This window comes from Podarcis liolepis (genome assembly GCF_965112155.1).
Source record: "Podarcis liolepis genome assembly, chromosome: 3".
NCBI classification, from domain to species: domain Eukaryota; kingdom Metazoa; phylum Chordata; class Lepidosauria; order Squamata; family Lacertidae; genus Podarcis; species Podarcis liolepis.
This window is the reverse complement of record NC_139557.1, coordinates 92,179,051-92,323,229: the sequence shown is the minus strand read 5'-3', so window position 1 is coordinate 92,323,229 and position 144,179 is coordinate 92,179,051. Positions and strand designations below refer to the sequence as shown.

Below are 144,179 nucleotides of genomic sequence, written 5' to 3'. Positions count from 1 at the left end.
TTGGAGGACTCTGGACCTACTGAGATATCAAATACGGTCTCCTGGCTAACTTTACTGGTCTCTGAATGGTGAACTGAGAGAAAAAAAGAAACTCTCACTTATCCAATTTGTATTCTACAGAAGCAATACATGTAGCAGTAATTGGTTCTCCACAGCACACTATCAGCAATAATATTAGCAGCCCTGTATCGGGAAGCTTTTAATGTGCGATGTTGTGTAGTGTTTTGTATATTCTGTTGGATGTCATCCAGAGTGGCTGGGGCAACACAGACAGATGGGTGGGGTACATATTATTATTATTATTATTATTATTTTATTAATTGCTGGTAGTAGCAGTATTAAAGGATTTCTACCACTAGGTCTTTAGCTTGGGATGCACCTATCAATGCAAGTGGCTAAGACCCTATATGGGTCTTAGTTTGTTTCTCTTTAATCCATTGTGCACTAGCACCCATTATCTTTTTTATCCCACACCACCCCCTTTATTCTCACAATGACCCTGTGATGTAGACTAAGCTTGAGACAAATTCCATTATCAAGAACTGGAGATAAGCCCTAGAGAGCCAGTGTGGTATAGTGGTTAAGAGCGGTGTACTCGTAATCTCCACTCCTCCACATGCAGCTGCTGGGTGACCTTGGGCGAGTCACACTTCTCTTAAGTCTCTCAGCCCCACTCACCTCACAGAGTGTTTGTTTTGGGGGAGGAAGGGAAAGGAGAATGTTAGCCGCTTTGAGACTCCTTCCTGTAATGATAAAGTGGGATATCAAATCCAAACTCTTCTTCTTCTATTTATTTGTTTGTCCTACTTGAAGGATCAAAACAGTTTCATTCTTCCATCATAGTCTAAAATCTGTTTCTGTATGCTTTTTTTAAAGGTTAATTTTCAGGGATATATAAAGGTTTATATTCTTGTGAGGGGGCATGCAGCCCCATCCTGTGCATGGTGGTTTAGAAGTTATCTCCATTGTGTTCACTGAAAACTCACTCCTAAGATTGCCACATTAAAGTAGTGTTAGATACTCAGATATATAAGCTAAGCACAAAATGGTTCCTGAAAGCAAGGTTACAGTCGCCAAAACGGAATGTCTAGTTGCCGTTTGGGGGTAAGACAGCTCTGAAATCTTATTTTTTAAATGATGGACTGACTGTGACTGATTATCGATTAAACATCTGGCTAGTTCCAAGGACAATCCATATATATACTGTGAGCAGGGGAGTGGGTTGGGGTAAGCGAAGATAAGCTGTAACAATTACCGTATTTTTTGCTCTATAACACGCACCCGACCATAACACGCACGTAGTTTTTAGAAGAGGAAAATCCATAGGCATGCCACCCGTAGGCATTTCCTCCATAACACGCACAGACATTTCCCCTTACATTCTAGGAGGAAAAAAGTGAGTGTTATGGTGCAAAAAATACGGGTAACTATAACATTGTTCACTGCTTCTACTCAGGCTGCACAGAAAAAGCATTTAGGTTCCTGAAATTCATTCCAATTGTGCAGATAAAATCTAACTGATAGAATTCTCCAGGATGTGGTATTAGAGTGTGAAAACCGCCAAGATCCAGTGACCCCCAGGCATGCACCTCCAGATGGTGGAGATATCAGGCACAATCCTGGCACCGAGGCATCTTCACTTGGTCGCAAATGGTTGATAGCCTGGTGCAAAATGCACCTGACACCTGGCTGATTTCAAACACTGCCTTAAAGCCTTACCTTCTTCAACATGACTCACCTTTTGTTTGATCTGGCTTTTTTCTTAATTCTGTTACAAAATGAATTTTGTATGTTTACAAAGGTGTCCTTAAAACACACACACACACACTGCACCATACAGACTGAATCAGCAATACTTGTTTGCTTTCCTGTCATTTTTCACCTCTGAGCACAGTCACAGGGAAGGAAGCAACAGAATGTCACTTTAGTTGCATCAAAATTTTCCGCCTCTTGGAGTAAAAGCACATTTATTCTCCATATGCTGAAACAGGAATTAATAGCTTGTACTTTACTCAATGTCTTTCACTTGTTTTTAAAAGTAATGATGGAAATGCCACAATGTGAATATTTAAAGCGTCTGGGAAATGAAGCCAAAGCTCTTGTCATATCTAGCTACCTCTCTTGTGCATTTGTACCAATACAAGAACCCAATTATGGAAGCTGTAGTCATTTAAAACAACCTTTGTGTACTAGCAATATGTTTTTGTACTATTTTAGCTGCTTTTATCATATATTTGTAAATCACCTCCAGATGCATGTTAGAGGTGATTCAATAATAATAATAATGTTGTTGTTTAGTCTTGTCTGACTCTTTGTGACCCCATGGACCAGAACATGCCAGGCACTTCTGTCTTCCACTGCCTCCCACAGTTTGGTCAAACTCATGTTGGTAGCTTCGAGAACACTGTCCAACCATCTCGTCCTCTGTTGACAACAACAACAACAACAACAACAACAACAACAACAACAACAACAAATAAATAAATAAATACCAGTAATAATAATTTAGAAAGTATATAGGAATTCTCAAATTTTCTTTTCAGTGTACCCTAGCATCAAACCTGTACTAGAGGTTTGGCTAGAACAGAATCATAGAACTGTAAAGTTGGTAGGGATCTCAAGGGTCATCTAGTCCAACCCACTACAATGCAGGAATCATTTGCCCAATGTGGGACTTGAACTCGCAACCCTGACATTAAGAGTCTCATGCTGCACCAACTGAACTATCCCGAGGAATGGAATGTTCGTTTCAATTCTTCATTTGTGGTATCTCTGCTAAGCCACTGAAGCCAACCTTTTACAAAATGGTAATCTGTTAAAGTATGGTGCGTTTTTTAAAATATGCAATCCACTGTGTTCTCTGCATCTTGAAACAGGAAATCTATGAGAATCTGATCACACATACTTTGGATATTAAAATTGAGGCGACAAGTCATTTCTGAGAAATTTAGCTGTTGGGAGGGTTTGCACATTCGCAAAGAATGGCTGATAGAGGAAGTGACTTTTCTTCTTGTGCTTGTTGTATAATGGACAAAATAGGGACATGTGACTCCCCAATCTAAGAGCAAATCTTCTACAATGCAGGAGGGAGGGAGGAGGCAGATGAAGAAATCATCAGGTGTTTGTTTGAAGTGTGTGGCTTCTAATGTATTCAGCTCCATTTTATTAATGTTGTGAGCTGCTTTGAGGATTTCAGATGAAAAGTGAAAATAGAATCTAATGAATAAACCCACTTCACCCCCAAGGGCAGAAGTACATAGCTCCCAGTTGGGAGGTGGTGATTTACGAACTTGCTGCCCAGGGCTAATAATGTTAAGTTGCTATTTCTTTGGAACTAGGAAGGCTAGTGGCTGTCTGAACACTTGACTAATAATCCCTTTCAGGGGTGCCAACATGAATAAAATAGTGGCAGTGGGGGGGGGGGAGGTAAGCCCCGCCCTGCACAATCGATCACATGATGCGGCCCATGCACACCATTTGAATGGCAATGCTCATCAACTCTGAGGGCCCCGGCCCCCTAGAATATTTTATTGTGGGGGCAGAAGGGACCTTGGCCCCTGGGAGTTGGCTCCTATGATCCCTTTTAAAGAGGTGTGTCCCAGTCTTAATATATACCTCCAGGGTGTAATCTTTTATATGCTTACTTGGTTGTGGTAGGGCAGCTGCATGTATTCTTGGATGACACGGATTAGTTAGATCAATTCTTCGCAAAGAGTGGAATGTTGACATGTCTTTTAATCTGGTTTTTAGCTTACTGTTGATTTTAATATTTTTTTTAAAAAAAACACACCATTGTAAATAGTTGATGTTTTTATTACACTCAAGCAGTGAATAAATCTTGTGAAATAAAGAGATAAATACACACTCACATCTTAATTTGTTCTGGCAATGATTTTAACGCCAAAGCTCTTGTCTTTATGAAAGTGAAAGCAGCCACCCATGAATTTACATAAAATTATGTATGTACATATAATATGACTTGAGTGTCTTGTGATGAAAGATGCTCAGCAGTGTGTAGTTATGACAGAATGTAACGTTAATTAAAATTATTTCAATAAAAAATGTCAACTCCAGGGATGAGAGCTTTATTTTATTCTACCTCTAATGGCATAGTGGTGTGAATTTAAATGACTCAGTGGTGTGACCTTCTCCTCAGTTAGTTTAATTACTTCTGTTTTAAACAGAGCCCTTCTTAAAAATTTTTTGTCCCCTGGCTAAATTTGAAATCTCTTCCATTATGTTGAACACATCATTCTACGTTTGGGGCGGGGGAAAGAATACTGACCTAGGAGAAAATGTAGGACACGCAACATACCCTATATATGTTCTTACTATGCTATAGACTATGTAGAATTGTGCTAGTTATATAATTGGCATATTTTATCATCACTGCACATTGAGCTGACATTTTCACTGTCCACCATGGATTGAAGATCTTTTGCCTGATTGAGGTTGCAATCTTACACCTACCTTCAGTACTTGGAAATAAAGCCCAGAACTCAGAGGATTTTACTTCTGAGTAGTCATGTAGGGATTGCACTGTAAGCCACTGCCAGCCCTGGACCCCATCCATTCATATGTGAAATGAGTTTTAGTTTGTACCCAGCTAGGAACTGAGAAGAAGACTTGGCTGTGCCCAATCGAGCTGCTTTGTGCCAGTCATTGTGGGAAGCAGATTTGGCTCCCTAGTATGCTTCTGAGCCAATACATTGCATTTTTGCCTCCTATCCCACCCTCCTGTTCCATGAAGTATGTTCACCCATGGACACATTGCAAACAATGCCTTTTATAAATATTGTAACTAAGAGACATTATTTTGCAGCATAAAAGTTCTATTTGGCTAGTGGTGGCAATTGGTGTACCCCTCCTCAGTTTTTAAACATAGAACTGAATTAGGCCATCGTCATGAGGTAATAAGCCCTCCTTCCCTGTGGTGTTACAATCTCCTTCAGCAGGAATAGCTTTCATCCATTTGACTCTAATCAAGTATATAAGGGTTTAACTGCACTTATTGACCTACATGTATAAAAGGGCTTTCTCGTTGTCTTCAGTGAAGAATATCCTGTTCAGCTATGAGTCTTTCTAGGTAGGCATGAGGGAATCATAATAACTCAGGCTAATCTTCCTTGGGCAATGTTATGAGAATAAAATTACAACAACAACAACAACAATTTCATTATTTATACCCTGCCCATATGGCTGGGTTTCCCCAGCCACTCTGGGCGGCTCCCAACAGAATACTAAAAACAGAATAAAACTTCAAACATTAAAAACTTCCCCTAAACAGGACTGCCTTCAGATGTCTTCTAAATGTCAGATAGTTGTTTGTTTCCTTGACATCTGATGGGAGGGCATTCCACAGGGTGGGCACCACTACCAAGAAGGCCCTGTAACTTTGCTTCTTGCAGTGAGGGAACTGCCAGAAGGCCCTCAGCGCTGGACCTCAGTGTCCAAATATTGCACCCTTTACTGTAGATAGGCAAGAACCAAACTGAGAGTTTCAGAGGCCCAAGTTCCTATTTTATGGTGCTGTAAAACTTATGATATTTACTTGCTTGTTACTTTCCAGGCTGAGTTTGTATAATGACTTTTAAAAAGATCTGTTCCATGCCATGTTTTTGCATAACCTGAGTATTGTAGTTGTTTTGCTGCACACTGTGCAGAGATTGTAACTATAACAACTTTAAATATCTGGAAATAAAATACTAAATTGTGAATTTGAATGAATGGAGTGCTATTGATGTGGATTAGAGAATGAACACACGTGGGAAAAGACACTGCTGGGTATCTGTTAATCTAATTCATCCTTTAATTTAATTGAGCCAGATGCATTACAAAGATTAAAGTGAAGGTGAAAGAGGATGAATAGTAGGGAAAGGGAGGGTTGTTTTATTAAAGTTTGGTTTTGAAAAATGGTCACACATCTGCCATGGCCCAGTGGTGCTCATATACTCTAAACTAAGAAATGGGGTTCACTTCAAACACAGCTAGCCTGGAAGCTGAGCAGACTTGTGAAGGAGGAATGGATAATTCTGTCCTTTTGCTAGCCGCCTTCTTGTCTTCATGGACTTCCTGGTTGCCTGTGGCTACCAGGCAAGCTGTTAAAAATAAAACTACTATAGCAATCTAGGGATCCAGTTACTAGATTCTAGTACCAGGGATGTTCTGCAATGAGAGCCACATTATGCGCATGGTGCCTGTTCTGTTTTGCAAATCTGTTTATATAAATTTGCTGGCTATTTTCATAAGTATGGCAGATTGCAACTACAAGTCCTTGATATGTTGCAATTATTACTAGAACTAGGAATAGTATCTTGACAAGTTCTTGAGGATGCTAAAAGTCAGCATGCATTTGTAAGAGTCACGAACTCTTAGCTGCAGGATTATAAAGCCACTGGCTAACTTTAGGATGAGCCAATCTTCCAGTTTGAATTATCTCATGAATGTAGGTATATTTTAAAAATAAAGAATTATAAGAACATTCTAGCCTAACCTATGTATGTTGACTCAAAAATAATATGTATTCGGAAGGTCTTATTGCAACATAAGCATGGATAGGATAGGATTTTTGGACCTTCTCCAAGAACTGGACTGGGTTTGTTAACTGTTTTCAGTAATAAAAAGGGCTGCTAAGCAGAAAAGTGTATTCCACTGCAGATTTATAGGACTGTTGAAAGACACAAAAACTTGGGTTTTAATGGAAATTCCCACATAAAATTTCAGGACTAATCAATGTGAATCACTATTCTAGACTAGGCTAAAAGTTAGAATAGTTGTAGTTTTGCAAACTATTTTACATAATGGTGTGAAGATATTTTGTAAACAAAATAGGTCTAATGCAATGTGTTTTCTAAAATTTACTAACAGTTTAAAATGATCTCAGCCAGAGATTTGATAAACTGTCAATCCAACCCAGTTTTGTGTTTTTCTGCATGCAGGGGGGCAGGCAAGTGTTTAAGTGTATTCATAAAAGAATGGATTTCGGATTTCATAAATGGGTCTTGTTAATTTGCTATTTTTAAAATACTTGTGAGACCTTTCCTGTTGCCATGACAATTTCCTCTCCATAAACATGATTCTGTGTATCTCTTTGTGCACCTATCTTACATTCCTTGATAAGAATACAGGCACCCTACTGAATCAGACCAAAGGCCCACCTGGACCAGCATCTTCTTTTCACAGTGGCAACCAGATGCAACCAGATGCCTATAGGAAGCCCACAGACGGGACCTGAGTGCAACAGCGCTCTCTTTATCACGCTCCCCAGCAACTGGTATTCAGAGGCATGCCATCTGCAGTACTGGAGGTAGTAGGCTGACATCATAACTAGTGGCCATTTGATAGGCTTATTCATGAATTTGTCCAATCTCCCTTTAAAGGTGGCCTTCACTATATCTTCTGGGAATGAGTTCCATAGTTCATGTATGCACCATTTGAAGAGATCATTTCCTTTTGTCTGCCCTGAATCTTCCACTGGATGTTTCCAAGTCCTAGTATTTCTTCATAAAGTTGTATATTCAATTTACCTCCACCACCATCCCACCCAAAAAACCCAGGTCTGGGGGAACTTTTTGGTCCAGTGGACCAGATCTTTATGTCCCCATCCTGTGGGCCAACTTTGACAGCATATGTCAGCGAGTTCCTAGTGGGGAATTTGTTCTGGCATCCAAACGAAGCAGGATTTAACTCCTCTCTCATTAGTTCCAGCTACAGGAACCTGCCGTGTCTCCATTTCTCCCACAGCTGACATCACATATTATGTCAAGGGTGGGGCAGGTATGTGGGGTTTGGGGGAAAGGCCTTATGGGCTAAATTTGGCACACGGGGACAGAGGTTCCCCACCTGTTCTAAACAAAAAAGGCCCAGATGTTATAACCATTCCTCATAGGGGAGTTGCTCCGGCTCCTTGGAGAGCAGCAATCACAGCTGTGCCCAGTATTCCATGTGTGGTTGCACCATAGATTTGTATGATGGCGTTGTGGCATAAGCAGTTTTATTTTCATTCTCTTTCCTAATGGTCGCTCGCATGAAATCCACCATTTTCACAGCATTTTTGTCAAGCTACCAACTATGACTACAGGACCTGCCATCTGTCCAGTCACTGCCAGTTGAGTATATGTGAAGTTAGGATCTATTTGGGCCCAGTATGTGTCACTTGGTGTATATTAAACTGCTCTTGCTATTTAACTGCCCATTTACCCTTTGCAATTCTGTTTTTATTCTTGCCACAAGTCAGTAAAATTGGCTGCCTCATTTCTCTCCTATACCTTTCAAGTGATATATAGGAAAGAAGTATTACATAGTTCAGTGGGTGTCTTTCAGAGATTAGTAAGAGTACCTTATATGCCTATGCTTGGTAGTAGTTCTTTGCATCTGGATTGTAATATTGTTTAGTATGAGTAGTTAATGTATGAGTGGTTGATAGAGACAATGTTTGAGGTAGTGAATGTTTGTAGTGGCCATGTGAAGTAGATCGTGATGAGTTAGGGATTGTATATGTTTATTGATTGTCAATTTCTGCTTTATTTTATGCAATTATTTAGAAAGATTTGCAAAGCTGTGAATAAACACAGCTAAAATCCACAAAACTGTTGATTTTATCTTTTATGTGGATAGTTATCTGTAACACAGAGAGACACACACAGCAGAAGATGAAGTGAATCTCAGAGAATTGATTATTGATTGGTTTTTTAATTTCTATGTTGCTTAATATATTTTTAAAAATCTAAGCAGTGTACAGAAAACTGAAGCAACAACAGATAAACAAAATGTTGCAAAAATACGCAGTTACATATAAAATGTTGCAAAAATACGCAGTTACATATAAAAATGTTGCATTAATAACAAAGTTACTAATATCTATAAATCAGTATCAATTCATTTTCCTTCTGGCACACCCTCCCTCTCAGCCTCTAGGTTCTCACCCAGTAACTCCAAACAAGCTCTCAGCTCACCCACAAAAGTCTCACAGCAAGGAGAGTTCCCAGAAACAGCAGACATCACCCTAGTCTCCCTAGACATCACCCTAGACTTGCTTTTTGTGGACAGGCCCAAAGTGGATGGCACTTCCTCAGGCTGTGTCCTATTCAGCTGCACTCTCCACACCCAGGGTCTGCAGGGAATTAGGCTGCTGTAGGTCCCCTACCACTGTTCTAATTGTTCATAATTCTAGATGTTCTGATGAGAACATTTCAGGCGAAGTATTCAGAAATGGCCTATAATAAGCAGTGATGTGAACAAAGTTGCATATGAGTAATATTAATATCTCAAAACTGTTTCATAAGGATACCCCAGGCAACAATCCATCAAATTCCATCATTGCTACCACCTCCTCATATACTTAATACCTGTCTTGGATTTGATTTACTGTGTCACTCATGTAAGCATTGAGGCAGCTGGAAAAGTCCACCCTTCTATTTTCATAGCAGAACAGTTTAAGTGTATAGACTCAGGGCAGGGAACCACAGGTATGGGGGGGCACTGCCTCTCTGTTAGGTCCCTCTCCACAGGCCTCAACTCTCACCAGCTCTGCCCTGCACCCTGCTCAAGTACTTTTACTGATTTGGAATGTGATAATGGATATATGTGTAGCTGTAGAAACCCCATGGCTGGAATGCAGCCTGTGCAAAGAGTTGCATTTGTTTTGTCTGCCTATCCAAACCCATTTTTGCCACTGCCCCTGCCCCTCACTTGCATGCCCCCCCCCCAATGTGTAGTTCATGAGGGAATGTTGCCCTTGGTTTCCCTATTGCTGCTGTAAAGAGAAAGCTAAGCCTTGTTAAATGTGACAAGGTGCAGTGCTCAAAAACCAGAGACACTCCCGTCTCCATGAATTAGCAGAGCACTGGAAGCTTAGCTGACACATGGAGAGCTTTTACCATGCAAAGACCACACAGAAACAAAAGGCTTTCTTCAGCACAGCTTACTGAGGTTTAAAACGTACAGTTCATGCTGAGATGCAGCAAGGTCCAAAACGTATCTCTTTAAAGCCCCTTGCCCACACACAACTACGTTTGAAATAATAGCCCTTTTAAATATGGTGGGACATCTTTACCAAGGGTGCCAACTTGAATAAAATGTTGGAGGAACCCAGGTAAGCCCTGCCCCACATAATTGATCACAAAATGGGGCGCACACACACCATTTGAATGGCTATGCCCATGAACTGGAGGGGAGGGCTGGCCCCCTCAAATATTTTATTGAGGGGCAAAGAGACCTTGGCCCCTAGGTGTTGGTTCCTATGATTCTTAGCATATTCTGTTTACCATGGTGATTTTCCCCTCAGGTCCCCCTCTGGAGTGTAAGTACTAAGCAAGGGATGGGAAAAATTCCCTTGCAGACAGACACCGTCCTTTTTTCATTTGTAAGTTTTTAACAGCTGCCTTATCTTAATAACAGTGAAAGCCAGAAACTTGTGGTTAGCATAAACCAGACTTCCTTGTGTATGCATTTGTAAAGAAAACAAAACTGTACCAAGATTGGAGGAATGGAATCTAAAATATTGCAAAAATGGAAAACGGCTGAGCAAACTCCATCTGGAGCTGAGGCAAATTTACCACTTCATGAATTGATGATGACCATAAAAGGTGGACGGGAAAACCCTATTCTAGAGAGCCATCTGTTCTGGACATGAATATGACCCCAACACAGGAGGAAATAGTACTTGGGTCTTGAGAAATATGGAATGGAATGAAAGAGAGGGGGAAAGCTCTGATACAATAGTTTGTTAAGCGGTCAGTCCCCCAGAGCCACCGTTTGCTAAATAATGAAGATACCTCTCTTAAGACAAACATAATGTGAAACTGTAGTTTCTCACAATAGAATAGTTAAGTGATAGAGCACATACCCAAGTCCCAATAAAAAAATTCCTTCCAGTAGCACCTTAAAGACTTTAAGGTGCTACTGGAAGGAATTTTTTTATTTTGACTATGGCAGACCAACACGGCTACCTATCTACTACTGTACCCAAGTCCCAGTTTCAGTCCCTGAATCTCAAGTTATAAGAATCATGTAACTGGTGATGGAGAAAGTGTATTTCCGGCAGAAATCCTGGAGAGCCCCTGCCAATTAGGATAGACATAACGGGAGTGAGGTGGTCGGTTTTGGTAACACCTTTGTACCAGTTGCAATAGTTTCCTGTGGATTTCTGAGCACAATTTCAGCCTTTAACACCTTAAACAGTTTGGGCTCAAGCTATTTGTTGAATCACTTGCACATGTATCCGGTTTCTTGCACATAGAGGCCTAAAATGGAGGCCCTTTTTGTGTATCTGTGAGGTTGGTAGCTACAAGGAAGCAGAATTTCTTTGCCCCACACCTTTGGCATTCCCTGCCAGTGCATCTACCATAGGCTGCCATGCTTCAAGGATTTTGGACTAGCTGGCTTATTCTTTTTGTTAGCTGAACTATGGTCACTATTGCTGTGGGGGAGTGTTGGTTGACTGTATTGACTTTTACTTTGAGAGGTTTTGGTGATTTTCGTATGTTTATGGTTCTGAGCCATCTTGGATTTGCATTGTCCCGAAAGGCAGCCTAGAAATATTTTAAAATAAATTAAACTGAATTAAAATTAAATTAACGTTATTTACTTACCGGGCTTCAAATTGAGCTGAAGGAATTTAAAAAGAATATACTGTATGCTGCTACTTCTTAACAGAGAACCTGATTGTGAGTTGTGTTTTCCAAGCAAGCAAGTAACCAAGCTTGGAAATCCAAAAATAATGTACTGCAAAATTTACTCTCTTATTCACCTAACAAGAAGAGCTTAATTTTTATTATTTTAGGTATCTTGCATTGAAGTGTTCTGTAGAATAATTTGTGTAAAGGAGGTTGGGTGGGGGAACAAAATCCTAGCAACATTAGGCTTCTACCAGTGATTGACAGGAGGTTTGCTAGGTAGTGGGTAGAAACTGCCAGTTGCAAGTCGTGAGTTACAAAGAAGGTGGATTAGTAGGCTTCTACTATTGATAATTAATCTATATAGTAGCATATGACGGTCCCAGGTAAGTGCAGATACCCGCAGCGCTTAAAATTATAATAGATGGGGGCTGCAATCTTAGACATATTTATCAGGGAGTAAGCTCCACTGTCCTGCCAACCTAGCAGTTTGAAAGCACGACAAAGTGCAAGTAGATAAATAGGTACCACTCCAGCAGGAAGGAGATGAGCACCGCAACCCCAGAGTCGTCCGCGACTGGACCTAATGGTCAGGGGTTCCTTTACCTTTTTTTAAAGCCCCACTGAGCATTCTGAAATTTACTCTGAGTAAATTTTGTACTATGGGGATTGGTGATGGAGAGACAAATGAGCTAGATATTCTGCATAGAACGCAGTGTCCAGAGAAGCTTAGGTGTTGGAACCCTTAGGGCTGCAAATAAAGGCTTGGGAAATGGTGGTATCTAGTTAGAAACTCAAAATCTAGATAAATCATTTATTTGCTGGCTACATCTACTCCTAACATCCATGCTTACTAGAAACTGCCATTTTGTGGTAGCTGTTTCTGATAAACACCTACATCTAATTTTGTTCCTTTAGGGCAAATCCGAGGCATTACTTTTCGTACTCAAGAAACGAAACCAAGATTCTTCTACGCCTGTATTTGCATTGTGAAAATCATATTCCACATGTTAGGTATTTCTAATACATATAAATAAATGGGTTGGGGGGGGGAGTTAGCATGAGATGCTAGGCTGATTAGTGTGAGTAGTCATTATTCGGGGCTGAGTTCTCTCCTCAAGGTCCCTAGAACTTAAAAATTTATGCAGTGAAAAAGTGGTGTCCATCTTGTTTTTAGGTCATGAGCATATAAATGCATCCAGATGAACTTGTATGTCACCATGCAGTACACAACATGCCATTTCATACTCTCTAGCTGCTGGGACATAATCTTCACTTTTAAATTGGTGGCGGACAGGCTTTTGCAGAATAAATGAATAAAGTAGGGAGGGTAGAGCCTTCAGCCGTGTGTAATAATGAGTCTTGGGAAGCTATCTTTACAAAAACGGAGTTTCAAACTTGTACCTATTTTTATCTAAGAAATGCAGGAGAGTAGTGGTCAGGATGTTAGAGTTCAGTGCTATGCCTTAGGCCTTTGCTCATCTCTTGTATAGCAAAAGCAAAATAAATTCTTCAAAATAAGCAATTATTTTCTCAGTTTCTTGCCTCAGGTTTTTTGTTTTAATGCAGAAGGTACCTACTCCAGAGTTTTGACTCTGTGGGTAGCAGCTACACCAACTACTTTTGTTTTGTACTTGATCAGGTAGAATGGAGCATAGACACCAGAGCCAATAGATGCAAAGCACACATGCTTTGCTCGAAATCCCCAAGGACTTAATCTGCAGACTATTGCAGACCTTATCCAGGTGCGTAGAATGGCAGTGTGCCCAAGCTCCAGTTTGTTCATGACGTCTATTCATCAGAGGTAAGATGGCAGAAGTGGGTCTCCTAAGGTGGGCAGTGCTGAACCGCAGTTGCTCTTTTGAAGTGGTTCTGGTTTAAGGAGTTGCTTATCCCTACTCCTCAGGGATGCGGGTGGCGCTGTGGGTTAAACCACAGAGCCTAGGTCTTCCTGATCAGAAGGTTGGCGGTTCGAATCCCTGAAACGGGGTGAGCTCCCATTGCTCGGTCCCTGCTCCTGCCAACATAGCAGTTCAAAAGCACGTGAAAGTGCAAGTAGATAAATAGGTACCGCTCCAGCAGGAAGGTAAACGACGTTTCCGTGTGCTGCTCTGGTTTGCCAGAAGTGGCTTAGTCATGCTGGCCACATGACCCGTAAGCTGTATGCCGGCTCCCTCAGCCAATAAAGCGAGATGAGCGCCGCAACCCCAGAGTCGGTCATGACTGGACCCAATGGTCAGGGGTCCCTTTACCTTTACCTTTATCCCTACTCCACTTACCAGAGGCCTCATGTTCTTCTTGCCTTTCCCCACCACACTTCTGAAATACTGGGAGCGGCCTAGGATGGGCAACCACTAGGAGCAATGTGCTACATTCCACACTGGCTGTCCATTCTCTCCTGCACTGTCTCCTTTCAAGGCTCTGACAGAGCCCATTGACAGTGTTATGTACTGAAGTTCTCACCCTGGGCCAGCAGGGGGATACTGTAGATAGTTTTCACTCAGGTCCACATATGCAAATAAGGGATTGAAAGTGATGTTCAGTGATTGGATAGTTACAGCAAGTTGTTACAGTTGCGTTGTAGTGGAGCTCTATATAAGCAGGCTGGCTGAACCCTTCAGTTCTGGTCTGGCCTGTGAATAAACAAGAGCTGTTTGAAGAATCGCTGTGTCGTCTGATATGTTCACCCACAACTTAACAGACAGCATTGGTAATGTGTCCATATTTGTAATGGCTTTAAATGAAAACAGCCTGTTTTGGGCTTTAATTGACAGCAACCCATAAGCAAGTAAGGAAAGGGGAGCCTTGCTTGACTCCTTCCATCCCTGCCCTGCTTGTTTATGAGCGTGGACCCAGTTTCTACTAGGCTGTCAGATCAAAAACCCTGGTAGATTTATTTTTTTATTTATTGCCTTTGAATCCCACCTTTCCTCTAGGGAGCTCAAAGTGTGCACAAGTTTTCTCTTTCTCCCCATTTTATCTTCACAACAACTCTGCAAGGAGGGTAGGTTAGGCTGGGAGTGAGAGACTGGCCCAAGGTCACCCCGTGAGCTTCATGGCTGAGTGGGGATTTGAATCCTGGTCTACCAGGTCTTCGTCCAACACTCCAACCCCACTGGCTCTCTAGATCTGCTTCCTATTGTCATAACAGTTTAGCCCTGGAAGAGGATCAAAGAACATCATGCTTTTGCAAAAAGAAAGGGGAAGATTGGGATAAAGAAGAAGAAAAAAGCTCTCAAGATAATCTTTATTCTCCTTAACCTGTACAAGAATCCTACTGAATAGGCAAATGGAGCATTATGGGGTTGGGGTAATATTTCCCCCCCTCCCTAATTATAATTCTGGTGGCTGTTCCTGTGCTGTGTGTGACATCGGTGTGCACAGCAACACGCAGATAGCCCAAGTAATAGCAGGCCCTTCACTAGAAGGCTGCAAAGTCAATGCAACCTTCAGCCTGTCTAGTGAGAATAAAAATGAAGCTTAGATAAATGTGCACACACAAAGCATTTTACTGGAGGGAAAAAAAGTAATAATTTTAAACACAATGTTTAAAATTTGAGTTTTAAAGGCACAGTTGGGACTCGTTCCCTAGCAACGGTTCGCATCTAATCCTTGTGAATGATGCCAACGTTGTAAAAAAGCTGCCCTGAAGAATAAAGCGAAGGGAAAGAGGCTAGGAAAAAAGCTGGTTGGGTACAAGGAATTGTGAGAATCTTTCAGAGTTTGACAGGCTCTGCCAATGCAGAGACGACAGGAGTATTACTTGTTAATAGGCAGCTGAAAGCCAGTTCACACAACCATTATGGCTATTAGCCATGAAGGCTGTATTATATACCTCCGTTGCCAAAGGCCATGTGCCTTTGAACATCAGTTTCTGGGGAGCCCATGTGGGAAGAGTTCTGCTTATGGGCTTCCTATAGGCATCTGGTTGGCCACTGTAAAAACTGGAAGCTGTGCTAGATGCATATTTGGCCCGATCACACAGGGCTTTTCTTACATTCTGCATTGAACTGCCCCAGTTGGCACCTGCTTCTTATTTATTGACTGCAAGCCGTTCAGCTCCTTCTCCATGAACAGCAGCTTCCGTGCTGCTGCCCACCTCACACCGAAGTTGGCTTGCAGTGGTGCAAAGAGCCTACAGCTTCTGTTTGTGGTATACATTTGTGCCTCAAGACTGGAACTGCCACTGGCGAATATTCTTTTTGATGCATTCATTTATCTGGGGGAGAACCAAGTGCACCACTTTGAGCTCCTTGGAGGAAAGGCGGGATATAAAATAAACATATATAGCACTGTTCTGCCCATGTGTTCAAGTCAGTTTATAAGCTAAAATAACAGCATGCAAACTGACAGACACAACACAAAATGGGAAGCAAACACACAGAAGGCTGTGTGTTTACTTCAGTTAATACATATATAATCACAATTACAGGGTGTAGGTATTGGGGGTTTGTGTTATGGCTTCATGGAAGGCATAAGCTTTGAGGAGGGAGTTAAAAGAAGCAAGAGGAGGCATCACATAATTTTTCCAAATGAAAGTGTGGAGTCATTTGAGAACAAGGAGAGCTTCAGACAGCTGAGGGTGGTGGGGCTTGAAGAGAGAAGGCCATGAGAAGAGATAGATCTTGATACAAAAGTAGAGAACAGTGCTGTGAAGATCTTACAGCTCAGGTGTTGCACAACTATTATATTATCACCTGTGTTAATGGTTATAGTTGCATAACAGTGATTGAAGAAGGCCAGCTATCAAAGGGCAAGGGTTAGGATTGATTTGTGGAAACCAAGTAGAGAGCTCCTCGTTTGCAGCGCTGTTCACGTTTCACTGCAGCTATTGCAAGTGTACGGTGAAGGGGTGTACGAAATGTGAATTGAGTTGCAAACTCCATGGGAGGTAGGGCTGTGGGAGAAATTCAATTCAGCTCATATTTAAAGGCGAATTTCTCAAATCTGAACTTTCCAAAGCAATGTGAGAGCTGAAATGCAACCATTCTTCCAAATTGACACTTACTCAAATTTTGCAGTGCAGTTCTCCGACCGACCATTGTTCAGAAAAATGCATATATCCAGCTAACATGATCAAAAAATGAACCTATTAGTGGAAAATAGCATAGAAATGCATTATATTAGGGGAAATTGCTTGCAGAAATGTACACATTTGCCAAAACTGCATGCAAAAATATACCTATTTGTGGGCTGTGAGTGGAGGAAACTGACAGAAGGGCCCCCAACTTAGCTGATATAAAAGGTTTACAATCCACTTGCCTTGTAGACACTGATATGAGTTTCTAGCCAGGTTACAGTTGTTTTAGGCTGCAAAGGGGGTCACAAACTACCTTCATCTGGCTGTAGGAGATCAGGGGAAAATACATTGCTACAGAGGTTTCTGAATTTAGATACAGAAAAGTCCAAACATTATAAATAGCTGTGTACACTGGTTGCTAATAATCCACAGCATTTGGCAAGCAAAACTTTATCTTTTTTTCGAAGGGAATTAAGGACTTTGAAGGGTGGGGTACAAATCTTTACAATGTTACAATATTATTTGGGTCATAATTATCATTCAAACTGCTCCTACCTGAGACCGTTGAAGCAGTAGATAATGGACACAACCTTTACTATTTAAAACTGTAGATTCTCATGTAACACTAAACCCTAGTTCAGTGCTATATGTTCAAGCTGCAACAATTTTGAGTGAAGCACTGGGTTTGTGCACTCCTATCTCATCTTCAGTCTGAGTATACCTGAAGGAGCGTCTCCACCCACACCGTTCTGCCTGGACACTGAGGTCCAGTGCTGACGGCCTTCTGGCGGTTCCCTCACTGCGAGAAGCCAAGTTACAGGGAACCAGACAGAGGGCCTTCTCAGTAGTGGCACCCACCTTGTGGAACACCCTCCCACCAGATGTCAAAGAGAAAAACAACTACCAGGCTTTTAGAAGACATCTGAAGGCAGCCCTGTTTAGGGAAGCTTTTAATGTTTAATAGACTATTGTATTTTAATTCTGTTGGAAGCCGCCCAGAGTGGCTGGGGAAACCCAGCCAGATGGGCGGGGTATAAATAATAAATTATTATTATATTTTTATTATTCCTGTGTGGCCAGGAGAAGCACTTTGCTAGCATTTAGATTTATTCCTGGCTTGCTACATACAAACCAGAGATTGACACGATTTTGTAATAAACCACCGTTTTTAAACAAGACAACTTCAAAACATGGCTTCTAAATCTGGCTTATTTAACTCTGATAAAGCATGATCTCTGGTGACAACTATTTGGGATTCTTTGAAAGTGAAACCAAACACTAGCAAAGTCCTTGAGGCCGAGGCATTGTTCCAGCTTGTGCCTGAAGCACTAAACCAGAGATACCCAGGTTGGTGCCCTCCAGAGGTTGTGAACTACAGCTCCCATCAGCTCCAGCTAGAATGACATGGTCAGGTATGATAGAAGTTGTGCATTAGTTTAGTGATGTATAATTTCATGGTTCTTCCTAATTGGTTGCTCTGCACACCAGCTGTTCTCTGGTGTATGCTATGAATTCAGAAGGAAAGGTCCAGGAATTAAGAAGTGGGTGTTGAGCTATTGGTAAGTGCTTCCTTGAGTGGACTAGCCCTTGAGTGCTGTTCTTTGCCCTCTTTGTCTCTGAAGCCCCGCTGACATCAACTAAAATTTAGTGTCTTCAGTCCCATGTTGTCAAACATTCTTCCAGCAGAGGTTAGGCAGGCATCTTTGATGCTAATCCGAACTGACATTTGATCCAATTAAGCTTTAAAAATTGGGTTTGTAGGGAAAGATTGGGGCGGGGGACCACATGCTCGGACATGGAGCGTTAGGATGCAGACCTCTGCGTGGAAAGAGCAGAGGACAGGTAAGTGTGAATAAACCCCAAGGAAAGTTCCAGGGGCGTTTGTAGGGGCTGGCTCATGATTAATTCTTAGTTCTTTTGTGGTACACTTTGAGTGTCTGGCCCTTCCCCCTGTGTTTGGAAATGTTTATTTTTTAAAGCTTTGTTTAAAAGGCTGGGTGTACTGGAAAACACAAAACTGCTGAGACCATGGCAGCCCACAATCTTGATTTCCTAGAGGTCTATACATATAACTTAGCACATACAAATTCTATGAAACTTTGTGTTGTTGGCCTATGGCCCTGACTCCTTAAGTACCCAGCAACACCCTAGGCAAGCTGTAACACAATTTTCCATTTTAGCCCTTGAAAGTATGAAATCTGAGTGTGTTCTAGTCTGTACCAAAGCCAAGACACTTTTATTGGTGAAATTGTCCTAGTAGCACTGGTGTATCTATGAACTTTACTTGGAACAGGCAGATTTTTCTGTAGAACATAATGTGCATTAAAATTAAGGTAACATTTCAGAGCTACATTTAGGGATTTTTGGGAAAAAAAAATTCCTTTGAATGACAGCTTTTGCTATCAGATCAATCTCTGTAGCAGATACGGCTAAAAATACTCGTCAGCATGTGTGTAGAATTTTACAATGCAGGGATACAATGCTGCATCTAATATAACAAGTAGAAGTCTACTTGGTGTGTTTGTGTGTGTGTGTGTGTGTGTGTGGTTGTGGTGGTCAGATGGGAAGAAAATATCCCATTCTGTTCACAGAACAATAAAAAAAAAATGCAGTTGAATTAACTTCAGCGCCATGGTTATTTGATATTTACATTCAGCCCTAGAGCAACTGCAGAACAATTCCAACCCCCTCACCCGCCCTGGAACCTTAGAGTGAAGGTCAGGTAATAAATTAATAATAATCATCAGTGCTTTTTTTCTAAAAAATAAATAAATATGTTTAGGGATACTCTCATTTTCCTACTTACATTTAAATACCGCCCCTCATTGAGGCCAAACTTAGATTCACAAAATGTTTAGGGGTAGGCGTACCCCCAGAAAAAAGCACTAATAATAATAATAATAATAATAATAATAATAATAATAATATTCAAGTTGCAAAGAATTTAGGAAAATAGCCAGATTCACATGTTACCCTTGGTATTTGTAGCCACATCCTTTCTGATGCTGCCTAACCTTTCACATCTATGTGTGTAGATCTGAGCCAAAATGGGAGTGCATGCCACGCCTTTTTCTCAGTCTCCCTGTGAAATGTGTCCCTTTTTATGGTGACTTCACACATTCTTTTTGGAAAGGGTGCAAAACAAATTGTGGAGTGGCAGGTGTCTAAGGGTAGAGAAGGTGGAATGTGTCCCCATCGCTGATGCAACTAAGCGGATTCTCCTTCACCTTATTTAGTTGTACTTAGTTGACTAACTGAATCAAAATGAAAGTTGGTCATCTGCACTGTGTTTCTTTCAATGGGATGTGCATCCTCATTTCATCCAACTTGTCACTGGTTGATAACTATGTGTGACTAGAGTAGGCGGTGAAACTGCCTCTATAATCTAGCATGGCAGGGAGCACCAGCCCAGTTGCTTGGGCTTTGGGAATGCATTCCTTCTGTTCTTCCTCCCATACTTGGACATGAGGGACTGTGGGAGGTTTATTAGTCTACATAACTTTTAGAAGACATCTGAAGGCAGCCCTGTACTGGGAAGTTTTTAAAATGTTTGATATTTTACTATGTTTTAGATATGCTGCAAGCCACCCAGCCAGATGGGCGGGGTATAATAATAATAATAATAATAATAATAATAATAATAATAATACAGTGGTACCTCGGGTTGCATACGCTTCAGGTTACAAACTCTGCTAACTCAGAAATATTACCTCAGGCTAAGAACTTTGCTTCAGGATGAGAACAGAAATTATGCTTCGACGGCGCGGTGGCAGCAGGAGGCCCCATTAGCTAAAGTGGTACCTCAGGTTAAGAACAGTTTCAGGTTAAGAACGGACCTCCGGAACGAATTAAGTACTTAACCCGAGGTACCACTGTAATAATTTGTCCTCAGTGACATCATAGTATAGCTGCACTATGGGCAGTCTGGCCAATTGGATTTACTTTTGGTAACTTTGACGTAAGTCTAATTTTCATATTTTAGATAATGAAGAGGTTAATGAATGAGAAGTGATATCAAATATTAAAACACATTTGCTCTGGATTATGCAAAAAAAAACCCCAGGCATATACCATTCAAATGAAAGGAAGGTAAACCACGTACATGAAAGTTGTATATCTGTATTTCAGTCTGCATCCTGCAAGATGAATTTCTATTCCAGACATTTTGTTTTGACCGCTAAACAGTTGTATACTGTTAAATGTTCGTACAAATGGAACATTCCTATAGCTGCGATTCTATCCTTCTTTTTAGCATGCCCAACAATGGATCCTGAAGCATATCTTAATTTTTTCATTAATCAGTTTCCATTCAGTGTTGAAATTCTTCCAGGAAGTCAAGCCAGATATATTTATGAATATGTACAGTTTGTCTGGTGCTGCTGATAACGGTCAGGCTTATAATGACCTCTGGCTTTAACTAAAGAAAGCAACTGATAAATATCTGCCCCCTCTATTTTGCTTGAGTTTCCTTAACCCTAATAGGAAATATTCATTTCATGACAATCCCCTAGAATGGGTTGTCCTTTTTTTGTTTGTTTATATTGGAATATGTTGCCTGGATTAGTTCTAGACTGGGCTGCCTAACAAGCAAGCATATACTTTCCCCATGTGTGTATGTATGTGTCGGTGCATTTTTGTACATTAATATTTTTTCTTAGTCTCATGTTTTACTAAATGACTTGCCTTTCAAGTGGCCTGGGCAGGATCCTAAAGTTGTAAAGCTTCTAGTACGTTTTAGGCAAAATGTAAAAAACAATGCATAGATGGGTTTTTCTAAGATAATGTTTGTGTAGGTTCCATAATTTCTGAGCTTCCAGTGTAGTGTGTCCTCAGGGGGAATTGGGTACATACTGGAATAGCCAGGAGAAAAATGGTTCTCAGTGCACAGGATAGATCTCCTATAAAGATTGCATATATAGGTTTTTGGTTTGGGGGTGGAGGGGAAGCTTTGTAGGCAAGATGGAATCTTTGAGTGTCCTATAGGGTATTTCACAGTCAGTAATTAATTCAGGCAACCTTAAAGCAGATCCTTCATAGGAAGAAACAAAGGAATTACAACCTTATTTTTTGTGTTGCTGATTCTTGAGGCTGGGGGTTATTTGCAGGAAAGACTTCCTGGTGTAGAAACGATTAAGCATCTTCTCTTGCAAGCCCCCCATCCCCAGTTCACATGACATTTCTGCAAGCACAGCATGTGTTTGCCAAGATATAAAGTTCTGCCCTTGAGCAATTTCTTAAATCTACACTTTAATGTTGATCCTGTATCCTTTTCTAAGAATGCCCTTTTCCAATGCCCTTTTACCTTAGAAATTAACTCTCACTTTTTAAAAAGTACTTGCATAAAATAAAGCCTTTATAAGATCAGTGGAACTCCAGTACTGATAACATAAATGAATGCTTTACAGTTTTGAACGACTGGGACTACAGTTCCTAGTATCTTGCAGAATCAAACTGATGTGACCCAGATAATGCACTGAGATTTTCATCTCTAAAAGTTGATCTCCTAGGCTTAGTCACTAAGTCTGAGGCTGTACACTTCCAAGTCTTTCTGATCTTACAGGCCATCAGGGTTGCCATACATCCAGAATTTTCTGGACATACCCAGAATACTGTAGTCGGAAGCATTGTCTGGACGGAAAGCGACAAAAATGTCCAGGGAAAATCCAGACACATGGCAACCCATGTCGGCCGTTTTTGCAGATTTTAATTTAAAATAGCTCTAAAAGTCAGTTTTGTTTGCGATTTTGCAAAAAAAATATCAAAACTTTTGCATTCAGATTTTCACTTTGTCAAATATAGCAACCTTAAAATAATGCATCTACTCATACTTCTTAGGAATCAAAAGTCCAGAGGTGAGTTGTTCAAGAGCAGAATGCGTCTGCCCACCTTTTTTCCCTGACTCTTCCCTGTAAAAGATGAAAACCAATATTGGGGACAGAGAATCTAAGATATAAAAATATTGAGAAGTTTCATGGGGGATGTAGAAGGTCTTCGAAGGTCCACACAAAAGTAGATTGCTGCACAAATTAAAAGTAAATGTAAGCTAGCACCGTGGAAGCATAGGTCACACCCTGTGTGTATGAAAATAAAGTGTGTATTAATATTCTTTATATTAGTGAGTTGACTTTTTCCCAGCCAGGGTGGGTTGGGGCATTGCGCTGGTTGTCCAGTGCATTGAAAAAGCCTCATTTAAAGTGCTTATCTATAAAGTATTTCTAGGACTGCCTTTACCCACATGAACCTAGATGCAAAGATCTTCATTGGAAGCCTCTGAGTCTTCCCATCTTCTGACATTAGACAGGGCAGCACTGGGGAGACGGCCTTTTCAATTGCGGTGCTCTGAATGCAGAATGCCTCCCTAGGGAGGCTTGACTGGTGCCAAACTTGATGTACCTACAGTGCCAGGTGAATGCTTTTTGATTTCCCCAGCCCTTCCAGCATGCCATCCAGTTATACCTTGAGACAGTTCAGTTCTGAAAGGCGGCCTGTAAATATTTCAAATAATAAATTAAATATTAATGTTGCTGGCATTTTTTTTTTACTGGCTCTGCTATTTTTTTTTTTATTTTTTTTGTTAACATTTTTGGAAGGGTTTTTAAAAATGGCTCCTACTTTGTTTTTGGAAGCAGCTTTGAGCATTATTAAATGGAAGGGGGCATGTAAGTGTGGTTGTTTTTAAAGCAAGTAGGCTATTAGAGCAAAACTGTAAAACAGTGTGCTCATAATCAGAGCAGTGGGATGTCTGTCAGTAGAAAACGATTGAGGTCTGTGGGCTATAAAAAGGGAGAAAATAGAAACAAGCTCCTTTATCAGCAGTGAATTGTAATAGGACAGACATTTTGGGATCTGATGGCTGTGATGGGCTACAAGCCATAGAATGTCATCTGGGCTGTTAGTTTCATGAAACAGAGACATTTAGATGGCTGATAATAACCACAAAGGGGCTGCAGGGAAGGCATTGCTATCATGCAGAAAAGCAGATACAGGAACTATCCTTTAGATTACATGCTCTGGAAATGGATCTCCTATCATTAATTCTTCTGTGTTTCATTGTTGCTGCCAGCTGGGCTATTGACTTTTGGGAGAAGAAGCTTTGCTTTAACAACAAGCTGATGCAGGTTCTCTAAAAGTCCATGGCTGTGCCTAATACCCACATCTTTGTTGTTTTCCTTTTAACCCATGTTTTCCCTTGCTAACGTAGAAAAAAGGAAGAGTCACCAGGTGGCATATTTTGGCCGGAAGTTCTTGGTTGTACTTGTTTTTGGACTTGGAATTCTCCCACCACATGGATTTGGGATTTATCTCAAGTGAAGAAACTCAGAACATAGTAAGGTTTTAAGATCAAGAATTGCATCTAGATATCACTGCCATGGGGGGTGAGGTACCTCAAGGCTGGGGGCTGAATGTGGCCCTCCAGACTTTTCTATCTGGCCCTTGGGACTCTGTCCCAGCAGCAGCCCTCCTCTAGGGCAGCCCACATTGGCCCTGCCCCACACCTTGCTCAAGTGCTTTTTCCTGTCATCATAATGTATTTTACTTACCCAGCTGCGTATATAAACCTCTGGTTTGTATTTGTGGTTTTTTGCATGGCTGGACTGTAGCCTCCTGAACAAAAGTACAGTGGTACCTTGGAAGTCGAATGGAATCTGTTCTGGAAATCCATTAGACTTCCAAAACATTTGGAAACCAAGGCACAGCTTCCGATTGGCTGCAGGAAGCTCCTGCAGCCAATCGGAAGCAGCGGAAGCCGCGTCAGACGTTGGGGTTCCAAAGAACGTTTGCAAACTGGAACACTCACTTCTGGGTTTGCGGCGGGGTGTTGTTGTCTGGGCTGTCCAGGACCTCCATATACACTGCCTAGGCTTGTGCCCCGGGGAGGTCACTTCAGTGCTGCTAGTCCAGCAGTTTGACTTCACCCCCGGAGGTGCATTCCATTGTCGCTCAACACAGATGGATCACCACCACAGCAACAACAACAAAGAACTATCTCTCTTCATGCCATTTTCTTTCAGGAATGGATAATTTGCTGACTCCAGGACTATTTAGATGCTTATTCTTTTCCTGCTCTCCTACTCTCTCTCGCTCCTTACAACTCTCTCTTCAACTAGAGTTGAAGCTCTGGGGCAGGCTGGAAGCCGGAGGTCATGCTGAAAAGCAGTGGCTGCTGCTGCTGCGCTATCCTGTTCATCAGCTGCTGGGCAGGGAGGCTGAGCAGCCAAAACAAAGGCCCGCTGTGCCTTTGGTGTCTTTGAGGCTTCCTCCGCTCTCACCAAAATCCTCTTTGGGCTCTGCGGTCTCCTCGTGAGCCACAAGGGCTCTCCAGCACTCTCCTGCTATTTCCTGGTTTGGATTCATTCATTCATTCATTCATTCATTCATTCATTCATTCATTCATTCATTCCCCAGTGCCACACATATACATGATAATTGCGCAAGTCAATCACACATAAGTGGGGGTGGGTGTGTGTGCCTGTATTCAGTATGTTCAGTTCTGACATTTAGTGTAAAGGCTTCTGCTATACAACTTATATTAACAGGAAATTCAAAATAACTCAATATCAATACAGTGGTGCCCCGCAAGACGAATGCCTCGCAAGACGGAAAACTCGCTAGAGTTTTCCGTTTTGGAGGTGCTTCGCAAAACGAATCTCCTATGGGCTTGCTTCGCAAGACGAAAATGTCTTGCGAGTTCCTGCGGGTCCCCCCCCCTTTTCTAAGCCGCTAAGCCGCTTATCAGCTGATCCGATAAGCCGCTAAAAGCCGCTAATAGCGCTAATCCGTCAATGGGCTTGCTTCGCAAGACGAAAAAACCGCTAGACGAAGAGAATCACAGAACGGATTCTTTTCGTCTTGCGAGGCACCACTGTATTTGCTTTTTGAAGGGACATAGGGATGAAGCCAGCAGAAGCATAAATTCTGAAATCTGCATTCAGACTTTGGATTATTTATTTTAATTCTTTCTAGCATTTCTCTTTCACCTTTACATTACATATTTATTTTTAAAAGTGCTCAAGGCTGCTTGTGTGTGAGGAGACAATGAGGCACAGGGTACGGCTCCATTCCAAAAACCCCCCACTGTTCTCTGTTTACTTTTGACTGATTTTGTTTTAAGAAAGACACCTAGATTTATATCAAACAAACCCCCGGAAAGAGGTTTTAGTATCAACACCTGGAATCCATCACATCTTTTCGAGTACTTTTTTCTTCTTGGGTCCCTCCCCACTTTCCACTTCACTTAATAATTTCTTTTTATCTGCATTTCTTATGGCACTGATTCTTAGAGATAATAGAATCATAAAATTGTGGAGTCAGAGGCAGTGGTGTAGCGTGGGTTGTCAGCACATGGGGCAAGGCAAGTAATTTGCGCCCCCTAACCCGTGGATTTGCGCCCCCTAACCCTAACCCCCAGATGTTGTGCCCGGTGCAGCCGCCCCCCCTGCACCCCCCACGCTACGCCACTGGTCAGAGGGGACCACCATGGTCATTATTCCAACCCCCTGCAATGCAGGAATCTTTTGCCCAACGTGGGGCTTGAACCCATGGCCCTGGAATTAAGAGTCGCATGCTCTGCTGACTGAGCTATTAATGCTTTAACTCAGTTTGTGATGTGCTTTCCTTATGCACATCCCTATGCCATTTATGAAGGCCTCCTAAGTGATTTGATAGCAATCCCTGAAAAGAGCAAACTCCAGTCAAGCCCTTGACTGATAGTTTGGAGTACAAACCTTGGACCAATCAAGAGGAGTTAACTGTTGCAAATAACCTTCAGCCACCAGATAGACTACTTTCAGTCAAGAGCACGGTCAGTTTTGGAGTGTCTCTGTCAGTGCCTCACAGTACAGTGGAACCTCGTGTTATGTACCGCACTCTTTACGAACGCTTTGGGTAACAAGCTCCGCTAACCCGGAAGTAGGTCTCCTGGAAGCAAACTTTGCCCTGGGATGCGAGTGGAAGTTGTGCGGCGGCGGTGTGGCAGCAGCGGGAGGCCCCATTAGCGAAAGTGCGGCTCAGGTTAAGAACGGTTTCAGGTTAAGAACGGACCTCCGGAACGAATTAAGTTCGTAACCGGAGGTACCACTGTAGATAATACCTGAGATATCTGTCTGTCAGTGCAGTGATAGTTATTAGGACATCCTTTTACAGCCATAAGTGGCCAGGAAACAGCAAATATAGGGAATGTTCCTATATGGTAAGTTAATAAAAACAATAATAATACTGAGGCAATTCAGGACAGACAAAAGTAAGTGTGGCTTCACACTGCACATACATCTTGCTACCACAAGATGTAGAGGATTAGCCAAATTGATAGGAAATAAGGCTATCAATTACTTCTAGTCATGACAGCCATGTTGCCTCCAGTACAGTGGTGCCTCGCAAGACAAAAAGAATCCGTTCCGCGAGTCTCTTCGTCTTGCGGTTTTTTCGTCTTGTGAAGCAAGCCCATTAGCGGCTTAGCGGATTAGCGCTATTAGCGGCTTAGCGGGCTTAGCGGATCAGCTGATAAGCGGCTTAGCGGATCAGCTGTTAAGCGGCTTAGCGGATCAGCTGTTAAGCGGCTTAGCGGATCAGCTGTTAAGCGGCTTAGCGGCTTGGGGAAAAGGGGGGGGGAAACCCCGCAGGAACTCGCAAGACATTTTCATCTTGCGAAGCAAGCCCATAGGAAATTCGTTTTGCGAAGCACCTCCAAAACAGAAAATTCGTCTAGCGGGTTTTCCGTCTTGCGAGGCAATCGTCTTGCGGGGCACCACTGTATCAGAGACAATATGTACTATATCTACAGAAGGCAATATGGCTACTCTGACTAGTGTGCCTCTGAGTACCACTTGCTGGGGGGTTGCACTCGTGTCCAGCTCTTGGAAATATTAGGTCAGCCACCCCAGGAACAGAATTCTGGATGTGATGGGGAAACAATCAGTTGATGGAAAGCCAAACAACCCCCGTGTACACAAATCTAGATGAATGCTCCCTGTTGTATAACCTCCCTGCAAACAAATAGGAACAGGTGCTCAGAGAACGGGCATTGTATATAACCTCTGCACAAGCTTTCTGCAAGCAAATAGGGATGAATGTTCAATAAACAGGTCATCTTAAGGGGCCCTTACCATATCATCACAGCTGACAGTTGAAAGAATCTATCTTGGGGTGGGCTCATCAGTGATCAGGTAGTTCCTAGAAGTTATTTTTTTGCACAATATTACACAGTAAATGTAGGTGAGTCCAACCTTTTGAAAGATTACTTCTTCAGAGGCTAAGTGTGGCTCATCTGTACCACACAAGTGTGTGTGTGTGTGTATGCTTATGAAGCTATGTTTTTTTTAGTGCTAAAACATTTACAGGTCTACTCTCAAGCGTTATGTGGGAATGAGAGAATGCCCTGCTTGGCTCTGGATCAGCTAACGTTAGTATACTGCTAAGAATAACATTTGAAGTGCTGGTGTCTGAAAAGTTCATTAGAGCTGGAGCCAGCATACCCAAGAAAATAACTCCTCTTGGGAGGGAGTCTACTTACATGAGCTGTGTAAGGGCGACACTCGTGGAAGATCACTTTTCCTTCTCTGTGATTTGTGGAGGTGAGGGGAACGAACATTTATTTATATGAGTGAAGCCTTTCAGAAGAGTCTGCACCAGCTCTTGTCATTCTAGCCTGCTGTGACGGTGTGGGGAAGTAAGAACACGAACATTTAGAACAGCAATATAACCAAACATGGTATCAAGTAGAAACTGCAGCACTGGGTCAAAGAACCAGAGAGTTGGCTCACTGCCAGTGGCTGAGTCATTCAGTAACACCTACCTCTACGTTAGCAATTAGGTGTTGCATTTTGCATCTCATTTACCTCTTTTTCCAAAGGTATAACCTCTCAATTTGTGAAGTAGTATGTTGCCTAACTGGAACCAAACAAGAACATGAATCTTTTTAAACTTCCCCATGACTTTTTTTCCTTCCCCCACTCCAAGGTATAAACAGATGTTTGTTTATGAGGTTGGTAATAATGGGACACATTTTTTAAGACTGAATTTCTATACAATTTCTGTACAATATTTTTGGGCCAGTAGGTACAGTATATCTCAAATTTTGATTGAGTGCTGTGGGCATCAGTCACAAAATGACTGCTGTGGGGGGCATGAGAAAAACGATGAACCATGCCTTCTGCAATATAACACTTATTCAGCAACTCTTCTGGTTTATCCACAGCATGAGACACATGGCTAAGCCTCCTTGCAAAGTTTTCACATTTGCCTTTTGGTGGTGGTGGTGGTGGGGTTCTTTAACCCACCCATACTTACTGTGTAGTATTGTGCAAAAGAATAACTTCTAGGAACTACGGTACCTGGTCACAGATGAGCCAACCACAGGAAAGATGAGTCCTTGTTGATAGAGGAAAAGGAGCAAGCTATGGAGATTTCAAGGACTTGAAAATAAAATGAAAGCAAGGAAAGTGCACTAAAGCGCAAAGGGGGGGGGGGGTTAGCTCCTTAGGACCCCAGTGTTTCCTATTGCCTGATGTCCAAACAATTCACTTACCAAGCCCAACTCTGACTTCACTCACTGATCACTGAATTTCAAGTGGTGTTGTTGTTGTTGTTGTTGTTGTAAATAATTTATATGCTGCCCATCTGAGTGGGTTGCCCCAGCCACTTTGGGCGGCTCCCAACAAAAAGTAGTAAAAACACAATATGACACCACACACTTATAAACTCCCAGGCTGCACACATGGTCATTTAGGGGCACAGTTTAAAGCAGCCTGGTTGTCTTGAATTCCTGATTCCGCCTTTAAAAATTCTGCTTTGTGTTGTTTTTCTCATGAAAATTCACCTGCATTTTAGTGCACATTTCCCCTTATATACATGTTTGTGTGCAAGTTTGCCTAATTTTGCAAAATGATTTTGACAATTAACACATTCATATGTATATTCTGGTAAAACACGCATTTTTATGTACACTTTACCCTAGTTTTTTTGTACACATGTGTCTGGAGAACTGCACTGCAAAATTGGGAGATGGGTGGAATTCAAAGAATGGCTGTGTTTTGATTCGCTTATTGTTTCAGGAAGTGCGAATTAAGTAAATTCATATTTAAATATTAAGTGAATTGAATTTCTTCCTCCCCCCACCCCCCGCCTACAAACAGGCCCTGCTTATAAAATGCATCATCTCACCCTTGGGCTTCTACAGCTGTTCAGTCTTGTGAAAATGAAGCCCTCAAGGATATTGTCTCATTAAAAGAAGAGTCTCCCCATCTTTTCTTCCCACTACCACCTTCCAGCTTCAATATAGAGTTGCTTTCTTCGACCTCAGCAGCTCCCACCCACTCTTTTTCTCTGCAGTGCTTCTAAACTAGCTTGAGGAGAGTTTGGAGAAAGTGGGAGTTGGAAATAAAGGCAACAGCAGGAAAAGGGGGGGAGTGTCTTGAGATATTATACAATAGAAGAAAGCAACTTAATTTGAGTTTGCAAAAGGTTTGAGATTTTTTAAATGGGCAAGGATGGCACAATTTCCCCCCTCTCACTGGTGGGAGTTCTTAGGTAGGTTGTCTTTCTCAAGAGGCCTGGGAGACGAACATCCACCTCCCCCAAAATTAAAGTGCTTGAAGCTTCACATCCAACACTGCTTTCACCTCTGCCTGATCACCCACCTGCCTCTCTGCTATATTAGGAAATGAGCATAGAAGATTGGAGCCTCCTCTGATACTATTTTTCCAGGACAGTTGAATTAAAACAACAATAACCAAAAGTCATAGCAGCAATAAAGAACCTAAGGTGCTAGATTAGTCCATCTCTTCACCCTAATGTTGTGTATGTTCCTTGGATGTTTAGATATTCATGTTATCAGTAGACTGCGGATTTGATGGGTTTGCCATGGCTGAAATTTATGGAGACAGGGGTGTCCCTTCCAGTCCATTGATTCTGCTTTTCCATTTTCTTTCCCCAGAAGTTTAAAGTGCTCCCAACAATTCCTTCAGGGTTGTTGTTTTTTTTAAAAAAACTAGTGTATGTTTTGTACCACTTGTATCAAATGCACCCTATCAAAAACATGTTCCTATAAAATGTATCTTCTACGGGCAGAGTATTAACCTTTGTGAAGGATCAAAATAAAAAAAATCCTTCCAGTAGCACCTTAGAGACCAACTGAGTTTGTTATTGGTATGAGCTTTCGTGTGCTTGCACACTTCTTCAGATACTTCTTCAGGTAAGTGTGCATGCACACAAAAGCTCATACCAATAACAAACTTACCCTTAGTTGGTCTCTAAGGTGCTACTGGAAGGAATTTTAAAATTTTATTTCGACTACGGCAGACCAGCACAGCTACCTACCTGTAAGTAAACCTTTGTGAAGAGTTTACCATTAAAATTGATTGTGACCAAGTGACAAAGAATTCTTCATATAACCCAGCTACAGAGCTCTGTGTTTTATTAACGTGATCAAACACATTTGGGGATTCAGTTTTACCTGCAAAAGAGTTTTCCATTCCCTGTACCCGCCAGCCTTCCCTGGTAGAGGAGGAGAGCCAAGCTGATCAGGGGCCTGTAAACCAAGTCTTATGGGGAACAGTTAAGGGAGTTAGATATGTTTAGCCTGGAAAAGAGGGGATAGGATAGCCATCTTCAAATGTCTAAAGGGCTGTCACATGGAAGATGGAGCAAGCTTGCTTTCTCCTGCTCTGGAGGGTAGGACCCAAAACAATGGCTTCGTTACAAGAAAGGGGATTCCAACTAAACATCAGGAATAACTTTCTGACAGTGAGAGCTGTCTGACAGTGGAACGGACTCCCTCAGGAGGTTGCAGAATCTCCTTCCTTGGAGGTTTATAAGCAGAGGCTAGATGGCCATCTGTCATGTAATGATCTGGTTAAGATCCCTGCATTTCAGAGGGTTGGACTAAATAACCCTTGGGGATCCCTTCCAACTCTACAATTCTATATAGTTTTTATGGTATGATTTTATTACACACACTTGATCTTAGCCAAAAGGCCGAGAAGCGATTTTATGTACCACTGTTGTAAACTGTGGTGGGTTTTTTTAAAAATAAAATAAACTAGCAGTATGTAAATGAAATAATGAAATGAAATGAAGTTGGTTTGATATGTTCTCGCTTTGTTTCTCCTGCTTTCTTCCACATCCTCACTGATGCCCTTTCTTTCCACAGGGACGTTTGTGTCTGCCTTCACGGTGTTGTGTGGAGCTCGGACCGACCTCCCCGACAGGCACATCTGCTGTGTGTTCTGGTTGAACATTGCAGCAGCTCTGATTCAGATCCTCACAGCGATTGTGATGGTTGGCTGGATCATGAGTATATTTTGGGGAATGGACATGGTCATTCTTGCCAGTAAGTACAGTTGCAATAGCCTCTTTTTTCATTCTTTTTATGGGCATCTGCTTGAGGAAGTTCACCGCTTTGCTATCTGGCAACAACAAGCTAAGGCTATTATCTTGTGGTTTGTCCTGTTGGTGGGATCTGATTGCAAGGGCTAAATATAGTGTTTGCATCCTTGCCCCACCCACTCTTCTTTCTCCTTGATAAAAGGTGCACGGTTTTATCTACTCTGCTCTCCCATTTGGGTGCAACATCAGGCTTCACAGAACTGTTTTTGAGAGGGACATACCCACCTCAAAGTGGGGCCAGAATTTTTGAGTGGGAAGAGTACATGCTTGGAATTCCCCACTATTTAGAGCAGGGTTTCCCAAACTTGGGTGTCTAGGTGGTTTTGGACTACAGCTCCCATCATCCCTAGCTGGCAAGACCAGCAGTCAGGGATGATGGGAATTGTAGTCCAGAAATAGCTGGGGATCCAGTTTTGGGAAACACCGATTTAGAGTGTCAGCTGGGTGCTAACGGGTGGCAGACTCCTGATTTAAAGGATGGTTAGAAACCGTGATGGCTACGCCTGCATTAGGGAGTGGTAATTAGAGGTTAATTTGCAATCTTGCAGTCCACTTTTCAGCCCCAGAGTAATCATAGGTCTCTGAACTTGACAGCTATTACAGGGCTGCTATATTTTTATGACTGTACGGAGCTTCAAAAAGCCCATGCCCACGTTTGTTCTTCCAGAGAGCCACGGCAACACAGGTCTGCCACCCTTTCGTGTGCGAAGGTGGGTGGACAGCAACTTTTGATAAGAGACACAATGAATTAATAGAACCAATTATCTGTCTAAAACTGTGCCTGACTAAGCCTTCTGTATGCAAGCAGCTCGTGTATCTTTCTTTTTTCTCTTTTTAAGAAAAATGTTCATTTTGTATCACTCGTATATGTCAGCTGGAAAGAAACAGATCAGAAAACAAATTTGGCCTATTAGTGAACCCAGTTTCTGCCTTCTTTCTAAGTATTTTGATCATTTCATTGGACAGGAGGTGGAAGGCCTCTAGATGGCATGCAAATGAAGGGCTTTGCCATGCCTCTGTGCATTCAAGCATTCATTGTTTCTATTAACAATAATGAAAAAATAAGAATAAAGGACTTCTTACTCACTTTATACAATAAGGCCTCCATGGTGGAGTTCAGCAATATAAAAATACAATATTCAAATCTTGTTAAAGTAATTTACAATCAGAGAAAACAAAGTTTGTCCTAAAAATGTGTATTTCAGGTGTCAAGGGGCAGAATAAAGAGATACGATGAATGCTATACAGTGAAGGCAGCAGATGCACCTTCAGGAAGGGAATTCCACAGTTTAGGAACTGCCACAGAAAATGCCTTCAATGGCATCCACTATGAGGGAGCATGCAATGTGGATCTACATGCTGATGTCCATGTGTGAAAGCACCACACAATGAAGTCTTCTTGTTACACTACCATTTCAGAAGGAGAATAACACGTTTCAATGACTTTTTAATTTTTCATCTGCCCCTGGAAAGCTAGCAAGAAAGATGACCTTACTTTTTTTTGCACATTCTAGCTTTCTACTGGCAGGAAGTTTCTGAAATGAAGGAGCATTGAAGCTTGCTACCTACCTCACACCAACTTTCTGAAGAAGCACAGACCCAGAAATGATGCATTGTGTGAATTTCCAGCCACATGCATTTGTTTTCACTTTCTGTCTGAGAGGTAGACCTAATGTTAAGAGAATGTGCAAGAGCTGGGAAAAGGCAGCTCTGCATTGGGGCTTAAAGTTCAGCTTGATGAAACACCTGCCATTTAAGGCACCCTCTCTTCCCAAGGCTGTCTGTGATTTCAACTCAAACCATGTTGGATACTGTGACATACAACCCTCCACTTCTCAGTTATTTGCCCTTTTCACCAAGTGGTGTTGCTGTCATTGTTCTCTGTTTACAAATGGGAAGAAAAATCACACTGCAGTTTCTGTACTAGCAGAGAGGGCAAGTCAACACGACCATACCTCCAATATTTCTTGAAAAAATTCTGGGGTGCCCCATAGCCACCCCAGATGGTGCCCCTGCTGCCAGTTCAGATACCATCACTGTACATGTGAAGTTGTGTTTTTTTGCCCTAATGTGTATCACTTTGCTCTTGCTTCCAATCAGGTGTACATAGGCTCAAGGTCTTAAAAGTGAACTTTGTGTAGTGCTCTTCTGTACCTTCTGTTTTATGTCCACTTTTCTTAACTAAAATGCATGCATGACATAGTTGTGCTGCTAAGTAAAGTTGTGCTCCATGCACCAAGTCTTATTGTCTTAGCTTGAAGTAGGCACAAGCTTTTAAATTTATAATTTTGTCATAGATTACTTCATTCATAAAATCCAAATGTAAGTTCTTGCAGTTTATGGAGCTGGGGGAAAATCTTCCAATAGTTTTGCAAGCCCATTCCTAATTGTAGTAAATTTCTGTTTAATTGCTTATCACTTTACTTGCTTGTGTTTTTCCGTTATTGATGTGCTTTGAATATTCCTGATAGTTACGTCTTTCCTTTTCTCTCTTTTTATGTTTCTTTCACGTTCTCTAAATGAACAACAAAAGTTTCACAAGGTATGTTTCTCCCACACACCTCTTTTTCTTATTTTTACTGTACACTAATAACTTAGCATTGCGTTTTCTAAGGTAAAATCCATCAGAAATCTAGAGTATAAGATGGGGTCCTCTTCCCAATTTATAATGGGGATGTGCATGTTCTACACGCTCAAATTTCTGACCCTGTGAAGTAATTTTGCTTTCCTTCACTTGGTTATATTTTACTCCCTGGTGGTAATACTTACATTTTTGTAGCTATTCTAATATGTTCAAATGTTATATGACCAAAGATTTTCTCAGATTTCAAATGTTCTTGTTGCAGACTAGTTTTTATTTTGTTAGGAAATCATTAGAAGTGCACTGAAAGACTCTTACCATGTAACATTTAGCTCACTTGGAATGTGATCCAGTAACTACTTGCGCATGGAAGAATTATGCTGGAAATAGTTAGTAGAAGTAGTAGTAGTAGTAGTCATGTTTTGCTCATTTAGCCTTATGTGAATTTTATCTGTTTAGTCTTAATACAAAACTTCGTAAAGAAACAAAACCATGCGGATAAAAGCAAAACATTTGTGCACTCGTTGCAGTCACATAACTACGCAATGTACACCGTCTTGCACAATGATCCTTCTGAAGATGCCTTCCACTTCCTCTGTTTGATTTATACCTTCACACCAGCTCTATGCAATCCCACAGGGGGCTGGTCCCTTGGAGTCTTATGGCTCAAAGGGACCACAAGAGTATTACTGGTATTATTTTGCATGATGGCTTTCACTTGAGTTTCAACTACAAAATAACCTGTGGGAACCTTCTTCTTCTGCCTCTCACAGGGTACAACGAACATAGGATCCCTCAGCACTTGTGATGCGGTTTGGCACCAACGAAGCACAAAGATAACTTCGTTTTTGTCCTTCTTTTTCCTCTGTCCAGCGGAGCGGAGGTGCAGAGCGGCAGAGAGTGACCTTCACTGATCACTTTGACAGCCAACTCCACTGTGAAGGCGCTGCCCTGTGGATTTTCGGACTAGCACAGCCAATGCGTGACAGGCAAGCCGTTCCAAAAGCGGGAGGGGAGCCATTGGCTAGGCTGAGATGTCACCGAGGAGGATGGCAGTGGAGCAAAACATCAAAGGAAAGGGACCTGCTAGCTAGAGATGTTACCATTCTCTCCATCTGCAGGTGGGGAACACTTGGAAGCATTTCGCCTCCTTTGTGACTTGCTGAGGAAACGGCTCTGGTGTGAATATCAAAGAAGCAAATGAAATATTTATAGATACATTTATAGATGTAAAAGCAAAAGTTGGATGGGACAACCTGTTTCCCAAGAGACACCCCTTGACTATTTCTTGGGTGCAGGAGGGTTCAAGCTGAGGCCTTTCTTGCTCTCTTGAGTGTGTGTGTATGTAGTTTTTAATGGTGCTCGTTGACAATCAGTTTTCCTCAGCCCTCCTGAGATTTTGCTTGCTGCTTTTGTACGTTCTATGTCATTGTTAAGGTGATTCAGGCTCAGCTGTTTATGCATCCTGCCATCTTCTGCCTGCTGAATGCTGAAAACAAGTTTGGATCTGTTGTCAGCCAGGATGGGAGAAGCTGGCTCTTGCCAAGATCCATCATCACTCCTTGGTTTTATGAGGGTGCTTTGTTCTGGGGTGGGAGTGGGAGGCACAGTTTCTCAGATATTCTAATAACGAGCCTTTCAGTCTTGTATAGTAAGTGGAGAAAGAGCGAGTCTCCCCCTACCAGCTCCCTGAGAAGACACTGCCACTAAATGTTACTGTACTCTGGAAACATGTATATACGACAGATTGCATTCTGTATCCCGTGTGCAGTAGAGCTGTGGCTTCTGTCTGTTTCCTAGCTTATGTGCCCAACACTCCCAGGGTGCACACAGATAGTCTTACATATATTCTAAGCATTCATTGGGAGAAAGGAATCAACCCTGCACCTCAACATTCCAAGATGAGAAAAGGAAGAAGAAGAGTTTGGATTTGATATCCCGCTTTATCACTACCTGAAGGAGTCTCAAAGCGGCTAACATTCTCCTTTCCCTTCCTCCCCACATCAAACACTCTGTGAGGTGAGTGGGGCTGAGAGACTTCAGAGAAGTGTGACTGGCTCAAGGTCGCCCAGCAGCTGCATGTGGAGGAGCGGAGACGCGAACCCGGTTCCCCAGATTATGAGACTACCGCTCTTAACCACTACACCACGCTGGCTCTCAAAAGGAAGTTAAATTTACTGTCCTTAAATCTGTGAACCAATGCCATCACTGTTTAGAGCTTCTTGGGCATTGTTTGCCCTCAGTCACCTCTAGCCAGGGCTGATCAAAACCCCTGATCTCAGGTTCAGGCTCATAAGGCGTAGATCGATTGCACTGGGGAGACCTGGGTTCAAATCCTTGCTTAGCCATGAAGGCCATTGGGTGAATTTGGGCCAGTTAAACTTTCTGCAAGTCCAGTCTTTGTCACAGGGTTGTTGTGAGCACAAGATAGAGGCAAGGGCAGTGTATGTGTGTGCAAACCATGAGTGCCACCTGAGATTTTGGAGGAAGGACAAGATAAGCATGTGATTTGTTAAATTGCTCCATGTTTTTTCCTACGTGTTTTTCCATTATGAAAATGATTAAATGAAAAGATGTTCATTTATATGGTGTTAACTTTCCTGCTGGTGGGGAAACATACTTTTTGCTTTCAGCAACTGGAAATCACTAATGGCTCTAAGGGAAAATGTAGCCAGAAATCTGTGGGGGTTCTTTGACCGCTCAGCAATGGCACTTCTGGTTCGCCCACAAGCCAGCCAACAAGACCTACTGTGGTGCAGTGGGTCAGTGCATCTGGCTTTTAACCAGAAGGTTGGTGGTTCAAGCCCACCCAGGGATGGCTGTGGCCACGATTCCTGAATTGTGGGAGGTTGGACTAGACAGCACTCAGGTTCTTTTCCAACTCTACAATTCTATGATTCTATACTTCTAATTGTAGTTCAGCAACATCTGGAGGACCAAAGGTTCCCCACAATCTAAATTCTAGTCAGCCACCATTATTATTATTATTATTATTATTATTATTATTATTATTATTATTATTATCATCTATACCCCGCCCATCTGGCTGGGTTTCCCCAGCCACTCTGGGCAGCTTCCAACAAAATATTAAAAATACAATAAAACATCAGACGTTAAAAGCTTCCCTAAAGAGGGCTGCCTTCAGATGGGAACAGGTACAAAACAGACCAGTTTCTCTGACTGATTCAAACAAGTAAATCTAAGCCACAGAATGATGGGAGGAGTGTGTGATGTCAGTAGCCAGTCAAAGGGGAAACTGCTCCCTGCCCCGAAATGCAGTTATTACTCGGTCCCCAATTATGAACCAAAGGATAGTGAAAGCATTTTAAAGGATGTCATACGCATCCTATGTTAGAGTTGCATTCATAGGCATGCACAACACATGTCATTAGAGTGTGCACCCAGGTCACATTTTCAAGGCAACCTCTGCTGCTCCCTTTCAGGTCCAGTAGGTAAGATCATCGGCACCAGTGCCATTACAAATAATTACTGAAGGTAATCTGTTTCAAAAGGCGTAGAATATATCATTTATATTTATTTAAAATATTTTTAGCCAGCTTTTAAAGCAACATCTAGAATTGAAATGTAAACCTTGCAGAGTATATGTAAACTTTGCCAAGTATCTATTTCACAGGGTAGAGTTTGCCAAATGGGATTCATTAGACACTGGGCAATATTCTTTTCCCCCCAAGGCTTGGTTTCCCTCTGCCAAGTTTAGGGCAGCTCATCTGGCAGCAGCCCCACTCCTGAATGGAGTTTGGATCTGATGTGCTTTACTCCACCTTAAGTTAAGCGTGGGTAATTTAGGCTGGTTTCCCATACAGTCATACCTTGGTTGTCAAATGCCTTTGGCTCCTGAACGCCGCAAACCTGGAAGTGAGTGTTCTGGTTTGTGAACGTTCTTTGGAAGCTGAATATCCGATGGGGCTTCCAGGGCTTCCGATTGGCTGCAGGAGCTTCCTGCAGCCAATCGGAAGCCGCACCTTGGTTTCTGAACATTTGGAAAGTCGAACAGACTTCCGGAACGGATTCTGTTCGACTTCCGAGGTACCGCTCTACTTAGATTTGATCCCTAAGAAAGGATATAGGACAACTTGCAAACAATGGCTGGTTTGGGACTACTGTAGACAGAATGGGCTATCAAAAGCCATCAACCAGCATGTTTACTATGGATGGGAAAATATTTTATATTCCTAGAGGGCAGTCCTGCACTGCTGAAGCAGGAATCTGAATTCCAAGTTAGCAGCAGAATCCAGCCTTTACCTTGTGTTCTGAAGTGCAGTGGGTTATTGTCACTGTTATTGTTCTCTTTTTCAACATGATCCCCTACAATGAATTAATGTATCACAACCAGTTATTGTTTGGTATATGTGAGATATATGAAGCACTGCTTCATTAAAAGAAAAAAATGAATGTTGATTTCCATACAGTTTTAATGGAATTAACAATAGGTTGGGCAACAGCACAAAATTAGACAGAGGAGGGGAGAGAAGGAAGGAGAAAGGGGGATGCCTTAGAAAAGAGGGGATGTAGGGAGTCATTGCTGATATAATCAGATTCAGTAAGGATTGAGATGCCTTGACTTCCTCTTCAATCCATCTCCTCTACCACCACCACCTTGGCTACTGCTGTACTTGTCTGCTGGTGACATCAAACCCCGGCATCTACTGCAAACGCGGAACTTGCAGAAGCTGGCCAAATTCTCTTGGCATGCTGGGTGCTGCTTTGAGGCTGCCTGTTGGCAACCCCTGCCTTGGATGCATTTGCCAATTCATGTGGCCACAGCCCAAAGACAGGTTGCATTAGAGCATGAGGGGGAGTAGGTTAAAGGCTAAAAGCGCTGTCAGCACATGTCAGGGAACTGACATCGGAGCTAGAGGCGGAGGGAAGGCTCTCAAATGATGCTGGAGAAGGGCCCAGCAGGGAGAGAGGCAGCTCCGCAGATGGGGAAGCAAATCAGCGCAACACCAGGGATATAGAAGGGCTGATGGGGGAATCGGCGAGAGGGCTGCAGGACTCTTCACCGGACACCAGCGGGGAGAGCACGGGTCCTCCGCTACCCACGCCCACCCTGCGCAGAAGACTTCCACGCAGAGAGAGTAGGAGGAGACTGGGTGTCAAACAACTTTTATGTTGGAAAAGATTTAAGAAACGCCCACTGACGGATTCTGCTAGCGACTGAGGCAGCCACGAAGTGAAGGGCTGCCCAGACTGAAAGGTTTAGCAAGGCAACAAAGCCTGGAGAGGCGGCAACTTACGCACGAGCAACCCATACACATTACAGCACAGTAAGCAGGAGGCTCACAAAATAACTGGGCAGGTCCACGCTGCTTAACAAGGCCACAATGCATAGTGTTGGGCATTCCAGGTTTTCTGATGTAAAGATAACTTTGGAGAGAAGATACATGAAACAGTGGCAGAATATGTGGGTGTAGTTTTCCCTTGAAAACAACAACCTTCTCTGTCTGTCTGACATGACAATTTCTTGTGGAAAAGCTGGGAAGGCTGATGTCTAAGTCTTTCCAATGTGTTTTGAGGATAACCATTTGTCAATGAATATGAGCATATACCTAGATTCTCTGACTGGATGTTTGGGGCCTGGCTGGAGTGCAATCACCAGAAGACAAGGGTGGTCAGTGGTGCTCCTCTGTATTCAGCAACCGTGCAAAGATGAACACTAAAATGTAGAAATTCTATCTGGTTTGGTTTATTTTTAAATTGTACTCAATGTTTTTTCTGTAAAGCTACCTTCTTGCATTTGATAGTTTTCTCATATGTTTAGTCCCCACTTTTATTATTATTATTTATTCATTTCTATAGCAAAAAATTCATATTGAAATATATCTATGTGCAGAATCTCAATTAAAACCAAAACAATATAACAAATAAAATCAAAGCAGAATACATTAAAGAAAGAGAATTCAAAAATGGGTCATCTGACAAGAAGCTTATGAAAACAACAAATCATTTTAATAAGAAGGCTGCCTCTCTCAAATACTTAATTCTTAGATTGGTGCCTGGAGCTCATTATTTATTATACTGTCTTGATTTCGTTAGGTAGAGAGTTCCATAACCTCAGTGCCACCACACTTAACTGCACAATTTCTCGTGAAGGACAATGTCAGGCACTGGTAAACATAGGGCAATATGGTGATCTCTTAATTACATTGGCTAACAGTGCTGTAAAGAGTGGAATATTTAGGTTCAGGTTTTTTAATTGTTAGAACAACTCTACAGTAGAAGAAGAAAAAATGAGTCTGTCGATATCTGACTTGGAGACTTTCAAAAGAGTTTTATCTACATTTAAATTTTATAGGCTGCTTTTTGAGCTCAAAAAGGCTTACAAAAAACATCATTAAAAAGTCATTAAAAACACAACACAAACTCATAAATGACCTTAGTTTATATTGTATTAGAACAGGAAGCAGCCCCAGTTCTCAGATGTTTTATGTAATTTTTTAAAATACAGAGTTGCAGTCATGCAGGCTTCGTGACTTTCTCCGGAGAGGGAATTCCACAATATAAGTGCTGCCACTGCTTTAGGAACTCGGTAATCTTGTCTTCTGCCAATGAGCTGGCCTCAATCCATTGGTCCCTACCTATACTCCTTTCGACCCCTCTCCCACAGCCAGTGGTACAATTCCCTTGTACAGTATTATTTCTAATATTTGAATGTCAAGGTTTCAACATTCAGAATATCTATGGTGCTTTTTGCATCATGATCTTCAAATATTAAAAACTGGCTTTTTAAAAAAGAACCATTAAACACATTGTGTCATTCCCAAAGGCTATATCTGATAAAGGAGCTTTAGGGCTCACCCGCACCTTCCACTGTGCCAATTTCCACTCGTCCTGTGCTTTTGAGGCATGGGACCGAGCCGTTTTGCCTTTGCTCTTCCGCTTTCCCATGGAAAACCCCCTCTGTAGTGCTAAATTGGGGTGGGGGGAGCCCAGCATTCTGCAGGAAACCCAATTGCCATTTGTTCCGATTCATTCCTGGTTTTCCCAATGGAAAGTGGTGGGGCAAACGGAAGTGTGACTGAGCCTTTACTCTCACAATTACTGAGCCTTTAAAGGTAAAGGGATCCCTGACCATTAGGTCCAGTCACGAATGACTCTGGGGTTGCGGTGCTCATCTCGCTTTACTGGCCAAGGGAGGTGACGTTTGTCCGCAGACAGTTTTTCTGGGTCATGTGACCAGCATGACTAAGCCACTTCTGGCGAACCAGAGCAGCGCACGGAAACACTGTTTACCTTCCCACTGGAGCGGTACCTATTTATCTACTTGCACTTTGACATGCTTTCGAACTCCTAGGTTGGCAGGAGCAGGGACCGAGCAACGGGAGCTCACCCCGTCGCAGAGATTCGAACCACTGACCTTCTGATTGGCAAGTCCTAGCCTTTGTGGTTTAACCCACAGCGCCACCTGCATCCCAACTGAGCCCTTACTTACTTTCAATTGGTTTCCTAAAAGGCATGAGATGGATCTACATAGGAAGAGCACTGCCACATCAGGCCAAAGCCCAACTAGGCTAGAATCCTGGATTAGATGCCTTGGGGAAATGTGCAACTGGGACTTGAGTGCAACAGCGCTCTCTCCCACATGTGATTCCCACGAACTACTATGGAGAGAGAGGCATGCTGCCTCTTGATAGTGGAGTTGGAACATAGCCATCACCCCCTCCCCCATACACACACACCTGTGGAATTTCCTGGCAGTGTGGCGCTTGAGAGAGCTACCTCCTGAATGACCCAGGACAGCACAGGAGTACAGAGTTTGCCTGCCTTCAGAAGAATTGGGTGCTTTTTTTGTGTCATGTGATTTTGTATGTTCTAGCAAGCAGGATTAATCAGGGGACAGTTGCTATGGAAATTGCGAACTCTTAAGGGCTGCCTTGCATCTTCCAAGAATGCATCCTTTTAATTATGCTTATGTGTTGGCTGCTTTTATTGCTTTTAACAATGTTGGCAAAGAGTGTGATGCATAGTACAAACTGGTACGGGGATGTATAATTTGTATGTAAACGCTATTGTTTTGGGGTTGTTGTGGGTTTTGTTTTTTAAGAACAAAGCCCAACTGTATTAATTCAGTGTCTCGGCAGCTTGACTGAAACACAGAACGAACCAAAATCCTACAGAATAGTTTAGCCTAATGCATATTGGATTTTGCCTGTAGTTCTTGGGTGGGGGTGGGGGGAATTATCAACCTGAATTTGAGTGTCCAATCAAGTTAAATTAATGATGCCTGAATCTTTCCTCATGCTGTTAGCCATTTGAATAAGGCTCCAGAGTTGCCAAAGGAAAATAACAGAATTAGATTTTTTCCCCTTAGAGCTCCCACAATTAAGACATGTAAGTGGAGTTTGGGGAGGAGCGCAGAGAGAAGAAAGGCTGCGGTGCATCTGCAGCAGCACAGCCAGACGCCTTCATCTGCCCCAGCTGCAACAAAACATGTCTGCGGACACAGCAGGCGCTCCAACCTCCCAACAGATTGACTTCGCCCCCAAAGGCACACTCCTCCATTGTCTCCTAAGACAGACGGATGCCAACTGGTTCTGTACCTTCATCAATGGAAAAGTCTTCATTCAAAACCAGAAGAGCGGAAGGAATAATGCTGAGTCCAGTTTATTTATACAGTATACCACATTTTCCACAACTACATATGTGGCCAAAGTGATTTACAGAAAGCAAGAAAAACGCATCTGTACAATAACCATAATGCACTAATTATTTATGTCCATTTGGGGTCTGCAATCCTATCCCACCCTCAACCTGCCCAAGAAATCCCTCCAATCTTATTACAAATTAGCTTTATTTCCTTTAAATTATTTGAATTATTTTGTCTAAGCAGGAACCACCCAAATCCATCTTGGATTTTATTACAATTCCAGAAATATGCCATATGCTTAAATAGGAATGGGAAATTCACGCTGATTCTTATTTTATTTTTACATTTGTTACCTTTATGAATAATAAATTTAGCTGTGACCTTTCTGATGGTCTTTGGTCTTTGGTGGTTTGATGTTTTCTCAGGGGGGTTGTGATGTGGGTTTCTTTCAAATGGTTTCAGCCTCTTATTTTTTAATGTTATAGCTGTTGCATATATATATATATATATATATATATATATATATATATATATATATATACATACATACACACACACACACACACGTTTCAATAGGTGGGATCATGCCAATTAAAAAAAATGTCTAGAAGTATTTGGTCCTGAACTTGTCATCAAGCGGATTCCTCAGCTCGGTATGAAATGAAGTTGTCTCTTTCCTAGTGGCAAATACAGCATAATGGGACTAGGGAACCCATGGATTATCTGTTAGAAAAAGCAGCAGTAATACTGATCAGGAAGGAGTGGCAGAAGGGGCAGGAAGGGGCAGATCCAATCCCTACCAAATAACTGGTCAGCAGAGGTGGCTTTAGAGTGGTGCCAACCGTGCAGTTGCACTGGGCACTGCCTTGCAGGGGGTGCCAAAACAATTCTGCAGAACAGAGTGCAAGAGGCGGGGACACCAAATTTTAGCATTGCATAGAGCCCAAATTCCGCCACTGCTGATAAGCCCCTATAACTAATTTTCTGACAGCAATGCATACACAAAGTTAAAGTTAAAGGACCCCTGGATAGTTAATTCCAGTCAAAGGCAACTATAGGGTTGCAGCGCTCATCTCTCTTTCAGGCTGAGGGAGCCGGCGTTTGTCCACAGACAGCTTTCCAGGTCATGTGGCCAGCATAACTAAACTGCGCAACGGAACACCGTGACGGAAGCCAGAACGCACGGAAACGCCGTTTACCTTCCCGCCACATTGGTAGCTTTTTATCTGCTTGCGCTGGCATGCTTTTGAACTGCTAGGTTGGCAGGAGCTGGGACAGAGCAACAGGAGCTCACCCCTTAATGGGGATTTGAACCTCCGACCTTCTGATCGGCAAGCCCAAGAGGCTCAGTGGTTTAGACCACAGTGCCCCAGCAGCTAGAGACGGGGGAGGCCTGCACATGCAGCATCTGTCTAGAACAAGGATGGGCAACCACCAGATGCTGTTGTACTCCAGTTTCCATTAGACCCAGCCATTGTAGCCAATGATCAGGAAGCATGGCTGTTAAACAGCAGCTGGAGAGCCACATCCCCCCATCCTGGATTTAGAACATACCTTAGACCAGCTCCGATGATTAACCCGACTCAATATTCCCTCTCTGACTTGCAGTGGGTCTGCAGGGTCTCTTTCTCAGCACATGGTACCCAAAAGTCATTTCTAACTGCAGATGTCAGGGATTGAACCTGGTGCCTTCATCATGCAAGGCTTGTGCTCTACTACTGCGTTAGTGTGCCTTCTCACAGGCCGTTGGCACTACCCACCTTCATTTAGGTTGTGCACCCCTTAGTGGCTTAAAATGCAGCTAGGTCATTCTTTTCCTCAGTTCAGATCCAAACTGGTTTGAAGGGAAAGGTATAAATGCACAGTATTTCATAAGAAAGAGCAGGATAGATACAGGATAGACGTGGATTGGGACTAACATACGTACACCAATTCCCAAACCAGTGGGGGGAAACTGAATGCAGAGTAAAAACTGGAGTGTGAACACAGCTGCTGCCAGAGATGCACATGCTGAATCCTTTTGCATGCAAACATGCCTCCTAGCTGGAACGGAGCTGTATGTTTTAAGATCATTATTTTACCTGTTTATACTTCATTTCCCCGGTGCAAGTCAAACTGTCACATCACTCTTTCCTTCTTTAAGCAAAGGAATTTGTTCCTTTTGCTTGAATATCTAGTACTACAAAGCCATTTGGGTGTTTATAGCATTAATTTGTGCAAAGCTGACTAGAAATATAGATGCTTCTGCTGAAAACTCACCTCTCATGGAAAATTCACTGAGATTGGTGAACAGAGTATGGATCAGCATTAGAATGGAACTCTGCATTTCAGGCTGTGCTGAGCTGAATATATAGACCCGGTGCTGTTGGCAATTGAACTGTGCCAGGCATCGCAATGGAGGGGTTCTATCTCCAGCTATGTGCCATGTTTGTTAAAATGGAACAGTTATTAGCAGCAGGAGTGACATTTATTGAGCTCTGCCTAGTTATATTATGTTGTTAATGTCTCCCTGCTGCAGTCCTGCACTCACACACAAATGCCACAGCCTGCCTCTTTTAACTGCCATATGGCATTATATCGTCTTCTTTTTTATGTGCTTGGCAGCTAATGTACCATTTTTATGACTGTGTAGAACTGTTTTGATTTGTGAAATCAGATGTGACATGAGACATCTTTTGCTGCATGGGCAAAGGTTAATGAATGCACTAATTTGCAAAAAGGATAAAAAGAGTGTGCGTGTGTATGTTTGTGTGCGTGTGCCAGAGCCCTCATGCCTCCTTCCCATAGCCGGCCAGCCCTCCTTACCCACTTTTGGGAAGGCAGCATGAGGACGCCAAATTTTGGGCTCACACAAGGCACCATAATATCCAAGTCCACCACTGGCAAATGTTCCATGCTCGGACTATGCTACTAATAATTGTGTCTGGCATTTTGTGCCCCAGATTCAATGTTCTGGTTGGGGTAGAAATACATTCATCACTTGTGGGTCTTGGTCTTGGATGTGAACATTAAACACACACACACACACACACACACACATATTGGAAGGGTGGGATCACACCTATTGGGGCTGCCCACATGCATTCAACAAAATTTCAGCACAGAGCCTATCTTTTAGGTTCTTTTAGGTTCAAAGCAATATCTTTTAATGTGCATATATAGTACAGTGGTACCTTGGTTTAAGAACAGTCTGGTTTAAGAATGATTTGGTTTACAAACTCCGCAAAAGCGGAAATAGTGTCCTGGTTTGAGAACTTTACATAGGTCTAAAAACGAAATCTGAACAGTGGAAGGGCACCGGTGGTGGGAGGCTTCATTAGGGAAAATGCATCTTGGTTTGAGTACGGTTTTGGTTTAAGAACGGACTTCCAGAACGGATTAAGTTCATAAACCAAGGTACCACTGTATAGACTTTCTGGCGATGTTCTGCTGAGCATGTGAAGAGGGGTATGTCCAGCAGATACAGTGTTGCTTCTCCAGTGCTAGCATTCATGGTACACAAAGGTCAGCGCAGGGCTTTTGCATCACCCCATTTTGGAGTATGCTCTATTTACAGATCTTTTTGGTAATCAGGTTAAATCAGAATGCAATTAACCCATATTTTAGGACTGTACTGAATCAAGAAGTAGAATAATAATGTTGATTCCATTCCCCACCACCACCCTGGTGTGTGGTTTTGTGTGTGTGTGTCTTTAGCAGTTATTGGCATCATTTAGAAATGCTCAAGTATTTATTAAGAAATTTGTGGCGCTCAAACAGAAAAGGATCAGCAGGAAAAGAAAGACATTGGCAGGAGGGCCTGACCCTAGAAAAAGGCAGAACTGAGAGGACTTTGATTGCTTAAACTTAATACAAGGAAGTGAAATTAAAAGTTTTGTATTCATGGCTGATACTCTCTAGGTGGTTTTATGCCTCCTTTTCTACCCTTTTTTTTTTTTTTAAATTGAGCTATGAACCTCAGCAGACACTAATTTTAGTAAGCAAGTACAATTCTCCCGGCTTCCAGCTTCCTTGTAAAGTCTCCCACTGTTGTGCCCTGTAACATCTACAAAGATATTGGCTTTCTGCCTCTTCCCCTCTTTGAAACCAAACACGGAGGGTTTATTAAAAAGAACGTCATGGGGGAATGTTTTTGCAAAAGAACATTGGAAGCTTAGCAAATTAGATCTGGCTGCCATTTTACAAAGGAGCGTGCTTTTTATCAGCTCTAAAATTAATAAGCTGGAATTTAACTCAGTTTATTTTGTTTCTCCTAAAGTGTACCGGAGGCTTTCTTCCTTTTTCTTTTTCTTTTCTTTTCTTTTGCATTTACTAATGATGCATGCCGAGTTGCTGACAGGGTTGCCAACAACAGCATTCCTTGTTTTCTTAGCCTGGTGCACAGTTTGTTACCAACCCTCCTTTTAAAACTTTTGTGTGAAAAGTAGCCCATCTAACGTTTCCATTTGTTGGCGAACTGAAGCCGAGAGACTCTTGACCTGCCAGCCATCAAATTTAAAAATGGCTTTTTAACCATTTCTCGGGCCCATTTCAACAGAAAATGTTCACTTATAAACAAGCACCACATTGGCTACTCCTTGGCAGCATTCACAAATGTAACATTTTGTACCACAAATCTTCCAGTTTATTGTTTATTTTTTGCCCACGTTCGTTTTGCTCTAGTGCGAGAGTGCTTCCTCCCGTCCTGATAGCTATAATATAGCAACATCAGGGAGCCTTGGCAGAACGACTAATAAAGCAGAAGAAGTCCGCCACCAGGGCACTGTTGTTGTGTCAATGACATGCTCCAGAATATACCTGCAAAAATAACACACACCAATCTGGAGGGGCCCATTATTTTGGCGAAAGCCCCTGTGGTTTCAGAACTGCCACAAAGCAATGCCTGTTGCCTTTCTTCCTGCCACGAAGCTGTGACAGGAGGCTTGTCAGGAAAGAGACTCTCATTAAGCCCCAATCTCAGGTTTTGTTTCTGAATGGAGATTGATCACCATGTAGGGAAAAGTGACGCAAAGCAGCCTCGAAGCTGCCACTCCGCATTTCGGCGCACCGAACGCTCCCGCCCTCTTGTGTGCCCTTTGTGGACCCCTTCCTTCCGACAGGCACCCTCTCCCATCAATCACTGCCACGCATGTGAAGCGTCCACACCAAGAAGCAAATGGAGGCATCGTTCGCTTCTGGTGTAATCTGACCTGACAGAGCTAAGACAAGCTGGTGAAGACGTGCTGAGCCTGAATGAAATCGCAGCCACATTCCCTCTGTGAGCGAGATGAGGGCTGCCTGTGGAAAGGCAGAAGGCTTGGGGGGGGGCAGAGAGGGAGGGATTACTGCTCTCCTTGTGTCACTTTTTGGGCCTAATTCAATTTATTAGCAGCGCACAACGCCGTTCCCTATTCAGGAAGTGTTCTTTGTCTGTGGCACATTGTACAGCCGTGATTCATCTCTGGGGAGTGAGAGCATATTGCATGGCAGGGGCTTACTGAGTGGAAGCAGAATTAGCCACTTAGTAACTGTACCCTTTAAGCAAGAGAGAGAGAGAGAGAGAGAGAGAGAAATAAAAGCCTCTTCAGCTTCCTCAGTCACAGGATTCATAACGCTGCCCAGTCACTGTGCTTTCTCATCTGTCCTTGTGCCATATTCACAAAGAGTTGGAATTAGGCAAATAAAAACAACAACAACAATGCAAGCAACGAAGTCTTTTGTTACATGCTACTCCAATCTACGAGCAATGAAAGTCTCCTGGGGTTCGACATGCTTCCCTAAGGCTTGGACGGATGGTCAGCAGAGACTGTGGTGTCTTTAGGATACACTGGGTTTATTTACATGTACGTATATGCAACCTGGGACGCGGGTGGCACTGTGGGTTAAACCACAGAGCCTAGGACTTGCTGATCAGAAGCTCAGTGGTTCGAATCCCTGCGACGGGGTGAGCTCCTGTTGCTCGGTCCCTGCTCCTGCCAACCTAGCAGTTCGAAAGCACGTCAAAGTGCAAGTACCGTAGATAAATAGGTACCACTCTGGCAGGAAGGTAAATGGCGTTTCTGTGCGCTGCTCTGGTTCTCCAGAAGCGGCTTAGTCATGCTGGCCACATGACCCGGAAGCTGTACGCCGGCTCCCTCGGCCAATAAAGCGAGATGAGCGCCGCAACCTCAGAGTTGGTCACGACTGGACCTAATGGTCAGGGGTCCATTTACCCTTTACCTTTATATGCAACCTGGGCATAGGCTGGAGAGGCTCACGGCATGAACACCCTAAAGGGTTGTGCTTCTTCATTTGTCACAGGTTTGGATCTAGCACAGAGCAAGTCATGGCTCTGTCCTCAGTTCTTGCAGCAGCAGCACCCAGCTTCTAGAGCACTCATCAAAAGCACCTCTCCGGCCTACTTCATGCCCTTTTTGTTGTTTCTCACTCAGATGCAGCTATTGCAACCCAGTTCATCCCTTTGAAATGCTCACCAGGGGCACTAGCGTGGCCATCTGGTCTCTTTCTTCAAAACGACTCGCCTGGCCAGTTCCCCAACCTCTCTGAAACTCTTAACACCAGAGTTCCCTGATGTGGAGCATGCAGGAGGCTACAAGCATCGCTTGACACTTAGCAGCAATCTATGCTTCTCTCTCTTCCTCAAGCTCACATTTTACCATAGAGAGAACTTGACAAGCAAATGAGATTCTATCTCGTTTCCATTTACTGCTTCGGCAGAGTAGATATTTACCACCACAAAGGCTTATCCACATTTACCTTTCCTCCACTTTTTCTAGGCATGGTCTACACTTAAAAGCTGCATGTCCAATGGCATGAACTAGCAGGACAATAGAGCGGAAGAAGAGGATCCCAGCAAGGAGTGTAGCTGTAGCTGGTACACACTGGGGCAAGCTGGGGATGGAGAAGGAGAGGTTGGGGCGTAGAAAGTCACTCACAGGGTGGCAGAGGACGGCGAGGAGATGAGAGTCAGTGCACAGGAACAGGAGATCTGGACCCATCACCTGAGCCAGAGGGGCACCTGTCTCCATGAGGCATAGAGAGTAGCTAGAGAGGCAGGGGTTCTCAGCCCAGCTCTCTAGCTGGCCAGGTGGGGCTCACCAGCTCTGGGAGGAGGCAGGTGATTCCTCAGCCCGAGTAGGCTTTGAACAGGTGAGGGTCACCTGCCTCATCAAGCCCAGATGCTGCAATCAGCAGGCAGAGTATTAAAGGGCAGCGGAAGTGAGGGGCTGTGTCTGCTCAACTGCCCATGTTGGGGGACCTCAGCTTGAATGCTGTAGCATCTCTGTGGGACTGGGCTTCGGACTGGCTTTAGGATGAGTGGATTTACCCTGGACTGGGGGCTTGACATACTGACTTGATGCCAGGTAGGCCGGGGGTTCAGGACACACTGATTGGCATCCGTCTGTCTCTGCAGACAATGGAGGAGTGTGCCTTTGGGGGTGAAGGAGAGTTATAGCACCTGCTGCTGTGGCTGTAGAGACCAAGGAACAAATTTAAACAATTGGGCTGTTAAATGATGTTGAGCAGAGGTGTAATTGGCAGGGAATTCCTCAAAAGATGTGTGAATATGAAATTTCTGGGTTTAAACCATTTATCCAGCCCGTAAACTCAGCAAAGCATAGAATGGAGCAGAGGGAGGGCATGATGCAGGCTTCAAGATCCGAAAGTATGTTGCCTAAATTGAACGTGGGCCACAGTCAGATTAAAGGGAAAGGGTGGCAATTCTCTGAGTCTAAGTATCACTCCTTACAACCTTAAATCACTAAGAGAAAAGCCTTATTTACCACAATTTTGTGTTTTACCAACCTGACACAGCCATCTTGGCATGTATTGTGCTACCATCTTCCTCGGTGCTTAGATGTAGAGAAAACAGTTTCATAACCTAATGACTACATTTGAGGCACCACTTTTGTTCTCTCCTCTCTCTTCTGCAAAGCTCCTTTGTTTCTCCCCCAAAAGGTCTCGTCAGAACTGAAGTTTAAAAATAGACCAAATGGCACCAGAGCTTCAACTGAGAAAACAAACAAACATGTTGCTGGGCTTGAAACATTGTCAGACATTAGACTTTGGATCTGCTACCTTCCTTTGTGTTTATATATACTGAATATAAATTAAAGCAAATAAGAGGTATTCACAAGGTGGCCTGGCTACCATAACGATCTCCCTTGCTCATGATGTTAGGATCTCTAACTAAGGGATGGTGAACAGAATCCAGAGACATTCAGCACTGGCCGGTCAAGTTTGACAGATGAGTGAGGTTGTTGTTCTGTTTCTCACTATACCGCTGTTGTGCCTCGAGAAAATCTGATCTTACTCGCCGAATTGAAGCTTGGTTAAGCAAAACCTCTCTCCAGATTTTTCTGTGCAACAGATAAGATCCAATTCAGCGGGTAAAATTGAACTCTTGCAAGGCACAGCTGTGGAACAACAACAAAAAGCTCTCTGACCCAGGGAGATTAATTAGTACACAATACAATCAAAATATGGGTCAGGTTTCCAGTAAAACGTTCAGCAAACTTACCAAACTACAGTTCCCAGAATTCTTAGGGGGGAAGCCATGACTGTTAAAAGTGGTGCAAGTGTGTTTTCAATGCATGGTGTGGCCCAGGTCTGCAAGAGGACAGAGCCAAAAGTGCTTCCACTTGTAATCCAGAGAGCTTGTCCAGGCTGTCACCCAACATAAAGCTTAACTTTGTTCTGTTTTCTCCACTTCAGCTTTCTAGGGTCTGCTTTTAGTGCTGCTGTGCTTCTAGCATTTCAAGTCAAGTTGACTTAACCCCTGTGTACGTCACACCAAGGAAACTCTTAAAATAGAAACATTATAGCAACAAACAGCCCAAAGCCTTGTGGGTTCCCACACCAAGTCCTGCAAGGAGACAGATGTTTGATTGCAGAAGCGGGCTGGCTCAAAGGAGGCTTGGAAGAACCTTTCCAAAAACTAAACAGTGTAATGCATCAGTGGCTTGGCGGTTGTGTTGGAGTAGGGCTGGGGAAATCTGGGTTTCTGCCTCAGGGGGGAAAGTGGGATACAGCAACAGGCCCATTGACATGCATTCTAGGCTCACTCATCAGCCAGCATTCTGTGACCCCAGAGCATCCTTACTGGGCTATTTTGGAGGTCCTGCCTTCTTAGCCTTCCCTTCCCGAGATAATTTTTGAAGCAAATTCTGCACAAAGGACCCCTCTCTCAGCCTGCAAGGACGGAATACAAAAGAAATCTGCATTTGGCAATGAAAGGGGAAACGGTCCGTATGAAAAGAAATAAAAATCATTTCTCAAGAATGGAAAAAATGGCTACCGTGTTCCAAATCTTTGGGCTCCTGTTTGCGGCACTGCCTCAGTCCTGTCAGAAGAGTGCAATTGATTCGGTATAGGAGTTGCATCTGCCATCCCAAGCAAATTTCACATAAGAGAATTAAGAACAGCAGAAAGCAAGCGACTAGCCAAGTGCTGCCACCTCTTGGCTGCTGTGAGTACCACAGGGCGTCAGCTAGCACCACAGAGCTAGAGAGAGACTTTAAAATGTGTGATAGTTACTGCCTAGCCCCTCCCTATCATAATTAAAACGTTGAGATAGCTCTCAAATCTTAACTAAGGGGGTGTCTAACACGTGCAGGAGCCTAAACGTTCGAGAACTAAGCTGTTCAAAAACTGAAGTGCAGCTGTATTTCAGCTGAGGTGGAGAAACCTTGATGAAATGTTGTGTGCAGCATGCAACACAGTTTGAATTACTTCTGAAGAAAGGATTGCACCAGTAAAAGTAAATTCAGATATATCCTAGACAGGGTAAGGCAGAGAAAGAGCATGAAATTGACTCAATTACTTTCAACAGAAACAACATGTCATGTTCCCTCTTAGGGGAATGCATTAGCTTCTGAGGAAGGAACAGTCCACATGTTTCTCTACTTGGTGAGCTGCAACAGGAAAATACAGGGAATACAAAGGGGAGATCAATTGCTCTTTAACAGATTCCCCCTCCCCAATGTAGCGCTGCACCTGAAACTGCTCCAAATAAAGAAAATGCATTATTTAAACATCCCTGAAAATGCTAGGTATTGCACCAGGTAATTCCTTCGGTTGAAAGGCAGGTTAACAAGACAACTTGTTTTCTCAAGATCTTAGCTGTCAGCAACTAGACTGACAGTATCTTAGAACAGCGGTGGGGAACCTCAGGCCTGGGGGTCCAGTGTGGCCCTCCGAGGCTCTGTCATTGGCCCTTGGCACTCCCCACAGGCCAAGGACCTCCCCAGGTCATGCCATTCACTGGAGCTGCTCCTCCGCCTCCTTGCTTGCCTAGAATGTGTCCTCAAGCGACAATAATGTGCCTTGCTAAGCGCTACATCCATTGCTATGCCCCCTTTTGAACCTGGAATGTGTCCCCTACAGTGTGGAAGGCTGTCCACAAGAGAATGTGGTCCTTGGGGTAAAACAAAGGTTCTCCCCCCTGTCTCGAAAGGTTATGGCTTTAACTCATCTTGCACAGCCAAAACACTAGTCCTGGTTTCTTCGTGAAGCTTCCGCCTGCCACATTTTTCAGGATCAGATCTCCTCAACTGGTTCCATTTAAATCAGTCTCTCCGGCTCTTGGGTAACCTCAGGACAATGACAGAGAAGCACAAAAGCAGCCATTTTGTATGCCTTTATTTTGAGTTATTTGACTTACAGGCACTGTGCATAGGTGGAGTTTTATAACTCGGCAAGTTCTTCGTGTCATCGCTAATCCGGGAGAAATATGTGTTGGGAGAACTACCTCACAGCAAGAGTTCCAGTCTCCAGGGGGGCCTTAAGAGACTTCTGGAGAAACAATTCACTTCTTTGAAAGCCACAAAGCAAGGAATCTTGTTTTACAAACAGGCTTAAAAAAATAAAAATGTATATATAATAGAAGCAATTTAAAAGCTAAATACAAGTTTAAAAATGGTATAAACTTACACTGCTTCAATGACTCACTCCCTGCCCTCCACAGACATGGAAAAAAATATGTTTTGAAAACTTAACATTATTATTTAAAAGATTCCATGCATTAAGACTTAGTGTTCTAGGCAACTAAAAAAAGGAATGGCAATAAATAGAACTTTTTTTTAAAAAAACAAACCACTTTTCCATGACACTAATGGAACAGAAAGTAGTCCATAAGGCACTGCCACACAGGCTATTATTAAACAGCAAAGGAAACCTGAAGGGGAAAAGCAGCCAAACAAAGCAACTATTTACAACAGCACTGAAGGAGCCTAGTGAGATACAAATGAAGGAATCCCCCGAGATGTTTGCATCCTTGAAAAAGGAGCCAAGGGGCATCATCCCATCCTGCAAAACACACACACTTGTTGCAGGGCTAGAACCAACTCGAGATAAGAAACTGCAGACAGCGCATTGCAAGGGCAAACAGGGTTGCCACATGACTACTGGGAAGAGTGGAAGCAACGGGTTCTGGAAGCATCTGGGATGCATCGTGAACATGGAAAGGTTTAAGGATTTGTCGGTATTGACACCATCCAGGAAAAAAACAAATCTGGAAAGTCTGTGACCTCAACTGAACAGTCCCCCTTCTCAAGGTTTCTGCAGCAGTTGGGAATTCCTAGAGGGGGAAAGCAAATGTACTGTCCTCACCTCCTGCCATCAGTAAATGCCGCCCTTTGAGATGTGAGTACTGGAATGTTTTGCAAGAGCACACCTGAGACGTTGCTTGCCACTTTAAAAGGGTCTGCAGTGTTAACAAAGAGAAACCTGAACGGCAGGTATAGCCCTTCCCATTGCAAGCCAGCCCTTCATCTGACGGGCTACTAGGTCGCTCCAAGACAACTAAAGCCTTGGCAAACGCAGGAAAACTGTGGACTCCCATCAGCCCCCAGCCAGCACAGCCAATGTTCGGGGATGATAGGGGTCGCAGTTCAGGAACCCCTGGCGGGGGTTAGAGCCCCTGGCTTAGAGCAAGGGATCGGAACTTTTCTCGCCAGCAGTCCAAACCCAACCCCAGTAGACAAGTGGGTGCACTATCAAATGTAACCCTCAGGAGCAGACAGAGCTTTGCTATTCATTCAACTAACTACTTGGCGATTGCGCAGCTGCTGTATGCCGGCAAGAAATTGCTCAAATATATTGAAAAGTAGACTTGATATTAAGTTATTCCAACAAGCTGCTGTATGCAGATTAACTACACCGAGGTTAGTACATGTTAAAAGGCCGCTGTTCAAGAATACCAGTTATATTTCTCCAAGGATGTTAAGTTCTTGATTCCAAAGACTCCGAAGCTTCTCAGGAGGAAGGAGCACCTATAATCCCAGCAAACTGTCTTTAAAATCAGCGGCCCAAGTAATGTACTAACTTTGGGCACAAGAGGGCAGCAGATAATTACAACTCAGTCTCTCCTTCGCTCTGCAGCTTTTAGCTACCAGTAAATAGAATTTAAGCAAGACTAGGGCACTGTCTTAATTCAACGGAGGTGTATGAGAACTGTACAAACCCTTACTGGTTAAACACAGATTGCGTAAGAACTACTGAAGGAGGAATTTATGCTATCCTTAACTGCTAAAGACTAAAAAGTCAATATTGGTATGCACTTCCATCGTCCCAAGCTTGGCTTCACGTCCACCATTTGTTCTGGCATATATATAACTGCATATTTACACCTTAAATAAAAGGAGCTTCTAACTTTTAGAACTGGGAAGGAGAGGGTGGGCAGAAAGTGTCTTGTAGTGCAGTTCAGAAAGTCAGTTTGAGGGGCTGGCTTCTGAGTAGTGGCAGAGCTGGACTTTAATGCAGGTCTTCACTCTGAGACAACTCCGTCAGGATCTCGATGAGGTTCTCCAGCCCCCAAAGGTAGCCGTCCTCCCGATTCCCTTCTATCCAGGGCACGTTGTGCTGGAGGACCTCTCCCTCTGGCAGTGGGGTGGTTTTCCCAAAGTCAATCATCCAGACTTTGGCCTGTTCTTTCTTGTCGTGGATGAAGAGGAGGGAACTCCCGATTACCTGCGACAGGAAAAAATAAATAGGGGATTATCACACAGGATTCGAAGGAACGCGGTCAGCATTCGCCCAATACATGTTGGCACCTGAGGCAAAACGCCGCCTGCCACCACCACCACGATGGAGAAGCAGTTTCCAAAGCTCCCTTCCCACCCAGGCTTGGTGAAAGGAGCCCTCACCTAGCCTCACCAGCTTGCCAGGCTGGCGGGGTGGATCAGAAAACCGTAGTTTTCACTCCGTAAGATGCACCTGACCATAAGACGCACCTAGTTTTTGTGTGGTTTGCTTCCAAGGTGGCAGTGGGGCGCTTGAGGCAGCGCCACCTCTTCTGTTTCTGCCACCTGAGGCAGCTGCCTCCCCTTGCTTCATGGCTGGGCCGGCTTTGGTCTAAAGGCAGAACTTGGCAGTCTATGGTGTTGGGCCTGCTGTGTCCATAGCACTCTTGGGTTATATGAAAACAAGGCTGCTAGCTCTCGAGGTCACGGGGAAGTTAAAACATGCAGCGGAAGAGGAGTAGAAACTCTCTTTGCCAATTAAAAAAAAAGGTAGTTGTTGAATATCCACTCTCCCAAGTCACAAACCCAGTTAAAAATTCAATTCCAAGCAGCAGTTTTAGGAGAGTTAAAATAAGTTCTGCCACCCAGTGCCAGCCTAAAACTGAAAAGCCTGAATCTTCAGAGATAAGAAGCTCCCCCAATGCACTGGGGGCGAAATCCCCTCTCTCTCTGTCCTTAGTCAAGGAGGCAACCTGGTCACTTCACACATTTATTCAGACTTTCAGGACCAAATGAAATATGGGACTTTTCATCACATAAATGGCGGTGTGGGGGGAGCCAGATTGGGAATATAATGGGGTGTGTGAGAGGGGGTTTCCTCCCTTCAACCCCAGCCCTGATCAAAATTGGGGGCCCTGCACTTGCTATTCACACTGGGAGCATTCTACTTAGTGTGAATACCAGGGGGTTGGGTAGGAGTGGTTCTGATCAGAGCTGCAGTATGGTCCCCCAGGGCTGCACTATGGTCCCCATGTAGTTTGCCCCCCCCATGCCAGCTATTTATTGAACATTAAATAGTGATGCAATTCCAAAGCTTGTGGAAATATTCTAGTCCGCTAACTTGTTTAGGTAAACCGAACTTGGCTTTGACCAGAGTTCTAACCTTTTTTAAAAAAAGAGATCATAGAAAGGCGGTTTAGTTTTTACCTCGTGGCCCCTGAAGAATGGTGACAATTCCAAGGTATCGCGGATTCCCTTCAACCGGTTAAGGTAGCCGTTCTGTAGTGGCAAGAACAGAACATTTTTAAGAGCTTTGAAAATACTTCTGAAGCACCCAGTCTCTGAGCATTGACCTTGCTTAGCAAGAGGCTGCACATTCCTCACATAGTTTGAACGGAAGGAGTTGCAATTTGTTTTGGACACACACACACACACACACACACCCTCTGCCTGTAAGCCAAATAACCGCTCCTGTATCAGGACTGCAAGCTGGGTGAGCTGCCCTTCCAAGCAGCCAGCACAGACTTCCCAGCGCTTTACACCGCTGCCAGCTATCGAGAGAACCCTGTTCCTTTGCCCCTCTCAGTAACTGGCTGAATAAGAGCAGCTGGGGCCCAGAAATGGAAACAAGAAGAATTATTGACAAAAGAAGAATGGCAGATGAAATTAATGGACTATGCAGAATTAGATAAGATGACAGGAAGGATTTGAAACCTGCGGGACAAGAGATTCTCAGAGCACTGGAATAAATATGTGAATTATTTGAAAAGCAATTGTAATCAACAGATTACGCTAGTAGGATTACAAGAAGTTTTGTAAGGAGGAATATATTGCAAGGAAGGTTATGAAGAGAGTTATTAGTTAAGATAATTAAAAGTAATAGTGAAATTAAGAAATGTAAATTAAGTGAAAAAGATTGGAAAATTTTCAGATGTGATTGATGGAAGTCAAATTGTATAAGATATGAAATTGTGTTAAATGATTGTTGAAAATGATGTTAAAATTATATATATATATATATATATATATATATGAGAGCAGCTGGGTGGGGAGGTGAAAAGTATTCAAGGCAGCAGCAGTAAAAAAGTAAAAAGTAAAGTAAAACAAAAGCAGGGTCCAGAGCCCACAAAATTCCATGCTATCATGCACTACAGAACTGGTGTTCAGCTACTGGGTCCTGGCCTGATCTGAGATGGGCCACAACAGCAGCACTGCCACCTTACCAACATATGCTTAAATATTAAGAGAGTCTCCAAACGCTTGTTTTGCATTGAATGTGGGTCCTGGGTCTGCAGACAGTACTACCGTGCTTCAGCATATACAAGTGCACCCTCTTTTGGAAGTGGCTGAGGCTACAGGGCAGGATTAAAGAGGCAAGCAGGAGGGCAGGCAGACCCAGACACTACCCTGCACCTTCCCACAAATGTGGCAATCCCTCCTGCCTGCGTTACAGGTTGGTCACCCAAGACTGAAGACCAGGGGGCTCTGCAGATGTTCCTTTTCTCTGACCACTGGCCACGCCGGCTGGGGCCGATGGGAGTAACTAGCTGGTGTGTCACAGGTCCCCCAACCACGACGTAAGGAGTCACGGTCACAAGAACCATTTCACTTTTAATTTTTTTCCAGACCTTTCCGGACTGCAAGCAAAATGATTCACATAGCAGAACGGCTTGGCAGTGAGCAACGTACCAGCTTTGTTCACTGGCTCCAGAAGAAGCCCCCATTAACTACCATCCATTGTAAACTCTCTCTGCAAACCTGCTATGGGTAAAGAGCCAGGTTCAGAGATGCTCGTCTGAGACTGTACGTGGCGGGATCTAAAATTGAGCTCACTTGCCCAATTGGGTGGTTTGCAGAGGAAATGCAAAAATGCATTCATTCCCATCTAACAGGAGGTTGGGGGAGAGAGGTGGAGCTGTTAGTCACCTGCATATTGAAGGCACTTAGTTTTCATACAACTTTTCCCACTGGTTTCATGTAGCTGTTAAAATCAGGACAAGATGAGACACTCCAAAGGCTAATCAAAAGTCCTCTAGCTCCACTTTCTCAGTCTTGCACTTCAGAAAGGACTGCCACCACCATTATCCTGGACTTTCCAGGTCCGTTCCTGGCACGACAATTCAGATGGACACGATACTCAACAATACAGAAATCTACTGACGAGGTCAAGGGAAGCCAACAAGGTTGCAGTACCTCCCACCACTTCCTGGCGTCAGGTCACCCACCAGGGTGATTTGGTGCAAAATATTTAGAGCTATTTCACCAAGCAACAGGGCTGGATGTGTGTGTGGGATCAACTCTTTAGGAGAGTTGATGGGATTCCCAGCCCTTGGCTTCCAGGAAATAAAAAGGTGGGGCGCTTCAGCGCAGTTTCCAGGTATACAAAACCCTACGGTTTACTTGGAAGGGTTGCCATTTTCCTCAAATCACAAGATGCACCCACCTTTCCTCGTCCCTCAGCAACGGCATTGTTCCAAGATTCAGTAATGGTGCAGGGGTTGCTCACTGAAAGCTAAAAGGCCTCCTCCTGCACGTATTTGTGATCTTTTCAGTTTGCAGAGGGTACTTGCATTTCATTTGTAACTAGAAATTTATGAGCAATCCCATGTGGCCTAAAATTATGTGAGATGGATACACCTATCAATCTTTCTTCGTCCCCTGACAGGCTTCTCTAAACAGTTCGCTTGCCCCTTCAAGCTCCAGCCACCACCAAGGAGGAAGATTTGTCAAATGTTACAGCAGGTGCACACCTCTGGACCAAAAAGCAGTAGGCAGATCGAGGGAGAGCAGCAGGATTGTAGTTTCCTTGTCTCTCGTAGTGAAATAGAAGAGGTTTTGTAACCATGTTTGAACATTGGAGCTCTCTCCATTATGCCTTGAAGGAAAGATGCCTTCAGCTGTCAGGAAAGCCACTAAGAATGGGTCACTACCAGGGCCGGATTGAGGTTTGATGAGGCCCTAAGCGACTGAAGGTAATGGGGCCCTTTATATGTCCAGCTGTCCTTTGTCAACAACAAATTCTTGCTGTTTTTTGTGTTGAATATATGCTATATGGTAATTTATGGACCTAATAGGTATCCAAAGCCATTTGCACATAACAAAATATGTATTTTATCAAAATAATTGTTAACTCAAATACAATTAAGAAAAAGTATATTAATAGTGAAATACAATTAAGAAGAAGTATATTAATAGTGAAATAATTGCACAACACAAAACACTGTTGCTGTATGTAGATTTTATTTGATTTGTTTTTTATCTTATATTTTGGAAATATACATCCAGGTTTTTCCCTCTTTAATTTTTTGGGGGCCCCCAAGAGAGTGGGTCTCTAGTTTGTTTAGCTGATACATAAATCTGGCAATGGTCACTACCACACTCATAGACCCACTTGTGCTGCCAACCAGGCACCATAAACTTCCAACTTTCTGTTTAAACCTTATGTGTATGTGAGAGTGTGAGACAGACAGACAGACAGACAGACAGACAGACAGAGAGAAGGACAACAGTTCTTGCCTGTTTCCCCTGACATGACCCAGAGCCAGTCCAGGACTCTTTCCTTCATCAAAGTGCTTAGCAAAGAAGATGACGCTGTCAAGGGTGTAGGCCTGATAGGTGGGCCTCATAAAAAAAAACCTTTCTACTTCCCTAGCATTCAAGAAATCCCATTTTCAGTGTTCCATTACAGACAGGATTTGGACCAGCTTAACCAAGAATCTGAACTAGTTAAGATACTGCGCATCTTCTGGATGCATAACATAAACTGCCGAGGAAAGAGAGCAGGTTTCACATTAGCGTGTAACTGTGGATATTAAAGAAACCTAGGGTACTAAACTAATAAGGAAACCAGCTGCAGCGACTCACCAGAACGTTACGATTTCCTTTCGTAAATTCTCTGAAGGCCACCATGACTTGTTCCTTTGTCCTGGTCTTCTTGAAATCCCTGTTCACGGTGCCATCTTCCTTCTGCAAAAAGCAATGACGAAATCCAAGGCTATTACTCAGAAGAACACACTTGTGTCAACAGACGGCTTTGCCGTTCATTAAACAGGATGCGGAATAACCTACAACAGGGCAAAGCTACAAGATGGCCATCGTTTAAATAACAGTCATGGGTTGAATGACTTGCAGACGGTCCAGAGAAGACTTGAGAATGGTTTTATTTCGGGGGGTTGGGGGTATTTACAGCTTTTGAACACCATACAATATTCTTTCTTCAGCCATGGAAATTACAGGAAGGGATCTGCATTGCCAAGTCCAGCCCTTTGTCCCACATGCCAACGTGTGAAATGGTTTGCAAGTATAAACCTCTGTGCTATACAGAGGCTGATGATCAATTCATCTCAGGCATGAACCTTTCCAGCACTACTAACCAAACTCCTTGAAATCCACAGGGTTTGCAAACACCTCTAAACATATAAATTAGCCCACATCTTTTAGTATTCTGCAATACTACGGTAATTCAAAGCAGAATGGGCTACCTTGGAAGGTTTCTAAGCAGAGGTTGGAATCTTTAGCTGTGATTCCTGCATTGCAGAGGTTTGGACTAATGTCCCTTGGGGACCTTTCCCAACCCTACGATTCTATAAGCCAGCACAAATTCTATAAGCCAAAAGTACTAATTTGAGCAAGTCCATGTGGTTTGTTTAGATTCAGATGGAATGAAGACACAGCACCTTTTTGCACCCATGGTTCTCATTTCAGCACATGTTCAGAACCTGACTTCCATGAATGCACACTGAAGTGCCAGGGGACAATTTAACAATATCTTAAAAAAAAAAAAAAACACACAACTTGTGCAGTGTGGAATCAGACAGCTATTTACTGCTTTGTGGCTGCTTTAAGACTTCCTGTCTGGCAGCCTAGCTGTGTTGAGAGCTGGTATCTGAAGCCTCCAGCCACGGACTCAGCTGAAAGTCGCAAAAGGGTGCTATGTTTCCATTCCAATTCATTTCTCCTGCTTCCCCAGATATCCAAGCAGCTGTGAGAGTGTGGTAATGCCTGCGGCCTCCAGCCATGGGGTGAGCCATGCATCACCAAGCTCCCATAACTGCTCGGATATCCGGGGAATGCTGTAGGGCTAGAGGCTACAGGAAAACCAAGCCTCAAAACAGAACTGGCCACTTGCATCCAAACAGAACTTTTAAAGGTTCTGTTTTTGTTTTTGTTTTTAAGGCTGGAACACAACCTTCTGCTTCTTCTGTTCACAAGTTTGCTCACTTCCATCGGCAAAGCAACCTGCCTAAAGAATAACTTTGCAACCTTACATAAACCAACATGGCAAAGCTCCATGCATGCATAATGTTTATATATTGGCTGATAGCAATTAAAATCCCAGGGATGGCAGGCAGCAGGAACTATGGCAGGTGCCTTCTATCTTTGTTCACCTATCTGTATCTACTTATGTTGTTTATACAGAGGGAGGACAAAGGGTTATGCCTCAATAAAGGGATTACAGGATTTTCATTTTTAAAAAATTTAATTTATACACCACTTTATATATTTAAAGTATATCTCTATTCAGTGTACAAAAACCTGACTCACAGTTCTTTCTTCTCCCATGCACTTTCTACAACGCACATTCAAAGACTGCCATTTCAGCTTGACAGTGAAAGAGCTCGTTTGACCTTGGTGGAACTAGAACTTCATTACAATGCACTCTGCAAAACTGCTTAAACATCTAGTTTAGCTGCGGATTCAGTTGCAGTATACTGAATTCTATTGACAAAGGCAGAACTCCCGACAAGCACCTTTCTCAGGAAATATCCCACCTATTATCTCTGTCATGCACCGGATAGATTTGAAACCCTCACCTTGATTCCTTCAATCCTGAATCCCAGAGTCGCTGTAGAACTTATTGTTTCCCTCCACTGCATGTATCGGGGCTTGGTTACGGCACGCTGGGCGTTCTCCTCCTCAGTCGGAGCCTCCGGATCCACTTCAATCATCTTTTGATACATGTCCTTCCGTAGGCTTGGCTTCTTCCTGGCCTTTGTTAGTTCTTCCTCCAAGTAGGTTCTGCAGAGAGGACACTAAGTGTGACTCTCACCATCTTCGGAAACTTATCTATCACAGCCAACTATGGGGGGCAAGTTTTTGGCCTCCCTCATATTTTGATCCTCTAGGATTTCCAGAAACCAGAAAGTGAGGTCAGAAATCTTCCACGTACTGCTAGTTAATCTCCTACCAAGACTCCGTGGTAGAAACTTGCAACTAACTAGGGCAAAACATCCTCAAAAGAGCAATATCTGCAATGGAAATACATGTGCCGGTTTGAGCTCAGAACTTAAGAGCAGTCTCTGCCCTGGATCAGGCCAAAGGCTGATCTAGTGCACTGCTCAAACACTTTATATTCTTGGAAACCAAACACTTGTATTTAACATTTATGGAAGGTGCCCATGAATAAAGATCACAGCCCTCTCTTTCAAACAACATGTGGTAAGGCAACCATGAAAGGATAAAATAATTGCATGAGAAGGCCATAAATTATACAGGTGGGTAGTTCTCATGAGCAGTTTGAAATTCAGCATCCTTTTCAGATATAAGGACACCTGGAATTGTGAACCACTCAGAGGGCATTAATTTGGCAGTATTATTATTGGTCACCATCACCCATTAGGATAATGAAAGTAATGAGTGAGCCACTCTGTGCATCCATTGCCTTCTTCAAATGCAGGGATCCTACTGATTTTTAATTCCATTTGTGATGGAGGACAAGGATTCAGAAAAGACACTTTTCCTAAGCATGTCTTCCCCATCTGCCCACTAGAGGTCTCTGCTTTCTATTAGTAACAGCTGCTTGAAATGGGGCACTCTTGGGTCAGCAAAATTTATGCCAGTCACCCTGCAGCGCTTCCTCAAGTTACTTTTTTGCTGCCCCAAACAAGCCTAAATGTTAAGTTCCTGGCTCCAATAACGTCTGCTGACTTAGTAGAGATAAGGCTGACTACAGATTTGTAGTCAGTAAATTTGGGAGCCAAACGCATATCCAGACTTTAATGCAAATCTGCTCCCAGCCATGAAAGTTACTAAGCACTTTGCAGCAGGTTTTGTGTCTCGGAAGAAGGGGAAGGCCGAACCGTTGCCTGTAGGCCTTCCAAACAAGAGGAGTGTCAGATATAAAACCATATTCCAAATGTTTCATACAAGCCAGAGAGGCGAATGTGGTGGGCAGGGCTGGATTAAGACCCTAAGCACTCAAGTTTTTTGGTGCCTCCATGTATATATCTAATTTAAAATATAAACAATAATAAACCATAAAATAAAATGGCATTTTTTGAAATGAAACAAAACCTGAAATAATATAGAAAATAATGTGGTGGGTTTTTTGTATACTTCACGTTATCCTTCACTTTGTATTCACCTTATATTTGAAAAAAACTTTCCTGCTTTTTCTAATTGCAAAGTCTTTGATCAGTTCCTCAAAACTAATCTTACGTAACACATCTGCTTCTTAGTAGAGATAAACCTGCCTTGTTGCATAGTTGTTCTGTTGCGTTTTTTAATATCTGAGAAAACTGAGAAAATGAACACTCAGCCGAGCAATTTGTGACCATTAATGTTAAAAAACCCGGCAACCGATATTTGAAATAAAATTCCAAAGCTGACTCAGTTCTTCTCAGCATTCCATATGCCACACAACAGGGCTTATCCAGTATATATAACGAGAGGCTATATTCCTCCGAATACTAGCCAGAGTTATCACCAACAGGTGTAATCTCCAGTTCCAGATCACCCCCTCTTCCCTTCACAATATACCAAGTCACTGAAATTTGGTATAAACTGAAGTAGACCTTTGTCTGTGAAATCTTATGTCATGGATTGGATAGGGAGCCTCTCAATCTAATCTCTAATCCTGGGGACTCTCCTAGGCCCTCCCCGTCCCCAGGTCACACCCCTCATTGACTCCATGCTCTCAGCTGCTAGACTCTGTCCTTGACCAGTAATACTGCCTCATATTTGTCTGAATGGAGAATTGTGTGCATGTGAAGGCAGCCCTGTATAGGGAAGTTTTTAATGTTTGATGTTTTACTATGTTTTTATATTTGTTAGAAGCCGTCCAAAGTGGCTGGGGCAACCCAGACAGATGGGTGGCATATTATTATTATTATTATTATTATTATTATTATTATTATTGCCTCTGGCATCACCCATTTCCTGCCATAATAATCTTGTCCGACTCTTGTATATTGTATAATATATTTGAATATTAAAAAGGTATCCTTTGTACCATTAAATGAAGCATTTTGGCTCCAGTTTGAATTAGTTGGCCAAGGGTTCTCAGAAAGTATTCAAGTTTCTGTACAGTTGCCACCAGTTTCGAAGTACTCTTGTATAGCAGACCTACAAGTTGCTTCTAGGTCAAACAAACTGCGAGGCAAAATCTTCCGCTATCTCCTTGAACAAGGATGTACTTTTTTGGGGGGAAAGTACTCGTTAACCCAGCTTAGAATGTTTTTCCATTTGTTCATGCAGTTAATTTGAACTTTGCTTTCCCTCAGCGCAAACAGATTCCAAGCCAAACAGAGCAAACGGCATTTTTCCTCACAACGAGTAAACTCACGATGACACCGGACAGTGGATTTCTTTATCCTGGAAAGGGGGCTGGGAAGAGGGTGGCTCAGTATCTAAATTGCCACTTCAGCTAAAGTTTCTCCAGATATGCGGCTCACTGAAGACATTTTCTTCACAGGTAAACATCAAGACTTTCATTTTAATCTCCCACACTTAAATTAATTTTTTACGACTACTACTACTACTAATAATAATCAGGAGACCCCTTTTGCATTTTGTCATGGTAATGTTCAGGAGGAATTTGAGACTGTATGGCAGAATTATACATTTTAACTTATGAAAATAACCTGACATGATGTAGCCCAGCTTATCAGGAATTCCCACAGCCAACCTGGTTTAAATAACCTTGGGTGAGGACTGCGCAGTATTCACCCTCTGCTCCCAATTTACAGCTCACCCAAATAATACTATTCAACTGAAAAGTACGGTCTTCTAAGGTCATCTTTATTACTATACTCACTTCTGAGCCAAAAGGCCTATAAGTCAGAGCAAGCTCTGCCATTAGGGAAAGTTATTTCATTTATTACCTTTGTATTTTTACTGACAACTAGCGGGAGAGGTACTTGTGGGATTTTCTGCCTCAAATGCCAAAACAATATCGCGGTATCGTGCATTTTGACTTGGTGCAGAGACAGGGTGCCCTAAGCTGATCTGCCCTCAGGCGGCAAAATGCATTGGAACAGTCCTGCCTATATCGGTGCTAAGCTTGGCTTAGTGGTCAGATCTGCACCATTTTTTAGGAAACATATGAAGAATGGGGGTTTGGTTTCAAAGTGATACACCAATTTAAAACCAGCCTTTCTTGCTACCTGAAATCCATCCACCCAAATGGCTGGGAAAAGGCTTCACCCTTAGAGCCTAGCTAGGTATTATGGAGATGTGTGGCTGCCGCCATCTTCCAAGTAAATGCAGTAACAGAAATGTGTGGCATGATGACCTCATGCTCAGCATTTTCCTGCCTCCTGTGGGGGAGCAGAAAGGCATTAGGCACTGCAAGATGAAATCATGCTTCTGCTGTTACTGGATGAAGCTGGGGAAGAGGCAGGTTGTGCCCTTAGCTACCAAGGAAAACTGACCTGACTCCCATCTTGCAATCCATGACACAGGGAGAGTCAAAGTCAGCCAGGAGATCTTCCATCTGATTGTAACGCTCCCCATCCTTCACTATGTCCCCATGGTAGGCAGGAACATACGGCTTAAGGACATCATTCATCAAGCGGTCCAAGCAGCGCTGTTCAGACTCGCAGTGCTTCTTCAGTATCCTCCCATTGGCTGCAGCTTTGAAGCTACCTGAGAGACAGAACAAAAAGCAAAGGATAACATTGAGTTTTCCACTGGGTACAGGAAAGGTTTCACACAGAAAAGGTTTCACTTGTTCCCTGCTTCTAACAAAATGGTTAAGTGCAGTGGCATCAAATAGTATTTCCAGGCACAACGCAGTCATGTTTACTTCAAAAAAGATCCTAGTTAGCAACTCCAGATCATTCAGGGGCACATGCATGTGCACATGTTCAAAAGGGTGTGGTGCTAGAAGATGCTCAGATATGCAAGGGAGTGCTAATACATAATGGAAAACTTTCAGGTTATCTTTAGTGTACCCTTAAGCATCAGGCTGAAAGGCTAGGCAACTGGAAAGCCTGGGACACAGCAGGGAAGTCTGGTTCTTAGGTTAAAACTCTAGGTGAATTTCTCCATTCTAAAGCCAACTCAACAGTGGAATAAGCCTCCTTGAGGGTTTTCAAGGCAAGGTTGACAACCATCTGCCAGGGATATATAGTCAGGCTGTTCTAAATAAGAGAAGAGTGTTGGCCTGGACTGGATCCCAACAGATTTCAAACACTGTTCGTTTCGGAGCAAAGACTTGCTCTGGCGAGGACATCAGAGCATTTTGGTGGCAGAAGTTATGTGTCCTTTTTCTGTGGCTCAGACATTAGCATTCATCCTTGGGCCACAGATTTCCCGAGGTTTGTACACACCCTAGCATTTGGCTCAAGCCACCCCCGTAGAGACGACCTAGCGCAAGCACTTATGTTTCAATTTCCAGAAACAATTTGTGTTAAGGTAGCTAATTATCTTAAATCCACTAAGAGACTTCCGAAACACTTTCTCTTTATTAGGCAGGAGTTTCCCTTTGAGATTACACAGCACAACCTAAATCTTCTGTACCTGCGTGCCCTGCTAGCTGGATCCAAGGGTATTTCTTCTTGAAGGACATGACGAAAGGAGACCAGTGCACCATGTTCTTGATCTTCCGCCATGACTTGCTCTAGAAAGGGTGAAAAACAATTAAGTATAGTTGACACAAACTGTAATCCCAGTAATATCTGACCTAGACAGTGGTTAAATGTGAAAGGGGAAACACTGGTGAAGAACAAGCTGAGGCAGGAAACTAAGTCTATGTTACAATAAGCAGCTAAATAATCCAAGGATTGACCAATCATCTGTTGTGTGCCCCACCTTTGAAGCTATATACAGACGGTCAGTCGTTCACAAATTTGTTATATATGTACACACTCATTCAACTTCCTGTTCCTGTGTGAATTTACAGAGATGAGAGAGAGAGAGAGAGAACGAACAGCTTGCTTCAAAAAGAAAAGGACACCGTCCTATTAATACAAGAAGGGGGGAGGGACACTGAAGAGTGTTCACCTCTTCCTCTTCAGGCAAGAACTGAATTACTGTGAACACGCCCTTGAGAAATTCTCTGCCCTTTTGTATTTGACATTTGTTTTTGCCATGTCCCTGAATCCAGGAACCTATTTTTGTTCTCCTGAGAAAGACATCTGCTTTCGCCATTAGTTCTGAGTACACGAATGTCACTTTGACCAGAGGAAGTACTACCCACAATGATAACAATTTCACCTTTGATTAAGTGTGTCTCTCATGTGTGCACATGAGCCCAATTTGGGGTACGGTGGGGTGGGGAGAGGCAGAATAGGGCTATGCGCTGCATGAAGAAGTACTTTCTTTTATCTCTCTCAAATCTTTCAATATCACCTTCATTGGGTGTCCACAAGTTTGAGTGTTAATGGACAGGGAGAAAAAGCATTTCCTTGGTAACAGAAAACAGGAATAAAATAAAATAAAGTTTTAAATTATACTCCTGTGATTGGGGATGACGACTATCAGTTACACAATGAAAGAGACATATAGTTCAAACTTGGAAGGATAAAAAATACCCACCATTCATTTCTCAAGAAGCTGAACATCTTACTGCCCTTGCTACATTTGAACATATATCTTGTAATCATCAATCAATCTCTTCTGGATATCTATTTGGACATATGGACTCTGCATGTTTGAATTAGGATTGATGGATTATTCTTACTGTTAGTGTGAGCTGACGTCGTTTCTTTCTTTTTTCTTTCTGTTATATTTGCAACAAAACATATATTTAAAAAGAAACTAGACAGTCTTAATATTAACAAAAGTTGCAATTAATTTTAGGTGGTGTGTAACGGTTCCTTGCAACCATAAAAGGTGCATACCCAAGATATTTTTAACTGATTAGCTTTTTCTGTCCTAATTTTAGCAAGATGAAGAGTAAAAGGGCAGATTTCTCCCCCCCCCACCCCCACCTCTTTTAAACAGAGATGTTGAGTTAAAGGTTACAAGTATGAAATTATGGGATGGTAATAACTGGAAGATTGTGATCCTATACTGTACAGACTTATCTGGGTGTAAAGCTCGCTTCAGGGCAGTGGCGTAGCGTGGGGGGTGCGGGGGGGGCCGGCCGCACCGGGCGCAACATCTGGGGGTTAGGGTTAGGGGGTGCAAAACCACGGGTTAGGGGGCGCAAATTACTTGCCTTGCCCCGGGTGCTGACAACCCACGCTACGCCACTGCTTCAGGGGAGTCTCCTCTTATGGACAAAGTGGAACGGAGCCCTGCCATGATTCTGTCCCCCACAAACCATCCAGAGCCACAGTTCAGTCTTTCTCCTGTCACTCACAACCATATTTATACATTTTCAGGCCTATTACAGCCCAGCCTAAGCCAATCAAAACCATGCATTCTTCCTATGGATGTTGCTCTTTCAGCATCTGCATAGCATTTGCTCCCTAGCTTGTTGCAGTGTGAGTGAGAAAGAGAGGGGAAGAGGGGAAGAAACTCAATTTTATCTCCTTTTTTTGGCCACATTGCAGAGGACAGAGAAGAACTCTCCACAGGCTTCCCTGGTTTTAATTTAATCTCTGAAGCAACATGCATAGTTCAATCCTATTAATACTTACTTGGAAGTCAGTCCCACAGTTATTCAAAGTTTTTTTAAAAAACCAACCAACTACGTAGGGTCAGGTACCAAGTTAGCAAAGTTTACAGAAGGAAAGTTTTCCATCCCCTCTCCTCCTGCCACAACCACCTGTGCCCCTGGAAAAGCGTCTCCCTGGAGTCACAAGACTCCATACAACAATTTGGAGTGCTCTTGGCAAAGAAGAGGACAATCACCCCAAATTTGCCCAATTCTGGGCAACTCTATCCTTCTCCATCAGCCCACATTATTCAGCAGGGGCTGTTTGGAGCAAAGGAGGCAGAAGAGGGCAGGCTATTTTTTCCTTTTGTGAGCTTTCTTAAGTGATCTTAATTCAGAACCCAAGCTGTTTAGACTCAAGGAGCAAATAATCTTGAATCAAAGGGCATTATCTATGCATGTGCCACAACCTTCCACAGGCCCTTGCAGTCTCCCAGTCCTTGTGTACATGGGACCACCTGAAATGTGCACGTAAACATTTAGGAGTAGCAATGGCAGGACCAGGGGGGATCAGCCTAGCAATGAGGTTCTTTTACAGAACCAAACTGGCAATTTGTCAGCAACCTCTCCTTTCCCTCTACCAAGTCCAGGTTTAGTCAAAAGTTGCAGCCTTGCCAAATTGCTGTCAAATGTTTCTGAAGGCATCTGCCTAGACCAACATGTGTGTTTCCAAGAGGACTGCCAGGAGCACTGTACTTTGGCTCTTTTGTTCTATGCTGGCAGAGAGCACAGTTGGATTCCCCTTTTGCTTTTTTTTGTTTTGTTATTTAAGCAGCCCTTTGCTTTGACTGATGTAAAAAAAAAAAAATTCTCAAAGGAGAGTCTCCAAGGGAATTTGGGCTTCACATCAATAAGACTCAACTTGCCCAGCAGAGGAATCCTCCTACGAAAACACAAACATAAGTCACTCAGTCCCAGGATAAAAGTGACTGCCAGAGCAGTAACTGTTCTGGAGCCAAGGTTTTGTTTCCTCAGTGGTTAGCAATCATATAGCAAGAGAAAACCTTGAAGCACTTCAAAGCCAGACTGAAATGAAGCAAAGCTACGTCAAGGATAGTACACAAACCATCACGGTACGTTTCCTAAACAATATTGTAAGCAGACTCCTAGCAAAACCAGCCCTTCCCATTCAAAGTTAGTAGTGCCCCAATGATGAGTTAAGAGTCCTAGTGGTACCTATGTTGGGAAACTCTACAAACCATGTGTTAAAAGATGGGGGTGGGGGATGAATGGGATCTTTGTGTGCAGGACACTGAAAAACTCTTTCCCACGGCAGAACTATATGTGGAAGAGTAACATTTAAGGATTTCTTATCTGTGCGTTGCCCAATTGTGTGTGACATATGCACACCAGAGCTCATTCCCTGGGAACAGTGGCATTGTGCGCACACAATTGGGCAATGCACAGATAAGGAGTCCTTAAATGTTAACATTTCAGCATATGCTGCTGCCACACTGAAGGATTTTTAAGGCAGTGGCCTGCACACAAGAAAGGTCGACTTTTATGTAATGGTTGCGATGAGCCAAAAGGGTACACCCATATTATCAAACAGGGACAGATTCAATGAGTGGCTATCAAGTTTCCTTAAAAGAAAAGACCAGAACTTAATGGATTTTGATCTTAGGGGCTTTCCATTGGGGGATATTATGAAAAACGATAGGACGAAACTTTTGCTTCTTCAAGGCTCAGGCTTACATGGAAGTTGACACAGTTCTCTAGCAAGAAGAGGGTGTTTTGCTTCACCAACCAACGAATTGTGCTGGGTTTTCTTAAGTCTGAGTTCTTAAGGGCTGCCTCCAGGGGAAGAATTCAGTGCCATGCTTTTCTGATTGTTGCATCAGTGTAAGGCATTTTGGCTTGTCAGACAGAACAATCCCCCTTCTCCTCTACCTGTGCACTCTTCTGGGGGTTCTGGGGGTTATCCTGACACCCCAAACCAATTTTGGGGGCATGGGGGGGGGGGAGAAGGAGATAAAGCATTTTGTACAGGCTTGCACTGATGTGACTCATTAGTTGAATCCTGCCCTGGGCATTTCTTTGCAGGTGCATTCTGCAACATGTCACTGATGCAATAATAGTGCATTAGTAGTGTATTTATACTGGACTATCCACACACCATTCTGCTTTATTACTTGTTCCACAACACTTCGCCAATATTACTGCGTTATTGCTGTCTGGAGGGGTGCTCAGGTATCTTAATTCAACAAAAGCAGGGCAGATGACTCCTCTCTCCATGGAACGTCTGTGGCATAAAAAAGCATACAGGATTTCAACAGGACGGCATGGGGCACACACTCTGACTGGAAATGGCCGCATGTCCACCACAGGTGCAAAACACTGTTGAATACGGGGCCATGTGTAGCTACCCTGATACCATCATGAGTGCAAATGATCATGAATGCACATTAAAAAAGACGCCTGGAGGGAGCCTCTAGGTCATTCTTTCATGCAGCCCTCCATCACGAAGCTGTTGGGCTATTGTGGCTTCATGCAGAATTCATCTATCACATCACTATAAAAGGGAACTGTGCATTTCACCCAAATCAATGCAGCAAGATTGTGAACTAAAACACACGTTTGCTATCCCTGTGTGTTCCTCATTCATAAACAAGGAAGCTTATGAACTTTCTCCCTTCTGAATTTTTGATTGGATTTGGGGATCCCAAATTAGCTAGTTTTGTTCCTGGAACAGCTCCAAGGAGTTTATGACTTGCTTCTCTTGTAATGCTATAATCTCCTTATGTTGCGGCTGAGCTTCTCATGTCATCTTCAGCTATGCTGGAAAGCCACAAGGAAGCAATTCTCTATTACAGAGAGTTTAAGTTCATACATAAGGGAGCAGTGTGCAATTCTCTATTATAGAGAGGTTAAGTTCATACATAAGGGAGCAGTGTGCTTGGGAATTCACCATGGATATTTACAGTCAATCATGGCTATGGAAGCTTTAGTGTGCCATTAGTTCTCAGAGAGAAAAAGCCCTACATTAGCCCATTGTCCTCAACAGCTTCATTTGTTAGATTAAAACAAGGACTCGTCACTTGCTCAACTGGTGTCTTTTGAGAGGGCAAAATGTAGCCAAATTTTGAAAGGGTTTTTTTGTTTTGTTTCATTTCACAATTTATACAAGAATAACCTTTCATTCAAAAGCCCTATGAAATAAATATTGTGCCTGCCTGATAGAGGTAACACCTCGTTTCTCCTTGTCTTTCCAGAAGAATTTACAGAGAGCCACTTTGTAAGCTATCAAAAAGTTCTATCTGTCGGCCATGATATATGAACCAACCTCTAAGGTTAGAAGCAGCAATTTGCTGTGCAAACACTTTGCCCTATTGTGTAAAGCGAAGAGATCTAAGAGCATCCAAGAGAGTCCTAAAGGAGGAGACAGAATGTTTGCCTAGAAATGAGTTGACCTATTTTTGTGAGATGACATGGTGCCAGCAGTCATGGCGACTGGGGGGGTGAGGAGCAAGACCATTCCATGCTTATTAATGAAGGTGGGGGCTTTTTAGGAATGAGTTGAGGTTTCTGCAATGATAGCATCCTCTCCCCCCCAAAAAAAAAAATTAAAAAAGGAAAACATCTTCCCTTACCCGCCAAGCAATAAGTTTTGTTTATTGGCTAAGGACATGGAACAGCAGACTACTCTGCCCATTAACAAGCCTTGGCAAGTAGAAACATCTGGCTGAACAGCTCATTGCTGGAAGCACAGCTTCAAGCCTGGCTCCAGTCTTAGGAATGCTCTCATTCTGGCACATACAGAATAGCCCTTACAGAGGCTTCAACCAAGTGGTACATGACCCCAAGGGTGTCAGCTCCAGTTGACAATTGCTCTTACAGCAAAGTTTTGCTTTTCCATTGTCCCAATATTGGGCCCCGTTCCTCCATAATCAGGAAAGAAAGCCCTGCTCTAGCTTTCCAAAATGAAACTTAGAAGATTTTGGTAAATGATAACACAACCAGCAAGTCCAGTCCTATTTTTCATCTGAGTGAGCACTTCAAGCGGCTGATTGCGGGACATGAGACGGATTTGCTGCCCTGCCCCAAGCAGCAAAATGTCTTGGGGGCAGCCCTAACAATCAGTCCATGTGTGCCAGTATGCACACAAAGTTACCCAACATCTGGGAGTCCCCATACCATAGAGAGGAAGAACCACCACCATATGCACTTCAAGCATCAGGATGAATTTGACCGTGCTGTGGAGCAACCCACAATCTTTCCTTCAACACAGCAGGAAGGCCTCACAGCTGTCTGAACTGCCAGGACTGAACAAGTTGCCAAGGCTTCAAAAGTTCACCTCCTGGCACACATTTCCTTGTAAAACAAGAAAAAACAAGGCCCAAGAGGGAAGGGAGGCGGAATTTTAGCACCTCACTTGCATCTCACATATGCCTTTGAGGGACAGGAAAAGCAAGCATAACTATGCCCTATGTTGCCATTCCTCTGCCACCCTCTAAAGCTACTTCCAGCTGGTGAAAACATGCAGCAGCAAGCCATAAAGCCTGGACTGAAGTTAAATCCACACAGATAAGGATGCTTTACAAGCTCATAAGAGGTGATGTGTCCAATTTAACTTGCTGGTTCTTTTACCTGGCCTTGCTGCTGCAAGAGCTGATTGAAGAACATAAGAAGAGCCTGCTGGACCACTGGACCATTTAGTTCAGCATCCTGTTCTCATAGGATCCTTGTGGGAAACCCGCAGGCAGGATCTGAACACAAGAACATTCTCCCCACCTGCCGTCTCCGGCAACTGGTATATGGAACCATTACTGCCTCCAGCTGCAACCTCTGTCAATCTTCTCCTCCATGAATTTGTCCAATTCTCTTTTAAAGCCACCTAAGAGCTCCTTGATCTGCAGGCATTAGTAGGTGATAAGGACTGTCTCCCTGTGCAAAAATCTCTACCTGCTGATTCTGCTATGCCAATTAAGTACAGACAGAGCATGTGCGGAGGCAGTTGTATGCACGCTTTGTGTAATTTTTTAAAATAAAAATCCAACCCAGGAAATGCTCAAAAACACACAGGCAATTATAAATTTGCGTGTGCAGTTTTCTGGTTAGGAGCCTGGCCGGAAGAGAAAAGAAAGCAATTGTAAATTCTCAGCAGACACTTTTTGGATTGCTGCAACAAGTGCTGTAGAAATTTTTAATGTGGTATGCTTGTGGAGTTTTCTGGGATGATCAAAAGAAAGTTATATACGTGTGTGGGGGGGGATATTTATAACCATGCTCCCCCATTCAGGAAGGCACCAGAAATAGTTAAAAGGACCGACAGAAAATAAACAAAAGCACCGAGGAAGTAGTGGGTGTGTAAAGGGGAGTAGCAGAAAGTGACAAATGATGCACCCAAAAATTTCATAGAATTGGAAGGGACCCCGAGGATCCTCTGGTACAACCCTCTGCAGCGCAGGAAACTTTCACCCAACAGGGGGCTCAAACCCACAACCCTGAGATTGAGAGCCTCATGCTCTACCAACTGAGCTACCCTTCAGGTTCACACAAGATTTATGTGTACATGGGATGCAGGGAAAGAGTGCAAGTGTACCACTACACTTTCTGCCAAATATTTAAACACAGGCAGCATGCATATCAGAGTGTGTGTGTGTGTGTGTGTGTGTGTGTGTGTGTGTGTAAGTAAACAGGGAGCTCTTGTACATCTTATTTAATATATGGGATCCACTCAGCTCTTCCTACCAGGCTTCCATAAAATAAAAGCTGATCTACAAGTACAGTGGTACCTTGGGTTACATACGCTTCAGGTTACAGACTCCGTTAACCCAGAAATAGTACCTCGGGTTAAGAACTTTGCTTCAGGATGAGAACAGAAATCGTGCTCTGGTGGTGCGGCAGCAGCAGGAGCCCCCATTAGCTAAAGTGGTGCTTCAGGTTAAGAATGGACCTCCGGAACTCCCAAACCCCATCAGCCCCAGCCAACCTGCCCATAGTTAGGATAATGGGATTTGTAATCCACCAACACCTAATTCTAGCCTATTTGAAAAGTCAGAAGTTTGCACATTCTACCACCTCCAAAGTACTGAGTCACATTCTTGGGTTAATTTGAGATGATTCGTGGCAATTGGGACATTGTTGTTGTTTAGTCGTGTCTGACTTTTCGTCACCCCATTGACCACAGCATGCCAGGCACTCCTGTCTTCCACTGCCTCCCGCAGTCTGGTCAAACTCATGTTAGTAGCTTCGAGAACACTGTCCAACCATCTAGTCCTCTGTTGTCCCCTTCTCCTTGTGCCCTCAATCTTTCCCAACATCAGGGTCTTTTCCAGAGAGTCTTCTCTTCTCATGAGGTGGCCAAATTATTGTAGCCTCAGCTTCACGATCTGTCCTTCCAGTGAGCACTCAGGGCTGATTTCCTTAAGAATGGATAGGTTTGGTCTTCTTGCAGTCCATGGGACTCTCAAGAGTCTCCTCCAACACCATAATTCAAAAGTATTACCTTTCTAATTATGTGGGTCTTTATTTCAAATGGTTAAGTTTTCAGATTTGAACTAGATACTACATTAGTAACAAGGGAGATTCTACATTTTAGTGCGAGCAATAACTTTTGTGCAGCTAATAGCCTATCCAGTCTTAAAACTGAGGCATTCCACTTTACTGACTTTATATCTTGAACTAAGCTACAGACTTGTGAAACTGATACTATCTCCGCTGTAAAAGTCAATTAGTATTTTAAGAGTTTATATTTTAAATAATTCAAGGAGTATCAGTGTTTGCTCTCTCACATTCCCCCAGAAAGAACAGTTCCAAAACACTTCTCAGTACGTACCCATACAGATTATAACAACCAGTTTTAGAAATATGTCTGTATTAATTTTTTTACAAATAAAAGAGACTCTTAAAACCAAGTACTGCTGAGCAACCTTGACCTTTTAATTCCTTTCAAGGCCTTTTAATTCTCTGTGGTTTATATTTGACATTAGCTACGTTAGTGTTTGGACAGCACTTTAATGATTTAAAGTGCTATTTGAAGTTTTATTGTTTTGCAAACTTCAGGAATGGAAACTGCAAATGCTGGTAAGTGTGCTAAAGAGCTCGTCATGGCCACTGGAGCTTCTGTTAAGTCAAACAGATTGTCTACTGAGCTTCTAACAGGGATCTAGCTCCAGATATTGCTGGTCTACAGCTCCTGCCATCCCTCTTGGACTTCCCATCAGCCTCTAGTGGACCTCAGGTTGCCCATCCCTGTTGTATATGGACAAGGCAAGAGAACCCCATTAATTTTTTTCATTTCCATCCAGATCATCAGTAGAAAGACTTGTACAACATTTTAAAATATAAACACAGTGGAGGGGTGCACAAACATCTCTCTCTTAATATACAGCTCAGAGTTTGGCTGCAGGTACCATGTGTAAATACAAGCGACTCCCCATTTATGCAGCAGTTGTGTTCTGGGCCCCTACATGCATAAGCAAATACCACGTTAAGTGGAGAGCACCCTCTAAACCACCATTAAGCAACCTCTCTACCAGTCTTTCTCCAATCCATATAAAAAAAACACTGTATCCAAAAATACCTCCAACTAGAGTTGAAGCTCTGGGGCTGGCAGGAGGATGAACAGAAAACCAGTGATTGCTGCTGCTTATCATTGGCAGTTCATCCTCTAAAGAAGAATACTCTGAAGAAGGCTCTCAAGGTCTTACAGGCAACTAGACTCATAAGGGGAAGAAATGGTCTTTAAAGACGGTGACTTAGTGATGATCTAACAACCTTTGAAAAGGTAAGGGGAAGCACCTCAACAGAACCCTAGTACAGTGGTACCTCGGGTTACAGACACTTCAGGTTACAGACGCCGCTAACCAAGAAATTGTACCTCAGGTTAAGAACTTTGCTTCAGGATGAGAACAGAAATCGTGCGGTGGTGGCACGGCAGCAGCAGGAGGCCCCATTAGCTAAAGTGGTACCTCAGGTTAAGAACAGTTTCAGGTTAAGAATGGACCTCCGGAACGAATTAAGTTCTTAACCCAAGGTACCACTGCATCAGCACAAAACTAATATATTTTTGCTTTCAAATACTCTCAGAACAAACCAGCCAGCCTTCTTTACTGGCCACAGCTACAAACCAACATTCAAAGGAAGTCCTCATATAGTCCATGAGGTCGCAAAGGTGCTGTGGAGGTCAGGGTTCTCCACAAAGGGACACAGCTGATGCATTAAATATAACATATAATGAAAAATAATTCCTGGCCATTGCTGTCACACACTTCTCCAAATACTGCAGTGGATTCAAAGGGGCACTTAAGCTGCATACCTGCTACAATAAGAGTAATGCAAACACACACCTTCTATTGCAAGCAGATTGCATGGTTCCAGAATCTCTAGCCACAACTATAATCATTTCCATCTTGCCTGGATTAAAGTTAAACTTGTTAAGGCACATCTATCCAACCACAAGCTCCAGTTACTAATTCACAAAAGATACGGCTGCTGCCAGCTGCTTTGCTAAAAGAAACAGAAAGGTGGGTTTTATTATATTAATTACATCAAATCTCAAATGTACGGACAATCTCTTATTGCAGCTTCTTATAGACATTAAAGCATAGGTGACAAAATTTGATTCTGTCCCACCTGCTACATCGGCCATAAGACAGAGCAAGTCTCTCTGCTGATCACCTTACGTGCTTGATTTAAAAAAAAAAAGCAACACAAAATCAGTCCAGTGCCAAACTTTCAACCCTGATCCTATCATATGATCCACATGCTACAATATTTCCTTTTTTGATAGATTTAAAAGCTTGGTGGATCAGGGAAATGCTGTGGACATAGTGTATCTTCATTTCAGTAAGGCTTTTGACAAAGTCCTCTATGATATTCTTGTGAAGCTGGTAAAATGTGGACTGGACAAGATAACTGTTAGGTGGATTTGTAGCTGGTTGACTGACCAACCCCAGAGTGCTCATTAATGGTTCCGTGTCATCCTGGAAAAAAGTGACAAGAGGGGTGCTGCAGGGTTCTGTGATGCAGCAGCAAAAATAACTAATGCTATTCTAGGCTGCTTCATATCTAGGCTGCATCTAGACATAATAGGCATCTTCAAATATCTAAAGGGCTGTCGCATGGAAGATAGCGCAATCTCCCCCCCCCCCCATGTATAATCTAGCTGAGATTCCTACATTGCAAGGAGTTGAATTAGATGACACTCAGGGTCCATTCCAACTCTACAATTCTATGATTCTATGTCATGTTGCAAAGTGTCAAACTCTAATGAACGTTTTTTTTAAAAGCTTTCCTCTCTCTCCTCTCCCTGTGTGCCCCCAAATTGGCTCAAAAGGGTGCCAGGAGAAACCCCAGAACATCAGGGGAGAGGAGAAGGGCTCATTCCATCTGGCAAGCTGCAATGCTTGCACACAGAACTACTGGAAAAACGCAATGCTGAATTCCACCCTATTACATCAGTCCCTTTTGGCACTGAACTGTCACTGGCTGTGCACTATCAAGCTTTCCCAGACTCCCTGCTTTAGGAACAGTCCATCAAGTATGAAACTAAGTTGATCTAGCAAGCTTTACACTAGTGTACAGAAAAGAGGAACAAAAATCTTGCAACCCTACCCATAACGTGGTACAAATAGAACCAGTATTGTAATAGAAAGTTCCTGCTCAGTTGATCACAATAGCACAGGAGACGTTAAAACATTTCTGTTTCAGAAGTGGTGCAAGTTGTCATGGGAGAATTGACAGAACTATGACTTGCATGGAATATTTCTAGTTAACCTTACATATAGCAGAACTCTAGTAAAAACAAAAGAAGCTACAGTGGTGCCCCGCAAGACGAACGCCTCGCAAGACGGAAAACCCGCTAGACGAAAGGGTTTTCCATTTTGGAGGCGCTTCGCAAAACGAATTTCCCTATGGGCTTCCTTCGCAAGACGAAAGCCCATAGGGAAATCTCCGGGACAGCGGGGAAGCGCAGCGCGTCTTCCCCACTGTCCTTGGACCTCCTCCGAAGGCTGGCGGTGGGGCGGAAAGCCCTTCTCCCCGCGCTAGCCTTCGGAAGGCTCCTCCGAAGGCTGGCGGTGGGGAGAAAAGCCCTTCTCCGCACCGTCAGCCTGGCAAGCGGTTTCCATAGGAACGCATTAATTGATTTTCAATGCATTCCTATGGGAAACCGTGCTTCGCAAGACGAAAAACTCGCAAGAAGAAAAAACTTGCGGAACGAATTAATTTCGTCTTGCGAGGCACCACTGTATTATTCATCAGTTTATATCCCATCTTTTGGCCTGGTTCAAAACCACAAACTTCTTTACAGGTGGGACTCAGGTATGGTGCTCTCATTTCTGCGCACTCCTTGGGTTAACTTCATCCTATATTTTTAGGGCTTAATGTATCAGAACCAGTACCTTATATTGTGGCTGAAAAGCTAAGTGACACCCAATAAAATTCCTTTGGGACTGGAATGAAGTGAATGTAGAAGTTAGTCCTGGCCAACAGCCAGGACGCCACATTTATAGCCAGTTGTCCAGTTGATGTATAATTGTGGTCAGACCATCTTAGGACAAGGGTAGTCAACATGGTGCTCTCCAGATGTTGTCAGACTACAACCCCCATCAGCCTCAGCCAACATGGCCAATGGTCAGGGACGATGGGAGTCGCAGTACAACAACATGAAAGCCCCTATATTTTCCACCTGTACTGTAGGAGAAGACAGAGCTGGCAAACCAAAGCTAGCTAAAGACAGTCCTGGCAACAGATGCCATTTGAGCATCCAGATGTAACGCTAGGTCTAGGAGCACATCACAACCACCAACAAATTATACTCAAGTCGTATCAGCAGTAGCTCCCATGTATATCGACATGGATGGTAAGCTGAGAAACCACAGCTAATTATGAAACACCTAGGTGCAGGCACGCAGTATGGTTGTATGGTAAATCCATAACAAGGAAAGCTGCCTTTACTTTGCCCCTTTGAGTCATCCAGCTCTTGAAAGTAAACAAATCATGTTCAGAAATTCTCAGCACAAAGCAATTTGATTTGATTTCTGGAGTCTTAATCAAGACTTCTGGGGAGTCATCATATATCAAATATCTACCCAAAATATTGGGGGGGGGACGACTAAATGTTTTTGCATACAACAGGAAATTGTAGTTTTAAAAATATGAAGCTGTTCATGTTGTAAACTTGAAACAAGGAAATCATTTACACTTTTGTATATTCAGGATCTCCCCCAAGGCATTTACAAGGGGGATAAGAGTACATTTTTCAGCTTTAGTAGATCTTATGCCGACCCATTAGATGTGGTAAAGAAATTATTCTCTAACCTAAAGAGGAAACAGTCACTGGAAACAGGAAAGTGGAATGTTTTAGCATTAATAATAGAAAAGCATTCAAAAGACGTGCAGATGCCTGCAGAGTCGCAAAACAATGCTGAGATAACAGTCCAGGAACCATTCTTGCACAATCTATTATTCTGTGTAGGGTGTGCCCATTGTTATTTATTTATCCATTAGTATCTGGGCCTTCCGCTACAGAGTTTAAGGAAAGTAACATGGAATTTTCCCATTTTATCATCTCAGCAACCCTGTGAGGTAGGTTATTGCTGAGAAACAGTGCCCAAACCTACCAAGAGAGCTTTATGGCTGAACAAAATGTGAACACAGTTCTCCCAATAGACTAATACATCAAAAGCACAACAGAACATCTGAGCCTCACTTCCATTTTTTGCTCAATTTAAACATGCAGCAGGTAGCCGGATAAATTTCTTAATGTTCCCCCATCTAATCACTATTAATAATGATAATAAATTCACCTAATTAAAAGCTGAAAGACAGCTCACGAGGAGGAAAGGCCCATCTGAGCCTCTTTCCTGCTATGTTATTTTCTATTTGTGGGGAGTTCTTAAAACTTTGTAATGCTTCCATATGTAATCTGCCAACCTGATGCAGCGTAACTTGGGCAAATGGAAAGAGATCAATATGTCTGCTTATAGTGACATGGCAGTTTCCAAGTAGTGGAGCAATTCCTTTCTATCATACTAAGGCTGTACATTTGTGAAGACATATGGAGGAAGATGATTATCAAAAGGATACAGCCTTAGGGCTTAGCTTCTTACAGAAAACCTCCTGTCTGCATTATGCCCTCATATTTTGGAAACTCCAGCATATGACTGCTCAGTTATTACTGAATCATAAAACTGTAGAGTTGGAAGGGACCCCAAGGGCCATCTCACCCAACTTCTGCAATCTCAACTAAAACAGGTGGCCATCCAACCTCAGCTTAAAAACCTCCAAGGAAGGAGAGTCCACCACTATCTGAGGGGGACTGTTCCACCATCAAACAGCTCTTACCAACAGAAAGTTCTTCCTGATGTTGAGTAGGAATCTCTTTTCTTGTAACATGAATCCATTGACTCGAGTCCTACTCACTGGAGCACCATTGGTTTGAGTCCTACCCTCCAGAGCAGAAGAAGACAAGCTTGCTCCGCCTTCCATGTGGCAGACCTTTCGATATTTGAAGATGGCTATCATATCTCCTCTCAGTCTCCTCTTATCCAGGCTTAATATAACCCCCTCAACTGTTGCTCATAAGGCTTGGTTTCCAGACCTTTGGTCATCTTGGTTACCCTTCTTTGCACATGTTCTAGCTTCTCAACATCCTTCTTAAATTGTGGTGTCCACAACTGGCCACAGTACTCCAGGTGTGGTCTGACCAAGGCAGAATAGAACAGGACTATTATGTCCCTTGATCTGGACACTATATTTCACTGGACACTATATTGTGTATGGATTATGGTAGCAGGATAAGAATGGGATGGGTTGCATGGTGTAATGGACACAGCATCAAGTTTGGATGTGGGAAAAAGATGTTCTGCTCACTAGTCACTGTCTCATCGTAATCTCTCATTTTTGTGAGGCTAAGGGTAACCAAAGCACTTTATCCACTAGAAAATCAGAATGAAAGGAATCTGAATTCTACACTCTTTCTTTCAAAAGGGAGCTAGAGATGGATGTCAAATGCAAGCAACTCTGCAGTTACGGTCAAAGCATTGTATGTGGAGATGTCTGTTTTTACAAAAATAGAAAGTCACAAACTACTGAACTCCCCAATTGTTTCCAGCTTCCTGTTACTGGAGATTTACTACAAAACAATTTAAACAACTCTTCATCTGCATTGTTAAGCTAGCAACAGGAAATGCTACTGCCGGTTGTTGTTTCTTTAAAGAGGCTTAACCCCTGCACCAACAATCGGCTGTTGAACATTTTCTGCTTTGCTTGATTCTTGGCATAGCTTGTAAAGTGATCCTCTGCTGGCACAGAGCTAGCCACAGCGACATCAGGAAGCCCTGGTATTTCCCTGTTCTCCGGCATCTTTCGAGGGGGGACACGAAATCGCACCATCAGGCCTGTGCAAAAACTGACAGGCAAACTTGCCTATTAAGAAGTTCTGTGCAGTGACCGGTTGCTAAGCTACCGCATGACGTCCAGGCAGGCCCCGTTTCTACATTTTTCCATTACATTGTCCTCAGTCAAGCTAGCTAGCCTGAACAGGAGGAGTCCCTCAAACAAGTTAGCTCTCTATAGAGATCAGCAAGAGATTACAAAAGCCCTGCAGGGCATTAGCTGCCTGATCACATGAATTTAAGCTTAGGAGTATGACTTGTGGGCACAGCGTGACAGACAATGCACTTGTTGCGGTGTACCCAACTTCTCTTTCCAAATGTGTAGTAAGTGGAACGATGGGGGTCATACTGTAGCTCCAGTGTTAACAGAAGCAGAAAACATATTGTTGGGATTTCAGAAGTACAAGTTCTGCTAGTGTGGAGCTCACAACAAGGGGTGAGGGTTGCCACCCGTCCCTAGAAAAATGTGATCAGTGTTGTTGTTTTTGGGGGGGGGACGTTTTGAGGATGTACTTAGATTCGAAAGCATCTTTGGCATGCATTGTGTATAGACAAAACAAAGGGATGTTACAATCTGGGTTGGGACGAAAGAACTCAAGTTCTTCCATTTTATACGGACTGGTCCAGTATAGCTCGCCAGAGCTCAGTAAAACTTAAGAAGTGCCCTTCTGACAGGTGGGAGAGGAGGAAGTAAAGTAGCAAGTCCCTTTGAAGTCATGCACAATACACTTCCTTCAACAGCTGTTCACATCTGGGATGAGGGCAAATGGTGTCTACATCAAAATGCACGGCATCCACGCAACTCATGTATTAAAATTAATATGTGGTTCTGAATGCCCAGACATACTTGGAAATTTGAGTGAAGATCTGCAGAGGAAAAGATGTTCTGCCTCTCATATGTAAAGCAGTACATTTTTAAAAGCTGGAAATTAAAAGCTACATTTGCACAGCTTTCCCCCAAAACACAGATTTGAATATGCTGTTTGTCCAGCTGTGTAAACACCAAGGCCAGAAAGCCTTCCCCTGTCCGGCTGCTAATATACCTGTAAGATAGGATGTATACCTTCTGAATGGAGAGAGATTATAGCAAGAGGTATTTGAATTATAAATACTACTGCAGCAATATGAATTACAAATATTCCTATTAAAGAGTAGGCAATATTGCTTAGGAATTGTAAAGCAGGCAACAGTGCCTCTCTCTCCAAATAAAACCCTTTAGCTACAACCACAATGTTATGAGGATTGTCTTGCTGACTCAGACAAAGGGTCCCTTCTTCCCTCACTGGCCTCCACCCCACTATCAGTGGGAAGCTCCCAAGCATGGCACACTGTAGATATGCCCTGCTCCCAGTAATCAGAAGTACATGCTAATGTCAGAAAGGGGGCCAGGGACTGGTGGCTGTTTAAGTAAAGGGATGGAATAGAAATGGTTGAATTGAATACTGCATTTATTCAGCCAGGTCACTGCTTTGGAAGTCAGTACTTCAAACATGACATTCTCTCTTGCTTGCTGCATATTCCTCACTTTGTAATTTGTCCTTGTGATAAAGGTTCATACAGTCAAAACACATTGGATTCAATAGCAGGTGGGATTGCCAAAGTCAGTTTTCCTGGAACCTCACACTCCCTTTTCACAAGTTTCACAAGTTAAATGCATGTAAGTTGTGAGTTGGAGATGCGGGTGGCACTGTGGGTTGAACCACAGAGCCTAGGACTTGCTGATCAAAAGGTCGGTGGTTCGAATCCCCGCGACGGGGTGAGCTCCCGTTGCTCAGTCCCTGCTCCTGCCAACCTAGCAGTTCGAAAGCACGTCAAAGTGCAAGTAGATAAATAGGTACCACTCCAGCGGGAAGGTAAACGGCGTTTCTGTGCTCTGTTCTGGTTCACCAGAAGCGGCTTACTCACGCTGGCCACATGACCCGGAAGCTGTACACTGGCTCCCTCGGCCAATAAAGCGAGATGAACGCCACAACCCCAGAGTCGGCCACGACTGGACCTAATGATCAGGGGTCCTTTTAAGTTGTGAGTTACCTGTATTTTCACAGCTACCTGTTTCAACAAAATGTACTTTTCATTTGCTTTAGACTTCCTAGATTTTTCATGCTACAATATCAACACATCCACCAATGTATTTCCAGTAGAAAAAGAGTCAGCTTGTCATGGAACAGTATATATCATTTTTAGGCAGTTGAAGCAGCCTTAGTAAAGGCCCACAGGGACCACTGCTAATCCGCTAAAGCATTTGCCTTCTACAGATGAATAAATCAATATACACAAATGAACTGACGGCATACATTTGCAACTGAAACTGGTGTAAGTTTATTTGCAAGTTAACTCCAACAATCAGACACCTGGAAGCAAATCACCCATTTTGTCACTTCAGAGACTACAATGGAAGGCTACACTTCAGTATGACTTTCAGAAATACAATAGTCATTAAATACAGTGGTACCTCGCGTTAAGTACTTAATTTGTTCCAGAGGTCTGTTCTTCACCTGAAACTGTTCTTAACCTGAAGCACCACTTTAGCTAATGGGGCCTCCTGCTGCCGCTGCGTCGCCACGGCACAATTTCTGTTCTCATCCTGACGCAAAGTTCTTAACCCGAGGTAATATTTCTGGGTTAGGGGAGTGTGTAACCTGACGCATATGTAATCCGAGGTACCACTGTATTTGATTTTTTTATTATTTTTTATTTTACAAATTTATAAATGGCTTCACAACCTAAAGTCATCAAAGTATTGTACCAGTTAAAATGACAATTAAAACCATTCCTACAAACTGTAAAAACAATAAAACAATTTCTACAGGTGCACAGTTGATATTCCATAAATGACTGGGAAGAAGAAGAAGAAGAAGAAGAAGAAGAAGAAGAAGAAGAAGAGGAGTTTGGGTTTGATATCCCGCCTTTCACCCCCTTTAAGGAGTCTCAAAGCAGCTAACATTCTCCTTTCCCTTCCTCCCCCGCAACAAACACTCTGTGAGGTGAGTGGGGCTGAGAGACTTCAAAGAAGTGTGACTGGCCCAAGGTCACCCAGCAGCTGCATGTGGAGGAGCGGAGACGCGAACCCGGTTCCCCAGATTACGAGACTACCGCTCTTAACCACTACACCACACCTCAGAGAAAACCTCAGAAAGCTGGATGGATCTGCAATTCGAAAAGCCTTGTTTCTAGTACAGTGGTACCTCGAGTTACAAACTCCTCAGGTTACAAACGCTTCAGGTTAAAAACTCCGCTAACCTCAAAGAGTTACCTCAAGTTGAAAACTTGCCCCAGGATAAGAACGGAAATCGTGTGCCAGGGGCACAGCGGCAGCAAGAGGCCCCATTAGCGAAAGCACACCTCTAGTTAAGAACAGTTTCAGGTTAAGAACAGACCTCTGGAACAAATTAAGTTCGTAACTAGAGGTACCACTGTACAGCTTAAGTACCCTCTGGGACATGCGGTACTCCCAGCAGTTCCTCATCTGAGGAGCACAGTTGCCAAACAGGGATATATGGGGCAAGGTGATCCCTTAGGTAACATGGACCCGAGTGAGAAGTAGTGAGGAGGCTCAAGAGTTTCCTGGGTTGTTATATTAATCAGCTGTGGTGTTTGCTGGCATTTGTCTGTCTCAAGAGTCAATGGAGTGTGTCTCTGGGGATGAAGTCAAACCACTGGAGAATCACAGTGCCTGCAGAGACTGGTAACGTGCAACTGCTGCCTCCTGAGCTGTTTTTGCTGCGTTGGCAGTGCCATAGTGACCTCCTCGGGGCACAAGTCTGGGCTGTGTGCATGGAGGTCCTGGGTTGCCCAGATGACAAGACCCTCCTCTCAGCCTCACTGATCTAGTCCAGAGGAAAGCAGAGCAATTAGGCACCAGCTTGGTTGCATGAGTTGCCGGAAGGAGCCATCCAACCATCTTAGGGACTCAACTCCAGATTTGTTTGGGGTTTACTCCTTAGCCCTTTCAAGGGCTAAGATGTCCCGCAAGGCAGCAGGTGTGGATTTTTCAGGTTTACTCCCAAAGCCTTTCTCACGAATGAGTATAGGCAGCAGAGATTTAGGACCAGAGTTTTCCTTCTCTTAGATGGGCTACCTTCCCAGGTGTATACCTGTCCCATATTTCCCTCTACAGCACATGCAGTACCAGCCTTCTTGACTGTTGAACCCACTATTGGTCTCGTCCATTCAATCCATCAGAGCCTATCTTCACATGCAGAAGAAGTCCCTAACTCACCAAGGGTTTGAGACCCATTGGCTAGCCTCCCCTGGTTTAGCTGGTCAATCAAAGCCTGTTTCTCAGGGTGTGGCTGCTGTTGTATGCTGGCAGCTACTAGGAGGCACAGGTGAGAGCTGAGTGCAGAGTGGGGACTAAAGATGGACAAACTACCTCAGAAGGAGCAAGTCCCAAGAGAGTTTCTACCCCTCCCCTAGCACCCGATACATTGGGGACATTAAACATAGATATATTTTTACAGCAACACCAAGATGTAACTACAGTATTAGAAAGAAAATGTAAGAATTTTATGTTTTAAAAAATAGTATCAAGAAGAACACTTGATGAGCAGTTCTGTACATCGTTATGGGCATGCACAATTTATGTGGGGCTTATTTCACAATAGCAGCTCAGGGCCACTTCTGTTGCATGCAATTAGCTACGGTTATTGGTAGATGAAAGATTGCAAGCACAATTAAGTTCATGCTGAAAGCAATGTTTAATTTTAGTTCAGGCTCAGCGCTTTGCCTCATCTGCTTTGGAAACACATAGCTCAGCTCCAAGAAATGCAACATAATGAAAAATGCCTCTGATTATGTGCAGAATGCCTTCTCCTTTCTGTTGAGTAACCATACCAGCCCACAAGCATCTGGGAATAAACTTTCTAAATAATAATTTGAGCCTTTTAGGCAATATAAGCCCTGGAACACCGTATGAAGAAAGTGCTGCTCCGCATGACTATGATTCAAGACTGTGCACAGAGGAGGAAATGAGGATAAGGTTGCAGAAGTACTCAGAGGGTAGAAATTTGCAAGGTCTGGAGCGGCCCTGACCTTCCTGAACTTGATCTTTGGTCTTTTACCAGTCTGCAGTATCATGAACAAAAGTGAACCATTATTAGGTGCAGCTCTATCTCCCAGCAATGTCTGAAGCATGCAAGGCAAAAGTGGTCCGTTTTCACCTTGCATACCCCAGTTAATTCATTCCTCATCGGGAGAGCATGGAAATAAAGATGAGACATTTTGCTGAAGGTACTAACTGAAAACCTTCATTTTAGAACAGTACATCCAATGTGTTAATTTGTGATTAGGAAGACAAGAGCCGCAAGGCACAAACTATCACATTTCCCAAACTGTTAGAAACACCAGAAAAGTAGTTCAGAACATCTTACACTGACTTTCAAAGAGAGGTGGCCACATCCCACAAATGGAGGAAAAAGCCCAAAGTGTTAGGTTTCAGCTCATTGCCATCAGTAGCCAATGTCCTTCTAGACAAAGCACAATAAACCTAAAAGAATTAGATCATTATCATATTTCATACTAATTTGCACCGGGAATGTTTATGTTGAAAATGTACTGATGGGGGGGGGGGCAGGCGTGTTAAGCAATAGTTAAAGTTAACCCACTGAAAGGCAAATGTTGCATCAGCTCAGCTCTTGCAGGTTGCATCTTCCAGACACAAAAGGCATCTTCTATCCTTCAGGCCTTCAATGAGTAAACGAGGCATGTACTCCGTATTTCTAGAACATCTGACTATACACAAATGTCACAAATTACTTCCAACACTGGTGATGTTACGTTGCGAAGCTGCTGTCAAGAATCCTAAACGAAAGCAAGTACAATTCACTTAAGCAGCGAACCATCTGCTGCTGCATTCCTAGCCAAGATTAATTTGCGCCATGTTTGTCAACCATGCCTAGTGATCGTCATAGGTCTCCTGCCCTTGGATCCAAGCAAAGTGCCTTTACTCGTATTCTAAGAAGCCTTCCCTCGTTGGCTCTGCCAGAAGCACGGGAGCCAATTGTTACAGCATGGCTTGCTTTCAACATTATCACGACCCTTGCCAGTGTTCCAGTTGTTTACCCTTTTATAGGGAGAATTGAATTCCACATTGTAACCAGGTCAGCATGAGACTGCAGTACTGGAAACAGATTTTCCAGACTCCTAGGTAAAAAGGAGCTTAAGAAGGCAGTTTCATAGAGCAGTGATTCCTGGGGACTTCATTAGTAGAAGTGTTATGGCCTCCTTCTGGACATGTCAGCAAGTTTTTAGAAGCCTGTTTATTATTCACTGTCTTTTCTATGGAAGAAACTCCTGGGTATCCATAAACGGGGTATGGAGGGGGGCGGAGTTTTATCTACCATGTCTGATCATTGCCCAAAAATCTCTCAATGCAAACCAATGCAGCATCTTTCCATCACCAGCAGGAAACTGTCCTGTGCCTATGCTTTGCATTTTGCCAATTCCACTTTGATAGACATTGTAACTAAGCCTGGCCAATATATCCATATATTGCCCAGGACCGGTATTAGGCGCAGATTGCGATGACAGCTTCAAACAGTGGTATATCGCTGGTGAAACCACCTCCTCCTGAGTCCCTCTACCTCCAGCGCCCAGTGGGCTGAGAGAGAAACAAACTACGATCTGCCTTCATATTGCTGCAGAGGGAGAAACAAGATGCTTCGGTGAGGTGTGATACAGCTTATTCCTCCCTCTGCTTCAACAAGCCCCCTGTCCTCTGGCAGACACACGCACCAGTGGGATGCGGGCCTTGCTCAGGTGGGGGGCGAGAAGGCTCAAAGAAGCCCGCCTGCCCATCTGCCAGCTGAGATTCGCCATTCCCCCTTGCCCATCTCAAGGCAACAGCAGATACTGCCTCAGTTGCCATCGCCTTGGGACGGGTGGTGGGAGGTGCGAGCGGGAGAAGCAGGCCACTTCCCCACCCCGCTCGTGCCAAGGCAGTGGATGGGCCTGCCTTGTCCGCCACTGCTTTGACATGGGCTCCTTTCCGACATTGTGATATACCGCCATGTTGTGGTGCCTAGCTGGCAGTATATGACTTTGTTGGAAAACAGTTATCGCCCAGCCCTAATCTTAACTCTTGTTCGCTTTGCTGCTGTATTGGGTGGGACCCTCTACACCTATCCTTCTGCACTGAAAAGTTCCAGAAGCACAACTAGTGAAGCAGTAGATGCACGACTGTGGTGTGCAGAACAACTCCCGCATCTATAAACAGTGGTTAACAGAGCGCCATTTGAAGAAAAATGTCAAGATGAGTTTCATGGTGCCATGTAAAGCAATTGTCTATAGCTGCAATCTTACCCCTGCCCTCAAGCTGCTTTAGAATATGCATGCACAGAATATTTTTCTATAATTTGTTACGTTCTTTTAAAGTATTTGGTCTCTGCAAACCACACACAGTGTCCAGTGCTCAGCAAGCACTTATAGCCTAAATGCTTGCACTGCAAAAATCAGTCTGTAGCAAAGGACCATTGCAGAAGGTGAGGTAGAACAGTTCACACGAGTGAAAGGCAAAACTGGATAGGAAATAAACTGTACACCATGTTCTGCTCTGTACTGAGATGTATTGTGCCTTCTTTGCTCATGTGGTTCTGGGATAGCATGAAAAGAATGGGAACCAAGACTGTGAAAAATGCTGTGTATTCACATTAAGAACAATTCAGATCTGATTGTAGCCATACAAGCCAACAGTACAATGTATGTTAGAGGTACACATAATGTGGATACATTCCTCCCACCCCCCAATCATCACACTACAATCTGTCTTACATTAACGTGAGTTTCAGATTGATGCTACTGTGAATGAAGTAAGAAAAGAGTTATCATCATTCTCACACAATTGCTACCAGCCAGTGTTAGGACTCTCTTTCTCCAATACAAAAAGTAATAATCAAACATACTACACACACACACACACACAGAGAGAGAGAGAGAGAGAGAGAGAGAGAGAGAGAGTATACAGATTTTTAAAAGAATTTATTATTTACCACCAGTATGTGTATTGTGAGAGTCCCCTGTACTGCAAGAAGATCAAACCTATCTGCAAGAAGACCAGCCCTGAGTGCTCATTGGAAGGACAGATCCTGAAGCTGAGGCTCTAATACTTTGGCCACATCATGAGAAGAGAAGACTCCCTGGAAAAGACCCTGATGTTGGGAAAGATTGAGGGCACAAGGAGAAGGGGATGACAGAGTACAATATGGTTGGATAGTGTTCTTGAAGCTACCAGCATGAGTTTGACCAAACTGTGGGAGGCAGTGGAAGCCAGGAGTGCCTGGCGTGCTCTGGTCCATGGGGTCATGAAGAGTTGGACATGACTAAACAACTAAAGAACCACAACAAATAACATAAACTGCAGCTTTGCCAGTTAACTTTTAGCCATTACCCTGGTGTAACTGATCTCCTTTAGGGCTGCAGAATGATTGCCAATTGGGCCAGCTTCCTATATTCTTGATTTCTTCCCCTATCTGGTGTGGGGCAGGACTGGAGTTCTGCTTTTTACACCACATGCTGGAGGAGGAGGGTGAGCAGGTAAACCAACAGAGGAATAGAAGAAGATACACCTGCACCCATTTTTTTCTCACCTGATGTGTTTCTCTACGGAACTGTGAACTCCACCACCACAGGTCACTGGGCCAACCAAGTCTCTTGGCCTAACTCACCTCAGTCTGTAATTGTCTACATGGTTATTTCTCCCAGAGTGAAAGAGAGGGTGTTAAAGAGGTCAGAGAATCAACATCTCTTCAACTTTTGATCAAGTGACTCCAAGGCTGTCATTTTTAGGATGACCCAATCTGCAGAAAGGTCCTCAAATGCATGTGGTTGTGCCAATATAGCTTGCTATACCGAAGTCAAATGGAAGAGCAGAGGGTTAAGTGTGATGTCTCCAGAACCCAAGCCCAATGTGATCATACCTAGCTGCCCAGTTCTGGCAGTGTGGCTCTGTAGCAGCTACAGCCCACCTTGCTGCAATAGTTATGTTCGCAACACAAGCACAACAGTGCTGTTTGTGACCTTATTGTGTGTTTTGCATTTTTATTTTGTATTTTGATGCTGTGAACTGCCCCAAGATCTTCGGGTGAAGGGTGGTACACAAATTTAAAGAATAAATAATGAAATAATTTATGCTCCATTTATAGCATGTATTCACTGACAAGGCAGTTCATAGGCCTGGGTTGCTAATCTCAAACATAATCAATAAAAAAAATCAAAAATATATATTATGCTTTGATGCCAGAAGCTTAAAGTCAAACCTTTCAGCAGCCGATGATGTCTGCCCAATACCTAAATCTGACAATAGTGAAAATGCTAAAAAATAGCAGTCACAGAAAAAGTAGCTGCAGGGCTGTTCTTCACACAGTACCGCAGAGGCTCACAGTTAAATTATATTTTTAAGGTGATTGTGAGAGTCATCGCTTCAGAAATATCTTCACTAATTATAGCACAGAATAGAGTCTAAGCGAACTTGAATCCTCTCTTACCACTGGAAAAAACTTTACTTTCACCATCAGCTTGAAAGCACATGGTTCATTCGCACAACGCAGTATGTCCTTATTACAAACAACTTTGCACGCTATACTAAAACTTATAACCAGTTGGCAAGTCTTTCATATTACAGATTTTATCGCACACATGGTTTACCTGAGAAAACAAGCTTGCAGTGAGGAATGGACACCACATAGTGGAAAAACTTCTTAATGAAAGTAGGTGCAGTCAGGTGCTCAGACACTTTTCAAATCCAGACAGCATCCTCTTTTTTAAGTGTTGTCCTTTTCTATTCAAAGCCCTTTTTGTCACATGTTGCCATGTACCCCATTCATATATCCATCTCAGGTGCTGGTCAGGACTTATAATGCCCAGTAACTGAGGATAACTCCCTTACCTTGGATAAAATGCCTCTTGGGGATTGCTTCTGTCCATTGCCGCTGTCCCACCTTGGAGCCTCTGGCACTGCCATACAGCCTTCGTGGACAGTCTTTTTCTCTGCCCAGAATATAATGCACACCGTGGGGGAAACACTGCCAGCTCCACGTTGCCCCCTCTCTTCTATTAACACTTCAAGAAGCAAGATTTGTGCTTCTTGAGTAGCAATCTATCCAGGCTTTCATAAAGGTTTCCCACATCTGCTGGAAGGCGATTGGTTACTGCGACTCATCAGTTCTGCTGCTTAGTCACCTCTGTCACTCCAACCTGTGCCAAGTTGGAACTATTACTTCACTTCACAGCACATGCTGTACCAGTTAGCAGTTGGTTCCTGTAAACTAGTTGCTCCATTTCAAATCGAATCCTTCCCTCTCTGTCTGGACGAAAGCAACAAGCTTAAAGTTGTACAAATGATATGGTGAAATGCCCAAGATATGGAGACTGCTGACAGCAGCAAGGGGATGATGAAACCTTGCAAACATCTGGAGAAAGTCCCAAACTAAATAGAGACATTTATCCAACAGGCGCTAGTGTAATTATCTTTCTGAACATTCTCTGGACAGCAAAAGAACTCAAAAGAGCGTGTTATCACAGTGCAAAGTGACATTTTGTTAGAAAACTGCTTTTGTTTTGATTATGTGACATCTTCAGATTACTGGATGCCTTTTTATACAAGAGAAATTTTCCCGAGAAGCCAAAAGCAGTGGCTGGTTCAAGAAGAACACGCCCACTCTTCCTCCTTTTAGCCTGACCTTACAACCAGCTTTGGAGGGTGTATCAGTAGCTGTGCCACCGCCACCTCACAAAGCATGACATTATACTGGAACTTTAGCAACTACATACCAGTCAGAGGCACACTGGCACGAGTGATTACAACTGAGTTGTTCAACATAAAACCATGAAAAAGGAGCAATGGGTTCATCTTCAGTCATCAGCAGTTTAGTGTAAGGCACCTTCATACGTTCCTAATAAGGCAGCAGCAAATTGGTGGAGTTGCACGAAGGGATGTGGGTTGCCCATTATAAATATATGGGCTACCACACATGAAAAAGATAAAAGGCACGGAGGCGCACATCTCTGATGGTTAATGCTTTGTCTTCTTATAATGGAACTTCAAAGAACAAAGGAAAACAATTTAAATCTGTGAAAACTACAATAGGCTTTTAATGGTAAGAAAAAATTTTAAAGACTAAAAATAGCTAACAGATGTTTGGCATTGGTCTACCTTGGTACAGATAAACTATCACAGCACAATTCCATGTTTTTTCAGTATTGTCTTCTTTGAATTTCGCCATTGTGAGAAGAACACAATGAAACAGTGTTTTTCAGTAAAGCACAAACCATTTCCTTCATGTTTCCATCCATTATGCAGTTGCAGAAAATAAAATACCATACTTTTCCGTGTACTGTATAAGACTAGGTTTTTTTCCTTAAAAATAATGTAAAAAATTAGGGGGTGCCTTATACACGGATACATCTCCCCCCATTTTCTTAAATCTGAGCCCCCAAAAACAGGGGGCGTCTTATACATGGGGGCGTCTTATAGACGGAAAAATACGGTAATTTATAAGCTTGGATCCACAGTAGCTCAACAATCCTAAATAAATATGTGCACCCCTTGATTTTGCAACTTACTTCCATGTTGGTTCACCTGGGGGTGCATTCTTAGAATAAATACAGTAACCCAGTTGCAAAATTTACATTCAAGACTTTGGTACATTCCACAGGGCATCCATGAGTCAGATGTTGTGAGTGATTATGAAATCAGTCCCCCCCCCCCCAGCAGAGTGATATGAATCCTGGGTTTGCATTGTTCTATGGAACAAAATGACTGTCTAAATGAGCACATGGAAAGGCAATTGGGGTCATGCTCCTACAAATACAAGGAATCTGTGTGAACAGAAACTATGTGCCTATACCACCATGAACACACAGAGACTCTGTGCAAGCAGGAATCTTGAACACAGGCAAGTCAAAGTAAAGGCTAGCAGGTGTGGCCCAGGTCCACACTCCATGCATTCAGTTAAGTAGATAAGAAGAGCCCTGCTGAATTAGCCTTATCAGGTCCAGACTCCTATTTCCCACTGTAACCAACCATATGCTTATGGGAAGCCCAGAAGCAGGCCCAGGGTGAGGTGGGGGACAACAGCCCCCTCTCCCTGTTGCATTCCCTCTGCTTCTGATCATGGCAGGAACATATAACAATCATGACTTGACCAATTATCATTTTATCCTCAATTACTCTGTTAACTACCTTTTAAAGCCATCTAAGAGGAAGGACATCACCACATCTTGTCGTAGTGTCATAGTTCAATTATGTGCTTTTTAAAGAAGCGCTTCCCTCTGTCTGTCCTGAATATCCCACCATTCAATTGCTACACTTATATACGAGTGAATGGGAGCATAATTTTTTCAATCCAACAAAGCCTGACCTGACGCATTTCCGCAAAGGTCAAATGAAAACTGGCCACATAAATGCCATTTTCACATAATGGATAATGCACATATGCTCCCTGACAAAAACAGAGGTTGCATCTTAATATACTGTCCATAGGCATTCAATGCATGCAAGACTGTGTGTCATTTGTACACACACAGATTTCTAATTCTCCTGCTACTATTTGTACAGATCCTTATGTTGTTCTCTATTCAAAGAGAAACTACTCTGCAAAAGCATGTGCAGCCACAGAAAAACAACATCCACTTTTGGTTTTCTAATGCCCTTCCCCTCCTCTTCATGACGCTTACAGTTAACCGTGCGGGTAGGAGGCTTCCTTGCCTGCAATTTGGGTCAGTTCAAAGGGCTTCGAGACTAATGCAAATCTGAAAAGGAAACCCGTAACGTATGCCATTGCTAGGGGGATTGCATAAAAATGGCTTTATCTGTGTTGACGTGTTTGGCTTGGCTTGCTGCCACCAGAAAAAGGAAACACACGGTGCATCCCTGGCTTTTCTTTCGTAAGAGGAAATCACCTCCCATGTATGCAAAGCGGTGGAAATGCTCCCTCGCAGGCATTATATGGTAGCACAACACTTGCTTCCCTTAGGGGCCAAACTAGACACCACATGGGTGATGTAAGGCCAGGATCTGTAATTTCAAGTAATTCGTGGCACCACACAGCTGTTTTGATGATCATAGATATGGCAAATTAACCTTTTCTCACTCTCCTTTTCCTTTCTACCTCTGGATTTTGAGAAATGGCTTTAATTACACCTGCTGGAATACAGAGACCATGTTCATATGCAGAGGATAAGCCAGTTCAGCACTGCTTTCATGCCTTCAGATTTCTGGCTGGGATGAACAGTTTTCTTCCATATTAAACAGGATGGAGATCCTGCACCTTCCGTAGTAAACATCCGACTCGGTTTCATTTCTACAGCTATCAGGACACATTTTACAAAACCTGACAAGTCTGGGCTACGTATTAAGGATATTAGGATGGAAGACGGCCCCCAAACTCCACAGTGATGAATGGCAGTGGTACATTCCATGAAAAGGGAAACCAGAAATGTGGGTGCCAAGAAGGAACAGCACAATGGCAGCTGAACAGCCCCTAATTGAGAAATGGAAATCCTGGGCTTGCTCCAATGGAAAATTTATTACAGAAAAGCAAACTATCTTCCTTCAGATAAACACACTTCTTATCATGCCTTCTAAAGTCTCTAAGTCAAGTCTAACCCATCTATTGCTTCTGTCCTGACGCTCTCCTATCTGCCAGCTGTGATGCCGGATGGTTCTGATATAAAATTAAGGCCTCATGAACACTTGGTTTACTATCCCCCCTCACACATTTGCTTTTGTTACGCAGGATAAGAATCCACATTCTACTGTGAATTATAACAACAATTAAGGAGCTTGGCTTCTATCAGAGCTCCTGTGATGCGCTAGCTATTGCATGGGTCACAGACTGGGGAGACCCCACTTCAAATCCTTGCTCAGCCACAGGGCTTCTGGGTGATCGTAGGCCGCTCACTATCTCTCAACCTAACCTATTTCATGGAGTTACTGTGAGGAGAGAGTAGGAGATTCATGTATGACACTCGAGGAAGTGGCAGGACAAATGCAAAAAAAAAAAAAAAGGATGGAAAGTTCACATTTGATTACAGGATCCACAGCTTAGTGCAGTGCTTTGCATGCAGGAACTCTGAGGTTCAATCCCCGACTTCTCCAGGTGTTTGTCTGTTTGTTTTAAAACAGGGTAGCAGATAATGGGAAACATCTCTACCTGAGACCCTGCAGCATTTTTCAAGAACCAGTGGTTCTCCAGATGTTGGAGCTACAACTCTCATCATCCCTGACCACTGGCCCTGCTGGCTGGAGCTGGAGTCCAGCAACATTTGGAGGGCCAAAGGCTCCCAGTTCCCACCCTAGGGAGCTGCTGCGAGTCAGAGTAGACAATGCTAGGCTAGGTGGACAGTTACTTGGGCATGGTCTAAGGCAGCTCTCAACGTTCCTTTGCATTTAAGAGATAACAACATTTGACCTTCAATAGGAACAAGCTGTTCAGGAGGAATAATGCAGCAAAGCTTTTGAAACGGGTTATCTTGGCATGAAAAAGCTATATACAGAATTGAAATTACAAATTGTTGCCATTGACCCGTGCTTTTACTCACATGACCTTTGACTACAACTTTCCTTCTCTCTGATCTTTAAAAGTAATCCTATGCAGCCATTCCCAGAAGCCAAGCTCTTTCTTTCTTTGTTTTTAGCATCAAGTTAGTCATATACATGAAACCAATCTACTGTTTTTTAAAAGCCCCATCGTTTCTTACTGCTGCCACTCAGTTCAGCTTTGTTAGAATGTCAGGCTGATGATTAGTCAAAATCAGCAGGCAAAAACAACTAACACTCAGTAGTAGCAATGGCCCATGTGAGTGTGACCAGTCCCTGGTCAACATTTCCTGTTGAGCTGCTCCTGAGATAGAAACTGCAATTAAAACAGTTGACTAGAGATTTCAAGTTTGAGTCATTCTGACAGTTTGGGATTATTTATTATTTTTAATTTTTAAAAAAGGAAGAAAAGTAATCACAACCTCAATTCCTTCCATGCTAATGAGTCAAGTGTGAAGCAGCCAAGAATGTGAGGTGTAAAGGAAGGAAAGTCCCAAGGAAAGTTCAAATGTCACCTCAGCACAAACTCACTAGAGGTGCTTCCAGACCATAGCTACTCTCTTCTGCCTGTAAACTGCAAGAAGAAATGAAATTAACTTCTTGCACTATTGAGGGCATTATATTTTCAGCGTTCTGTCTACTCTAGTGAGGTTGGCATAGCTGTATAAACAGAGAAGGTATAAGTAACCTGAGCAGCCATTCTTTAAACAATCTATTTTAATTCTTCTCTTTGGTGCTATAATGGTTAGGATTTGTTGTGCTCACTGCCCAGTCAGGGAATCATTTTTTTTTGGGGGGGGGCGCCACCTCAGTGGCAGAGTGTGTGCCTTGTAAGCAGAAGGTTGCAAGTTCAATCCTAAGGCATATCTAGGTCAGGTTGGGAGAGGCTCCTACGTGAAATCCTGGAAAAATGCTGCCAGTCCGTGTAGACAATACTGAGGTAGATGGACCAATGGTTTGACTTGGTATAAGACAGCTTCCCATGTTCCTATTGGTTTTTTTTTTCCTTTTCATTTTTGGTATAGTGCTTACTTGTTGCAGCCACAGTTGTCTAATAACTGACATGATGAGTTTATTATTATTATTATTATTATTATTATTATTATTATTATTATTATTATTAAAGTGTTGGTTTGGACCCAAATAAATCATACTGAGGGTAGACTCACTGAAATCAATCAACAAGTTTTTAGATTGGGAAAAAGATAGCTATTTTTTAAATGGGGGGGCATTTTCTAATCATTTATTTAATTAGCAGGACAATACTCTTCAGTTTAAGCCCTATTATTTTAATATTTTTAAAGAAGACATTGCCAGAGTGCTAATATTTAGTTCTAATTTTTTAAAATTAAAGAGGCTGATAGAATGGTGTCCACCAAAAAAGTGGCCAGTTTCACACATGAAAACCACAGCTCCTGAAAAGACACAAAAATAGCACTAAGGATCATGCGTATTAGTTGAGAGTGCACTGGCGTTCCATTTCCCCTCTTCAAACAAGGCAGGTTTTCTGTGGTTTAACTAAGGTGGGGCAGTTTCACACTATATATCTAATGTGGTGTCAGCCTAGGGGAAAAGATCCTGGTGTACACACCACCATCCTGCCCTCAATGCATTGTTCCCATCCAGCAATCTGGACAGACCTCTGTATCATCTCTTCATTCCTCCTGCACAAGTATTCATGGCGGACCCTCCCCGTTTGGCAGAGGTTTTGGGCAGGGCACAATAATAACCAGATAAAGTCAATGCACACTTACTTGGAAGTTAGCCCCATTGTACACAGCGGATTACTCCCAAGTAAATATGCATACGATAGTGTGATCGGTGCCTCAGCCAGATGCACACAGTAAGTAAGCCAATGCATTACAGTAAAATTTGCTTGGAACATCTTTATTAGTGAGGAGGAATTTGCAAACACTGTAAGACAGAAGAACTCTATCCTTGATCCTCCCTCAAATGGAGTCACTAAATGTAGTCAATGCACAGAAGAAATTATTTAATGCTATTGACTTCCCAGTGTGAAAGCTCTTAAAAGTAGAGGAAATGAAGAGTGAGAGAATGAGGTAAGTTGGGGGAAAAAGAATTAACTTGAGAATAATATATTGCACATAGCTGAACCAGCACATTATATGGAATTGGCAAGATCATAGCTCCTACATCTGAAACGAATCATTTTCCACTTATATAATAAGTGAGGCACTGAAGAGTGAAAAGCTTCATGATCTATGCCCACAGTAATGCTAGACTGAAAGTGTTTGCAAATGCATTTTCTCCATTTAATGGTTGGCATTTAATTAAAATTCCTTATAAAAGAACCATGGTACCGCTTTACCGTACCATGAACTTTAAATGAAAAGCAGGCTGTTGCCAGAGAAAATCAACAGAGATTTTAATAGTGTATATATTAGTAGTGTTGCATTTACTGAAGCTGGACTGTAAATGCAAGATGAATGGAACAGAAGGGGTCAGTGCTAGCAGTGAGGCCAGGGAAAGCAGACTGGGGGAAATTACTTGGTACAGCTTGATGGTCATTAATGACCGGTGCAGTCTGACAATGCGGGGTTCAAACATGGGGTTCTCAGATCCATGTAGAATCAGAATCATAGCTCCCATGATTCTCAGTGTCCCCAAATGTGCACATATCATCATTCAGGAATGTTGGGAACCACGAGAACTACATTTCCCACAGTTCCAAGCATGCTTAGGTTCCATTGCAAATGCTTAAGGAAAGGTCCATGGCCAATAAGAGATCTCAACGAGGAGCTGCAACTTCTCTTTCTGGGGTGTTTTCATTAACAGAAGGCAACTGATAATGTTATGCCCTGAACACTCTTAACATATATTTTGAAAAGCTGTGAGGGTGTGCAGGCAAATCCTGAGATATAAACTGATGTGGCGACCCTCACCTGGGAGGGTGGCTCAATGCACACATGCTATCCCAGCTCAAGAGCTTCCTCAACAGCTTTTTCAGCCACTTGAAAACACTTCTTCTGCAGACCCTGTGCAACTGTCCAGAAAAGAACCTTGGTACTCTCTGGATGCCCAAGCTGCCATGCAATAAATACCACTGGACCTAAGGGATAACTTTACAAAATTGCAAGTGACTTAACCTCTTATAAATCCAAATCACACAATGAGGTCAAGGTGGGTCAAGGCAGGTGCCATATGCAAACACCCACCAGATTGGTCTTCCCTTCTCAGATATTTTCATATGGAAATCAGGGAAATATTATGAAAATATTTGTGGATGTCAACTTTCTAAAAATAAGAGCCAATGAATGCATAGTAGATGATGCCCAGCAAAGAGATGTACTAGAACACTAGTTTTACGAAGCTTTTTAAAAGTTTCTTGCTTCACCTTTTGTCTATTGATGTTTCTTCTATCCTCATTCCATGGAGCACCGTATTTCAGTTTTTCATCCTATATTCTATCTTTCCTACCCCTTATTTGTACAGTGGTACCTCGGGTTAAGTACTTAATTCGTTCCGGAGGTCCGTACTTAACCTGAAACTGTTCTTAACCTGAAGCACCACTTTAGCTAATGGGGCCTCCTGCTGCTGCCGCGCCGCCGGAGCACAATTTCTGTTCTCATCCTGAAGGAAGGTTCTTAACCTGAAGCACTATTTCTGGGTTAGCGGAGTCTGTAACCTGAAGCGTATGTAACCCGAGGTACCACTGTACTTGTCATTCCTTGAATTTGTCTTACTTTCTTCCTTTGTCTTTTCAGTGAGTGCGCTCTCTCTCTCTCTCTCTCTCTCTCTCTCTCTCTGGCGCAATCACAATCTCACTTTTCCTTCAACCATAATCCACCCGCACTACCCCACCAGTGCAAGAACTGCTTTTGTTTACAGCAGCTGTTCATTTGCCAAAGAGGTTTAATCAGAAGTTCTAAACTTTTGACTTTCTAATTAAAGTGACTTTGCAGATGAACACAATACAAACCATTGTAATAAATGCTAAATTCCTGGACAGTCTTCACCTCCCTCTCTTTTTTCTTCTCATTCTTTGCTATCCAAAGCTTTTACTAGCACACTGACTTAAATGTACACCCACACATTCAAAGGGGCCAACCAAGCATGCACACTTGCTCCAAACCAAACGCACCCACACACTTCCCTTCCTCCAGCTATAATTTTGTGCACCTACCCACATGCCACACGCTCAATCTTCCTCTCTCCCCCCCCCCCCCGCCCCATTTTAAGGCTGGTAGTTTGCTAACATGGTGTTCTTTTAGACTATTCCCAACCACAAGAAGTGCTAATGCGGAATCAGAAAATGCCAGAAATCCCTCTTCGATCAAACACCAATAATGTGTTGGCACTCCTTCATTTCACAATACCACTCATTCCTTAAGGTAGCTTTAAAAAACAAAAACAAAAGCTGAGGGTTTTGTCACACAAGACTTCAGTACACAATCCTGGTTTTAAACCATTATAAATGTAGACAGAGACATCCCAGTTGAAGCACGGGACTGGGTGTGATGCTTTCTCACATTGCAACGCAGCAAGGGAGCTTGTAAGGACAAATGACTAAGCAGGAAAAAGAATTGATTGTAAGAAAAATGCCGTTGCTCAATTGAAGCACAAGCACGGCGGGCTGCTTCTGTTCAGACCAGACTGTATTTGGCAGAGACACGGAAATGGTCAAGTCATATCAGGCCAGCTATACTCACATCAAGCCATCCTATACTTGTTCGGAGGGACTGCAAAGTACACCTTTCAGACTCCCCTCCTGCAAATAAACTTTCTGAACTCAATAAGACTCTTGATCCACAAGGGAACTTTGTGACTCTATTCCATAGCATCCCAGTTCTCAAAATTGGAGGAAAGCATACCCGAGGAACTGACAGGGCTGCAAGAGAGGGCTGCAGTTTTTTTCGTAAGGAATGCCTTGTCCTCTATAACCTCCACAGTTATTAACAGAGGAAGCCCTGCTAGGAGCCTCTTGTCTTTTGAGCTGTGTTGTGCAGCCCCCAAAAGCAGATTCTTCCCTGCCCCTTTCTTCTCTTAGCACCCTTCTTATTTATTTTATTCATTTACGAATCACCTTTCATACGAGTCTCCAGGCAATTTACGAACATACAATAGCAGCACCTGTACAAAACAGCAAAACAACTAAAGGTAGGTTTTTTAACGGTGCAAAATAAACATCTCCTACAGAGAGACCTTTTCATCCCGCTGAAAAAGCTCACCGGACTGAAAATGTCTTCAATTGTTTCTGCAAAGTACAAATATTAGGTGCCTGTCCACAGCAGGGATGCTGTGCCACAGAACAGGGGCAGTCACACTGAAAGCCCTGCTCTGCGTTGGCGTGGAGTGTGCTTCTGATTGTTTTAGCTAACTTCAAAGAAAAACTCTGGCACACAACACAGTGAGCTACTGGGTATGTAAGGTCCTGAGCTTGTGGAAGTAACTATCATGGCCAACGCTTCAGAGCCTTGGAAAAGCAGCTTTATTCACTGCGGCTTGTTAAAAGTCTGGAGGCTGGTGGTGATTATTATCTGAATTTTCACCTGGCTACTTTCTATTTGTATTGTGTGCTGTTTTGACAATAAGGTGTGGTCCTTTCCTCTGGAGCAAAGTAACCTCTCTGGAATGGAACTAAAAACAAGCCTGTAAATCGTGGAGAGAGGTAAGTGCCTCAAACCATTTTCCTGTACGCTTAAGGAGGATCCCAGCAGCAGAAATTTTGTTCCTTTCTCATGGTGGTCCTGCCACCATGGGATCATGGACCTCTGCTTCTGGGATACAATAGCTAGCCAAGTTCCAAGTGCTTTCCTTTATTCAGAACTCTTCACCAGAACTCTCAGTCCCAGAAAGAATTAGGATGCTCAAGTCCCAGTCTCAGCCTCTTCAATATTTTAAGTTACACTCTGCCCTCAATTTGACATCCAGAAGGGCTGCTGCTCACCCATCCTCACCTCTCCCCACTCCAATCACCCCACTGGGATCCCTTGTCTCCCATTAATAATAAGTCTTTTCTCCATCCTGTAGCTCTACTATTTCTGAGCACCAGAAGTGTAAAAGCAGTGGCTGTCTTCTGCAGTTGCTGAGTTCATCACTACAAAAGTTCCTCTACACTAGACAGCATAAGACAACCCTCTCTCCCCCAAAAAATTCAATCTTTGGGCCCTATACTTGAAAATGCAGTAATTTTGAAATATACTACGGCTATGTTGTTTTGAAATGCCCTGAAACCATTTTTTTCCACTAAGTGTCATGATAGATGGTTTCTTAAACTACTTCCTGTTCCAGAAACAAGAGGAGCAATTACGAATGAATTCAAAGCTTTCTTTAGAAAGACAGAAATATCTTAGAGAGACTGTTTTTATTTATGTCCTTAAAATTATGCCTGCACATGAATTTGGGAGGCATACCAGACCATACCCACAACCTGAATTGCAGCGAGGCAAAGGGATTGCCAGATCCAGACTCCCAAAACACTAGAGTACTCAATACGTGCATTGTTGTGGTTCATCTCCACTGCGCAAACATGTATATCCCATCATTACACGTTTGCAAAGCCTGCCCTTTCTCTCCATGCAGTTGTCTGTCATGAGCATGTGTGGCATGCTCATAACAGACAACTGCATGAGTGCAAGGGCAAGAAGCCAAAGAGGTTTCCCCTGTAGCTCCAAGGACTATTGGAAGGCAATTCACGAGGAGCAAAAGGATGGCTGGTGGCCTTTCCCCTTTGGTTTGAGACCACAGCAGGAGGTTAGCGGTGGGGGACCCTGGCCCCAATCCAGACACTTTCCAGATTAAAATATGTGACTACTACTAGCGTGGAAATCTAGCGTGGAAAATCTAGCACTGGAAAATTGTTATTATTGTGTAATATTATTTATCCAGTTAATTATAGCAAGCAAATGTTCTAAATGTCCTAATTAGATTTGTTGTAAAGGTAAAGGACCCCTGACAGTTAAGTCCACTCATGGACGACTCTGGGGTTGCAGCGCTCATCTTGCTTTATTGGCCGAGGGAGCCGGCGTACAGCTTCCGGGTCATGTGGCCAGAGTGACTAAGCCGCTTCTGGCAAACCAGAGCAGCACACAGAAACGCCATTTACCTTCCTGCTGGAGCGGTACCTATTTATCTACTTTTTTTGGTGTGCTTTCGAACTACAATTTGTTGTAGGCAGTGCTATATGTGTGCACATCTCTCTCTGGCTCCTAGGAAAACACTATTTATTCCGGATCAGCATCATCGGTCGTTATAATTCAGAATCATATCTGAGCTATTTAATTAAGTGTTTCACATTTTATGAAGCTGCTAGCACAGCGTTTTGCATTTCAGTAAAAGTGACTCCTAGGAAAGTATCCAATGGGTGGCAACCTTAAATTCCGTTCTACACATGCCAACTTGGGAGTAACGTCATTGGGCAAAACAGGATTTATTTCTGGGGAAACATATTCAGGATCACATTGGAAGGAGTATTATAGGATCCTACCGCCTGCACTGAACGCTACCAGGCTGCAGAGTGACACAGTAGGCTGTAACAGAGACACTTGCACAGGGCTTCCACTCTTTGTCGTAGGCTGGTTGAAAAGAAGACCTATATACCTTGCTCTATGCCCAATATCCTCAAAACTAATGAACTCTAGGACCTCTTAATGTCTTGGTGTGACCGGTGTTTTGTTTTGTTGGGCAGGCAAAGTGTGCTGAACTCAGCACAGACCAAGCAATTTCCAAAGGTCAATTGGTGCTGAGTTCATTAAGTTCACATGGCAAGTTTAGCCTGTGGCAGTGAAGGGTGCAGAACAGCAGTTACCTTGGGATAAAAGAGTCAGATGACTAGAAGGGCTGTAGCTTCGTAGGCAGAGTGCATGGTTTTTATGCGGGAGGTCTCGGGTAGGCCTGGGGAAGACCCCTGCCTGAAATCCATAGAATGACACATTTGGAAGGGACCACAAGAGTCATCTAGTCCTACCGCCTGCAATGCAGGAATCTTTTGCCCTATGTGGGGCTCAAACCCACGACCCAGAGATTAAGAGTCTCATGCTCTACCAATTATTCATAATCCTACCCTATAGTGCTTTTCTAGAGCTTTCCAAGTCTAACATTGCCTTTAAAAATTAATTGCCACTTGGTCTTCATAGGTCATCATGCTAGCTGTTTAGTCTCAAGATCAGGACTTCTGCAAATATCTTATCATCTACACCCAGAAACAGGTGCTGGGTAGTATCCCCAAGGACAGTGTTTTCCTGTTCTATAACCTTAATCAGAGGTAATATAAACAGAGCTGGTCTCCCACTCACTCTTTATTTTAAAATACAGTGGTATCTCGGGTTAAGAACTTAATTCGTTCTAGAGGTCCATTCTTAACCTGAAACTGTTCTTAACCTGAGACACCACTTTAGCTAATGGTGCCTCCCGCTGCCGCCATCACACAATTTCTGTTCTAATCCTGAAGCAAAGTTCTTAACCTGAGGTACTATTTCTGGGTTAGCGGAGTCTGTAACCTAAAGCGTCTGTAACCTGAAGCGTCTGTAACCCAAGGTACCACTGTAGTAATTTTGGAAAAAATTTTCCCCTCACAGCAGGATTCTTTTGGTGAGGGGAAACGAACACATAAAGCATAGCCAGTCTGTCCCAGCCCTCCTATATTTTCCTTAGAGATGAACCTTTCACCATGTTTCATTCAGAAAATGCTCTGTAAAATTTTATTTTCCATATAGTTATCACCAGAGCCTAGATGATATGACCAACCCTCTCCTTCAAGTGAGCAAACAGGAAGGCAAAGTTTGTTTTGTTCATCGTTGGGCTCTACTTTTTTTGTCACCTGTTTCCTCCCTGGGCCCTGAAAAAGCAAAGCAAAATCTGCTTAATATGTGTATGTCCTGTCTCTCCTTCTCAATCAACAAAATTCATAATTTCCATAAAAGGCCACTTAGCATATAATTTTAATTATATTTTAATTCTATTCCATACTGTTCCAAAGCACAAGGAGGGCAAATAGGTGTCAAGAAACACTTTCCGGCCAATTCTAATTAGTTCAAGGATAAGCCCGTTGAGTCTGATTCTTAAGTTTAGTTAGATGCATCTCAGGGGAACGCTTTTTGGACAGGCTACATTCTGTAACATTTTCCACAAGTCTTTCCATAGGAGTCAATCCAAAAAGCCACCCATGGATACAAATCTGTATGTTGGAACAGGTCCTCAGCGAAGCTGAACAGAACAGCAAATACTTTCAATTTCCTCTCCCTCTCTTCCTCCCTCTCTGTAACTGGAAAGTATGTTGTTTGCTCAAGTTATGACAAAGCACTAGCTCACTGCCTGGTATTGAATGTCCATCTAGCAAATCAGTTGAATAGCCCTACTGTTAGTGTCTGAAGGAATGAATGGCTTGCCTCCTGGCCACATGCAAAATTCAGACCTTCCTGCAGATTTCTAAAACTGATGTCTGGCTGCTGTGAGTTAGGGCAATTATTTTCTCTAAATGTACATGTGTAGTTCCACTTCTTAAGGAGCTGTTCAAGTCATCCAACACCCCACATCCACAACTATTTATTACTTCATGCCACAACGTGATTCAGTTTCAACGGAAGTCAAACTTTGTTGTCCTCAGTTTAAGCTGTAGCCCTTCAGTAATAATAATTTAATAATAATTTATTACTTATACCACACCCATCTGGCCGGGCCTCCCCAGCCACTCTGGGCAGCTTCCAACAGAATATTAAAAACACAATAAAACATCAAACATTAAAAACTTCCCTAAACAGGGCTGCCTTCAGATGTCTTCTAAATAATAACAGGATGGCATTAGATCAGAGGTATGCACTGAGCAGCCTTTTATGTTGCATCTTAAAGGTTGACAACCTTATTGGTCCTGTGGGCACTTTTGCAAACTGGAAAAACTGCTTGGGACACAACACACACAAAATTTTCTTTCAAGACCAATTTCAGCAGGGAGGTAAGAGAGAACAGGTACCAAACAAACCCTGTCAGTAGGCCAGAAATTTACTGCCTTTTCCAGTGGCCTTTCTGTTATGTACTGAAGTTCTCACCCTGGGCCAGCAGGGGGATACTGTAGATAGTTTTTACTCAGGTCCACATATGCAAAAAAGGGATTGAAAGTGACGTTCAGTGATTGGATAGTTACAGAAAATGGTTACTGTTGCGTTGTAGTGGAGCTCTATATAAGCAGGCTGGCTGAACCCTTCAGTTCTGTTCTGTTCTGGCCTGTGAATAAACAAGAGCTGTTTGAAGAATCGCTGTGTCGTCTGATATGTTCACCCACAACTTAACACTTTCTTGTGCCTATCTATCTATCTATCTATCTATCTATCTATCTATCTACATACAGAGAGAGAGAGAGATGCTAAAAGGACCTTATGTGTGCACATATACCATCTCAAACAGCAGGAGTTTTTAGATTGTAAAAATAAGCTCAGGGCTATAACAGGCACATGGTAAATCCATTCTGACCCAAAAGTACTGAACCTGAACTGCCAACCTACCACTGTCTGCCTCCAATAGAATCATAGAATTATAGAATCATAGAGTCGGAAAGGATTCTGAGGGTCATCTAGTCCAACCCGCTGCAATGCTGGAATCTCAATCGAAGCATCTATTGCAGATGGCCACCCAACCTCTGCTTCAAAACCTCCAAGGAAGGAGAGTCCACAACCTCCCGAGGGTGTCCGTTCCACTGTTTCTGTCCAGTAATTTGTAAGAAAAGGGGGCCGTTTCTGCTTGAAAAATCAACGTATATACAATATGTCAATCATCTGGTGAAGTACAACTTGTCTCTGTGCCTATTTCTCCAATTACACAACAGGATCATATATATGCAAAGGGGAAGCTGTACTATGCAAGGTTCCAGCATACTGCACAGAAAGGCTGCTATGTCAAATATTTAGAGCAAGCACTGACAGGTCTGTTGTTGTTTTTAACCATGAATGTCCTTTTCAGATGTTGACGAAAGGATTCACTTTGGTTCCTATATTGGGGTGTTGACATGAAAGCTTAAGAAGAATGCCAAACTTTTCCCCTTTTGCACTGGCACACACATGATAAGATTTCAGCATGCACACGGGCAAACCGTGTGACATGCTTACAAAATCTGACACGTAATGGTATGGCAACAGATCGCCAAATCTAATACTAGCTGCAACATTCTGGACAAAGCGTGAAAGCACTGGAGTCGTTTAAACTACTGTACTTTTTCATTTGGCTTTTTAAAAAGTTGTTTCGTTTTAGAATCTTTTAAACCTGCTTTGAAATCATTATCCGCAGTTGATGTTGAGTGCACAGGCCTTTGGAATAGCAAAAAAGGACCACCTGGGCTGAAAAAAATCAAAAGAAGCCCAAACCCATGGATATTCACTCCAGAGTAAGTCCCACAGTCCAAACTGGGGCTTTCTCATAGACACCTGTACATACAGTTACACACTGAGGCAACATTTTATACGGTTCTGAATACATTTACGTAAAAAAAAAAAAAGTTGCTTGGGCGGCAATCATAACACCACTTAGCTGGGAATAAAACTCATAGAATCCAACAGGATTGGCGTCAGGTTATTCAATATGATTTTATTATTGCCTATTGCAAGCCAGGGTTTTGTGTGTTTTCCTCATGTATTTTCCAGACCTTCTTTTGACATTTTAAAAATGGGAGCACAAACCTACACAGCGTAACAAGGCAAAGGGCTCCTGTATCTTTAAGTTAAAGCTTCCTTCTTGCAATTTCTGTCCTTTTATTGCTTCCTGTTAAGGTCAGGAGTAGGATTACTGTTGAATAGCCTGCTAATTGCTCCTTGCACAGTTCCTCTTATAAAGCAACCCTAAGTGTGTCCTCTCAGAGGTAAATCCTACTAAATTAAATCTGGCTCACTCCCAAGAAAGTAGGTTTAAAATTACAGCCTTGATGTTAGCTTTGCTAATTAATTACTAAAATTAGTTTTACTAATTTTCTCTCCTATAGATATATATAGATATTCTGCTTCCAACTGAGGAAAAGCAATGCTTCAGCAGTAAAAGGTGCTGGTGTTGAAGCAGCACGAGACTCCTCTTCATTTATATATCTTACTTATTATTTGCAGACTTCTCTTGTAATCCCTTCTAAAGTCATGGTTATTGTTTCTTGTTCCATTTCCATGCCAAATTGCTGTTTGATTTTCCATGTGAAATTATTAAAGGATCAGATTGTTTATCTTATCATTTATCTCTCCCTGTTTGGTTTCCTACTGGTAGGCTCTGATGGGACGGGAAGGAGAATCGTTATTCAAGCTCTTTTCTGTATTATCATTAAAGACTGTTTAAAATTATTACTTGCAATCTGTAAACGCTGCTGACTCGTTGAATCTGAGATTTATTACAGAAAGCATAAAATGCTACAACATGTCATTGGATTAAGCAGCCCTGATTCAGCTCCAGATGTGGAAGAAATACATAACAAGAAATCCTACGGAATTAGGCATTTTCAGACTGAGGTCATCAATTGCCATAGAGAAGATAAAAACAAATGTAGTTGAGCCTGGAAAGAATGCTGCTAAAATTGGAAAAACATTTAATATGAGTAGCCTACGGGTACAATAACACCACACTGTAACTTAAGAAAATCCCGCAGCACAAAGCATACCAAAAGGATTGCAGACTTAGCTTTTCAGTTTCTGGATCTCCAGGAAAGTATAACTTCTTTCTTTCCTCCTCTGAGATTTGCCTTCCCAGTTCCATAGGGTCAAGCACTTCTGCCAATGTGCCCTATAGAAACTATTGTATAAATTGTGCTATTATGGCTTCATGGAAGAAGGAAGCAGCATAATAAGTTTATTCATTGCCCCCCTTACCAAAAAAAGGCTTCTGGCAATGATAAACTATAGAAAGTACAACGGAAACTTAACCAGCTGTTACTATTAGTAAGTGGTAGTTATATATTTGCATAGGAGGTAGGAGCGTATCTGAATCACAATGATAGATCATGGATTTCCATTTGCAACTTGTCAAACAAGCTGCACTTGCTAGAACAGGAAGACATTTTCTTATGATGTACATAACCATTTTGGAGCAATACAACCATGCAATAAAATTGCTTCTTACGCTATTTCAGTGGTGTTCCATTTCCAGAAAACAAGACACCCAATTCACAGGGCAATTTCTTAATATGGCAAAAGCCATATTAAAACTGTGAATGGGGGGACAAGGAGAACTGAAGGAGAAAGAAACTGCCCGACAGCATCACAGAGCACTTGCAAGAGGGTAAACAGAGAACTACTGAAGGAATGTGTCCCTTTCCTCAAGGCTGCTGGCACTGATCAAACTGACTGGAAGACTCAGCACCGTGTCAGCAGAGCAATGTGTTGCTATAGGAGGAGTCTCCCCTTGTGATTGTGGGCATGGCTGCTACATTGGCCATGTTCAAGCAATAGTTATATTGGGGCACACAAGATTTTCAAGATGTTTTTGGCAACCACAACCAACCATTTTGTTTAGTGTGGTGGCATGGCAATTGTGCATAGCTTTGCAAAGAACAGGCTTGGTGGTTCTGGATGGGGGTCTTTTTAACTTACCAAATGTTAAATGGAAAAGGTAAATCCAAGCCAAATGGGGATGGCGGCATATTGATAGGCACTGCAAAGAAACCCAACAACAAACAAACCCTGCCTGAGTGAACTGCACTGATTCCATAATGAGCAGTTATGAACTCATTTGCACACATCCTTTGTCTAGGCAAGGAGTTACTGAGCAGAGAACAGGGTCTCTTTCTTTACCCCATTAGCTTTTATAGGAACCAGCTGCCACTGAAATTAACCCATTTAAAATGTAAACATTTGACTCCAAGCACATTTAGTAAACACCGCAACATGACCAAACTTTACTTTAGTTCCTATTTTGCAAATGTTGATCAGAGAGCTATTTGTTGTTGCCTTTCCAAAACTATTTAAGAAACAGTGTTTTATTCTCCTGGTTATCATCAGAAGCATTATAGGCCATAATAAATGGGAAAGCAGCTTCTCTGCAGGCATGATGGAAGTAGCCTCTTCTTTTTTAAGTTAGAGGACTTGTGCACATTCTGAGTGGTGGAGCGTGCAGTTCCTATTAAATTCTCTGCATCTCCAGGTAGAATCAGGGAAGACGCCTGTATGAAATGCTGGAGGGAGAGCCACAACACTGAGCAAGGTAGACCAATCTCATGATCGGTATAAGGCTGATTCCTGTTTCTAGAGTGCAACAAATTCAAAGAGCTTTAAAAAAGGAAGGGTGTTCAAGGCAAGTCTGCTGCACCGATAGAAATTTCTTCCTGGGTAGGAAGATGGAGAAGTCTCATCGCACATGCTGGGAGGGTGGGTTGTTCTTAACACGGCTGGCTACATATGCGGACATATGTATTCATCTACATTTTATGTGACTTTTTAAAGTTACAAAAACTATCGCTGTGGCAAGGAAGCATAAACACACCACTTGTTATGGGCACTGTCCCAAAGGACCCTGTGCCAATCCCACTAAAATGTACACATCTGTAATTGTTTTGGATTTTTCCTGGTATTCTTTGAAGAAATGCAGAAACCTCTACACGGCCAGATTTTCACATTAGCCGTGAACCGTTTTATGCACTGCTCCCACAAGGCCCTGTTAGCTTGCATCCACTCTGAAGACTCAGCTTTGTAGCCAACGTTTATGGGCATTTCTGCCTACATGAAGCAACCACAGCCAGTGACCGACACATTCATTACTGCACCTGATAGATGCTGCAGTAATTGGCTTTAATTAGATGGCGGCTGACAGGTAGGGTGCTACTGCACTTGTGTTCATGGCAATCAAGCAGAGCTGACCCTACTGTTAGGCAGAGTGAGATGGCCGACTCAGGCGGCAGATGCTGAGGTGGCAGGGAGCAAAAGTAAGAGGCTGGTCAACAGATTTCCAGCCATGTGGTCTGTCCACTACTGCCCTCAGGTGGAGCAGAAGCCACCATTCCCTCACTAGTGTTGAAGTAAGACTCAGTTGCCAGTCTCTGTTCTACACTGAATGGGAGGGGGGCATCTTAACATTTACCTCAGGCAGCAAAAATGTCTTGGGCCTGTTGCGATGTCATAGTTAACTATATTTTTCATGGTGTGGTTTTGGTAATGTTTGGGCCTTCCTTTTAACATCTCACCCTCAACACGTTGCCTCTCCTACGGGAGGGCAAAGGCTTACAAAGTAATTTCCAGAAAACAGCTAATTTCCCCACAGTGACTGCTGAATTCTAACACGTGTGTGTGGAATCTTGTTTGGGCTCCATCCATCTAAAAGTAGTGAGAATAACTAGATGTATTCAGCCACCAGAACATAAACATGAACTTTGAGAATTATGCAAGACTGAGTTAGGCCACTGTGGCATTTTATAGCACATCCAGGTGCCAAGATAATCAAGAGTGTGACTTCACTGCCACACAATGACTAAACATTAGTACTGAGCTAATGTTTTCACTAAACATTTAGAACATAAACCTGTTCTAAAACAAGATAGCAAACTGGCAGGCATGGAAATTATAGCACCAGTGCTCAGTGGTGTTTTATGTCTTCACTTGTTCTAGAGTACAAAAAAAGATTGAGATTGTAATTTCAGCTACTGTGTATTTGAATTATCTGAAGTTTCTAGGTTGCCAACTAATAAAAGTTGTTCTCTATTTTAAAGAAATGTTTTTTTTATGGTGATTCCTTTAATGAATTCCTAGCATCTTGTGTTACTTACTTTAAAATGTTGGGGGGGATTAAAAAGGTACATTAGAAAGAGATAACTCTTTTTCAGGGGCATAACAACAATGCACATTATGAATGGAAACACTGGCTGCCAAAGATCAACATCCTGACCCAAATGAGTTCCACCCTTTATACTGAGCCACCACCCTAGATGTGTTTTCAAAATGCAAACTTAGGAAGTCTCCTCTCAGTCAATCAGAGCTTCCTCCAACTCCATTTTCCCCAAGATACACATTGATGACCATTTAAAAAAATACAGAGGTTACAAATCAGAGAAAGGCCCCCATCCTTAAAGTTGCACTGGGCTCCTTCTGGGATATATCACCACAACCTTATTTCAAAGCATTGCTATTTTTATCTGGAGTAGAGAGGCAGGAAGCAGAGGCAGGCAGTAGCCAAAACTTCCCCAATTTGGTGCCCTCCAGATGTTTTGAGCTGCACCTTTCACTATCCTTGCTCACTGGCCCTGCTGGCTGGAGCTGATGGGAGCTGGGAATCCAAAACATCTGGAGTACCAGATAAGGAACGCTGCATATACTTTAAAGTTAGCCTGGCAACAGTGGAAATTGAAAAATGGCCCCCATTGGCTAACATCCTTATGACATCTTCTCTCATATGCCTCTGTGACTGTAGGTACATTTGTAGCTCACTATTGGGTTTTCAATCTCCTTTCTGTCCTTTTTTCGTTAGCTGCCTCGGCTGTCATCTATCAGGTCCTAAAATTCTGCCATGCCATTAAGGTGAGCGGGTTCAAGACTTTTCGATGGGAGGAAAATGTGGACTCTGTTTCTCCAGCTACTTTTACTGAGCTGGACAGCAGTCTGCCTGCCCCAATCAATCTGCTGTCACTTTTTTGCAGACCACAGAAGTCTTGCCTTGACACAGCAGAGCTTTTGAGGAGGGACAGTTGCAGCCCTTATTTTGTTGGGAAGGGGGGGATGTACCGAATAACTCTCTCTTTCTACTGGAAGCAGATCTCTTGGAAAAGCAAACTGTTTGCATCCACTCTCTCTGTGTGTGTGTCATTCAGGGTTAGGGCGCTTGATCCAGGGAAGTTAAGCTATTTCCATTGTTTTAGACTGTACGCTCTTCGGGGTAGAATTCCTTATCTGAATTGTGTACAGAGCAATGTGCACTGATGGTACTATATAAAGATATGTTAAAAATAAGTGGCTAAAGGAGATGCTCACACAACAATCCAAATGCCCTACACAGGCTTAAAAAGGTTGGCAACCTCCTGTCTAGCATTGGCTGTCTTCAAACCGAACAGCCAAGAGAAAAAGATGCTGTTGGTTGCTTATCCTCAGCATTTTCTTATGATTTCAGAGTTAAATGGGCAGCACCTGACTCATGAACAGCTTTTTTGGCTGTGGTTCCCTCCCTCTGGAACCTTTTGCAACTAGAATTCCTTTCGCACAGCTTTCATCAGCAGCTCAGTGCACTTTTATTCTCTAAAACCTTTAATGGTAACTGTTGATTTACTCTTTGGGAATTTCTGAACTTTTTTTTTTTTTTGCTGACAACCGTCGTTTTAATTTGCTGTTAAGTGGTTCTAACAGTCTGCTATTATAATGGAATTTTATGTTATTTTAAAATATTTCTGTGTGCATTGATTTGAATGCTCAGGCTGGAAAATTGCATCAGTAAACGCACAAGCATATACAGACATGCAGATACAATCCATGTTTCACTCTTGCTTCTACCCAGCCTCCTGCCGATCCCTTTTCTGAACCTTCCCTCCAAAGTCTTCAAGGAGATATTCTGGATATGTCCTCTAACCCAATTCTGGTGGGCAAATCCATTTTTTCTCCTATTTTTATTCTGGTATCTCCCCCCATATGATCTAGACTGCTATGACCGCCTACTCCACCATTCTCCCAAACTTGCATGAAAAAGGCTTTCAAATCCTTATCTGGAAGCCAGGTCCCTGACCCCAAGCTCAGCTTCCCTAGGCCCAGAAGGCAACATATACTAAGCTCCATATTGTTTAGGATACCCTAAATAAAACATTTAGGATTCATTAATTTCAAGAAACCGGGTCTGCACCCAACCTATGGTAAATAATATGAAACTACCCCATCTGTGAAGGGACATGGGTGGCGCTGTGGGTTAAACCACAGAGCCTACGACTTGCTGATTAGAAAGTCGGTGGTTCGAATCCCCGCAACGGGGTGAGCTTCCTTTGCTCGTTCCCTGCTCCTGCCAACCTAGCAATTCGAAAGCACGCCAGTGCAAGTAGATAAATAGGTACTGCTGTGGTGGGAAGGTAAACGGCGTTTCCATGCACTGCTCTGGTTCGCCAGAAGCGGCTTAGTCATGCTGGCCACATGACCCGGAAGCTGTACGCCGGCTCCCTCGGCCAATAAAGTGAGATGAGCACCGCAACCCCACAGTCGGCCACGACTGGACCTAATGGTCAGGGGTCCCTGTACCTTTACCCCATCTGTGCCACAATCACTATCTCCGTTTCCTGATCCTGAAAGCTCCTGCTGAACTGGACCAAGAACACACAGTCCCAGTCACCCAAGAGTGTCTGGGATAATCTCAGTTCTAGCATTACTCTTTCACAAGACATATCTCCCAAAACAGAGTTTCTCTCACTTCTCATTACCCAAATACAATTGCACCCAGAGAAAAAATGATTTTTTAAAAAATATGGCAAATTAATGGCGGGGGTGTGTGTTGGCTTTTTGGCTGCGTAGAACAGGAAAAACAGAAGCAAAGGGTCTGACTTGCACTTGGCTACAACGTGTCATATATAAACAAAGCTCACTTCAACTTTATTTCACAGTCACTGCCAGTCAAAGGAATGAATAAGCTTTCGCTTTCAATAGCTAGCAAACATTACACACTCTTATACACTGGCTTCCCAAACAGTCATGCTGTTTTGCTAATGTTAATAGAGGCTTGCACTTAAAAGCAGGCAGCGATCTTAGGATCCCTTGCATTGTATGTGGAGACGCAGATGTCTGAAACCAAATGGCAACTTGAAGAAGAGTTTGGGGGCTGAGCATCCAAGCCCCACCCCAATATTCCTGTGTGCTCCATGCAGGATCCCTCACTGAGTTATCAGGGGTCCTGATCATGAGGAGCCTTCTAAATGTGTTTAGCTGAATACATTTTGAATCCCCCTTAAGCCTTTGCTACTCAGCCCAGGTAGATCAGGAGTGAAGTGGGGAATAGCCAGCTCTCCCAGAGACACTGCAGGTGGTGCGTGCAGACTTGCGGTCCCTGTTCAGGTTGCCATTATTGATTGTTGCACATGAGTGCTAAAAGCCTTTCACAGTTATCTGCACTTAGCAAAGGAGATGCTGGAACAGTAAATCTTAACAGCAGCTTGCATATCACATGAGACTTCCAGCAAGAAGGCCTTCACTTTCATGAAATGTTTTGAATGCCTAGCAAATAGTTCCACATTCCCCAGCTGCTGGGATGCTCTGGAAGCCACAGATACGGAGCCCCAATAAAGCTTTCATAGCAGGAATCTGCTAGCAATGAGTGACAATGGAGGATTAAAGTGCTGTAGCAATTATCTTACATTTTGGGCCACAATAAAGTATTGCACAACCATCAAGGACTGACCTGTTTCAGGGCAGGAGCGACTCCAAATGATTTTGGTGGCACTTTCCTCTGTCTGGAAAGTGTCAGGCAAACAAATTACAAAAATTAGCAAAGGCCAGCGGTATTCTGCTCTTCAAAAAAAAGCAAGCTACCCAAGCATTCAAAACTCTTTGCCAAATACAGAATTTGTATTTATTGCTCTCGCACGAAAGCTGAAGGAAGTTCACGATACCAAATCTTGGAGCATAGATTTTTATTCCAATGTCTGCTTTAAACTACCGGTACTTCTATGTGACAAATGAGTTCCAATCCTCTAAGAAGGATAGGACCTGTATATGGGTTAAGTGATAATATCGCCATGCCAACACCAATGAAACCAAGTAGCACCACAGGGAAAAAATAAAGGGCATTTCATATCATATGCTATTTAGAATGCAGCTTATTAATGACTTGAGGATATGTCTGGTTGACATGGATAGACTCCAGAGAACAACTGTAAGCAGAAGTCTTGGGAATAAAAGTCCCAGGTGTGAGAATTTTAATCCAAACTGAAATGTTCCTCATTATTCGACAGTTGATCTGTAAAAATAACTGAATCTTAAGATGGCCCCTTTAATTAGCTTCATGGTATTATGCCAACTCCAGTGTCTTAATTTATAATATGATACACTGTCCATTTTTGTTTTGATAATCTTGACATTGCTGTTTCGTTGCATTTTTCAAATTGATTTTACAAAGTTACCATTAGAATGTTATATTGTTAGGGGGAAGGGAAAGGTAGGATATAAATTATCATCATCATCAGTGCTATTTTTCCGGAAAAAAGAGGTGCAGGAACTCACCATGAACGCCTCCCTCGTTCTCTTAAGAATGGCAATTGTGCCCACCTAAGAGGTTCTGGAACGGAGTTCCAGCCAGTGCCAGCCGGGGGGAAAAAGTCCTGGTCTTCAAAAATAAACAAGTTTTCATTTTTGGAAGGGGGAAAAAAAGAGAGCAAATTTTTCACTTCACACAGCTGTAGCATTTGATAAGGTATGGACACTGTCTGCTGAAGGCTTATGGCATGTCTAAAGCTACTAATGTAGCCGAAAACAGTGCACAAGGAATACTTGCAAAAACAGTGAAAGAGGCAGTGTGCCTCAGGGAAAGTTTTTCATAGAAGGGCCATGATATCTATAATTGTTCTCATTCAACGGAAAACTTTCCCTGAAGCACACTACCTCTTTCACTGTTTTGTAAGAATTCCTTGTGCACTGTTTTCGGCTATATTAATAGCTTTAGACATGCCATAAGCCTTCAGCAGACAGTGTTCATACCTTATCAAATGCTGCAGCTGTGTGAAGTGAAAATTTTGCTCTCTCCCCCCCCCCCAAATAAAATGAAAGCTGATATTCTCAGAGGGACACTACATTCTGCAAATTCCATTTTGCGTGGGATGGGAACACAAGAACTGCCTTGCTGGGTAAGACCAAGGGCTGATATAGTCCAGCATTCTGTCTCCAACATAGCCTAGGAAGATACTTCTGCAGGGTTGTAAGCAGGGCATTAAAGGGATGGTCATTCTCTGCTTGTCCTGGATACCCTGTGCTCAGATATGCACGGCCTCTGAACATGAGAGACTTCGCCCTTAGCTGTAATAGGCAACAGCTATGGATGGATAGATAGATAGGCCTATTCTCCTTGCCTACTGCTTGCTCTAAGCTACACTACATCAACATATCTTGTGCCAGGGAGTTCCATCATTTGTCTAACCATGTGCTATGTAGAAAAAGTACTTCTCTGTCCTGAACCTACAGGCAATCAACTTTATGGGGTGAACCCCAACTTGGGACACGGGTGGCGCTGTGGGTAAAACCTCAGTGCCTAGGACTTGCCTATCGTATGGTCGGCGGTTCGAATCCCTGCGGCGGGGTGAGCTCCCGTCTTTCGGTCCCAGCTCCTGCCCACCTAGCAGTTCGAAAGCACCCCTAAGTGCAAGTAGATAAATAGGTACCGCTTTATAGCGGGAAGGTAAACGGCGTTTCCGTGTGCTGCGCTGGTGCTGGCTCGCCAGAGCAGCTTCGTCACACTGGCCACGTGACCTGGAAGAGTCTCCGGACAGCGCTGGCTCCCAGCCTCTTAAGTGAGATGAGCGCACAACCCTAGAGTTGGACACGACTGGCCCGTACGGGCAGGGGTACCTTTACCTTTATGGATGGATAGATAGATAGGCCTATTCTCCTTGCCTACTGCTTGCTCTAAGCTGCACTTCATCAACATATCTTGTGCCAGGGAGTTCCATCATTTGTCTAACCATGTGCTATGCAGAAAAAGTACTTCTCTGTCCTGAACCTACAGGCAATCGACTTTATAGGGTGAACCCCAACTTCTAGTGCACAGGAATGCTTACAATACACCAAATACAACGTAGTACCTTGTATATGTAATGCCTGCTCCCTAACAGCCATTCCATCAGGCTGCAGAAGAGGGAGGGGTGAGAAGCAGAGATTTTTCATCGGCTCTGCTGAGTCACCAGCTGCCTTTGGTTCTTCTTCTCCCTCATCTATCACCTAGCAATAGTCGTTCCATCAGACTACCTGAACTGTTTCCATCTAAATTAGTCATCCTTAGAACTTCAGAACTAGTGACTCAGTTTGCTTTTTCCTCCCTCTGAACCCCTTGTTCTTTTTGTGTCATGCCTTTTAAATCGTAACTCCAAGGCCAGGGATGATCTTGTTTTCTTTTTATTGATTTGCAAGCTTTTCAGCTGACGAGCAAGGTAAAAAAAATACATGCTAACTAAATAAAAAACCTATTACCTTCATCACCATAAATCTGCATTGTTGTCCGAGCCCTACTCCATATAATGCTTGCTGTGTCACTGCCTATAACGTGGCAGCCTCTATACAACTTAAAACATATAAGCAGTAAGGGGATGAGAACTGGATTCAATGCTACAAGGCAAAAAGCAGCAGAAATGCAAAAATCTAAAGAAACAATAACAATCCGATCAGGTCTTATAGCAATGAAATAGAAGTGAGCTTTCCTACAATACCTAGAAAAGATGGAACAGATATTCATAAAGCACCACATAATAGGAATTAACTTCCAGTGTTGGCAACTAATGTGGTACAATTGATAGTTCGAGGTATTTGGAAGTGCCTGCTCCAGAGACAGCTGAGCAGGGTGGAAAGGCTGGGTGGAGTAAAGGGTTAACATGTGCGATTCTGTCTCTCTCTGTTGATTCTTTGTGGTTCTGGAATGTAACCCTGACAGTGTTCCAGAGGAGTAATGGGGCCTTTGGCTCTAAAAGGGTTCTCCATGCCTGGGCATACAACATTATAATATTAGAACACATTTATGATGACTCATGCATGACAGGTACACCATGTAGCCAGCCTCAAGGGCTTCCTCCAGACAATTGCACTAAGCAACACCACTGATGTATAACATTCATGGATCACTCTGTCCTCCATCCTTTTGGAGCGGAATATATTCCTCTCCAACTTGCAAAACACAGATTTAGTAAAGCCCCACACTCTGGCCAGACGGTATAAGCAGCCAAGCCTGTCAAAGATGTCAAGCTCATCACTCTGATTCGCCTCCTCTTCCTTTGGAATAACTGTTACAACATGCCCTTTCCTATGCTTATGTGCTTTGGAGCGTATTTCAAGTTTCCACAACGAGATGACGCTGTGACTTTCCACAATGCTGGATTGCCGTTTGTGTATCCTTCCACCCACTTTTAGATCTCTAGACTGCTTCCCTATTGAAACAAAGCGGTGTGCAACACAAACATTTGAGCTCAACAGGTTTCCCTTTCATGCAAATAGCCCCAGGTTAAATCCTTTGCATCTCCAAGGAGGGGTCAGGAATATCCCCTGTCTGAAACCCTGTGGAAAGTCACTGCCAGCCAGTGTAGACAATGCTAAACTTGAAGGGCCAATGGACTGATTCAGCATAAGACAGCCTTCTGTGCCTTCTTCTCCATTTCAACAAAATGAGAATAACTACAGTCGATGCTACAGGACTCTTATGCAGACAGTAACGTAGGAGCTGCATACCAGTTTGTATACGAGTAGGGTTGGGCTGAGCAACTTCAGAGGTGGCTACGAAATACTAGACTGATTTAATCATGTATTGTCTCTCACAGTACAGCAGCAAAAATGGCATCTTCTTCAGGGCTTGAGGATATCAAGCTAAAGTTGGGGGAAGGGAGATCAACCATACATCGCCTTTTATCCGAGATACTTGCCTAGCTAAGACACTTGGTGCTGTGGAAAACAAAATAGCTTTAGGTGATACTGTGTTGAAATGTCAACACAAGGTCTTCCCCACAGAGAACATCCAGGAGTTAGTATAGACAACCGGATGTTCCTGAAAGGTTCCTTAATCAGGCAGTGTACGGCCTCAGAAAAAGGTCAGAGCGAGCCTTCTGTTGACTGAGCACTTAAGTGTACATCCCAGAAAGGTATTTTCCTAATGCATATCACCACCTCTCCTGTGTAGGTAGTAGCCTAGCCCAAAGTAGCATAACAAACAAATTTTCCTCCAGGGTTAGAATGGAGAGCAGTGTGATTTCCAAAGTTTTAGTAGACTAAAAGATCTCACAGAATAAAATAAAATATAAACACATTTTGACAAAAGAGTTGTTAAAAGGCTGGCAACAAACTTCCGAGCCACAAGCCGGAAACTGATAAAAAATAGGTTGCTGCTTTGTGAATGTTGTTCATGCTGCCATGTCTTCAACCTTTCAGGATCAAGATGCACGAAGTTAGTTGAAGCAGATACTTAACTAGATTACAAGCAGACCGTGATGGTAAGGTTTCAAGTTACATAAAGGCCCTTTCAGGACAGAAGTGCTGTATTAAATATATGTATGTTCCCTTTGGAAATAACACAAACGCAAATAAGACATGTTTGCAACTTCAGAACTATTGGGAATGCACAAGGTCCCTGGAGGGGGCAGAATATATTGTAAGGTTGGGGTCAGTTTGGTCATTCAAGGTAGCAGAATTACATGGAATTAATAGGCTGCATTTGGGCTGCCAGGTTTGAACTACTGAAACATCGTTTGCTGTCAATTGTATACAGAAAATCTAACATTAAGAGAGCTCATAAAGTGTGTGTGTGTGCATGCATATGCCAATAAATATATGCCCACACTTGCATTCCGACTGTCATGGGAGAGGCCCACAGGATTGCATTTCCACATACAGGTAACTTGCCTCATATGCGGGGGTTATGCTCTCAGGGTGCTGCATATACGCAAAAATGTGTATACTCAAACCACCCCCTGGAGGACACAAAACTGTCTCCACATGAGCAGTCCTACCTTTCGGAGCTGGCACATTGAATGGGTCTTACCAGCAGCAGCCCAAGTAAGGCAGAGAGCTTATCAAAAGCTCTTTCCAGGCCAGGAAAACCCTGAACAAAGAGAACTTTTAAGCTCTTCACCTTCCATACATTCGATTTCTGTGATTTCAACTGGCTAGCCGTGAACCATGTACAACTGAAATAACACATTAAACATGCTTAAGTTGCAAGTTACCTGTATTCAGATACTCACTCCCTTATACATTTTCAATGGGCAGGAGCAAGGTCAAGATGCCCATGAATTCTTTATTTCATGAATGAGTCCTGCTGCTCTTTTGACTAATCAGGAAGCTGAAGAGGATGATAGATGAGTTGGATTAATCTAGTGAAACCTTGTTATTGAACAAAGGAACCCTGCAAACCAGCTTACTTCCTAGTGTTAACTTGCCCCTGCCCCGTGTCTCCTTACCAACAATCTCTCTGCCATCCCATGCACCATAAGGGGGGGGGGTCCCACTCTAAGGACAAAATAGTCAAGGTACAAGACTAATAAGGATACGGGTGGCTCTGTGGTCTAAACCACTGAGCCTCTTGGACTTGCCAATCAGAAGGTTGGGGGTTCGAATCCCTGTGACAGGGTGAGCTCCCGTTGCTCTGTCCCAGCTCCTGCCAACCTAGCAGTTTGAAAGCACGCCAAAAAGTGCAAGTAGATAAACAGGTACCGCTCCGGCGGGAAGGCAAATGGTGTTTCCATGTGCTGCTCTGGTTTCGGTGTTCCGTTGCGCCAGAAGTGGCTTAGTCACGCTGGCCACATGACCTGGAAAAACTGTCTGCGGACAAACACCAGCTCCCTCAGCCTGTAAAGTGAGATGAGCACCGCAACCCCAGAGTGTCTGCGACTGGACTTAACTGTCAGGGGTCCTTTACCTTTACCATTCTACTAGACTAATCTTCCTTGCCCAGAATATAAGGGTGAGAAATCCTACCTTCTGACACTGGTAAAAAGATAGCCTTCTTCTTGCTGTTGTTCAAGTACTGGCAGTTAGTCTTTGTTGTTTATCAGAAAAATATCAGATAATCAGCCAGTCTTGCACAATGTGGCTGGGCCAATAATTAAAGCATGAAAAAAGGAAGAGAGATGAACACCTTAATGCTGCTATAACCACAAATTCCCACACACAAAAGTTATTGTGCCACAATGCATTTCTGAAATTATCCCAACACTTGACAAGATCAAGGGGGTTCAGGGGAATCTTTCCTCAATATTTGGAGAAATCTCACATAGCATGTATTCATATTTTACAATAAGCACATATTAGGCAATTTACTACCCAACAACTGCAGCTAAGCTAAGAGGTAAATTACAGTAAAATTAGTTGCAACAAAAACAAGTATTGTGGCCCCTTAATAATTAACAAACATATTTTGTTATGAGCTGTCACATACTGAAGTCTGCTCTAACAAAGTGGGCTTTAGCCCATGAAATCTTGCACCACAATACAGTTGTTGGTCTTTAACCTAGGAGGTCATAAGCCTAACAATTATTGCCATTTGCTCCTTTGCAACACACCAACACTAAGCTATTTTCCACTGATACAGTTTATATCTATTTTATTTAAGAAACTATATCCTGCTTTTTCACCATCTAGGTCCCAAAGTGGCTTACAACAATAAAATATACAAGATACAAAAATTTAAAGCATAACTTAAACTACCGGAAGTTAAAAATCTAAAATCTTTTTTAAAACAAAGAAAAACATCTAAGAAGCATTCAGGGTGCAATGGCCTCTTGAAATAAAAATCTTGGCTAGGTATATGAAACTCAGCAGAGACGGTCCCTGTCTAACTTCTTGTAGGAGGGAGTTCCACAACACTGAAGGCCAAATTGCTCATTTATACGATTCATGCTTCTGACCCATAGGAAACCATTAACACTGCTCTCCCCAAGGATCTCAGCGATTGACTTGGGGTGTGAAGGGTGACGTAATCCTTAAGGTATCCTGTGTAAAAGTTATTCAGGGCTTTGTACACTAGTAGTAGAATCTTGAACCTGGCTCCGTAGTGGATGGGAAAGTAGTATGGGCCTTTTAACATTGGTATCATGTATGCCTGTCACTAGACTAGGCGCAGCATTCTGCACTACTTGAAGCTTCTGGACCAGCAGAGGCTACCAAGGGCAGCACCATATGGAGCACACTGCAGTAGTCCAGTCTTGAGGTTACCAATGCATGAACTACAGTAGTCAGGTTATCCCTGTTCAGGAATGGCCACAGGTAACGTACCTGTCAGTGCTGATAAAAGTCACTCCTAGCCACAGGGGCCACCTGAGCCTCAATTGACAATTATCAAGAAACTTGATGAAGACCATTCCTGGAGGACCCACTCTGCACTGACATATAGCAGCTGGCCTTGACCCTAGAATTCTGGGTACAGTGGGTAGATTTAAAAATCACAATGTTGACATGAATGATTTTTAGACTACAGAGGGGGGTGTCCATGTTGAGCTTTAATTTTTTTATGCTGGTGGATGGGAGTATTTTTTGGTTTATTGTTAAGGTGTTGCCAATGTTTTCCATCACTGTTATGGGAAGTGAGTGGTTTTAGTTTTTTCCTTTTTCCAAAATGTTGTATGGAATATGAATGTGTTATAGGATTCTCCCACCTTTTCTATGATATAATGTATTTATGTGTTTTTTGGCGTGCTCTGGTCCATGGGGTCACGAAGAGTTGGACACGACTAAACAACAACAACGTTTTTTTTAAAATGTAATTCACTTGGGGACTGTTTGGGTGACAAGCAACTACTAAGTTTAAATAATAATAACAACAACAATAATAATAATTTATGAACAACCTGCTCATCTTATGCATGTCTAGATGGGCACAAGTATGATTTAATATGAAGACAGAAGTGCCTGGCGTGCTCTGGTCCATGGGGTCACGAAGAGTCGGACACGACTAAACAACAACAACATGATTTAATATAGTTAAATGATAGGTTTGCTAAAATATTGTAATAGAATCCTTACAATCAACAGACTACCATATATTTGCTAAGCTTGTGGATGTTGCCCTTGAACACATTTGAAGATGAAGACATTAGTTCGGTTAGGTAAATGTGTCAAAAACATTATCTTCTCGCTTTCAGATACTTCTTGAAGTCTGTATGGAACTTCTCTTATAGTCAAACAATTTTCAGGTTATGAGTGGCTATGACTTCTGTGCAAACAGCTAAGTCAGACAGAGGGAGCATGGTACTTGCTTTGTCTTTTACTTGGGAATAAAAGCATGAAGCATTCCTGATTAATAACAGCTGAAGGGGTCTTAGCAATGAAACAGAAGAGTCTGGCAAGCTAGCAAGTTTGGCTTTTTAAGAAGATGACAAATAATGATTTTTTCCTAATCATCTGGGACAAGTGTTAACAGCTGAAGCTCTCTCAGCTCTAACAAATGCCCTGAACTATTTTCCCCACTGTGAGATGACTTTCTGCCCTCATCTTAGGTTGGAAATCCATATGGAATTCAATTATGGGCAGCTGGACACTTGGACTCAGAGGCCCACAAGAATCTGAAAACCATCAGGACGGGTGCAAAAAAATGCATCCCCACCAACACCCCGTTTCCCGTCAACAACTGCAGTCACTGTTGTGGGATTCATATGAAACTAATTTGATCATACTGAAGTAAGTGTCCTGTGTGTGCTGGGGAGATTTAAATGGAAGGTGCGTGTGTCTTTTTAAATGAAAATCCTATTTTTGAAAATTCAAACAATAGGGAGTTTTTTTATTTCAGAAGTAATTAATTATAGTTGTCTCTCCTATATAAACAAACATGTTAAAGTATCTTAAAATATCTTAAAACCTAATTATGGCCATCTATCAAACAGAGTTAATGAAAGGTTTGTGTACAAAATAACACTGGGTGAAACTATTTCAGTTATAATGCTAAGCATTATAAATGACACAAGGGAAGCATGCCTTGAATTTATTATTGCTGATTTCCTCCTGGACCCAGAGTCTAGCAAGCCGTCACTGGTACTAGGATCCAAAAGATGCCATCTTGTATACTGCCAGGATCATCCACAGAGCCCATATGGGTGATCATGTACTCCTAATTAAACCCTTCAACTTCCTGAGTTCTGCAATATGTTCAGTTCTCATGTTATGAATATTTATGAGCCTACTAACCAAATGCCATGGACATTTCTCTCAATCACATTAATAAACACTATTTTGCTCAATAGCTAATAGCCCTTATGGTCTCAATACTTCAAAGTGAAATTCTGTGCAATATTTTTTCAGAAGTTCCACTTTCTTCAGTGGGGCTTCATTCCAAATAAATATACTCTTACTTAGCCATCAAGTAAGAGATGTTGTTTAATATTCTTGAATTTGTAAAGAGAGTGCCAGAGAGAAATGTGTCTCTTGACTCAGCTATGCATAAAGGCTCTATTTAATTAAAAGCTAATACATTTAAATTATTATAGTAACCAGTTAGTAAGCATGCCTGTGCAAATTTACAGGAATTTCAAAATAAGAAACTGCATTTAAATCAATCATTTTAATTTGTTCTTTTTCCTTAACAATTCAAACAATTTAAATCACCTTTGTTTAAATCAAACCACTCTGAGTGCATGGTGGTCTCTGTCATACCGCAAGAAGCCCTGGTGCCCATTGCCCTCTGGCACCTCTGGATGTACCCTCAAGATGAGGTGTTACCACCCTGTTCTGGTTCCTTTCCCCCACCAAACTCTGTTTCCATTTTCCAGATTTCCCGCACAACATAATGATGAACACACCTAATGGAAACATCAGTTGTGTGACTTCTTAGCATGAAGATGTGGGTTATCTCATTTCACTCTTAGCAGAATGAAACTTGATGGAATAAGCCAAACACACGAAATATTAAGGGAAGGCAAAAGTAAAAGTAAAGTGATCATAAGCACCAGAACAGAAACAGATCGAAAAGTGAGTGAACAACTTATTCCTCTTTAAGAGGATTCCCTTCCATAAAGGGCAGAGGAGACGCCCATCACCTGCAGAGGCAAGCTATTGAGAAACCTGCTGGTAATCTCTCTTATTGTCTGACACTTGCTTTGCTCAGAACTTACCACTCTTGGTTTATCCAGGGTTTGCAGGAAGGCTGGGCTCTGGTCCAAGGATCTCTCGGGATCGCTGGAGATGTCTTCCTCAGACTCTTCCCAGGATGAGGAAAAGCCTGTGGAAGAGGCTGAGGAGGAAGACAACTTCCTGACAGGCATGTTCTTTCGGGGGTTTCCTCCTGCCTCTTCCTCCTCCTGAGCACCCAGGTCAGTCACTATGACAGCAGGGATGCTGCTTCCTCCTCCGCAGCAACTCTCAGCTTCCATCAGGGGCTTTCCCTGCTCCTGCTGCTCTAGGGCAGCCGAGGTCCCAGGCAGAGGCTGCTGCCCCCCAGGATGCTGCTGCTCTTGCAGCCCAGCTCCGTTAGCTTCAGCCATAATGTCTGGGGAAGGTTCGGGTGCCGGCGGCAGCTTCTTCGCTGAGCACTCCACAACTAGCAAGCTGCTGCTGCTGCTGCTGCTACCCTCCTCGCCGTCAGTCTTGGCAACACAAGGCGGGTCTCCTGCCGGGAGCGGCTCTCCAAGGGGCTTCTCCGTCGCGTCGGAGCCCTGCCCTCCACGAAAGCCGCTCCTCCCCTGCGCGCCTTCTAAGAAATCTGGAGCCTTGGAGGACCCGCTCACCTTGGGCGGCCCCCGGGCACGCCGCGCGTCGTCTTCCAGGAGCTGCCTCCCGCTGCCCGTCACCCCTTGACATCTCCTCGCGCTCACCACGTCTCTGGAGTCCTGACATTCAGAGGAGCCGCTTCTCTTCTCCAAGTCCTGCCCCCCACCAGACCCCGGCCTCCTCTCCTCCTGCGTCCTGGAAGCCCCATTCGCCCTGTCCATCGCGCCCCGAGTGTGCGCCTTTGGCGAGGGGTCCCCTTTCTCCCTCCCCTCGGAGACGCGCGCCGGAGGCGACTTGCTCTCCAACTCTTTGGACTCCTGCGCTCCAGTTCTCCCGCCGCCCATCACCTCCTTCTCCTCCCGGCGCTGTGCTCTAAGAAGGGGCCCGTTCTCCGTCTCCATCGCGCCTTGCGCAGCCGGAGAGCCCGTCTCTCTCTTCTCCGCCTCCTGCTCCGGCGTCCTCCTCCTGTTCTCTAGCCGGGCCAGGGGGCTCTCCGGCCCCTCGACGGTCGCCTCCTCCTCCTCCTCCTGCCGCTGCTTCGACCCCGCCTCCGGTGCGCGTCCAAGCACTTGCGCGCCCCGAGCCGGGCTGGGCGAAGGCGACCTCCTCCTCCTGCCCGCGCCGGGACTCTTGAGGAGGAAGGCGCCCGCGGAGCTCTGCGCCTGGATGTGCGCCTCGAAGAGCCCCACTTTCTGAGTCACTTGCACGTTCTGCCGCTGCAGGAGCCGCGCCGTTCTGCGCGCCTCTTCCAAGCCGGGCGAAGGCGAGCGGCCAGGGGGGCTCGCCCAGCTGGGGCTGCTAAGCCGGCGGCGGGGCCCGCGGGGCGCAGTCTCCTCCTCGCCCCCTGCCTGCAGCAGCAGCGGCTCCGCCGGCGGGAACAGGAAAGCTGGAGTGGCGGCAGCAGGAGCGCTGGAGCGCCCGGGCAGCGGGCAGTAGCTGCTGTGCCTCTCGGTTCCCGGGACCAGAGCAGGCAGCACCTGCCTGCGCGTCACAGGCGGTGTCTTGCTCCTGCCGCCTCCGCAGCCGCCCTTCTCCTCGTCTTCCTCGCCGCTCTTCATGACCACTAGGCTGTTGAGCGTATAGCAGGACACGGCCATAGTAAAGGGTCCGCTTCTTCCTCCTCCTCCTCCGCCACCTTCTCCTCCTCCCAGGTCAGCCTCTGCCGAGCAGCCCACGTCCCCTCAGGGCCGGCGGTGGCGGCGGCAGTAGTAGTGGCGGCTGCAGCATCGCCCAGGGAGCAGCCGAAGAAGCGCAGAGGCGGTGTGCTGGCCCCGGCCCGCCGCTCCATAAACAACTGAGGAGAGAGGGAGAGAGAAGAGGGACAGTGAGCGCGGGAAAACCGAGGCGTCTTTAGCCGCGCGCCCTGATTGGCCGCGACATCCGCGGCTCGGCCAATGGCGGCGAAGCTCGCGGATCATGGGCCGGGCTGGCGGCCGTGAGGGAGTAGCTGCGGCTCAGGCTCTCCTCTTAAAACTATGGAGAGCGTTTAAATGCCCGCACCGCAAACCAGAACTCAATTTAATGTGCCTTTCCACAGACAGCGGAGATATCAAACGGAACCTTATTTCAAATCCGGCTGGGGAAAAAACAAAAAACCCTCAGCGGCGAACAACAGACCCATTATTAACCACCCACCGCCTCAGTGTTTAATGACACTGTATTTAATGTAAGGCGGAGAGGGGAAACCCATGAACATACCGTACTGTGGTCAAATCCAGCATTTCATCCATTAAACCCAATATTAAACCGTACCTACGGATACCATACTAGTCCAAAATCATAGCCCCTCTGATTTCAGTGCCATGGCACAGCCTCGGGGATATACAGTATAAATAATGGAATGGAATAGAATGTAAAGGAAAGGAAGCACTTATATCGGCTGGATGAGTAACTTTCCCTAAAGTAAGCAGTCACAGGCATATTGAGAAGTGAGATCTGCGGACACGAGTGCCTCTGGACCAGGCAGTACACAGAATAAAATCAAGATATAAAATCACAAAATACATAATAAAAAAATAAAAAACAACCCTCCCCACAGAGCAGGGCAGTCCAGGGAGGATGCTATTGGAAGAGATCAAAAAGATTGGGGCACAGTGAGGAGCCATAGGCAAATCTCCTTATTAGCCCCCAGATCTTAACTCTGACATTAAAGTTTGGGCAAATAAAAGTCTTAGACTTGGAGGCAAAAGTTGTGGGGGAATGTGTAATGGGCAGCCCTAGATGTAGGACTGAGAGACTGTGGTGGGGATGCCAAGAGACTCACAAATCTAATGGGCCTAATCATGGACGTAGTCAGGATTTATGTTAGGAGGGCAGGATTTATAAGGGGGGGGGACCAAGCTACCTGTGACACAATTGGTCAGTTAGTTAAGCATTTTTTTTTTATTTACTTGATTGGGGGCAGCTGCTCATGGCCATGGGGCTAATCGTGTGAAGGCCTACTTGAAGTGGAAAATTGAACTGTAAAGACAAAAAGCATGACAAGACTGAGGGAAGGAGAGCTACTGACATGTCTCTTTGGATGTGAGCTATCCTACTTCACACCATTCCTTTATTTTATACCGTACTACCTTACACTGTACCTGTGCACACTGTCAGTTGCTATATACCTTGGCATATGCTTTGAATTTGTGGGCAACTTGCTGAAACCTAGGCAGAGTTACTTCATGTATAAATGACCTACCCAAGGTTGCAGTCTTAGGAACTTTTGTGAGAATAAGCACCAACTGAATTTACTGGGATTTATTTATGAGTAAATATGCATAGGGTCACACAATACACAGTTACTTCCTCCTATACCAGAGTTGGTACAGGTGCATATATTATTATGTATGGGTGTACTGTTGTGTTTGTAACTTATAATGCCACTAAATCTTTGGGCATAGAAACACTTACAGCTTTTAAGTCTTTTACGCATCTGTGTGGTTTGCTCTAGTCCCGATTCAGCAATGCTAAGTTGTGTGATGCAGACCTTTATTGTGTGCATTTAATGTCTTTTACATTGTGACTACCTCTGTGAATTCAGCTGCCCATTTATTTATTTTACAAAATTTGTATGCTGCTTAACTGTAAATAAAACTTCTAAGAGGCAATTTTATGTGCCTGGCTGCATGAATAAGCATTTGGTTTTTGCATCTGTCTACTTACAAGGTCTCATAAGACACAAATTTCAGATGAGCAGTTATCAAACCATGCTACTATGCACCACTGCACCTAAGCACATTTGTAATTGCTACATAGCTTTGCTCAGTAGTTTACTATTCTGAATTTGTGAGATGCTGGACAGCATGCTGAAACCTGAGTGAAGTTACTTCATGGATGGAATCTAGTCTTACACACTTTTCTGAGAATAAACCCCACTGAATTTCATGGAAATCACTCTTTAGTAAATATGCATAGGGTTTGGCTGCAAATGCAGTTACCAGAATCCCATACCAGTGTCACTTGGCCAAATGCCTCTATCCCTACATTAAAGGAAAAGATGTGACTATTATTACTGATGCCTATATATTTCAATAAGCACATGCAATTAAAGTATTCTAGGGCAGTGTTGCTGTGTGCATCAATTTTTGTGATGCCTGTTCAAGATAATCTAAAGCAGAATAGTTACTCCTTGATGCACTTCCTTTTGTATTTAAAAACAAAGCAGCTAAAGAATCATTAAGATGGTGGAATTTCTCTCATCTTTCAGTGCAAACCTTTGAAGATTGTTATGATGCTAGTGGTTATCAGTAAAAAGAACATCTTATCCCTGTGTGGTGTTACGCTATAGGCTTCTGGTCCCTGAACATATATGTCCCACCCTGTAAATAGTCAAGAGTTAATGTTATCAACAGCGAGCCTTGTATCACCTTAAAGATCAACACATTTATTGTGGCACAACCTTTAGTGGTTCAAGTGCCCTGCATCAAATGCATGAAAGTGTTAGCCTTGGTGGGCACTGTATATTTCCACCCTCTGAAGGCACAACCTAGAGAGAACTATGAACTAGATTGGCCATGGTTTTAAAAAGCAGCCATCGGCAAATATAAGCTGAATTGTGGTGATAGAATAATATTTAATCCTATCCCTTTGCATTGTTTTCCCAGTTCCTCACCAATACCTGTATGCTTTGCCACATGGTGCTAGTAACAGCTGGAGAAGCAATTTTAATCAGGAAAATTGCACAGGCGAAAGGGCTCACATCCTCTCCCTCATCACTGAGGTCCAGATCGGAATTCCTTTCCCCCACCCCACAGCTATTAATAGCGTTTTTTAAAAATGTAGGAGTTCCTATTCATAGATCTCCTTTGCCTTGTCTAGTTTAGTCCCAAGAGCAACACTTTACGTAACTGATTAAGTGGAGTCTTCCCCAAAACCCACAATAAATTTGTTCATTTCAAGTGCCACAAAACTCTGGAAATTGCAACAATATTATGATTGTTATTAATTAATCAATCAATTAATTGAATTTCTACACTGCCTTTCATTCAAGGATCACAGGGCGGATTAAAATATAAAACACAGAAATACACACCATCATAACAAACAAAAACAATACCTCCCTCCCCAGTTTAAAAGGCCATAGATTGTTCAATTAACCAAAGGCTTAGGAGAAGAGGAATGTTTTTGCCTGGCACTTCAATATATGTAACGCAGGCACCAGGAAGGCCTATTGTCACAGAGGAAGCACACAAAGAAGGGCCGCATATGGTGAGAGCAGGGTCCGGATCAGTTCAGATGTCAAGAGGTGGCTCTAAACATATTGCAGTCCTGAGCCATTTAAGGAGTTGTAGGTCAAAGCCAGCACTTTGAATTGGGCCTGGAAACTAAGTCAGTCACTTCAACTGGACCACTTTTGGTGTTACATGCTTAAACTAGAGATTTTCAACTTTTTTGAGTCCACGGCTCTCTTGACCAACTATGTTCTTTCTGTGGCACCCTTGTGGGGCTGAGGAGCCAGATTATGTCACCCCTTGTTTGCAGAGCTGGCGGCCTCTCACCCTTTATCGAATACCCTCCCTTGTGGAGTGTTCACTTAGCCTCCTTTCCTTGGGAGTCCTCTGTGCAGTCGCTGCTGCTGCCCCTGGTCTCTTAGCTGCCTCCCCCACCCCAAAGAGAAATGCCTCTTCATACTGCCACACAGGGGCCTAGGACTTGTCTGTCCATTCCCAACAGCAAGGGCTGGCGGACTGGCTGGCTGGGCTGCTTGCTTGCTTACTCTGAGGCCGTCTCAGCTCCCGGCAACCAGCACTCCCTGACGAGCCCCAGAGGCACCAATTTGCCAGGGCTGCTGCAACCAACAGTTGTACAAGTATTTGGGAGGCAGAGATCATAGAATCATAGAATCATAGAGTTGGAAGAGACCACAAGGGCCATCGAGTCCAACCCCCTGCCAAGCAGGAAACACCATCAGAGCACTCCTGACATTTGATTGTCAAGCCTCTGCTTAAAGACCTCCAAAGAAGGAGACTCCACCACACTCCTTGGCAGCAAAGGAGGGAAGGAAGGAAAGAGGGAAAGAGCCAGTGTTGTCCGCGGCATCCCTGATTATCATTCAAGGCACTGCCGGATTCCACAGCACCGCTAGCTTAAACCATCTTGTCCCAGTGAGCAACCTGGCTGCTGAATTTTAAGTATTCACACTATTTTTTAACACTCCGTAACTGCAAATCATAATGACATAAGAAGGGCCCTGAAGGATCAGTCAAACGCCCACTTAGTCCAGCATTCTGTTCTCATCCTGGCCAGCCAGATGCCAAAGGAAATCTCACAAGCTGGACCTTTCTGCCAGAGCACTCCCCCCACTTATGATTCCTTGCATTCTAACTCCACCCTCACAAGGAAGGCAAAGCCCATGTTGTTGCTACAAGATTTCTAAGGTTAAAAGTGGGTTGTTCAAGTCCCCCAAATATCACAACTAAACTAGATATGGACTCCTAAAGCCGAGCGCCACGTTTAGTATTAGCAGCACTGCTTTTGTGAGCACAATTAATTGCTTTACTAAACCCACTGTGCATAGCTACACATATTAGCATGAGTTTGTTCTTAGGATTGTGTAACCCTCTGGACCAAGGCTATGCTTATGTTCCCTGTTTTGTTCTTGACATTGCTATGCACATATGCTACCTCTCCCCCTCCCCTTGTTGCCTATGGCTTCTCAGAACACTGCAAATGACATGCCTTGTGGCTCTGCTTTTATACATAATGTATGCATATTTGCAATTCTGCTTTTAAGCACTTTTCTTGCAATTCCACATTTCTGAGCAGCTCCATGTAAAACGACGCTTGTATAGCAAAATAAAACCCACAGCTGTGGACCTGAATGCACCCCTGTGGGGACTCCCTGTGCATCTGTGTGTTTACATATACCTTACTTTGCAGAATTCTTGCATACACTGTTTTTGTACAAGCAGTACTGCAAATACCTCTGGGGACTCGGTTAAGTACAAGGCTCACTTTTCTCCAGTGTTGCATGGGGGGGGGGGCAGGAGTCAACCGTGGCGTACTAGCTGGCTCTCTGTGCTACCTGAACGGCTCATTAAAATTACAGCTCCCTTTTATGGAAACTCTGAGTGCGTCCAAATGCCGAAGGAGAGGAAAGGAGGCGATGTGCATTAGATATTGGGTAAACATGCTGGACGTGGCCATGTGTGTTTATGCGCAGTCTAAACCCCGTGATGGATGCCTTACCGTCACGCTACACAGGGCAAACAAATGTTGGCGATGTCTGCCCGAACAAACAAACAAACAAAGGTGAGTAACTGCAGATCAGCATCGGAACGCCCTCCACCCCCATCGCAGATTTAACTCCGTTGGCTGAACCGCCTCTCATCGTAACGGATACAATTCGCTTCTATGGAAGTCTCCGCAGGACTTTTGGGGGTTTTGTACTCCAAGCGGATCTTGCCCTCAAAAGGCAGCTTGTCCCCCTGCCAAAGGAACCTGCAAGGACTCGGAGCCCCATTGCCAGTTGAGCAGAGCGCAGTTCGGCAACCTCTTGAGAAATAGCCATTGTGAAATGTGTGCGCCGTTGCCCGCCCGCGCACCCAGCCTAAAAATCTCTTCTGCTCCGGCAGGGTCTGGAAAGGAGCGATCCCCTCGGCCGAGCTGGGGGGGGGGGGGTGGTGTCGGTATGCACAGAGCGAAATAGGAGAGGTTGGCCTTACCTGTTCCGCAGAGAGAGAGGCTGTTGCACCTTTAGTTCACATCTCCTAGCATCAAGGCGCGTAGACTTCCAAACACCCCAGAAATTATTTCCAGCAGTCAGATCGCAGCTTTTTTCGGCGTCCGTTCACTGCCCCTCCTCTCTCTCCCCGCAGCCGAGCTGCAAAAGAGCGACTGAATGGTTCGGTCGGCAGAATCGAGAACTTTTGTTTTGTTGGCCGATCTGCCGCCGTGCTCAGCGCTCGACTTTTGCAACACCGCCCTTGTCATTGGCTGCTTCTTCAACGTTTGTTGAATGTGCGGGAGAGAGAGAGAGGGAGGGAGGGAGGGAGAGTAGGGAGGGGAGGGGGTCGGAAAGCAGGAAGGAAGTTGTGAGCCTGTCTGGGGTTGAACTCAGCGGAACAAGTTTCTTTTCATTTTTTTTCTCTCTCTCTGGTGCTTGGCAGGACCGATGGAGGGAAACACTTAAAAAAAAAAGTTTCCATTGTTAACTAGCTCAGAACAAAATCTGCTCCAGCCGTTGTGGGTTAAAGATACAGCATCCGTTTTTCCACCCCTCGCTCGCTCTTACTATGTATAACTTGCTGCAGCTATTTAAAAACCTTTTCAGCTCCTTTGGGCAGAACGAGATCCCAAGCTGCGGCTGCTGCAGCTTTGCAGCCGGGGTCTCCATTCAAAGCCACCCGCCAGGCAATAATAATGCAATGTGCCCACGTAGGAGCGCGCATGCATGCAGGAACAGCAGTTGCTTCCCCCCACCAAACCCTCCCTGGAGCCCGTTTCCTTTTTCAGTCCTAATTTCGTGCAGGGAGGTGCGGCCTTGACTTTGCTCGCTGAAAAGGGGAAACGGTCCTTTGGGAATGTGCTCTGGCAAGATTAACCCCAGTCTTGAGGCCTGAAGCATATTTTTATACACAGGACCAGACCAAGCATAAGAAGAGTCCTGCTGCATCTGGCCAAGGGCCCATCTAAGTCCAGCATCCTGACTGGGAGTGGCTGCCGAGACCATATGAAACCAGTCCTGAAAGACCTACATTGGCTCCCAGTAGGTTTCCAAGCACAATTCAAAGTGTTGGTGCTGACCTTTAAAGCCCTAAATGGCCTTGGCCCTATATACCTAAAGGAGCATCTCCACCCCCATCGTTCAGCCCGGACACTGAAGTCCAGCTCCGAGGGCCTTCTACCGGTTCCCTCACTTCGAAAAGTGAGGTTACAGGGAATCAAGCAGAGGGTCTTGTCAGTAGTGGCACCCACCCTGTAGAACGCCCTCCCATCAGATGTCAAGGAAATAAACAACTATCTGACTTTTAGAAGACACCTGAAAGCTGCCCTGTTTAGGGAATTTTTTAATGTTTGATGTTTTATTGTGTTTTTAATATTCTGTGGAAGCTGCCCAGAATGGCTGGGGAAATCCAGGCAGATGGGCAGGGTATAAATAAATTATTATTATTATTATTATTACTACTACTATTCTCACCATTGTCAGCCCAAAACCAGGACCTGAGCACAACAGCACTCTCCGCACCTGTGATTCCCAGAGACACTGGTATTCAAAAGCATACTGCCTCCAAAAGTGTAGATACAGCATAGCCATATTGAGTAGTTGCCACAGATAGCCTTATCCTCCATTAATTTGCCTAACGCTCTTTTAGAGTCATTCAAGTTAGTGGCCATCTTGACTTCTTCTGGCAGCAAACTCTCTAGTTTAACTATGCACTGTGAGAAGCAGCCATGTGCACAGGTGTTGCCAAAGGGAGAGCCAGGGGTGCAAATATCCCATCAAGTCTAGTTGCTTCTTAAACCCCCACCCCAGCCGCCCATTGCTGGACCCCCACAGTGACATGAAGAAAATAAGGTTTTCACCAACACATGACCATTGAATTAATAACGGGAGATTGAAATAAGGCTGCAATCATAAGCACACCTAAAAATCAACTCTGTCACAACCAAGACTCCTTTTTTCAGCCGGAACTTGCCGGAACTCAGTTCCAGCACCACTCAGGTGGGTTTCGGCACCTCTTAGGTAGGCGCCATTGCCATTCTAAGAGAATGAGGGAGGTGTTCATGGTGAGTTCCAGCATCTCTTTTTCTAGAATTAATAGCACTGGTCACAACCAATAGGGTGTACAGTACTTCTAAGGAAATATTTATAGGATGGGAACATCAATGTATGTTCTCATTCAGAAATCTAACATGTAAGATATGTTGCCCTGGTCTCCCTACATTGCTTTTTCTGGTGCTACAACTGCCTTTGAGTAACACCTCTACAGTACTTTGCTGCTACAGGAGAAATGTGAGTCAGACCATCTACCTTTTGGCTCCTCTTTTCCTGGAACCATGTCCTCTAAGTTCTGGTACTGGTGTTTGCTTGTTTCCTCTTCCCTCCTCATACCTTTTCCCTTTTGTATTGTGTCTTTTAGATTGTAAGTCTTAGGTCAGTGTAATTTTTAAATTTTTGTACAATAGAGTATGGAAGTTGTCTTGCAACAGCTTTTGAGCACAGCTGAAGGATGCCAAATAACATGCTTTAGTTATTAATACAAACTTATTCGGTTGTATCTCGCAGCCCTACAGACATTTGACTCTTCTGCATTATTCCTGTCAATTCATTTTAATGTTATCCTTTTTTAAAAGGATGCAAATAGGAAGCATATCAAATTATGCTATTGACAACATGGGCATAGCCAAGAGGGGCATGGGGGCAGCTGCCCCCCCCCCCGCAGTCCAGTAAAACAATAGAAATACTTAACTAACCGACCAATTACATCGGTTCTGCCCCCCCAACAAAAGTCTGCTCCCCCAAAAAGTCATCCCCCCACCAAAAAATAATAATCCTGGCTACACCCATGATTGACAACTAGATGTATACAATTTATTATGGGGACTCCATTTCTATTGTCTGCACTGGATACCAAAAAATCTTGAGATTACTCTACTTAGTCTGCAATCCTAAACACCCTTACCTGGAAGCAAGTCCCACAGGATATGCATAAGATTCTGTTGTTGTTTGGTAAAATTTCTGCTGAAATTTTGTCTTCATTCAGGATCAACTCATTTGTTGTCACCGATCTGAAAGACTATAAGCAGTCTGAGGTCTCAGGGTCATGCATTTGATAAAGAGGACTGCAGCCTATGAAAGCTAATTCCCCAAAATATGAATTGCTACATCACTCATTGTTGCTGCTATGTCTATCTAACATGACTTTTCTTCTGAAATATGATGCACTACTGATACCAAGCCACTGTTTGGGGACCAGTAATTTCAGAATTGCTTTGAACCCATAGTACATTGTGGTTTTATTTTTATTTATTGAATTTCTATACCACCCTTTATCTGAGGATCACAGGTTGGTTTATAGTATAATTTAACGGAAACACTTAAATAATGCCCTTCAACTCAAAGTTTCCAACGTAATTTACATTTACAATAGGCCATAAAATGCTGTAAAACAGCTTGCAGCCGTAAAAGACAGCGCTCAAGAATCACAGCAGTCACAATCACAACACTCTTTTTTTAAAAAAACCCAGAATTTATAAATGACAGCATGAAAAAATAAATATGTTGTACAGAAACACAAAGCTCAAAGGAATCAACATCCTCCCAATTCGTTTTAATCTTGTCTTCAGTGCAGACTCCAAGATGGATGGCTGAAATTATAGCAAATTAGGTTTCTTTTGCTTCCGTTGGGCAGATGTAGGGGAAAAGTAATGTAGGAGACTGGGTAAGAAGGAGGGTACAAGGAGAATAAGCATTAGGACAAGGAAGGAATAAAGTGGGGGTGAGGTTTCTTACTCATTTTATTTTTATACTAGAAGAACTAGTGTGAGTAGTTACAGCGTCCAGTTAAGACACGATAGAACATGGTTCGGGTCCTCAATTCAGCCATAGAGTTGTCCTCATTCCAGTCCCCATCCCTTAATCTATAATTTACCTCACAAAACAGCTGTGGAGATAGCAGAGTCAGGGGAGAACCTTGTGTGCTTTAAACTCATTGGAGGAAGGCTGTGTTAAAAATATAAAAATAAACATATAGGTTTCTTAATTGCATCCTGTTGCTTTGTTCCCATTTTTGGTTCCTCTCCTTTTTCATGTGCCCTTTGATCGGCGGAGCCCTTAACAGTACATAACCTAAAGACAGCACATTATACTGGAAACATGAAAACAGGAAGTGCAAATCACTCACACTTGCTCTGTCACTGCTTTTTTGTAACATCCAAAGCTGTCATCCCACACCCATGGAACAAAGTCTGCGCTCAAGCATTTTGAAGAATAACTGTGAGAGCTTCTTGTTTAGGCTTGGCTGGGGTCAAGTACATAGCATTTTTCTACTTTAATTACTGCTTTGTCTATTTTAAAGGTTATTGGCTGGCTAGCAAGGGTGCTTGCCTAAATTACTAAAGTCTTAGGGAATGTGGTATGTTTTACCTAAATGTCAGCACTTAAGGGACCAGTCACATTAACGCAGCACATCTGATCTCTGCATTGCCAAGTTCAAACTCACAGTAATGTATTGCTCCTTGACATGGCTGACATTTTCCTAGTGATATGAGGCCACAGCAAAAGAAATGGTCACTGCCATTAGGGATGGAAGAATGTGTCAATTTCGGTTTCTCTTAGAGTCTCATTCTTCCAATCTTACATTCAGTTCTCCCATTTCTGCAGCAATTGGCATTTTTTTAAAGAATTCCAAGGAAGATTTTTTTGTGTTGTTTTCACTAAGATGTGTGTGTGTGTGTGTGTGTGTGTGTGTGTGTGTGTTGTGCAAATTTCACATGAATAAATGCCTTAACTATGCATATTGTCTAGCTGAAGAACTGCTTTGCAAAATTCAGAAAAGAGTAAATTTCAAAAGATAGTTGTGTTCCACTTTGTGTTCTGGTTCAGAAGTGCAAATTAGGGTGTTTCTCATTAAAATGCAGACAAAAAGAGATTCATCCTCCATCCCAACCTGCCATTCTTTTGTAAAGATGTTGTGTACCTCTATTGCGGGGTGTCAGAGCAACCAAGCAGGAGCACAGATAACTGCCAAGCAGACTTTCTTTGGCGCGCTTTGAGCTATCCATCACATTCTTGTATTATAGCTGTTACCTACTGAAATATACTCGGAGTCGAGTGTGGATTTCATGCTCTTTATTCAGCTCATCGTAGTGAGGAATGCAAGTCCCCCCAAAATGTCTGCTTCATATACATTATTTACACAGTGGGCCCCACGTGATTGGCTAATTCCAGGATTCTCCTGTAGGCCAATAAGGTTGCGGATTAACTTCCACCTGGAGTTGGATTGGGTGGCTCCTGCGGACCAATCAGACTGCTGCATTCTGGATCCTATTGTTCTAGGACCAATCAGACTGCTGCATTTTGGATCCTATTCAACTCAGTACATAACACCTACCCTGCCTGAACTATATAGGGAGGGCGAGCTACCAACGATTGTAAATAAAACAAATTGTTTTCCTGTATTTAAATCCCACCTTTCTTTCATCATGGAAACAAAGATAGAGTACATCTGGCTCACATGCAATCCAAGCACTGACTGCTCAAACCCAGACATACATAGTTTCAGCAGGGTGTTATTCTTATGTGTCCCGGGACTAACCTTCAACTTCAAGTAGTCCTAATATTACATAAAAGCACACATTCGCTGGTTTAACATCATGGTTCTAAGCAATCACTCAGAAGCCTCACTGTTTTCTGTGGGGCCTGCTCCCACGAAAGCATACGTAGGATTGCAGCAAAAGATGTTATGACAGAATCCAGGGCTGAATAACAATACACCTTAATTTATCACATTGCTATTTCATCTGTGGTTTTCTACATGTGTCTAAAATAACCTGTCACTGCTTGCACATCCCTCTGCTCCTCAAACTGACACTCCAGCGCTTCTTTCTACATGACTAGAATTGTTCCACGTTTGCACATGCAAGTTTGCTGCCAGGGCATCTAATCTGTCCCTTAGCTTGAACTTTCTGTCGTTTGGCAACAGTTTAATCAGATGGTGAGAAAGCCTATCTGTGCCAATCGATAAAAGAAGGGAGTAGTAGCAAACAAAGTGAAAAACTGTGCACATGTTGCCACGCCCACAGTTCAGACTTGCCTGGTTTGCAAACAAGTGCAGAGGCTGCCATGTGAGAATCCCCATGATGGAAGGAAGACAGGCACAGGTCAGTCCCTGGATGTAACCTTCCACCCTCACGCAAGAGACTTTTGCACACCTGATCCAGAAGACCTAGGTATGGAAGCCTATTTCAGCATGTGGATTGCATGTAATGAATCAGTATTTTTCATTCATCATTACTAATGGCTGTGATCACACACTCATTAATATGTCCAGTTGCTCTCAACAGTACAGTGGTACCTCGGGTTAAGTACTTAATTCGTTCTGGAGGTCCATTCTTAACCTGAAACTGTTCTTAACTTGAAGCACCACTTTAGCTAATGGGGCCTCCTGCTGCTGCCGCACTGCCAGAGCACGATTTCTGTTCTCATCCTGAAGCAAAGTTCTTAACCCAAGGTACTATTTCTGGGTTAGCGGAGTCTGTAACCTGAAGCGTCTGTAACCTGAATCATCTGTAACCCGAGGTACCACTGTACCTGCTTTTTAAGTTGTGATTTACGGTAAACAGGACTGTTACGTTGCACTGAAATCAGCAGGTCTTAAAAAGTCTTGACTTTGACTGGATTGTGCATTTATGAATATGACTAGTGCAAAGCTATGCCCTGGCTTCCCTTCCTTACAAGGAACAGAAAGAATGAAATAACAGTAAGGAAGCTTCCATATGGGATCTTCATATCACAAAGGAGTAATTCTGTGCACATGATTGGCAAGTTAGCATTCACACATCCTTGGCCTGTCCCCTGGCACGAATATTTGTTGCTATTCCATCATTTGCAGTCCGCACCAACATGCAGCGTGTACAGATATTTCTGTACCTGTGTGTGCATGCATCTTTTAAGAAAAAATGTCAGCAAAGCAAATGTAACCCAATCTTAGTTACTATGCTTCACAATGGGCAAAATGAAGGTATGTACATTTGATGTGGAAGGGAACAATATCAGTTTCTATTGGGTTTTTAAAGAAATGAATTACAAGCTCTTGCAAAAGCATCATATTTAGCCATATCAATCGGCTCTTTTATTTGGTGGTAGTGGGTGGCAATATCCCAGCAAATTACTAATGTCCAATAGGTCCCCATAGCCATTAACAACACGACCACAACCTCCACCCCAAATGCAGCAGCAACAAAATTCCAAAATTATGATAGAGGTATTGTGCAATACCTCTGCGTTATAATTTTTTTAAAGTTTGATGTATACATTGTGATTACAATCTCTGAGATTATCCCCCACATTTAGTGTGTGGAGATTTTGAGAGAATAGCTGCCTCATACTTGGTTACTGAAATTTTGATGTGTATGCAGCACGTGACAATTGGTGGAAATAGTCTTTAATTTAATGTGGGGGTACCAAACTGCGGGAGGCAGTGGAAGACAGGAGTGCCTGGCTTGCTCTGGTCCATGGGGTCACGAAGAGTCGGACACGACTAAACGACTAAACAACAACAACAACTGGAAACAAATGGGCAAGTTTCTGCTCAGGTGGGGAGCAAACAGAAGTAGGGGTGAGGCAATGGAAATCACCCACCCAAACATCTCCACATGCAATAATCATAATCTTAAAACATAATATTTATAGTAAGGACCCCTGACCATTAGGTCCAGTCGTGACTGACTCTGGTGTTGCGGCGCTCATCTCGCTTTATTGGTCGAGGGAGCCGGCGTACAGCTTCCAGGTCATGTGGCCAGCATGACTAAGCCGCTTCTGGCGAACCAGAGCAGCGCACAGAAACGCCATTTACCTTCCCGCCGGAGCCGTACCTATTTATCTACTTGCACTTTCGAACTGCTAGGTTGGCAGGAGCAACGGGAGCTCACCCCATCACAGGGATTTGAACCACCGACCTTCTGATCGGCAAGTCCTAGGCTCTGTGGTTTAACACACAAGCGCCACCCGCGTCCTAATATTTACAGCACCTATGCTTTATTCTAAGTTCCAGCATGTTCCCACTCCTGTCTCAGTGACGTCTACGCTGGCTTGGGCATACCCACATAATGGAAGCTGGCAGGATCCCCAAGGAAGTGCTCTACAGTGGGTTGCCTACAGTGGTACCTCAGGTTAAGTACTTAATTCGTTCCGGAGGTCTGTTCTTAACCTGAAACTGTTCTTAACCTGAAGCACCACTTTAGCTAATGGGGCCTCCTGCTGCTGCCGCACACTGGAGCACGATTTCTGTTCTCATCCTGAAGCAAAGTTCTTAACCCGAGGTACTATTTCTGGGTTAGCGGAGTCTGTAACCTGAAGTGTATGTAACCTGAAGCATATGTAACCTGAGGTACCACTGTAAAGAGGTGCACCTTCAGCATTCACCAGAAGCTGTATAATGAAGGTGCCGGACTCTATGAGGAGAGTTTCACATGACAAATGGTGTATAGTGTTACCTTGGTTCTCGAATGCCTTGGTACTCATACATTTTGGCTTCCAAACTTTGAAAACCCAGAAGTAAGTGCTGTGGTTTTCAAACATTTTTTGGAAGCCAAACATCCGATGCAGCTTCCACAGCTTCCGCTTGAGTGCAGGAAGCTCCTGCAGCCATCAGAAGCCACACCTTGGTTTTCAAACGGTTCCGGGAGTCAACAGACTCCCAGAACGGATTAAGTTCAACAACCAAGGTACCACTGTACCGGGAAAATGCATTAACAAGCTTCCACACCAGTGATGGTGTTGATAGGTTGTTTTAACTAATCAGATTTTCCACAGGAAGGAGAAATTCAGATTAAATGTTGAAAAAGTATAGGCTGGCATTTTGATGAGAAGAATGTTTTGTGTACCCAGCCCCAAACTTGCATGCACAATCTGCTCTGATTCCACAGGAAACTCCCACCTGGAAGC

General features: G+C 43.3%; 2 protein-coding genes and 1 long non-coding RNA gene across 4 annotated transcripts in view; 1 reads left to right on the top strand and 2 right to left on the bottom strand.

Moving 5' to 3' along the window:
* STUM (stum, mechanosensory transduction mediator homolog) overlaps positions 1-37,177 on the top strand; it is a 40,101-nt gene extending 2,924 nt beyond the window's left edge. Inside the window, exons 2-3 of one of the 2 annotated variants that reach the window (XM_083496177.1) lie at positions 31,781-31,969; positions 35,371-37,177. In XM_083496177.1, coding sequence (XP_083352303.1) covers positions 31,781-31,969; positions 35,371-35,405 — 224 coding nt within the window. In that variant the 3' untranslated portion in view covers positions 35,406-37,177. The remainder of the gene's footprint in view (positions 1-31,780; positions 31,970-35,370) is intronic. The other variant, XM_083496176.1, reaches the window with a different exon arrangement.
* Positions 37,178-37,571: 394 nt separating this feature from the next.
* LOC310703686 lies at positions 37,572-39,965 on the bottom strand. Its single transcript, XR_014524307.1, has 2 exons — positions 39,875-39,965; positions 37,572-39,428 (listed from the first exon to the last, which is right to left on the bottom strand). It is a non-coding gene; the product is annotated as an uncharacterized lncRNA (long non-coding RNA).
* Positions 39,966-53,808: 13,843 nt separating this feature from the next.
* ITPKB (inositol-trisphosphate 3-kinase B) lies at positions 53,809-136,171 on the bottom strand. Its single transcript, XM_083496051.1, has 8 exons — positions 135,235-136,171; positions 127,492-129,380; positions 67,886-67,985; positions 66,796-67,009; positions 62,959-63,163; positions 61,010-61,111; positions 57,353-57,424; positions 53,809-56,153 (listed from the first exon to the last, which is right to left on the bottom strand). The coding sequence occupies exons 2-8, from the start codon at positions 129,181-129,183 to the stop codon at positions 55,938-55,940; spliced, it is 2,601 nt and encodes an 866-aa protein (XP_083352177.1). The 5' UTR covers positions 129,184-129,380; positions 135,235-136,171; the 3' UTR covers positions 53,809-55,937.
* Positions 136,172-144,179: the final 8,008 nt, after the last annotated feature.

Bases quoted from the DNA above. Each gene is read 5' to 3' on its own strand.
- ITPKB (XM_083496051.1), bottom strand. From the start codon at position 129,183: ATGGCCGTGTCCTGCTATACGCTCAACAGCCTAGTGGTCATGAAGAGC. The intron at 67,986-127,491 runs GTAAGTTCTGAG...CACCCTTTCTAG, and splicing joins CCCTGGATAAACCAAGAGTG to AGCAAGTCATGGCGGAAGAT. The intron at 57,425-61,009 runs GTGAGTCGCTGC...TTGCCACTACAG, and splicing joins AAGGAAATCGTAACGTTCTG to AACGGCTACCTTAACCGGTT.